Source organism: Pezoporus occidentalis, unplaced genomic scaffold (genome assembly GCF_034315485.1).
Source record: "Pezoporus occidentalis ecotype Australia unplaced genomic scaffold, CSIRO_AGI_Poc_V1 ctg241, whole genome shotgun sequence".
NCBI classification, from domain to species: Eukaryota; Metazoa; Chordata; class Aves; order Psittaciformes; family Psittacidae; genus Pezoporus; species Pezoporus occidentalis.
The window spans coordinates 67,496-175,317 of NW_026914297.1; the positions used below are offsets into that span (position 1 = coordinate 67,496).

At 43.0% G+C, this 107,822-nt stretch overlaps 4 protein-coding genes across 16 annotated transcripts; 2 read left to right on the forward strand and 2 right to left on the reverse strand.

Annotated features, from left to right (window-relative positions):
- The first annotated feature begins 1,181 nt into the window (after positions 1-1,181).
- NCOR1 (nuclear receptor corepressor 1) lies at positions 1,182-67,003 on the forward strand. Of its 10 annotated transcripts, XM_062622367.1 has the most exons (48): positions 1,263-1,387; positions 11,188-11,325; positions 15,547-15,724; positions 17,439-17,578; positions 19,739-19,934; positions 21,614-21,796; positions 23,600-23,713; positions 26,006-26,062; positions 26,516-26,568; positions 27,027-27,093; positions 28,109-28,281; positions 30,217-30,307; positions 30,851-31,029; positions 31,501-31,555; positions 32,357-32,458; positions 37,126-37,256; positions 37,747-37,964; positions 39,215-39,277; positions 39,934-40,073; positions 40,725-40,851; positions 41,579-42,134; positions 43,437-43,566; positions 43,859-44,054; positions 46,522-46,695; positions 47,993-48,153; positions 48,516-48,636; positions 48,741-48,842; positions 49,360-49,457; positions 49,870-50,038; positions 50,611-50,751; positions 52,052-52,135; positions 52,637-52,893; positions 53,248-53,608; positions 54,096-54,320; positions 55,009-55,218; positions 55,955-56,104; positions 56,600-56,767; positions 57,075-57,240; positions 57,511-58,004; positions 58,453-58,581; positions 59,156-59,313; positions 59,558-59,781; positions 60,222-60,359; positions 62,208-62,350; positions 63,517-63,570; positions 64,664-64,885; positions 65,415-65,591; positions 65,762-67,003. In XM_062622367.1, the coding sequence occupies exons 3-48, from the start codon at positions 15,617-15,619 to the stop codon at positions 65,947-65,949; spliced, it is 7,593 nt and encodes a 2,530-aa protein (XP_062478351.1). In that variant the 5' UTR covers positions 1,263-1,387; positions 11,188-11,325; positions 15,547-15,616; the 3' UTR covers positions 65,950-67,003. The 10 variants fall into 10 exon arrangements, with proteins under 10 accessions (XP_062478350.1, XP_062478349.1, XP_062478353.1 ...); XM_062622366.1 differs by lacking the exon at positions 11,188-11,325 and having other exon boundaries at positions 1,182-1,319; XM_062622365.1 differs by lacking the exon at positions 11,188-11,325 and having other exon boundaries at positions 1,228-1,387.
- TTC19 (tetratricopeptide repeat domain 19) lies at positions 63,363-73,649 on the reverse strand. 3 transcript variants are annotated; one of them, XM_062622377.1, is made up of 10 exons: positions 73,458-73,644; positions 73,316-73,389; positions 73,100-73,210; positions 72,867-72,905; positions 72,302-72,358; positions 71,969-72,030; positions 71,341-71,435; positions 70,986-71,140; positions 70,526-70,688; positions 63,363-63,385 (listed from the first exon to the last, which is right to left on the reverse strand). In XM_062622377.1, exons 1-10 carry the CDS (start codon positions 73,633-73,635, stop codon positions 63,378-63,380), a joined length of 942 nt encoding a protein of 313 aa, XP_062478361.1. In that variant the 5' UTR covers positions 73,636-73,644; the 3' UTR covers positions 63,363-63,377. The 3 variants fall into 3 exon arrangements, with proteins under 3 accessions (XP_062478361.1, XP_062478360.1, XP_062478362.1); XM_062622376.1 differs by lacking the exon at positions 63,363-63,385 and adding an exon at positions 69,742-70,045 and having other exon boundaries at positions 73,458-73,649; XM_062622378.1 differs by lacking the exon at positions 63,363-63,385 and adding an exon at positions 70,052-70,421.
- Positions 73,650-74,238: 589 nt separating this feature from the next.
- On the forward strand, positions 74,239-86,016 carry ZSWIM7 (zinc finger SWIM-type containing 7). 2 transcript variants are annotated; one of them, XM_062622382.1, is made up of 5 exons: positions 74,239-74,317; positions 76,095-76,116; positions 79,667-79,769; positions 84,971-85,075; positions 85,716-86,016. In XM_062622382.1, the coding sequence occupies exons 1-5, from the start codon at positions 74,242-74,244 to the stop codon at positions 85,830-85,832; spliced, it is 423 nt and encodes a 140-aa protein (XP_062478366.1). In that variant the 5' UTR covers positions 74,239-74,241; the 3' UTR covers positions 85,833-86,016. The 2 variants fall into 2 exon arrangements, with proteins under 2 accessions (XP_062478366.1, XP_062478367.1); XM_062622383.1 differs by lacking the exons at positions 74,239-74,317; positions 76,095-76,116 and adding an exon at positions 78,445-78,955.
- Positions 86,017-89,065: 3,049 nt separating this feature from the next.
- On the reverse strand, positions 89,066-104,815 carry ADORA2B (adenosine A2b receptor). The gene is made up of 2 exons (XM_062622381.1): positions 104,257-104,815; positions 89,066-90,143 (listed from the first exon to the last, which is right to left on the reverse strand). The coding sequence occupies exons 1-2, from the start codon at positions 104,619-104,621 to the stop codon at positions 89,450-89,452; spliced, it is 1,059 nt and encodes a 352-aa protein (XP_062478365.1). The 5' UTR covers positions 104,622-104,815; the 3' UTR covers positions 89,066-89,449.
- Positions 104,816-107,822: the final 3,007 nt, after the last annotated feature.

Consider the following 107,822-nt stretch of genomic DNA (forward strand, 5'->3'; position numbering starts at 1 on the left):
ATGAAAAAATGGCAATAGGATACACTGTGGCTTGGAAACTTCGCTTTTCCAGACAAACGGCCAATATGGAAGACAATGTGTATGCCAGTTGAGTGGGTTTATAGAATAAAATGGTGAAAATTATGCAGAGAAGTTCAGGATCTGAAGAGCAGCTGAGAGCTCACAAGATAAATGCCTGACTTGTCTTCACAGACTTTTATTCGGACACCTTTAACTTCCAAGTGGAGAAAGGCAGGCATCAGCATGTGCTGGGATTAAAGGCTGCAAATCTTTAACGTGAAGTGTTTGGAGATGTGTCACGTCACCTTAACGTAGCACTACATGAGAGTAGATCTTGGCTGCTGTAGTAACTACATACTTAATACAACATATGTTTCATAAGTAATCCCATTTGCCACAGGACGAGCCCCTGCTTTATTAATCTGAATAAATGTGGGGGCACACATCCTGCAAATGTGGGATAAGACTTCTCATATTTAATGGAAACTGTACCCATGAGGTAATTTAATCTTGCCTAATGCTCTTTTTCACCATAGCAAACCTGGTAAGAGATGCATTTGTGATTTTAGAACACCTGAGATTACATATTAGCACGTAAAACGCTACGCAGATTTGAAATGCACTGAAAAAGCAGGGAACAGTTCACATACCCCTCATTCGTGGGGAAGAATAAAAATGATTTTGCGATTTTAAACCTCTCACATTATTCTGGAGTCACCCGTCGCCAGCGGCACAGGCTCGGCGGCTGGGACGCGCGGGAGCCCTGCTGAGGTGCTTCAGGCCGAGGGGCGGGAAAGGCGCAGCGGGGCCGGACGCCCCCCGAGGCTTCGCTTGGGGTCCCGTCCAGATTCCTGTCCCCGGCTCCTGAGACTCCATTCATTCGCACGGCCGCGGCCTACCGGCTCCGCGGTGTCCCCTGCGCCCCAGCTCTGGGCTGGCGGGACCTGTCCGCCTCAGCGCCGACGCGCCCAGCGCTCGCCTCATGGCGGCGCCTCCAGCCCCCCCTCCCCCTAGCCCCTCTGAGGGGAAGGGGAGGGAACCCTTCGCCGCCGTACCGACCAGCGGGTCCTGGAAGGAGCAAACCAGCCTGCCCTCTTATCGCCGGCCCGCCCGCGGCTTCTCGCGGCCTGGCGCTGCCTGGGCACCAACGTGCACCGGCATGGCGGGAGGAAGGAACGAGCTCCAGCGGTCGGTAACAACCACCGAGCCGCGGCGCCGCCGTTTGTTCAGTAGCTGCCAGGACCTGGCGCGAGGGGGCGGAGCGCACCGAGCCGGGGGAGGGGAGGCAAGATGGCGGTGGCGGTGGCGCTGAGGTTGAGGTGAGACGCCGCGGCCGTCCGGCCCCACCACAGCCTGCCGCCCGGGCCGCCCCAGCGCCGCGCCGTCGGTAAGGGCAGAGGGCCCGGAGGGGCGGCGCGGGGGGGCGGCGAGGCTCGGGGGCGCAGTGGGGCCTAGCGCCTCCGCTGTGAGGAGGAGGAGGAGGAGGAGGAGGGGGAAGAGGCGGGGGCCACGGCCATCCCTTCCTCCTCCCTCCTCACCGGGGAGAGAACCGCTCTCGTCCCCGGGGGGGAGGGTGCCGGGGCCGGGGGGGAAGGGGTTCCGTGAGGGAGCCGCCGGGAATGGGGAAGGGGGGCGGACCAGGTGCGGGCTGGGGCGGGGGTGCCCGGTGCCCCCGGGGTTTGTTCTCCGTTTGCGCTGTTTGTGTGCGAGGAGGTCCGGAGGGGACCTGAGGCAGCCGTGAGGGATGGCCCTTGAAGGAAAGTTTTTTGAGAAATCCCAGGGCATCAGTGTGTTGGCCATTTGGCCATTCATCCCTGTAGTAGGACAAGTGCAAGTTAAAACAAAATAAACTATTAATAATGATAAAAAAGGGCTAGTTCTTAAAAATCGGCCACTTGGATGCTCGGCCAGGAGTGCGCTAGTTCCTGAAGATGTCTTGCTGTCCGAGCAGTGTTGGAGGTGCGTCGCGGCTGCCTGCTCCATCCAGCCCCACGCTGAGGTTGTCAGTAGTGAGGAGTTGTTGCTGATGCAGATGCTGAATTATCCATATAGGACCTGTAAACATCCCCAGCTTCTGTCAGCTCTGTTGGAGGGCACAATGGAAGTGGCTTTTTCTAGAATTATTCTGACTTGATGGTATAGAACTTTGTACTTACTGATTTTTCTGAACTTAAAAATCTGTGGGTATCAAGTGCAATGCAGTTTGTCAAGATTCTAGATGGATGTATCGGCTGTTAGTGTCAGACAGGCTCAAGTAAATAAGTAGTCTGAACAATCTATTATCCAAAACCTGTTTCTTCTTTTTTTACAGATATAGTCTTAACAAGCATGTTACCTTTTTATGACTGTAAATATTGATGTGACCTAAGACAACTTATTACAATGAGAAGGGGATGTCTCATTTTGAGGACTTGCTTTTGTGGCAGCATTCTTGTATTATGCAGTATTTTTAGGTACAGCACTGTAGTTATGAACTGCTAGAGCCCAGGTAGGGATTTTTATCCTAGGCAGTACGATTCGAGGGGAAAAAAACCCAGTGCTATTACAAAAAAAAAAACATTACTACTGTAAGATGACCATAGGCAGAGCATAAATGCCTGAATAAGTGGACACATAGTGTTATCTCACTGCACATGAGGACTGTGCAGATCTGTTGCAGTTTTGCACTGGAATTATATTCTGCAGAATTTTGTTATTCCTGATTAACTAAACAACCTTGACGTTTGGAAAAGAAGTATGTAATATCTGAAGTGGATTTCTAGTTAGCTGAAACCTAGGGCATGAAAGACCTTCGTGCTTATCCCAAGGACTGCTAAGTTGAGAGGAAATAAAGCCAACTACAGCAACCCTTTTTGCAAAAGCATAGTTAATTTTTATTGACATCACTTTTCTTTGTGATATAGTATAGGCTGCTAAGGAAAAAGGTTCAGCTGTGCTTTATATGCAGTATAATTTGCCTATTTGAAATATACTGTTTGATATTGGTTACTAAAATAACTAAACTTGTTACTGAAACATAGGAAAGAGCATGGAACCTTCTTTCTAGGAGTGTTTTTTAAGGGGTGGAGAGGATATTACAAGTGTTTTCTTCCACAAGTGATACTTCTCTCTAGCTTGTTAGTTACTGTAACAATCAATTAAAAGCAACTCTCCAGGTCAGAATTAGCTGCACAAAACCAGAGTATATTGATGTTCCTACACTGCTGCTGAGTTATTTTAAATATACTTTATTTCCTACAACCATTCATTTTACTTGTTTTTCCTGGGCACACAAGTGTTTTGTTGTGCTCTAAAGAGACCTAGAAAACTCTTTCAAAAACTGTGATAAAAGTAGGAACAGGCTCTAAAGCTTCCTTTCAGTTTCCCCCCTCTAGTGCTCTTCCACGGTTCTTGTGGTTCTCTAAGAGCATCTTATAAGTTATTTTATTTCTCAGTTACAGCATGAGTGAGAGATGCTCATGGGGAGGGGAAGCTGACTCTGCTTCGACTACTGTTAAGTGCATAAAAGTAAATGAAAAAAAAATCTTCTGTATTGACAGAACAGTATTTTCTTTTTATTTTTCTCTTTATTATGTTCTTAATGCTGGCATTTCACTCTTGGAGCTCTCAGCCAAAGTTTGGTGAAATGTTTTATTCCTCTTCTTTTATATTTGCCTAAAAAAGGTTTACTTGCATGGTCAAAAGTACTATTTGGAGTTCTAGTGTGCTAAGCTACTCAAATTTGAGATTTTAGCAGTTGTTTAAGCTGAAGGGGATCTGTGCCTCATGCAGGTGCGCTGCAACACAGGACAATCTTGAGAATAGACTTATAACCAGACAGTGGTTTCAGAATGCAAACAAGCGTTTCCTGGATGCCAGTCTTGAACTCTTCAAGTCATTTATGTTCTCAAGTCAAATCTGAATCAGTGTTTCAGATAACAAGCTATTAAGTGAATGTGTTACCTTGTCTCTACTGTAAAAGTTGCAGATAAAAACTCTGACCCGTGCAGGACTGCTGTCTGTAAATATTTACTTTCTGCTACTTCTAAAATATACAAATAGCAAGGAACATGCTGAATGTGTCTTCCATTTTGTTTTTTCTGTCTTTCAATGATTTTCTAACCTAGTTGATTCTATTCTATGATTCTAATGATGTTTTGTGATGTTCCCTTCCTCTTCCGTTCTAGTTCAGTGTTTATCCACCATCTGTTAAATGACAACTGCAGTCTGGGCCTACTGGAGCTTAAGTTTAGTGAGTTGGTGTGCATACAGAAAGCTCAGTCTTACCTTGGAGCTATGTTTCTTCCCAGTATCCTAAGAGAGATTTCTATGTCTTTAAATGGATTCACATTTAAACCACTCATGTAACATTGCCACTCCCAGACCGATTTGATATGCAGTTTTTTAATTCAAGTTTAAGCAGGATGTTGATCTGTGTGGTTTTGAAGTGAGTGACTTTACCTGCTTGTGATTACAAAGGATATTGCAAGATTAAGATACTGTATTGGTACAAAGATGGATCATCCATCTCTGAAAAATCTCATTGTTCATAACTCTCAGTAAAAAAAAAAATATATCAGAAATTAAATTTTAAGGCAACAGATTACCTGGACTAACTGTTGACCAGGACTTTAAAAGTCCATGCATGCTGGGTGATGAGTCTTGGGTAAAACTGAAAATGAAAATACATTCACAAAGATGGCAAGAGAAAGAACACCTATAAATGAGAAAGGATGAGGTAAACTATGAAATATACTTAAAATAATATGATGTTTCTTTTAATGCCTCCTCTTGTGCCGTACATCCGCTTGCACTGTATGCTGTGCTGCAGGGAAAGTGCATTTGGCTAATTCTTTTCATGAAGTCAGAGGCAGGTTTGTCCTGGGGACAGTTGAAAACAGCCACAGTAGCATTCTCTGGCTGCTGGGCACAGGCCACATGCTCCGTGTGAAAGGTCTGGTAGGGTTCCTGGGCAGAACCTGGGTCTGCTTTGAAAAGCAGATTCTTTCCTAAATGGATTAAAATGCATTCATGTTCCAAGAAAGGTGTCTAACAATCAGTTAGGAAACCTACCGATTCCTCTCCTGTTTGTCAATGTTAGAAAGTTAAGCCTATATAAGTTCATTACAAGTTCAAGTGCTGTTCATCAAACTAGATAGGTATATTATTACAGTTCAGCTGTGCTGTTCACCTCATTAATAGTAGATTGTTTTGATTTTTTTTAATTTTTTTTTTCTGGGGTGGGGGGAAGGAAGAGGAGGAATTAATTTAAATTAAAAAAAGATGTATGTGCTTGGTTATCCAGTGTAGAGTTTTGTCTCAGATTCATATTCTTCAACTCTTGTTCCTGCTTGGGTGCTATCTGAAATGCAGTATTGACAGAGAAAGGGTGTCTGGAAGATGGGAATTCTCCCATATAACCAGTGTAATTTCATGGATTAGCTTTCTTGGAATGTTATTCACAAAACCTTTCTTCATAAATGTAGTCACTTACCTGTTACGTTATCGCCATTATTGGTGTAGGTGCTGATTTTTTCACAGAGGTCTCAAAGATCAGACTTAGGCTATTTTGAACCTTGAAATTCTGGGGTTTTCTTTTCATATATGCAAAGGTTTACTTAGGCCATTCATAGTTTAAGATTTCTTCCATTCTTTGCCCTTTTCTGTGACCTAGAAGCTGTTGTTTGAGTTTCAATTGGAGTTATGTTTTGTTGCATTCCTTGTGAAGTAGAACGTCTCAAACTTAATCATAAATGTAATAACAATAAACTTTGTTTCCAGAAGGCTCTGGTGCATTTCCTGTAGGGATCTGAAATCTAGACTTGATTTTATCTGAACCCAGTCAACTCAGAAGAGAGATGAGGCTGATACTTAGTTTGTCCTGAAGCCCTGTATGTGGGTTCTCTTATAATACATTGCAGTTTGTCAGTATGGATTAGTCAAGTTATATTAACTTTTCCATGCCAAAGGTGCTTTAAAAAGCTGCCACTACAGATACGCTTTTGATTATGACTGAACTACAAGAAGAGGCTGGAAACTTAAAACTGTGACCACATAATTTCTTGCATGTTAGATGATGTCAAAAGCAGTTTTATCTGCAGATGGGTTAACAGTGGAGGAATAGTTTCACATGCAGTAGCTGTTTTTAAAGTGCCTGTGCTTTCAATCCATGAGGGAGAAGCAAAAATTGTTGTTTGGAAAGAATATTTTATGTGTAATATATGATAAAATATATATATATAAGAAGTCTGAGATCATCATGGTTATTTCTGATTCATTAAATCATAAATGAAATGGGAGGGAATAGGAGAATTTGAGTAAACCTGTGAGTTGTTGGCGACTGACTCATGAGTGAGGATGACTTGCTGAGGAAGGTTGTTGTAGTTCTTACCACCAGTTTGCATAGCATCTCTTGAACCTCTTGCATGCTACAGACTGGTGCATTGGATGGTGCTTGGGTTGGTTTCTGTTTCACCTTAGAGATTTGTGGGTGGAATTTGAATGCTTCAGTTGATGTTTCATAACCAATTGAATTACCCCTGTGGCAGGGATGGGATCCTTCAAAAGGGGTAAGATAGATGTCTGGGGTTTGGGAACTGCTGCAGTTATCTCAGGGGAAAAAAAGCTGTCTCCCCTTGTGAAAGAGAGACCTTGTCTGTGCAGTGTTTGGGCTTTCTATTGGACATTCAATTCTGTAGGTTTGGTTTCTTGTCTTTGGATCATGAAGAATTTCTGTGGTGTATGTTAACTGCATGCTGTACCGGGACAACCAGAAACAAGAATCTGGTGTTGCAGGGAAAACCAAAATGTGTCTTCATAAATCTATCTAGTTTTCTATGATATGCTTTTAAAACCAGAAAGCCTTGTAATGGTTATACACTCTCTTGTTTAAATCATTGCTCAGTGGTACTTTTAGTCAAGTAAATGTCTACATCCTTGATTTCCATTTCTGAGTGGAGAACTTCCTCCTACCTCTTTTGGATAGTTTTGGTGTTTCTGTGACCCTCCTTGGCAGAAGAGAGCTGAGTAGGCTCCTTCACCATCACTAGGTGCTATTCCTCAGTAAAACTCAGAAGAGGAGGTTTCCTCACTCAGGGATTCTGTGTAATCTGGTGTGTTAATGTGTTAACTGGTGAGAAGATGCTGAAAATAGGTACTCTTACTTGAAATGTAGCCGCTCAGCATCCCTCTTTTTTTGTGAGGCAACTGGGTAGCTAATTAGAAGCTTCCTAAGATGCTAATGTAGTCTTAGTTTTCCCTCTTACAGTCCGCCATATAATATAGCAAAGTTGTGTATGGCCTGGGTCTTAATATCAGGTATTAGCAACTTTTCTTTAAGATCAGAAATTACAGGAGAGATTAAAATAGAATTTCCTGGAGTATCTTGTCAGCTGAATTTGATCAACCCCATTTTGGTGGAGCACAAATTCTATTTGTATTTGTAGTTACCTAGCAGGAGAGAAAGAGAAACCGTTATTTAAAGATGAAGTGCAACAATGTGATCCTGAGATCTGGCAGCAGTTTGGTTGTAAATTGCATATGCAAGTGTGAAATAAAAATTCACCTTTTGGAATGGCAGTAAAAATCGTTTTGAAGTACTCTTCTAAAACTTACTTAATATTTAATGTTCCAAAAGCTGTTACTTAAGTGCTCAAAGGAGCTGGTAGTCTGTAATGGAAAATCTTTTTCTATTAAAATTCGAAGTATAAAATCCTATATTAATTCTTCATCTCTGTTGGTGCAGATGGAAAAGTCTTGCTAGTGTAGAGCAAATGTGACATCTTGAATTGACGGCTTTAATGCTCCTTGACTTCTGTCACGTCTGTAATTGCCTGAATTAAAGTATACCATGCTTCCATGTCATGTAGAATATGTCAGACACTGTATAGCATTAATTATGAGTTAATGCTTTGGATGTTCAGAAATAAGATGATATTGTGTGTTGGTGGAAATTTCAGGGTGTGAGAAGGGTCAAATTGAGATGTTTCGGCTTTTCTTAGCATCTTTTTTTCATATACCCCCATTGCTGTATTTCTGGCTCAAATTGTATGACGTTAATAATTAGTGGAGAGGATGTTATTTAGTGTTGCTAGTAAAACACGGCCTTATAGAGGTTATTTTCTTAACTGTATTTCTAGAAGGGATAGAAATAGCAATTTTTACGTCAATAACCTTGTGAGTAGAGGGGGTGCAACTAAGTGAAATTAAAGTTCTCAGGAATTTATGGTATATTTTGAATGTCTGGCGCAGAAGAAGAAAAGGCATTTGCATATGCGGAGTTGTAATGGAAAATTCAGCAGTTAGTTCTCAATTTGGAGAAAATATGTTAATTGTTTCAATTCATTCTAATAGCATATGCCGGTGTACTTTGACTACGAGCTTCAGAGTATTCTGCAACATAAACCTGAGTGGAAAAAGATAAAAGAAAGTGTGGAAGAGGTTGATGAGCTATGAGGCTGATGCAAAAACTGGAAGCACGGTATTCTGGAAGATGTTTAAATAGCCATTACTTAAATTGTGTTTAATTTCAGTGTTGACCTATTAGCATGTTTTGCTTGTAGCATGTGAAGAATCTTTCATCTTTTGGGGGATATGCCCAGCAGATTTTCATACAGCACACCTGTAAGCTGGGATATTGTAGCTGGAATACACTTCTTCAATTCTTGTTTTAAAGCATAAAATTATCTTAAATTTCTTCAGGCATCAGCCTCTTGGTAGCTTGTTGAATGAAAACCTTTTTATCTTTTAGGATTGTCCTATGTAATGATCCTGTAGCTAATTTTCTCACCATCCCATTCCACAATACTTTGCAGAACTTCGAATAATCAGACTTGAAGGTTTAACATAGATCAGTTTGAACCTAAACTTTTCTTTGTCACTAAATTTTTTCATTGTTTTTCTGAATAACTGTCATATGACTGTGCTGATAGTTAAGGCAGTGACTGAAGGACTAATAACTGCTCCTGAAGGGTCTAGTTTTAGTTAAGGTTTTTTAGTTAAGACTTCCAAACTGTTAGGCCAGTCCTCGCTTGTAATGGTGCTGTTAATGTTCTGAGCACTGGAGTTTTTAGATGGTAATAGATAGTCTTTTACTGTGTCCGATAGTTTGAGTAAATAACTTTTTATAGGGAGGTTGGACCCATTAAGGTAATTTTAGGAATGGGTCAGACATGTACTTGTTTTCTTTCTCATGTATGGCGTATCCCCAAGATGCAGATTTGATGTTTTTGCTGGAGTGTTCAAACAGATTTATGATTATCTGACAAAATAAGAACACTACAAGAAAGATTTGTTTTGCAAATCTAGCAATATACTTGAAAGGTTTCTAGTTATGTGATTCTCAACTTGTAGTTTTGTCTTACTCTATGTGAGTTGGAAAGTTGTATTGTGAAGGTACAGATACAGGTCTATAAATCATGAAATCTACTTATTGTGGTTGAATAGGTTGGTTGGTTGGTTTGTTTGTTTTGGTTTTGTTTTTTTTTTTTAATTTTTTTTTTCCTATGTGATTTTTTTCACTCCACAGAAAGAATTATTCACAAGTGTTGTTATCAGGCTTTTGGATAAAGCCTCTCTACCCACTGCTGAAACAGTCCCTTCACTCCTTGTTTTCTCACCAGAGTAAATTTTGAATAAATATCCCTGAATTAATTTTGTGATACGTTGTGGATCCCCTGCATATGGCACAGTTAGTTACATCACAGCTCAATTTACTGATTTAAAAACAAAATCCCCCAACTCAGTTTAAGCCTTATATGACTGTAATCTAATTCTTTGCACTCTTTATATTGCACTCAGTTTGCTCAAAAACAAGAGGAGGAAAATTCCCAAAAGGATGTGAAATTTAATTAGCAAATGTTGGTTAAGTACTTCAAGATGGCATGAAAATTACACCAAATGCAAAAGTGCTGGCTTGTTTCATAAATGTGAATTAAAAATGAGCCTACACATGAGACTGGCTGTTTATCCATAAAGGTGAATGGAAGAGGAGGAGACTGGGTATTCCAGCAAGTGGGGCCGTGGTTCCACAAGCAGCAAGTAGGTAGCTCTGCAGTCTGTCTGGCCTCTTGACTCCTTCCCTTCTGCTGGCATAAACGTGTGTGGGCATGCATTGAAGGGTTTGGGGGAACTGGCCTCCTAAAAATAATCGCAGGTTTTAACCTGCTGCATTTTCCCAAGAGAAGAACTGCTTTTCTCAGGCAGTGCTTGGCTTGTGCTGCTTAAAGTGCTGCAAGACTTGACACTTATTTCTGATTCAGTCATTGACTATTTCCTGGTTGTCTTTGGCAGATTTCTTAACCGTTCTCTGACTTGTTTTCCCATGTGTCTACTGAAGTTAGTATGAGCTGCTGCTTCTTTCTGAAGCATTTTGAGATGTGGAGATCAAGAGGTATTGTTCCAATTAGTATTGCATTATAGAAATAAGATCTGAAATGACACTATGACTGCTGCCAGTGTAATATCCAGTTCTGAATTATTTGTAACTTACTCAAAATTCTCCACATGTGACAAATTTAAGTGCAAACAGTAGCTTTTAAGGGGAAGTCTGAATTGGATCTCTTCACGTAGTTTGCGCTGGCCAAAGAGAAAAATACAACCATACCTTTAGATATAAACATTGTTAAATCATTTCCTTGCCTGAGAAGCTCAAATTAATACAGGGCTGAGTGGTTCCTGGAACTGGTACTTGTTACTGCTTTTTCTCAGCTAAGTGTTTTCAGCCATAACAGTTTCTGTTTTGACTCTTTGATCATATATATATGTGTGTGTGTGTGTATACTTCTCATATATATCTATTAATATTATCCATTTGATACTATTGGGTTTCCCCATCCCTTATATGTTTTACCACAGAGTCTGGGAATATGGGAGTGTCATTGAAATGGGACACTAAAGCAGAATGGACTGGATTCTGAAGTCCAAACCAAGAAGTATTTCTTTCTGCCCCTTCTAATTGTCAGCAAGACAATTTGCCAGCCTGGTTGGCAGCTGTATGAAGGTATTCATGACCTGACTTTATCTCTGTGAGACAGTTAAGGCAAAATTCCAAAGTCTATAACAGCTCTTGTAAATGTTTATATGAGAAACCCCTCAAATTTGCAGAATAAAATGAAAAGGGCTGAAAATACTTGTCTGAAAAATAGAATCTTGCTGACATTGACTGAGCAGAGTTGGAAGCTGATTTCTTGTATTGTGATTTTTGTCAAGGGTGCTGAATACGAAGATGAGCAGCCTCTGTTGTAGCAGACAAGAGGAAACCAGTGGAAGGATTGGAGAGGCAGAGAGTGTTAATAGAGAGGAGCTTTAAAGGAGGATTCTGATTGGATTTGAGTAGAGCAAGACAAGGTTTGTCATGACTACAGCAGCTAGGAAAGCCCCAATGAGGTTGTTTACAGTCTACACACACACTTACAATTTTATACAAAAAGATTGCTGTATTTAAACATAATCTGAACGTATGGAACTTAGAGCCATTACATCAGGAAGCTGGCATTGCCCTCACTGACCAGGAAATAGGCTGATGAAGAATAATCTCTGTCTGCTGGATGCATGTGAGCAGATGCTGAAGAGACAGGCAGGTGCTTTTAGCTGATAGGTCATAATGTTTTCTGGAGAGAAATAAGTTAAAGTCAAGTACTTAGATCCACAATTACAGAATTAAGGTAGCAAGACAGGGAGAGATGAGCAGAATATTGGTGGTAATACTTTCGGCAAATATTGGCAAAAACTCCCCATTTCCCCTAATATGGCAGAGTGTAAACAGGCTCATACTATAGGAGTCTGGGAGATAAGATGGGGTCTGCAGGTCATTTAAAGAGGTCAAATTAGGAAAAGGTGCAGATACATGTAAATGGAATAACAGAAGGAGGCTTGGAGGGAAAAAATATTTTGTACTTTAATGTCGTCTTACACATTGTTGTACTACAGTACTGATTTTGTCTTGAAAGAAATGAGATCCTACACAGAATCTCCATGCTTTCGGTCCCCCCCCCCACCTTCTAGTTGCCAGCATGTAGCCATGGATTTTCCTTTACTGTTACCCTTATCTCTTCCTGCTGTTGTGTCAGTTCCCTCAGGGAGGAAGAGTAATGCACCCCCAGCACTGATAACCTAATTTTTGCTTTTTTGTTTTCTCTCTTCACTTCCCACCTTTCCTATTGACTGCAATTATAACCTCTAATGCTATTTCTGTTGCCTTCTGTTGGCAGCTTTTCTCTCTTTCACCTGTTTTAATTTTTTTATGGTGCTATGACCATGATCCTGCTTGCAGATCCTACTCAGCAGAAAGGCCATTGGACTGAAGGCTTTCATAGGTGTTGTGTAAAACTTGTAGGTTGAGATGGTGGTTTGAGTTAACATTGGTGGATAGATGAAGGATGCTCATGCTTGTTGCCAGGTTCCCCTCCTCCCCCTCATCTTTCCATGTCTAGCATGGAATCTGGAGGGATGGTCAGGACTTCTCATTCTTTTGCTTGCGAAAGTTTCTTATATTGGTGGAGATGTCAAGACTAACAGTCCTAACACAAACCTAACAATCTGTACACTAATGTTCTTGTGAATGGAGAAATGGTCTTTATAGCATCATACAGAGTGAGTGTGGATTGAACTTTCAGCATGTGGGTTAATGATCAACTTGTGGGTTTGCCTGAATATTGAGAAAATAAGGAGATGATACCTGACAGAGAGAAACTAACAAGGACTTTGAATCATGCAGCAGTTGCCCTGTATTTGTGTGTGATTTTCAAGTGGTTGTTCATCTGATCCTCTCTGCATCCCCAGATTATTCAGATCTACCTGATTGTGGCCAGCAGGTAAGGGAAGAGTATAAGAACAGGAGGAGTATTTATTGATACTTTCCCACAATCTGGTGTACATTTTTGGCTCCCTGTGCCTCACAATGGGTATCAAAGAACTAGAGAATCTTTTGAAGTGGCTGACAAGGAATAACCAAGTAGACTAGCATGGAAAAGATAGGCCTGAAGGGAAATGATGGAAGTCTATGAAATTGTGTGTGCAATGGGGAAAATAAGAATATGAAATAGATGTTTGGTCTGTTGCAATAAAGGAAGGTAGCAGGTCCAGAGCAAACAAAAGCTGATAGATTCTCATGTGAAATGCTGCCAAACTGTAGAATTTCTTGTGACAAGCAGTTGTGAATGTTGAGAGTTCATACTAGTTCAGACAACGGCTGGACAAACCAATGGAAGAGAAAGCCATTGAGAAATCTTAAACAGAAAGGCTCTGACTCAGGGAATCCCTGAGCCATGCACTGCTTCTTGGGTTGACACTGGAAGGCTGGAGAGTTTGTTGGGAAGACACTGGTACATGCTTCTTAAATACCTGCTGCTGGCTACTGTCAGTCACAGTGTATTGGACTAAAGGAGCTTTGTTCAGATCTAGTATTACTGTCTTTATTCCCCACTGAAGATTTTAAGGTGTAGGAGGTGTACATATCCTTATACACATATCCTTATATACACTATATATAGTGGCATATATACACTATATATATAGCAGCTGCAGATATATAAAATCCAGTTTGACATCTTCCGCATATTTATGAAGACTGCATATGAAGCTGGTGAGGCGGCACAAGTTAGGGCATCAGCAGTTCATCAAACTAAGATTTGTACATTTGTAACCTTCAGTTGTTTGAGCATCCTTATGGCATGCAGAATTTTCATTTAATAATAGATGTCTACCAGGCTATGATGGGAGTAGTTACCACATTAGTAAACATTTGATTGTGCTGGCAGTTAGCTCTATGCCATAATTTCTACGAAAATCCATTTAAAGCTAAGAGAGAAAAATCAAAGGTTTTCATTTGCTGTACATTGGACTTTGGAAATACATAGTATTCAGGTACTATAGCTTGCAGCTAACTCTCACAATGTATATTATCTAAAACTGCTTGCTTTCTGATGCTGTTTCTTGCTTAAATGGAAACCATATGACTCAGACCTATTAGACCATCACATAGTTGGTAAAGATGTACTTTAATGAATGCAGTATGAATGAGGAAGCATAATAAATGTTAATGGTGAAGAATTCTATGTTAAAACTTGTCACTTAGATATAAACTACAGATACTATAATAGATATATAGTACTGTAAAGTGCACAACTAGTGATCTGTAGTACTGTCTTGAAAGAGAAACTGCAGGGGTTTTCTTTGATTTTTTTCATATCTGAGAATTAGGTGTAAGATGTAAATCTAGACTTGTCTCATAATTCTGATAGCCCAATGTGTAAAGCTTCCTTTGTTTGATGGAGACGTGGCAGGGGAAAATCCCAACTGGATCAGGAATGATAAATTTTAAGATCTGTTGTATCTGATCCTTTCCTGAGCTGATTTTGTCTATTGATTGCTAATGGAAAGTGCAGTTCAGAAGTATAACTTCGCATGTGGTGGTTGTGAAAGGCTGCAGATGAATGCACTTTGAAATGAAGTGATCTAGGCAAGGATCAACAGTTACTTTATGTGAAGGTCTGATATGTCTGCTGGGCTCTGGAACAGAGGTTGAGAATTTGCTACAGGTCTGATAGAATTCTGTATGTAAGACCAAGGCTTCTAAGGGTTACATCTTTTGAGCTATCAGAGAGAAATATCTTGTATTATTGTCCTAGAAATATGGAGGACATATATATATATATATATATATGTCCTACTCTTTTGGTTAGACCCATAACTTGCCCACTTAAAGCCCTAATGGGCACAGTGTTTAATCAATGTCTTCTGGTCTTCAGCATCTGAAAACATACACAGCTTCATAGATACTTGGAGTTAGTGAACTTGTCTGGATGTTTTCAGTCTTTAAAATTCTTCTCCACATCAGTATGCATCACAGTGTTTACTGTTAATCCGTAGCTGGAGAATACAATAGAGGCAAAGCAGCCATCAGATGTTAACTAAGTAAGATTGTTTTTAGGCTTCATAGTATATTCAGTTTCTGGCATCCTATATGAGACAAATGTGGTGTCAGTTGAAATTGTTGGGTTTGGGTTGGTTTTTTTTTTGTGACTGCCTTTTTTTATAAACTACTTCTGTAAAGGTGCTCTTAGATGGTAAAAGTATTTAAGGGCCTGACTAATACACTGTGGTGTAATAAACTGTAGGTGATATTGAGCAGAGGAGCCCTAAGATTACCTGAATCTGAAAGTAAGAAACAGTTCATAGAATCCAGACACTCTGTAGAAGAAACGAAAGTAAACTTCATGTTGTGTTAAAGAAATTTACTGTAAATAAAGAGTCCATCTATAGACTATTATATCCTCTGTAACATTTATTTTAAGTAACCTGCTTTGCTTTTAAAACCCTCCTAATTCATCTGGTAAGGTAAATGATATATTCCAACAATATAATCTTCAAGTAGACAATGCTGACATGTCTCATTTTGAGCTCATTTAAGACCTGTTAGCATGTTTCAGACTAGAGTAACCTATTAAATAAATACATCAGGGAAAAGCTTTTACTGGTAATGGTTGTTTTGCTTAGGTGACTATGGCTGTAATGTATTGTGAGTACATCTGGTACTTGGGTGCTTATCAGTGATCTTTTTTCCTTTAGGCGGTTTCCTAGAAACATGATTGCTTGCTGGTCTTGATCTCACAGCTTTGTGAAGACTTCTTCTCTGATAATGTCAAGTTCAGGCTACCCTCCTAACCAAGGAGCATTCAGCACAGAACAGAGTCGTTATCCTACTCACTCTGTCCAGTACACCTTTCCTAGCACCCGGCACCAGCAGGTAAGGAGACATGAGCCTTACAATTCTAACAAGAGTATAATTCAGGTGCTTGCTGTGCCAAATGGGATGTATTTTATTTCTTTTTAAACCAACGTAATAAAATTCGTTCACATTTGAAAACAGTGGAGTTGCAGACCACATGCCCTGCTGAGAACTGCCAGTGTTGCTTAGGTAGATAGTTGTGGGGTGGTTTGGTTTTGTTTGCCCTCCTTTTTTTGCTGAAAGCACTCCATTTTGCTTCTTTAAGATTATATATGTATCTGCTTTTTTACTTGTTTAGTTTTATGTTGGGGTTTGGGGTTTGTTTTTTGTCAGAAATCCAAGTTTTATAATTCTAGACCTTTATCACAGGGAATTAATATAAACTTCCTGGTTTTATCACTGGGTTCTTGTAGTTTGAATAAATTCACTAGGGATTGTGTTCTTGAACTTTTGCTGTAGTTTTGCTTGAATTTAGTAATGGTTAGTCGTCATACTAAATTTGTCCAATGTTAGTGTGGCTGAGTCCGTATTCATTGATAGCAATGATTTTCCAAGAATTTGTGAATAATCTGCCTGCAGTTAGTGTACATGTAATATGACTGAAGCATTCTGGCTGTAACAAATCCTTTGAGAGTCTGGGCTCTTGTGGCTTTTGTGGATACTAAATTTTTACGGCAAATTAATCTCCTATTAGGCCCCGGAGCATAAGAAGTACACCCATAGTTATCTTCCATCCTATGTAAGGAGTATTTGGCTAGATCCTCTGTAAGCTAAATGTGGTGCTTGACAAAACCTGGGTGCAATGTGGAGAATGTGAATCTGAAGTTAAAAACTTGTGTTACACTGCTTTTTTTTTCTGAAGCAGCTATACCAGTGCTTCCAGCTAGCTGTGTTCTGCTAGCCAGAACTGGAGTAATGATTTCTAAGAATCTCCTGCTTAGTTATTCCTGCTGAGCATTCATTCTGCCATCCTGTGCTCTCTATGGCATGGTGGGCAGTGGAGAGCTAGCTGTTAGCTTTAGAACAGTTCAGGTTTCTCTCATTTTAATTTAATTCTCCTGCTACAGACACTTTAGATGTTTTGTTCTACTTACATGTTTGCAAAAGGATATTCAAGAATAGGAGCTTTTTGGCATGCTCCATATTTATTTTCAGATAATTAATAAAAACAAAATAATTATGGATAATAACTTATTGTGTGTCTTGTAGGGCTTCTCTTTGGTTAATGGCAGCTGCATATAATTTTTTAAAGTAAGTTTTTGCTTTTGAAGACGCATATATACAAATTGTCTTGTACCTCACTTTGATTATAAATGAAATGCGTCTTGTCTGACTCTTAGTTCTAATTAAGTGTCTGATGTAAAAATGTTTTGAGGTGATAACAGAAGAAATGGCTTCAGGGTTGCTGAAATATATTCTCATTTTACCACTTTGTGGTTGTATGCGTGAAATTGATTTGAGTGGATATTTTTCTACTGCTGACTCATTTGTGTTTTGGTAGAAATTGTTGGGTGAAATTCTTAGCATAAGTGTTTAGTCACTTTAAAGTTCATTTAAAACTTAGAACTGCCATTTACAAGCTTTTATTTTTTGAGCTGGGTTAAAGTTTTAGTGGTATGGTCTTGGTCTGTATTTAGTATCTTTGGAAATGATCATTCCAGGACACCAAACTCTTTTGATCCTGTTTTGTGTACCTTTGTTCTTGTTAACATCAGAAATGTCTTTCATTTAGGAATTTGCAGTTCCCGATTATCGCTCGTCTCACCTGGAAGTCAGTCAGGCAACCCAGCTCCTGCAGCAGCAGCAGCAACAGCAGCAGCAACTTCGGCGCAGGCCTTCCTTGCTTTCCGAATTTCACCCGGGCTCTGACAGGTGAGGATTCTGGTTTTGAAGTATGTGAACATGAATCTCCCATGAGTCTGTGCTTTCTGTAAGGTTAGTTTCAACTTTTGAACAGAAAGGATTCTGTGTTTCATAGTTTTTGTCTAAGTACTGGATTTCGTTATGCTGCTCCCTTGTTGTAGTAGTGTTGGTCTCCTGCGCTTGAGTGTTGTAGCTGTTGTGTAATTCCTCAGTCCCTTTGGCTTAACTAGTGCATTTGTTTCATAGACAGGAAGTGACTGTCTGCTTCACTTTTCCCAGATCTCTCCTAACAGCAAACTTCTGAGAATCCAAGTGCATAGCACAAGCTTTTTCATGCTGTTTAGGCCAGAAGTGTGTAGAGTTTGTACCTTTGGATAATTTCATCTTGATGAGTAGAAGCAGCAAGTGCAGGAGTTGTTAGAGTGAATACTACCTGTCATATTTTCTAGATTAGGCTTGTTTATTCAACAGATGATATCTGTGTGGCTGGGCAAGTAAGAAAAAATAGAGCTAGTTGGGTACTTGAGTTGTAAGAGTTGTAAAGCACTGAAATGTGGCAGAAAATGGACTTCTAGGCACAGAGGACTAAATGGGAATGTATATTACTTTTGGCAAGACACTTGACAGCTCCATATCATGTGTTTTAAATATCCTTTTTGTCAGTCTCGTATACCACTCCTGTCTCTGTAAGTAGCTGCAACTGATCTGGGTCCAGTAGGTGAACTGAGGACAAATGGAGTGCAAGCATACATTGAATCATATGGTGTAACTTAGTTTCATCTTAGTAATATCTTCTCAATAAAATGGGTTACTTCATGGTGGATATTGATGAATGCTCAAATGTACATTAGTATTACTGGAAGGTTGATAGGTTCAAGAAATTTTTCAGGCTATATTAAGCATTCATTGACTGTATACCTGAGGAATATTGGATGTACTCTGAAAATCAAATTTAGAAATTAAAAACGCACTATAGATCAGGGTATGATGAATTGGATTGTAGTAAGTTAGCAAGAATATGCTTCTGTTAAGGGGAGAGGTTACTATATGGTTTATGCTTCTCAATTCTTTAGCATATTAGTATTGCTGATGTGCAGCTGTAAGCAAGTATTATTGCTTATAACAAGCTCTTTTTTTCCCTTGGACTCTTAGTAAGTATATCTGCTAGGGACAGCTATATGCTGGATTACTGCTAGCAGTTTATTTTGGTTATAACTGAGATAACCTGGTTCTGAAAAAATACCAGTGATTAATGTTATTTAAATATTATTATATCTTAAAATCTCATTAGAATATATCTTGGTGATAGTGAAACCAGAAATAACTTGGTGATAGTGAAACCTGGGGCTTGTGTCTTGCCTTCATCTTGTGTCACCAAATGCCAGTAAGGCTCTGTTTTAGTGCTGAGAATCATAGTAGCTTGTAGAGTTCTCAAAATGTCAGTTTACAGCAGAAATAAATCCTCTCCCCCTTTTGTAAATTTGTAAAAGCTTATTCAGTAGTTCTGGCAAAATACAGGAAACTACTGTCATCTCTTCAGTGGCACTTCATAGGAAGATGTTGAAGCATATGAGGTTCTTTTATGGACATCCTGTGCATTGCTCTGTAAAGGAGCTAGTGATAGTGTTCTGCATTTTTTGGAGGAGGAAGAGGTTTTAGATGACTCATGGGTTGAATCAATGACTGTTTCTGTCATAGAGTAGTGTTTTAGTAGAGATCAAGTTCCAAATAGACTCGTGGCCCATTTCAAGCATTCTGTGTATATTTGAAAATTATTTGACTGCAAAAAGGAAATAATGGAGCTGTTGTGGCCATCTGTGTTCAGTGGAATATAATACGATGTTTATCTCATGGATTTTTTTGTTTACAGTCTGAATCGGAACTTTGATTTGAACAGTGTCGTCGCAGTGGTTAAGTTTCTTCGGGTGCTTGTAATGATGGGTATCTGTTTAAACTGTCTCTTAAGACTGAAGAAAACTTTGATTATTTTTTTTTAATGGATTTTAACCTGTATTTTAGGAGATCATACTTAGAAACGTTTGTCTTGCTGTTTAGAAGGGGCTTCACTGTATTGCATCTCCTGTATATTTGAAAAGGGTTGAGAAACACCGAATATTTTTCTTGTATGGACAGCATATATTTTAATAGTTTCTCTCTTCTGTGTATTAGGCCTCAGGAAAGGAGAACTGGATATGAACAGCAATTTCATCCAGGTCCATCTCAGACAGATCATGATTCACTGGAATCTAAGCGACCACGTCTTGAGCAAGTCTCCGATTCCCATTTTCAGCGTGTCAGCGCAGCTACTGTCTTGCCTTTAGTACATCCTCTGCAGGAAGGGTTGAGATCTGCAGATATTAAGAAGGTAAAGCCTTTTCTGGTTGCAGTGCTGAAGGTGTAAATCACTATGTTGTAGTGAGCAAATAAATTCTTTGTTGTTAGGTAATTTTTTTTTAATTTGCTTAAGGCTCATTTTTCAATCCCAGAAATTTAATGTTGCACATTATCACAAACTTGTCATGAGTCAGTGTTACTCTTATAGAAAGAACAAGGAGATAAGTCTGCCTCAAACACAGTAAAGAGTCTAATGTTCTGAGTTGCCATTGCACTCTTAAGTTATTAAAAACTCATTTGCAAAATGATTTAGTGCATGAAATATTTCTGCTTTACAATTGAAATCTACTGGCAGATTAATGTAGATCTGTTTTTTTCTGTAATATTTGTATTGAATGGTCAAAGTACACCCTTCCACCCCCTTTTCCTTAAGCATTTAAAACGAATCTGCTTATTTACAGAACAGTAATTCTCACTGCTTCATTTTGGGTAAGGGTAGGACAATGTAGTTTGGTGTAGATATTTTTTATTGTAGATACTGAATATTGGTGAGAGCTATTTGTATAGAGCAGACCAGTCTCTCTAATATTTAATACCTTCTCTCATGTGCACACACAAGCATGCAGCCTCACTCACCAAAAAGGCGCTGTGTGACTTCTGAAGCTCAAGTCCCTAGACCCAGATCATGTAAAGAAAAATTTCACCATACGGATTCAAAATCTAATAGGCACCAGACTTTAAACAGTTGATTACTTGTCTTTTCTCTGCCATTCCTTTTATCCTGTGAATAAACTGTGAAGTGAAATTATGATAGCGTGTGATTTTTTTAGTAACTCGCTGTGTTGCATGGCAAAGATCAAAGGGGGGCTGGAGAAACTAAGCGATATTAACATGTTCACAGTAACTAAGCTTTTATCCAGGTGCTACATGTGGAAATTTACTGTCTCAATTTACCAATACAGCCTAGTATTTTCTTGAGGAGAAGAGGCATTCAAACATGTCATCAGTCAGACTGGCTTGGATGAGGGCTGTATTGCTGAGCTAGCATTTACCAGCTAGGTAGTCATGGAGCATGATGGTCTGAGAACATAAACAAAAGGTACAACTGTGCTGATGTTAGAACATGAAGCATGTTGAAATGTGTCGTTTGGAAACAGACAAAAAAAAACCCAAAGACAAAAAAATCAAAGCCAAATAAATAGGGACCTGTCCTCTCTTAAGTCATCATTTTTAAGTTGTGTTAGGTTCAAGAGAACATAACATTTATAACCACAACTAACTCCAGATGTACTTTATCAGGCTGGTCATGGTTACAAGAATATCCTCTTCAGTGTATGTGCGGAGTATTGAGGATTGGCTCTCAAGTAACCTTTCCTTTAAAGATAAAAGATACTGTTTACTTTTAAGGAAGATAAGGGAGATGTTTTGATCTTATTTCAGTTTCAAGGTAGACACTGAAGTGTCCTGTTATTTTTGAAGGTGGACTTTGAAATTCCAATATCATAAATGGGCTGTCAAGTTAATTCTAAAATATTTAGAGCATTAATAAACGGAAATATTAAACTTTAACTCATTTCCTCAACAGAGATATAGATAACTGGAAATTCTTTTCAGTTCATGCATGCTGGTTTAATTACTGAACACTCATTCACATGTTATCAATATGACTGATTTCTCTCAATCTCCCCCACCACACTGTCCATATGAAAGGACCCGGCTTTTGGAGGAAAGCATGAGGGACCATCTTCTCCAATTTCTGGTCAGCCTTGTGGGGAGGATCAAAATGCTTCACCTTCAAAGCTGTCAAAGGAAGAATTGATACAGAGCATGGACCGCGTAGATCGTGAAATTGCAAAAGTTGAACAGCAAATCCTTAAACTGAAGAAAAAGCAAGTAAGCATAACAGACACTACTGTTATCTGCCAGTGAAAAAGGTGTGGAAAAGCTTCATTTTTGGTGGTGGTGAATTTTTTTGTTACATGAACCAAATGAACAAGCTAAAAAGGGAAGATTATGCATATGAATTTGCTAGAATGTTTAAACAGGTTGGACATCATGTAGTTTTAAACATTTTTGAAACTAGGAGGAAGCCATAGAGGAACACCAACAGTAGATGGATTTATATTGAACTTTAGATGACTGGTGAAACAAGGGCACTGTGACTGTAATTTCAGCTTTAAAGATGACTGTTGAGTGAGGGGAGACTGTCATCTTTCCTCTTTCACAGCCTATGCAAGGGAAGAATCCCTTGCATGCATCTCCAAAACCAGAGCTTGTACAAAAGTCCCTGGATCATCTGTTTTCACAAGGGCAAGAAATGCTAACATCTGGAGCTAAGGTCAGCCTTGGGGAAAGTGTAGTAGGTGGGATGTGAGTAAACAGAGACAGCAGAGAAATACAGGAGGAAATACCACGTTTTTTAGGTGGTCCTGGCTATGTTTTGCATAAGAGAACTGCACTTCAGCCGCTGGAGGCAAAGGAAACGTTTTCTGGCAGTAGTTGTTGCTTTCCCAGTAGCTGTTGTGGCCAACTAAACCCACCCTTCAATTTAGGCATCTGTTATTCATTGGGAAAAACAAAGTCCTTGTCTCCTTTTCCTTTTAAGGCTTTCAAAGATCCATAGATGTAGTACCAGCTTTACCTTTTTTATTCTTTCAGTGGGACCTCTGTAGGAAATAAGTTGCACAATAGGATTCGTTAACTTGTATGTCCAGGAAAACAAATAGACAACTCTGGAGTGGTGTGTTCTTATCGTATGGAAGCATTTAATTATGTCTGAATTTTAGAAACCCCTAAAGTGTCTTGTAGTTTTAGTGACCTGTAAAATTTCTTTCAGCAGAAAAATCCCAAGGATGTCACAACGTACCTGGCTGTGAGTTTCTGTTGCTTGCTGTAATTGAGCCTGGGTTTTTCCTACAAAACTTTCAGATTTGGAAATCTTGCGTGGCAGTATAGCACATTCTAGCCACTACTGTATGACAGGATGGATCCCTAGTGTCAGAAGTTCTTTGTTGTATCTTTGTGGCAGGCATGGATGAGGGAGATTTACAATTAAAAAGTGAAGATGTCTCTGAACCAGATTTATTTGGTGTGGAAGCAAATCACAGCAGTGTAGCAGCTAGGAAAAGATTACAGGGTTTTTTTTGCTGTTGGTATTTTTTTTTTTGCTTGTTTGGTATTGTAACAATCTTGGAACTTCGGTACATGTGGAGTGATTTATTTCTGAAGTACGTTTGGAATGATGAGGAATAGGTTAGGACTTTCTGCCTATTTAAACAATGAGACAGTAGTAGTAGTGACACTGGAATATCTAGAATGTAGAAAGTGAGCGCTGTGGATGATTTCCTCCGTGAGAAGGCAGGTTTGGTGTTAACTGTTCCCCAAAGTTAATACTTTTGCTTAAACTTAAATAGTGATGATAAATGTGACAATGTCTTTAAATGTCAAGCTAAAACAAGTCTTTTTCAATGCAGGTGAGTCCTGTAAACTCTTAATTTGGTTTACTAATAGTACAAAAAATAGTCTTCTTACCTTCCTTGTTGGCATTAAAATTACTTCATTCACTCCTTGTCAGTTAAGAAGACGAATAACAGGCGGTGCTAACTGTTGATCAGCTGCATATTTTATCTCTGGTGACTAATTACTGGTAAGGGTAACATGGTACGGATGGCTGATTTTCTTTCTTTCGTCTCTTAGCAACAACTTGAAGAAGAAGCTGCTAAGCCTCCAGAGCCAGAGAGGCCTGTCTCCCCTCCTCCAGTGGAACAGAAACATCGCAGTATTGTCCAAATCATTTACGACGAGAATCGGGTAAGAGCGCTTTTTAGTTGAATAGCGTAGCTGTGAATCTGACCCAGCTGCTAAAATTCATTACATCTTCATTTGCTTCTGTGGGGCAGTTTTTGCTTCATCTGTTTTATTGATTTGCCCACCCCTCTTTTAATACCCATTTACTTCTTTAAATGAATGACATTTTCATGACTGTTCGTGATCACAGGATCCTTCTTTTATATTGCAAGCACTCTAGGGAAACACATCTGTGGGTCTCATCCCTAGACCCTGGTGTTCAGATGGGTATATATGAACACACACATGATGGATATGAAAAAATGCTTCAGAAATTAGTCTTAAATGCTCTTTTCCTCGCATAAAAACTGAGAAGCTTGACTGAAGGCCCAACGTTTAAATTGGCTGAAGGGGAAAAGCTGCATATGTTGTAAGATTACATGCCTTCTCTTTAAACTCTGACTTCTGGCACTTTGTTTAAATGAACAGATATGAAGAAGCAGTATGTAGGTGAATTGTGAGCTTGTGTTGCATAAGTGGTGATAAAAGTACAAGAGATCAGTAGATCACAAACAGCAGCAAAGTGCTTGCTGCTTTTTTTTCCTCTGGTATTTTGAGATTAGTGAATTGGGTATCAGCTGGTTTTGAACGTATTTTACTCTTTTGTGAGAGCGGTATATGTTTGTTTAATTTCCCAATTCTGTTTTGTAGTTTAGAGGAACATCTAACTTCTGTTACAATAGACTATTGTTGCAAATTTGAGGTGGTAAAAAACTGCAACACAATACTAGATTTTCTAGAGTAGAACTGTATCCCAAACATTCCATTCAGTCTGTTTTCCCCTTTCCCCAGCTCTCTCTGAAGTTTGATGTATTTACTTAATACAGAACATTGAGGCAATTACTGTGTTATAAGAACTGATGTAAGCAATGTACAGCAATATGTACATCTTAGTGGGCTGCTGTGGTACTCTTTCTCTGCTAACTGGTTACTGATGGATTCTACAAGAGAATTTTGAACTTGCTGTTGCACTCCCTATGTTGTGTATGTGCTAGGAGATGAGGAATCCCATTTCTGTGTTGCCTGAGGTGGAGTAGTGTGTCAGTATATAGTAATCAATTAGCTGCTTCTGTACGAACAGCTACACAAACAGTATTCTATATACAAGGGGAATTACCAAACTTGATTCATTTGTGAATCAGTTTTAGCACTTGTTTTGAGTTCTTATATCAGAAATTATGTGTCATGTAGAATGGCAGCATTGATTGGCTTAATACTAATAGCACATGCCAATACTCACTGACTTACTTAAAGGGTTATTAAAGATAAATTAAACCATTTGTGTCTGTAGCACTTGTTTGGTATCTCTTCTGCAGTTGTACAAGAGGACAGTCCTTTGGCAGCTTTCATCTTCAAACCATACAGTTTAGGATAATTACTTTTGATATTCAGCTACTGTTGGTTAAAATTTGGCTAAGATAATAGGGCTAGAGTTAAATTTTAAGTCTTTTGAGACCAGAAAAAACAATGTACCAGGGTAATACTATAATATTTTCTTGATATACCATTACTTTGTGCAGCCGTGAGTTCCAAATACTTCCTCAAGATTGAATTTACATGGAAAAAGGTTAGAACTTAGCAAAACACTTTCTAATAATAACTGCTTAATGGATTAGTCCATTCTATATTTGCAAATGCCTTAGGGCTAACACATACAGCTACTGGGGGGAAAGAAGCAAATTTGAACTAGATTGGGTTATTTCAGGTAGCCTTCTCTTCTGAGAAAGGGCTTTGGAAGACAGTACAGGCTTGAAATGAATTTGTGAAAGCCAACTGTCTCATGTAGAGCTGCCTCCTTTAGGGTCAGAATTATTTTGAGGTCTTCACCCAGTGGAAGGAGGACCTTTAATGAACCTCCATGTTTGTTTACGTACACATTGATTCACACTCTCAGGCTTGGCAATTGGAGGATTTTAGTTTCTTAATTCTGTTTTCCAAAGTTAACTAATTTTTGTTTTACCGGACACCTCTCTTCCTCTTAACAATTATTTGCTGTATTATTTATTAAATGAACTGCAGTAGTCAGTTTCTGCCTTTATGCCCTGTCAGCTTCCAAACACAGAGATCAGAGTAGTAACTGCACAATTCAAGTACAGGTTTCTTGATTTGCTGAGGCAACATTGTAGAAGTAGATTAAGAAGGATATAGTTTGGGCAGAGAAGGGTTTAGCACCTAGTGTAAGTGAAAGAGTTCAGATACACTTCTGACACTGATTTCAGATTATTTACTTGGACTGTACAAAAATCTTGCTTGCAGAAAAAAGCAGAAGAAGCTCACAAGATATTTGAAGGTCTTGGTCCAAAAGTTGAACTGGTAAGTTGTGCTTGGATTTGGTTTTGGTTTTGATCCCGTCTCTCCCTCCCTACCGCCTCCCTTTATGTCTTGCTAGTTGCTGTAATTCTGTTGTGATGAACAGATGTAGTTCTGTGTGTATGTATATAGGAACTGTGTGCTTAAATGCACTGGTGAATTGGGGCTTGATGAACTGATTGACCACATAAGTGTCATTTTGAAAACAGATTGGAATCTACTTGAGAGAACAGTATGGAAAAAAAATAATACTGTTATATACATAACTAGTTATAATCTAATTTTAAGTAACCTGTGCTTTGTGTTGAATATCTTCTAGTCCTTTCAGATTGCTGCATCTCAGATTGAGTGCACTGTTAGCAGAATACTAAAATATTGTTAAATATGTTGCATGTACTTTTAGAGTTACATACATTGAGACGTCCTAAGTGTACCTTTTCTAATCCAAAATTGCAGCCACTTTACAACCAACCATCAGACACAAAAGTCTACCATGAAAACATCAAAACGTAAGTGCTTTAATCTCTTGTTATTGTGCCTTTTAAGGGATCTACACTTGCTCCACTTCTTCAACTGTAGCTGTGTACTTATTTTTTTTTAGCGGTATACTGTAAACCTCTTAGCTTCAGGGCTGAATTACAATTACACTCTCCCAGAGTGTATCATCTTAAGCCAAATTTACTCGTTTTAGCAAACTATTTTTCTTGTGGTGAAAGAGAGCACCTAGCTTGAAATTGGAAGCTTTTGTGTCTCAATTGTGTGTTCTACCTATCTTCAGGAATCTTCTATCTGATAAAATACAGTATTGCTAAGATCATTGCTTCATCAGGAATTTTCCCTCTGCTTTCTATACCCCAAAATAAATACTTTTTATAATAATGATCTGACATCTAGCATCTAGTGGGCTTTGTTGAGTAGTTTAGAAGTGCTTAATTCTTACGTACTTTGTTCTAATTTTGCTTTCCAGAAACCAAGTGATGAGGAAAAAGCTAATACTGTTCTTTAAAAGAAGAAATCATGCAAGAAAACAACGGGTAATATTCCCATGTTTTTGTATAAAGAGCACATACGAGTTGGTTTTCTGTCTGGATCCTTGACTTGCATCCCCAAACATTTACAAACATGTAAATCCTGTCGATCAGAAAAAGATCTTAAGCTAAAATCTGGATGATTTGTTGGAAAATAAACTGCAGGTTTACAACTGGTTTGTTGATTATTTGACTGAAAACCATCTAAACTGCAATAAGGAGAAAGCTTTTCTTCCTAAAGAGTATGTATGAAAGGGACCCAATGAAAATCTTTAACTGTCATGCCTGGCCTCTCTCTGAATGTTTTTTTAGTATAGTAGTTATAATATCTGAAAGAAAATAGGGCAGATTTCTGATTTTTGAAGTCTGACAGCATTTTTAATCCAACTTGTATATGTTAGATACCAGTATTAATTGATCTAATGCTTTTGTGTGCATGCTGTTGTAGCAAGTGGCATACAAAGTCAGAAGGCTTTTTTGGGTGGTGTCTGAAAGATCATTATTGTTATTATGAATAGCAGAAGATTATGTATTGAATTGGAAGATCCCACCATGAAAATGTAATGAAGTATTTAAATTCTTACAGTCGGGGGGGGGTGTGTGTGTGTGTGTGTTAAATAGCAGCAACTCCCTACATATGGCTGAGTTTGAGGATATACTGTGATCATTCCAACCCCATTCTGTTAATTAAACATTTCAAATAAATAAAAATCAAACAAATTCCACTAATGAAAAGCCTGGTACCAGGAGATGTGAGATTTCTGGAAGGCAGTAATAGCAGTTGCCAAGTACTGTTGTGATGTATAAAGCAAAGAAATAGTGTGTACTATTCAAAATCTGCATTTTTATATCCACTTCCTCACCTTCTCTCCTGAAAATTGGGTGTGTGTCATCATCAAAATGGAAGCCACTAGGGCAGGAAAAAATATGATTGTTCAGTCTGGGAGCCTACCCATGTTATGTGGACTGATGTCTTAGTGCATTTTTGTTTAGTTCAAGGCTTAATTTTGGAATTTAACAGGAGCAGAAAATCTGTCAACGTTATGATCAGCTGATGGAGGCATGGGAGAAGAAAGTTGACAGGATAGAAAATAATCCACGCAGGAAAGCAAAGGAGAGCAAAACAAGAGAATACTATGAAAAACAATTTCCAGAAATTCGGAAGCAAAGAGAACAGCAAGAACGATTCCAAAGGTATTACCATGGATTTGAAATATTCCTACAAAATACATCTTAGAACTTCAGTTTTAGAATTACTTACAAGAAAATTGCTTCAGCTTAATGGTTGTTTTATACTCATTGCTTTATTCCTTTAAAAGGAGCATCAGTGTATCGTACAATGTAAACTAAAATGTTCTTTCTTTTGTTCACTGTGTTTCACGGCATTCAGCTCATTTCACTTCACATCCTCAGGATCTTCATGATTGTCCTTGTATATCCACTGTCCTTGTATATCTCAGCCTTTCCTGTCTGTCCCTGTCAGCTTTGTGCTGACTTCATCAGTTTGGTGCTTTCCTATCCCCCTTTTTTAGATCTGCTCAAACCCCATATTTTCCAAAAGAAATACGGAAAAGAGGGCGATTAGCAGAGGCTCATAGGTTGTGGTGTTCAGTGAGACTATGAGTTAAGCTGCTGAAGTGCACAGAGAGATTTGTGGAGCGTCAGTTTAAAGTGAGCCTGTTCATTTTGGGCCTACGCCCTATTTTATCCTTCTATTTTTCTGTCACTGGGTGTCTCCGTTACTCTTGTGTTTCATGATCCCTATATTCATTAGCCTACACACTCTAAAAATCATTTGACTTCTTTAATTAACATTTGAGTGATCTTTTGTTCTACTTGCCATGTAATTTTATTCAAGACACATTTGCTTTTTGAATTACACGGTTTTGCCTATGAAGTATTAAGTCCCTATTATTTAATTTTAATCTATCAGACACTTTTTAAATGGAAATTGTACAAAAAGTCTTAAAAGGAATGAAGTGCAATTCATTTGAGAGTTCAAAGTTGTAGGAAGTACATTAAAATTAGGTTGGGTTTGATTCAGTTGTGTTAAAATGTGTTTATCCAATGTTTGAAATCATTTTAATACACCTTTGAGAGTTCAAGCCCTATAAAGATTTAATCCTACCCATCTGTCTAAATCACCTTAATTCATAAAACATAGGAAAAGCAGCTGGTTTGCAATTTATCGTGAAGGCTGCAGTGTCTGGCTTTGGGGAATCAAGAAAAGAGGAAAAAGTAAACTGTTAGAATGGAAACAGCACTTCTATCTATGAGAAGCTTTTACTTTAAAAACACATCTCATCTTTGTAACTGCAAACTGCTTGGGAAGGGGCCATCTGTTTACACTGTATTTATGTTCTCTAATGTAATAGCATCTTTGTCTATAGCTGTGCTCCTAATACTGTTGATGTAGAAATACTAAGGATTGGTTTGGTGTTTTTTTGACAGATTTTGTGCAAACTGATTACTTCAGTAAAATCTTTGAGCAAATGATGGTGTTAATGTCTCTCAGTGATATTTATCTCTGAAATGCTTTTTGATCCATGTGCCCTAATGTATTATGATGTTCTTAAGTGTAAAGATCACTAGCTGAAAAATTCTTCAAAATTACAGCTCTCCCTGTTAGTTCAAAAGTTGAAAACTTCCTTTTATTGTGATGAGCCTCAGCACTGTGTTAGTAACTTGATTAAATCGGTGAAATTTTGTGTTTTTTCTTTAAAAAAAAAATTAAGCTGTTATTCAGTGTCTCAGATGTATTGATTAAGATGGTGATTTCTGTGCCACTGATGAGCATTTCTGATACTCAACAGAAGCATATTAATGAGTCCTAAAACACATGCTTACAATGGAATCACTGGTAACACCCCTTGCTGGATGTTGATTCAAGCATGCCCTTCTTGTGAGCTTTGCACATTTGCCTCTAAAACTGAGCAGTTGTTTGAATTTGGAGTACATGAACAGAAGTTGTACCATGAGACTACTTATAAAAGACCAGTCCTAACTGATCTGGGAGACTGGCAACAGGATTTTAAGGAATTCTGAATGTTGTCATTGTTGTGTACCAAATCTGAAAGTACAGCTCTTTTACACTTTATCCTCACTACTTCTGTTTTCCCCTTTTTCTAGAGTTGGTCAAAGAGGAGCTGGACTTTCAGCAACTATTGCTAGAAGTGAACATGAGATTTCTGAAATCATTGATGGGCTCTCTGAGCAGGAGGTGAGGCTATTTTCTGTCCTTTGCTGTAGCAGCACAGCAGATAACTCAATATCCTTTTATTGGCAGTGAAAGGTCTCTTTCAGAGGGTTTATTTTTTTGATAAGAGAAAACTTTGGGGATTTGAGAGATTTGAGAGAATCTATGGGAAGTTTGGCTTGAAACAGGTCTTACCAATACTTTTATGGATCATGCCTCCTAATTGTATCTGTCCTAGATTTTTCTCCTGTGTCTTGTGGTCATTACAGGTTTCCCACAACCTGTTTTTTCACAGCTCTAACAAATGTGAAAACTCTTCCTTTCTAAAACCCAACACCAGTTTAGTTTTTCATCGCTTGAAACGCTGTTTCCTTCAGCTGACTGTGTAAATGTTCATTGGGGTAGGGGCAACTTTTCTGGAAGGGTTAAGTGGACAAAAAGAAATTTCAGACTAACTTGTGAATGTATACTGTGGTGGAGCTTTAAAGAGTTGTGTAATTCAAGAACTGTAAACATGAGAAGCAACTTTCTGTATTCTTTACTTTTTCTTTTATTCTTTGCCTGCAGAATAATGAAAAACAAATGCGTCAGCTTTCTGTCATTCCTCCCATGATGTTTGATGCAGAACAAAGACGAGTGAAGTTTATTAATATGAATGGTCTGATGGAGGATCCCATGAAAGTCTATAAAGACAGACAATTCATGAATGTCTGGACCGACCATGAGAAAGAGATTTTTAAGGAAAAGTAATGGGCTTTCTTATCTTTTATTTTTATTGCATTGCAAATGACAGTTAAATACCTAACCCCACAGTAAACATCAGTTAAATCGGGAATGCTGATGCTTTTGTGCAGTAATATTTGATAATATTCTTTGTTGGATGCATGAAATGTTGTAAAAGTTTTAGACTTTGCCACTTATTTTTCACCTGAGTAGGCTCATCACATGCATTTAGTCCTTAGATAAGAAATTCTCTCAAAAGCAACTGAGTTCTATGATGAGATTAAAGTGAAAAGAGTAGGTATATGATCTCATTATATCAGCTAATTTTAAGTACTTAGTTTGAAATTTGCACAGTTCGAAACCTGGGCTTTTTAGACTAATTTCAGTTGTGTAAATCAAAGGCTTGCTGATGGAACAGATTGTTTGGAAGTCTGCTTTGCTTATTTGATCATGAATTATGTTGTTAAACTTCAATAATTTCTGATTTACAAAAGGTTTGTCCAACATCCCAAGAACTTTGGTCTAATTGCTTCCTACCTGGAACGAAAGGTAAGACCTTTATTAAGTAGAGCCTAGGGTGGGCTCCTTTACTTTGCAAATGTAAGTCATTTATCCCAGCATCATTTTCTCTTCCTGGAAAAAAAAATGAAGACCAAAAAAAGTTACTGCTTTGACAGGATTTTATAATATTTGATCAGTAACACAATCAGTGCATGCAAATGTCTAATAAAAGTTAGTGAAATGTCACTGTTGACACCAATAAAAGAAAATGACACTTCATTGAGTTTTGATCGTGCTTTCTTTTTGAAGCAGGTAAGCTTCTTTAACTATCTCTGTGCTCAGATAAGGATATAATTGGCTCTTCTGAGCTACTGTGCTAACTCTAAGAAGTCTTGCCACCGCCTTTCAGGTTGGTGAGAGCCTACTGCTGGCTGAGTTAGTCTTAGAACTAGTTTTAGTCTTTAGAACTGATTTTGCAGAACTGGTGTAAGAATTAATAGAGAATTAGGATTTGCCAAGACTTACTACAGAACCTTGAATATGTACAGCTGTGATGATAAATAGGAGCTTTCAAACTTGCAAGTTGTCAGATAGATTAAATCATGCAGACTGAAGTAGCCAAGGGATATTATGAATACATGAGACTTGTTTAACACTATAATTTTATGCATAGTTATATTGTTATATTTGTGTGTGAATTCATTTCCCTGCTGAGTAAACAAACCTAATAGAATTTTATGTTAGTCTAGGGGCTGAATAGCTTAAGTGTTGAGAGATATTAAATACCAAGCCTATACTATCTTATAGGAGTAAACCCTAATCTTGTTTTTTAATTCTTTTTCACTTTAGAATGTTCCCGACTGTGTATTATATTATTATTTGACCAAGAAAAATGAAAATTATAAGGCCCTTGTGCGAAGAAATTATGGTAAACGCAGAGGAAGAAACCAGGTATCTAAAATTTATTCATCACTTGGGTATTGTTATTCTATGGTTTCATATTTACAACTGCCTTACTGTCCGATACAGCAAGTATATTACATGCAGGGGGTGGGAGGTGAAGGAAAAGTAATCATTTTTTATTTACTGCTTTTTTTCCCTTTTTTAAATGTAAGTAATCATGAGCTCAAGGGTGTTCTTGGTTGGTTTGTTTGTAATTCTGTGGAATATCTCCTTCCTATGCACATTTGTGTGACTTTTTAATATGGCAGTTCATTTTATGCACCCTGCCATAAACATTGTATTGAATCCATCATTAAATCCTGTGTTGGGACCAACAGAAATTAGGTTTAGCATATGACTTGCAGTGGGCAAAATATAATCGCTCCATAATCTCAATGTTTGTCAAAAGGCAGAAATTAATAGTGGTGTTTACTTGGTGGTCAGGCTCAAAGTCTAACTGGATTTCTCAATCCATAAGTTGTTTGTTTTTCTTGGATAATTCGTATAAACCAGAAAGATTTTGGTTACACCCCTGTACACAAGGGCATAGATTTGTGAATTTAGCTCACTATAAGGGGAAACACAAGGTGCTCTGCCTGACTTTGTAACTGCTCCTGTGAACGCTAATTTATATGTAAATAACTCAGTGTGTGAGTAGGAACACTGAAGTTGCTGTTTGTACAACTCCAACTACTTGCTCTTTGAATTTTACCAGGCTTATAGGTCTTAATTGCTAGTTGTTGATCCACATTAAGTATTACAGTAGATGACTAAAATTTGAGCAACTGCTAGACAGGCTTCATGTGTGCTCTGTTAAGGATGCAGATAAGTGTCATAGGTCTGAAGAATGTTGATGTGTACTTGCAAACTCAAGGAAATACTCTAAGCCTTCTAAATGGCAAATTTACCCATATCTGGAAGTTTAAATTCAGAAGTATTGTCGTTAGTATGTCTAGTAATGCTGTAGTAAGGAATTGCATAGTACCAAAACCCATACTTGCATTTCTTAATTTCATTAATGATTAATTACCTACATCTGTAACAGCTAGTAAAAAAAGAACTTGGGAGTGTTGAACTGCCTTGCTTGCCAGAACTTTTATCTTACGGTTGCAGAATGCAGTTCATCCCCCTTCTCCCTCCTGTGCCCCAGCTTTGAAGCTGATATTTTTCATATCTCTGAGTAGCAACCTGAAACTTCCTTGCTGATCAGCAAAGGCAAGTCATGTAAGATTTATGATCTGCCTCAAGATGAGCTTATGCCAGTAACGGGTGCTTCAGTTTAAACTTTTAATAGTTCATATATTTTTGTAAATTAGGAGGCAAACAAGTGGAATATTGCAGTGGAGAAGATATTAATCACGGTAATGATGGTGAAATCCTTCAGAGAATGTAGCAAGTACAACTTGACTCAAGTTTCAGTGTGGACGCCTTTACTTTAGAGGAGCTAAATGCTAGATTGCAACCCATCAAGAGATGTAAAGCTTATTAAATTCTGATACTATTTTGTGTCCTCAGATACGTCTAGGAAGGGCTTATTTATAAAATGTTACCTAAACTGTTCCAGAATGTTCACTGAGACAACTAACAAGTGTGTCGTAAACCAAATATGACCCTTCAAATGAAGGGCAGGTTTTTAATGGATTATCAGAAGAAAGTGTGGCTATATAATGCTTTGCACTGATAATAGAGAATTCCTTAAATACCTCCTTGAATTGAGGTTCTCTCTGGGTAAAGTTTCTCCTAGAGAAGCAGTGGTGGGTCAGGGCTGTGTTCTTGTGTTCTGGCTGCCTGCTCAGCACAAGTGCATGGCTGCAGATGGAGCCGTGTGCCTTCCGAGCAGCTGGTACATCCAGTGATGTGACGAGACAGAAATTCGCTGGATGTCTGTGCCGGCCAATCAAGCCTGGCTCGGTGGGGATTACCTCTGGTGACTCCGGTGAGATTAGAAGGTTGTATGTGAGATGGGCAACTCTGCTGTAGGCAGCTTAAGTGGCAGAATGACACAATTTCCTGGAATAAACACGTTGCTGGTTCAGGCGGCCTCTGCTAAAGAGCTGTGTGATGTCGGTGCTGGTGTGGGTTTTGTCCTTTTGAATTGAGCCCTGAGTTAAAGCCCGTCCCCTGGCCTGGATAGTAAAAGTTGTAATCAACAGATGAATGTGCAGGTACGTCGCCGACCGAGGCTTCCACTGTTTTAAGGTTTGTGTTTAACCTGCACTTGACCTGTTGATATGCATGTTAAATAAATTCACTGTGATATAGAGAACCCTGTTATTTGCAAAGCGTGATGTTAAATTACTCAGGCAAAAAGAGCAGAGGATTTTCAGCAACTTTTCTAAATAGATTATATGTAAAATACAGATTTTATTTTTAAAATATTTTCTTTTCTTCTTGAAAATGCATTTTTTAACTCTGTGCTTTTGAGGCCAATCTAGCACGATGGAAATAAATTATCTTAGCGTGTCTCTGACATCTTGTTCTTGCATAATCAAGTAATGGCAGCATCTTAAATGCTAATCATTTGCAGGAAGATGATAGTGGTTAGTGTTTGGGCTTTCTGCTCCAGTTCACATGATTAAAATGTCAAAACCAAGACCTTTTGGTGATTATTTCCAGCCTCAGTTTTGTTAGTGAAACACTGACACCTGCTGCTGCACTTACAGGAAGGCTGCTTCTTCTGTTGAAAAAGAAAAGCCTATTTTGAGGAATTTTTCAATGGGTTGTAAAATCTGAGTTGATGAAGTCCTAGATCAGCAATCTCATAGTTCTCTGTCATTGTTTTTCCATGAATTGCCAAGCATACTTTGAGAAATTGTTTGAAACATAGCTTTATATAAATATTACATATATCTTGCTTTTCGAAGGTGATTTGCAGAGTCTAATGCCTGGTAAGGAACAGATTGGTTCTGCACAGACCATATTTGAGTGAGACCATCTGGGTATTGCAGCTCTTCTGAATGGATGACTCATGAAGGGCAGTGTTTTTTTAACCCATTCAAACCCCTTTAGTGTAAACTCCTGTGTGGCCATATCCAACTCCCCACCTTCTCTTATATTCTGTAGTTTCTTATGAAAACATATTTAAAGAATATGTCAGAATTTAAACTGTAATCATTCATTTTAAATAAACTTAGATATTTTTGGAGAGGAGGAAGAGAGCTCTTTCTTCCTCCCCCCACTCCCCTTGCCTTTAAATGGAGGCCTGCCTGCTAAAACCTCAGCTGCAGCCTGTTTCTTTTCTCAATCTTTTTGTATGGTGCCTCGTACAGAAAGGTTGGACTTTTTTGTGGTACTCAAGTCATCACCTTGTTACAAAGACTGTTCAGCATGAATGTGCAGTATGGATTTATCATCAGATGCTTGATGGGTTGCTGGCTTTTGAGGCCCATCACCAGTATTCATTCATGTGTTGTTTGCTTCATATAAGGGTTCTGGTAATTTGGGGAGTAGGCTACTACATGGTTTATTTAGTGGTAGCCAACTACTCCTTGGGATTTTAGTCTGGAGAGGAAGGGGTTTGCAAGTGTGCTATGGACATAGAAATGCAGCAGTGTTGGAAAGCGAGATGCTTTGGCCGTGTACGGATATATCATTATGGATGGCAAAAAGCAATATTTAGGCTACTAAATATGTTTTAGGGAGGATAACAACACTAAAACTTAATGAAATCTTTTCTGTACCCACATTTGATAGATCATTTCCTGATACTTTTTGTTTGGTTTTCCCTGTATGAGCATTGCTTTTTTTCTAATGCTTTCTTAAAACATTACAGAATACTTGGCTTGCCTAATGTTAGGCCACCTCTAATAGTGAAGTCAGGGAATGCAAAAATTTTTTTTATGTGTGATAGGGAATAGCAAAAACAGTGCCACACTTTTTGTACACATTTTTTTATTTTTTTTAATAATTTTTAGATTTATTTACTTATTTTTTTAGCAGCTGTAAGGGACCATGTTGGTAATTCCGTGTGATCACATTCAGTAAGAGAAATTTCTTCTGTTAATTCCTGTTTGCACTTTCTGGAAAGTTTAAATCAAATTTGTGTGCTGTCTAAAATAAGATACCCTTGCACATGGTAGTCATCTGAATTGCTTTGAAAGACAAGGAGTGAGAGTCTCTTAACAAGGAATGTGTAAATAGTGTTTTGTGTTGTTTTCCTTAGGATAAGAACGGGCAATTACTTTGTCATTTCCCAGTGCTTAATAATGCTCGTAAAACTATAATCTCAATAGAGACTACAGTTTCTTTAAAAAATAAAATTCTAGGCTATAATTTTCCTTCTGCAGATTCACTGGAAGCCTAAATCTAAAAAGCCTGACCCAATTTTTTGAACATTTGTATTTCTTAATCACTAATGACAGTGTTGAGAAGGTGACTTAAGAGTTGGTCGTAATTTTCGTGCTGTGAGATCTGCTTCCAAGTTGTGAGCTATCACGTTTCACTGTTTCAAAATGGACAACGTTAAAAATAAAATTTGAGAGGAGCAACAGCATTACTATGCAAGATGTTGGTCAGACCTCTCATTTTTAGTGTGGCATACAAGAGCACATGTAATAGTTGACACATGTACGTGTACGTTGTAACCTCTTTGCTCACTTTCAAAAGAAGCATGTATGAGCTGGTGCATCTTTGTGTGATCAAGTTGTTATAATAACGTAAATGGCATTTCATTTCAGCAGCAAATTGCTCGTCCTTCTCAAGAAGAAAAGGTAGAAGAGAAGGTAGAAGAGGAAAAAGCAGACAAAGCAGAGAAAAAAGAGGAGGAAAAGAAAGATGAGGAGGAAAAGGACGAGAAGGAGGAATCTAAGTAAGTATATGGACTGAAAATGCATTCATTCAGCCTAGATTGCATTTTTCTATTTTGCAGGGCTCAGAAGGATTTGCATTAGCTTGCAGTGAAATCTGGACTGAAAACTGTTCCTATTTAGGTTAGGGTTTGTGCATTAAACAGTTTTTTTAGGTGTCTGAATTTCTCTGTCTTGCTGAACTAATCAGACTGGTGGAAAAAGCCATGGGATTATTTTTTTGCACATGTAATAATATTCATAACTTATTGGTTTAGGCTCTTTTTCATATCACAGTTCATGTTTTCTTTGAAGTTGATTATATGTATCTATGTTATTCTCTAGCAACTCTAAACTGGGGGCAGTAAGTGAATTCTGTTTCACTAAAGGCGTCTTTTGGAGTTTTGTTTGTGGTTTGGTTTGGCTTTATGGGAGTTTTTACATTGATATTCAGGAGTATCTGTCCACGATGGCTATCTGAATGTGACTGAATTCTATTTTAACTAATCCCAGAGAGAATACCAAAGAAAAGGACAAAACTGAAGCTGCACCAGAGGAAACGGAGGAAAGGGAGCAGGCTGCTCCTAGGGGCCGAAAAACTGCCAATAGCCAAGGTCGTCGTAAGGGCAGAATCACCAGATCAATGACAAATGAAGCTGCACAAGCAAATGCTGCTGCAGCTGCAGCCACTGAAGAACCACCTCCACCTCTTCCACCCCCACCAGAACCTTGTGAGTAGCATTTATAGGACACTTGGGGACCCATCTGGTCATCAGGCAATTCACTGACATAAGGCCCTTTTCTGTACATCTTTTTTCTTAGGGTTGCTTGTATTTTGTGGCTGTGTGGTGCTGTTAAACTTCACGAGTGTGACTTCATGAATAGTATATATGTAATCAGATGACTGTTAGAATCGTGTGGGGGGTGGAAGAGGCAGTTTGACCTTTCTGTGATAGCTGCATTTTCTCTCTTTGCAGAGTTAATGATGGATCTGTAGAGGTTCAAAAGCCTTTGACACAGATTGACTTAGACACTGTAGCTCACAAAGGATATTGTTAAATAAGTAGGCCTGATACTTGAGTACTTGCAGAGTTTCATAAGCTGAAATAGATCCTAGCAAGTTGGTGGTTGTTGTTTCTGCATTGAATGGCAAGAGGCTTCTTTAAAATAAAATGTTACTTTCTTGGCTCGTGGGTAAAAAAAAAAAAGACTATGCTGCGTCTGAATGCGTTTCTGAAAAGACTAACGTAATTTGTGGTCGTGCAGAAATACCAGCAAATAGAGTACCTTGTGGCTAGTAAATAATTATCCAGGATGGCAGGGCAGGTTTGGTTGTGTTGCTTTTTCTTGCAGTGCTCTGCTGTGGCAGTTTGCTCCTGGTTCCTCAGCTCTTTTGTTGCTCAGATATTCTGAGTATCCTAAAGAACAAAGTGGGCAAATCAGTTCTTATTTAACTGTAAACATCAGAGATTTGCTTTTTCTTTTTTTAACCATTTTTGAGATGTTCTCTGGAAAATCCAAACCAGGTTTTCAATGGATCAGATGCTTTAGAGTGGCCCACCTTTTATTATTTTTTGATGAAAGTTGTGGAAGGATCCATGTTGCCTGCTGTGCATAATGGCACAATTTATGAAAAGGAAATGGAGGCTGTGACAGCTTAATGCCGTTCAGAAATTTAAACAGAATGATACAAATCCGGGTATGTGAAGGAGAACTATTTTGTGTTGAATTCTACTTAGTTTCATGCTTGTTTTTACTTACTGTTTTTCGGTTTTCTTTTATTTTTCATTGAGGTGGTTCCTGCTATATCTGCAGCTTGGTTTAATGGAGACAGACTGTTTCCCACTGACCAAAGCAGCTTTCTTAAATTACTTGAACAAGTCTTAATGTAATTAGTTTAGTTGGCTGGGGGATGCACAATTGGTGCCATAATAGTGAATCCTGGTCCTTTCTCTGATCAGTGTTTTTGTTTCTTTTTCAGCTTCTTCAGAGCCTGTGGAGACATCCCGCTGGACAGAAGAAGAGATGGAAGTTGCTAAGAAAGGTAAACCTTGTAAAGCTTTTGACTCTACTTCTGAACACTTGTTTTTACACAATTACAATAAGTTACTGAACTACAGAATATGAGTGCTGTGGTATTTTGCAGCACTACCCTGAATGAATAATTCAAGATTTGCTGAAAAAAAGGAAACATCTTTAACAGGCAGAATCATTTTTTTTAGACATACATTGACTACTTTCATATGGCTTACTTAGAACTGTTTGATGTTGTACTTGGTCCATGGAATATAGCATGGACTCACACATGTCCATGTTGTGAAGGTGTGTCATATAACTTCTTAAAGTAATGTGCTTTTGTATAAGACATTCTGTTCATAGAAAAGCTAATGTAGTTTGTAACTTGTCTATTCATTTGGCAGATACTGTTACCTGTAAATTTTATCCATAAAATCAATATTTTAGCAGAAAATTTTTACATATTAGCAGCAGCAAAGAGTTAAGTTTGAAGGCTTCATAAGCAGATATTCAGGTTGACACGGTTCACTCCATTAAGTAGTTATCAAGTACATTGTCATAGTGAGAATTCTCTTAAGGACACTGCAGTGCTTCTGTATCTTACCTTCCCGTAGACATTTATTTAGGTTTTGGAGAGCTGAATTATATATCATAGTAAATATTGGTTCTTGTATGTTTAAACAGGTCTAGTGGAACATGGACGAAACTGGGCAGCAATTGCCAAAATGGTTGGGACAAAAAGTGAAGCTCAGTGTAAGAACTTTTACTTCAACTATAAAAGGAGACACAATCTGGACAGTCTACTCCAACAGCACAAACAGAAGGTAAGGATGATGAGTGCTGAATATTTTGCAAGGGAAAACTTGGCATCTTTCTGAAGTCATTCATCATGCTTCACTAAGACTGTTTTGCAGTCACCACTTGGATCTGTGTTGTGACATGCATCTCCTAGAAAAGGTGGCTGATGCTCACTGACCTGTGACACTAATCAATTCTTGCTTTAAAGTTTAATAGAAAATTTTCTATCAGAACACTCAAGCTTGAAGAATTCTTTAGTGCTCTGAAAACCACATTTCTCATAAGTACGTCAGCAACTATAGAAGTTCAGGTCATCACTGGAAAGCAGTTACCTTGAAACACAGTAATCACTAACCTTGCAAAACGGAGCAGGAGAATTGGCAGAAGCCCAGGAACTGAAAGGTTTGGGGCATTTAGAGTGGAATTCTGAGTGTGGAGATCCTTTAAAATCAGCGTTATCCTAGTCTTCTCTCACTTAAGTGAAAGCATCGTTATCTGTGTTTGCTGCAGTACTTCTGTCGTCCGCCAGCAAAAGCTGGCCTGAGATTCAAAGTGTGGTCTTGTGAATGAATCTGTGCTAAACAGAGTTTGTCTTTCATTTCAACCTCAGATTGATAAATCAGAATGCATGTAAAATGAAATAATATTTGCAAACCTAAATGCTGTGTTTTTACCAGTCTTCACGAAGGCCCCGTGAGGAGCGAGATGTATCACAATGTGAGAGTGTAGCTTCAACTGTGTCAGCTCAGGAGGATGAAGATATTGAAGCATCTAATGAAGAAGAGAATCCAGAAGACAGTGAAGGTAACTTTTTTCCTGGAAGGCAACTTGTGCATGCACAGAATGGGACCTATGTTTTATGCCAGTTATATGCTCAGAAAGCTATGTTCCACTTCATAATGTAATGCTCAAATACATATGGCTAAATGTGGGTATTTTGGTTTTTAGTTGTTGGTATTGTTTTAAGCTGCAGTGTGTATGTGTGCAATTCAGCAAGTTGTCCATTTCTACAAGTGAAAATTAATTACTGGTTTTACAGTTGATAGGTTAAAATTGATGGATCCTTATTGCATCCATTTTCTTTAACAAATGTTAAAATATTGATGTTGGAACTAGATGATCTTAAGGTCCTTTCCAACCCAAACCATTCTCTGATTCGATGATGTGGTTCTAGGAATGAAGAATCATATCAGAAGATAAGAGTTGAATATATCATGTTTGTTCTAGGTGTTGCCATAGTTTTTCATAAATGTTTCAATTTTTCTAAAAGCTATCTATAATATAATGGAGTTCATGAGCTAAGCTGAAGAGAGGAGGAAGGTTCTTTACTACAAAATTCAATACCCGTATATAACTGGTATCCAGGTGTCGATGTTGTTTATACCTTTCACAGTGCAAAGAAGGAATTTTCAATAAAACAGTCGTGATTCACAAAGGAAGTAAACTAGAACTGTTAACTTAGAGCAAGATTTGCAAGTCAGCATGTCTATAGGTATGACTGATTTTCTTGTAAAACTTTCGTTTTCACCAGGTGCTGAAAATAGTTCTGATACAGAAAGTGCTCCATCCCCAACTCCAGCAGAACCTGCTAAACCAAGTGAAGAAACTCCCTCTGAGAGCACTGCTTCAAAAGTAACCCCTGAGGTGACAACAGAACAAGAATCTGCCATTAAACCTGCAGCCAGCACATCTCCCTCTTTAACAACCCAAAGTGTATCAGCTGCTGAAAGTCAGAACCCTGAACCACAGGTTAAGGAAGAAATAAATAATGAGGCAGAAGAGCCTATGGAAGTTGACAGTAGAAGCCATCCGGTTGAAGCTAAGCCTGTGATTACTCTTCCAGTGCATACCAAAGTAGAACCTGTAGAGACTGAAATGAGGCTACCAGAGAATATTCAAGTGAAAATAGAGAGTGATACCAAAGAGAGAGAAATGGAGAAACCCAAGGAAAAGTCAGAACCAGAGGAAATGGACTATAGTCTGTCACAACAGGTTAATACAGCAAGACAGGAATCCCATTCAGATAATGATTCAAGTGCCACCTGTAGTGCTGATGAGGAGGTTGATGGAGAACCTGATAGACAAGGGTGAGTTTAATTGTTTAGCATTCAAATGTTGCCATCTATTATTTTTATAGTGTGACTAGTGAGTGTGGGACAGTACGTGGGCTCTCCATTCCCTTTGGTAAAAAAAACTGTTTGAATGTAGAACCAGAAATCTGCAGACGAAGTTATAATTGATTCTTGCTCTCACAAACTCAGTTTAGTAGAATGCATCCAAAACTCCTTGAATTTGGCAGGGAGAAGAGCCTGAATGAACCTTCTAGTAGGTGATGAAAATTGCTTTAAAAAAGATAATAATCTAGGGGCATAAAATATTGACATTTTAGTTACCTTTTAACATTCCATGTTTATTTGCTTGTATAACCTCTGGAGTCCTGTACCCAGTTACTGTCATAGAACCATGCTATATCAATCAGTAGAACTGAATCTCTTGAAGGCTCTTAATGACAGAGTAGTGGAAGTATTTCTCACTCTTACCAGACAGTGTCCCTAAATTCATGGGCAAGTGTCCTGAGAAATGGATGGCCACTTTCTTCAGTGTCTTCATGCAAATTTCCTAGCTCCTGGAAACTTGGCCCTAAACATTCTGGATAATCCACATGAGTAGATAGGGCTGTAAATGGACAATACTGCATGTCTTTGGAACCATTTATCTTCTGGGGATGGCTGACCACTGATAATCTTTGGAGTCTTTTTAGTATTCTCTTGGTGCAATTCCTGTGCAACCATGGCATAGCACCAGACCCAGTACCCCCTCCCTCTCAGTGGCCTTAATATACACGCAGTACCAAGTTAAATGTCAGAAGTATCCAGTATCATTGTTCTGCATGTGGTCTGTGGAAAAGTGCAGTTGATGGTGTTTTTACACTCTCTTTCCTTTTCAGACATCAGCTTCCTCTTCACAAATATATTAGACCTCCAAGTGAAAGTAGTCTGTTGTATACTACTCTTTTTTTATTTCCTGTGCTATATTTAGTGTTTCCTATCTATTTTTTTCCCCGAAAACCTTCTTTATAAAGAAGGTTGCATTGTTGCAGTACTTTGCATATAGAAACTGCATACATGAATTTCGGGTATGGAGGTTCTGAACACTTCTTTTGGTGTTTCTGTATATTATAGAAATACAGCAGCATCTGTTGCCTCTTCTACCAAATGTGCTGTGGGACAAAACAGACATGGTTCTGATCATTCAGCTATTTGTCCAGTGTACTAAATGTGTTGGTTTTTAATAAGTTGAGAGGCATACTTTTGCCTCTAAATTTATTAAGATGTTTAATCTTTGTCTTTATGGTGATTTTTTTCCCTTCCTTCTGTCTCCATTTCCAGTATCTTCAGCAGGGAGTCAAAGCCCTCACTATTAAATCCCACTGGGTCAATACTGGTATCATCCACGATAAAGCAAGGGCAGATGGACCTGCAACAGCTTCACCACCGAGCTGCCGTCATACCACCTATGGTATGGGCTTTTTAGGTGATATTTGAAGGAGTATCTGTTGTCCCTAAAACTATTTGCAATACTACAGCAGCAAACAGTTGTGAACAAATGAAGAAATACATCATTTGCTTTGTTATTATACTTTTGAGGGGGAAAATAAATACACAAGTAGTAGCTTACAAAACAAGTGTGGATCACTTGAAACACTTATACATAAACTGCAGCTGCTGCAGTGGAGGCATTGAGCAAGATAGTTACTTTAGTAAGTACCTGTATTAATGTACTTGATGCTAATACCTTCCTGCCCTTGCAGGTTTCTTGCAGTCCCTGTACTGTTCCCGTTGGAACACCAGTGAGTGGTTATGCACTGTATCAGCGGCACATTAAAGCAATGCATGAGTCAGCGCTGCTGGAGGAGCAACGCCAGAGGCAGGAGCAGCTGGATATGGAGTATCGAAGTGCTGTAAGCCCTTGCGGTACTTCCAAGAGCCCTAATGTTGAGTGGGAAGGTAGGCGTTTTCACATCTGTCATGGAAACAGCCCTGCATTTTATGTCTCTGTGTTACAATGCTGCCTCATTTAAGAATGGAAGTGTACCAATAATTAAGTACTTTTTGATGGCATTTGAGTAAAAGTACCTGTCTGCTACAGAGAACCTGCTGCAGTTACAGTGTTGTTACAAATACCGTGTAGCCCCTTTAGATAAGGCAGAAAAAAATGGCTCTATTCGGGTGAAATTCAAACATAGAATCATAGAATGGTTAGGGTTGGAAAGGACCTTTAGATCATCGAGTTCCACCCCCCCTGCCGTGGGCAGCGAGAGAGATTGAGAAAGATTAGGTGTGCAGGTGAGAGGAATCAGATAAGTGCATGTTCTGGGGGAGCACCTTTCAGAAACTTAAGATGAAGATGGAAGAGAATTGCTAAAGGAGTATGAGCACAATTAAAAGGGATGTTTTACTGCACTGGAGTACATACATGGACATTGAGCCCTGGAGTAGGGCATAAAAGAACCGTCATACTCCAGCCTGTCTGTCCTCAGAAGGGCTGCATGAAAGGTTCTTTCTCCTGGGGGTATGATGGTTGGTTGCTTTTGTATGTAGAGAGGCTATGTGAAGTAAAGGTTTGAACTGAACTCTGCAATCTAGACCTGTGTTTCCTGAATGTGGCTCTTAGTGTGACCTCAAGTAGAGAACAATGCTAAAACTGCTCACAGAGCCTGTCAGGGTGACTAAATAAGGATGTATTTGTTACAGTTGCTGGTTACAGAAACGTGATTCACATGGACACTGTAGATGTTACATTGTCCAAATTGCTGCTTAAGAGCCACAGGATGCATTTATTAGCTTTCCTTATAAACATTCATATTATGGGTTTTCTCTGTGTATGTTGGTTATATTTTCATTCTTTGAACTGAAGCTATTTCATCAACAGTTTGCAAATTACAAATAGCTTAGCAGAATGTTGTTTTTTCTGTGTACAAGAAAAGCATATCCTATGGGATGCCCAGTTCTGTACCTCAGAAGTGGATAACTTTTACCTCACCTTTGCTTACTAGAAAAGAATAGGTCCACAAACATGTACATTGTAACATGGAAATAAACTAAGATTAATGTGCCGAATGTTACAATGTTAGAGATATTATCACCGTTGCATAATTCTGCATTCTTAGATTCTTATATGCTCATGTGCTCTGTTGTCTCCACAGTATTAGCAACAGAAACTATCGAGTAGATTTAATATGCATAACTTTTAAATTATGTTATGAAAATGCTTCACCTTTATTTTTTTACTAAAGTAAAATGAAAATAACATAACCATTTTTTTTTGCCTGTTAAAATAGTGAGAAGGGAGCTGGAAGATCAGGGAGGGAGGGTAAGATTGTGGGTTTTGGAAGTTGCTCCTTTAGGTGGAAGGTCTGGGATTGCTTAGAAGTACCATTTAACTGAAAAACTACCTGAATAACTCTTGGCATTGGCAGTATGCAATTATGAAGTGTGGGAAAGTTCTGGGGTGAAATCTCTGCCAACAAAAATCAGGGTGGTTACTGAGGCAAACAGAGAGGGAGGGATAACATGGTTAATGTAAATGGGTTCTACAAGCCTGGACATCTTAGTCTGAAAACCAAAAGGGACTGAGATTGTCATCAGATGATTACAGCAGCTACTTCCTAAGATACACTGTGCATATGAACCTTGTCCACCAACTGCTGCATGCAGCAAAGAGCCCACAGACTTGTTTAGAAACCTTGTATTGCATACATCAGAACACTGGTGATGTTGTGGAGCATCTTGTCAAACTAAAGAGCCTGACAACCTACACAGTACCATGAGATAAAATATTAAAGATCCTTTCTTTATGGAGATTAAAGATACAACTTTACAGCTGCACTAGACTTGTTCTGACTCATAATTTTGAATACTTAAATTGTCCATTGCCAGAGAAAAGGAATTTCTGAAGTTCTGGTACTGGATTTTTAATTGCCTAAATTAAAGAAAAATGTATTTTTCCCTTTAAGCACCACTGATGGGCAATATTAGTATTTGAAATTTGATTTGTAACTTATTTGGGCAAACAAGGAACGGAGGCTTTTGTCTGGTGGGATTGGTGTGTAAGTCTGGCTGTATTTGTATGTAAACCTGGCTGGTGCACAGGATTTGGAAAGGAATCTTCTTGAAATGAAATCTTTTTCAGTGGTAGAGCTTTCACTTGAAGGACCTAAAGGATTCAAATACTGTTTTTCACATACAGAAAGTATGAGAAAGTTTTTCAAAGCTTTGGATATAGAAGTATAGAAGCAAGAGCATATTAAATGAAGCTGTACCTTAATACCACATTTAATTGTAACATTTCTACCTGATGAGTACATCTGACATTTGAGCAGGCCCTGTGTTAAAATTGTGCTGTAAACTGAACCTTGTACCTCCAATTTCTAATCCGGAGTTTTTTTCTTTCTGATAACTTTAACCTTCCTAGGAAAACCAGTGGCCTATATGCCTTATGCTGAGGTCAAGCGAGCAATAGAACAGGAAGCACAAGTGCAAAACACAGCAACAAGGTCAGCATCACCATACAGGCTGTCTCCAAGAGAAGTTAATAAAGCCTCTCCCCAGCCTGATATGAATGCAGCTCGCTATAGTGTTCCACCAGGTAAGTACTTTGTTAGGTATCATAGGGATATGTAGTCTTCCTTGGAAGCTGGACTGATGAAATTTGATATAGTATCAAATTAGTATCTAAATGCTTTGTAAACTAACAAAAGAAGAAAATAGATTGTTTTCCTTGTGCATGTAAATTTCAGGCTTCTCTGAGATTGTATTTTTGTTATTTGTTGCTGCATTAGCTGCATGACATATTAAAGCAGATGGGTGATCTGGAAAGTGTTAGAACAGCATTGAGACACAGTCATCAAGAGATTTTCAGCTTAATACAAGTACTGTCATATTCATGGGTGGCCTTTCTTATGAAGGGAGGAGTTAACGAAATTAGAAAGCTGCCACTATCCTTGGCATTAGTTTCTTACTATAATTGCTTATTATTATAATCTGAGTGGTTTATGAAACAGTGAAATAACTGACAAATCTTAATTGTGAAGCTTGGGTTATTGCTTTTCCCTTCAGAGTGTAATGTCATGCTAAGAAAAGACAAAAGCAGGGAAGCTTAGGTTATGTTTGACTCAGTTGCATTCAGTTCAAAGAATAAGAACTTTCTTTAAAAACAGCAAAACAGAAAAAACCCTGAATTTGCCCTGGGCCGCTGGTTTTAAAAGTTTAGTTTTCAGGGTCTGCACTTCTACAGTGCAGCTTTTGCCATTTCTTTTTGAGCCTTGATGCCAGGTTACATATTTTCAATTCAGTTTCTATGCATAACATACATTTGGATATAATGAATTTCAGAACTGTAAATACAGCCCAGATAGAATCATAGAATAGTTAGGGTTGGAAAGGACCTTAAGATCATCTAGTTCCAACCCCCCTGCCATAGGCAGGGACACCTCACACTAAACCATGTCACCCAAGGCCTCATCCAACCTGGTCTTGAACACTGCCAAGGATGGAGCATTCACAACCTCCCTGGGCAGCCCATTCCAGTGCCTCACCACCCTAACAGGAAAGAATTTCCTCCTTATATCCAACCTAAACTTCCCCTGTTTAAGTTTTAACCCGTTACCCCTTGTCCTGTCACTGCAGTCCCTAATGAAGAGTCCCTCCCCACCATCCCTATAGGCCCCCTTCAGATACTGGAAGGCTGCTATGAGGTCTCCACGCAGCCTTCTCTTCTCCAGGCTGAACAGCCCCAGCTTTCATACGGGAGGTATGCTTTTGGGTGTTTTATTCCTGTCAGAAATTGTCAGATGAACTTGCTATTTTTGTTCCTCTTGTCTCTCTAACAAGTAGTAGAGCTGAAACAGACTGTTATTTTTAACGTACGATGTTTTCTCCCCAAGTTCTCCAGCCAGCACCTCACCAAGTAATAACCAATATACCTGAAGGAGTCCGCCTTCCAACAACCAGACCTACCAGACCACCACCACCACTCATTCCATCCTCCAAAACAAGTGTGCCATCAGAAAAGCCTTCCTTCATCATGGGAGGCTCAATCTCACAAGTAAGAACTATTATTTGAAAACCTCTTCTTACATCAGTATTTGCTCTTTTGTCAGCCTTCAGCATCTTGTTCTGGTTTATGTGTTCACCACATTAACACTTAAGATCTATACATGCTACTTCTAAAAGTCCAGGAATTACAGGTGCTTTAGAAAATAGAAAATCTTGCAGCTATTTACATTTAGGAACATGGCTGAGGATCTTCAGCTTGGGTGAACTGCATCTCCAGACCAACTTTGGTACTTTGCAGTGGTATACTGTAGCATTTTGAGACAGTATCGTAGTAGTATTAGCATTCTCCTGTAAACATTGATGTGAATCTTCATTCCACAGACAAGAATTAACATATATTCGTTGTTTCAGGGAACACCTGGCACTTACTTAACATCCCACAGTCAAGCTTCCTACACCCAAGAAACTGCAAAGCCATCAGTGGGTTCTATATCTCTTGGACTGCCAAGGCAGCAGGAGTCAGCCAAATCTGGTAAAACAAAAACTGACGTGTTTTATGTAGACTATTTAATGACTTGTAATTAAAGGAAAAAAAAAGCCAACAAAACTTTTCTTCTTTATTCTTCTTCTGAATAGCTTCCCTGCCCTATATAAAACAAGAGGAATTCTCTCCCAGAAGCCAGAATTCCCAGCCTGAGGGACTCCTGGTCAGGGCACAACATGAAAGTGTGGTTCGAGGTAAAGAAAATCACACAGATTTAGAAACTTTGTCAGAGCCTGAGAAAACTGAGAGGATTAACTTCTAGAGCTCAAACTGCTGAAGTGTTACTTTTAAGTATTATATGATTGTATAAGTACCATAAGATTATATGATTAATCTGCTCCCTATTTCCAATGCATGTGTATTTGTAGCTAGCACCTCCTGTCTGCATGTTTCACTTCAAAACAGTTGTTTCAAGGCGTGCCAGTTTCAAAATGAAGCTGCTCACTAGAGCATATGCAGAACAATACATGTCAAATATCCAAATACATCAAAAGAAAAGAAACTAAATTCTGTGGGTTAATGCTGCAAAAGGCTTTTGGTCTGTAAAAGAGGAAATGATGTGACTGCTCAAATGCATGCTGTTAAACTGATTTTTTTTCTCTGTATTTTAATGTAAGCTAACAATTCTCACTAGAGTTTTTAATTGTTTCAACTAGAGTAGCTATTTTTTTGTTATTCTGTGATGTATCAGGATGTCTTATTTCAAATCAGGTACATCAACGATACAGGAGGGAAGTATAACACGAGGAACTCCAACCAGTAAAGTATCTGTTGAGACCATTCCTTCTTTGAGAGGCTCCATAACTCAGGTATTTTTCTGCTTATTGGGAAGGCTGAGGCAAACCTGCATATTTAAGCTGTCACTGTGGATATATTTTCATGACTGAAAAAGTGAATTATTATCACAAGTAGGAACTGCCTTGAATAAAGAAATTTTAATACAATCAGATGGTCAAATCCTGCTATTGCTGAAGTTGTCATTACCGTGCTTTCATCTTCATGTAAATGAGTCTTTAAATAGAGCCACCAGAGCTTTTGGTAAACCTAGCTGGAGGGTTATTAACAACTTCCATACTGCTTGATAAAGTAGGTGGCTTTCTACATCTAAAAAATGTTGTGGGTTTAGGTTGTTTTTTTTTTTTCCCTTTACTGCTATTATCTTAAGTAAGTGCCCATGTTCTGAGTTACATTTGATTGATTGATTGATTGATTGAATTGCAGGGTACACCAGCTCTGTCCCAGGCTGGCATAGCAGCTGATGCATTATTGAAGGGAACCATCACCCGGCTAGCTACAGAAGACAGCAGCCCAGAAAAGTGCCGAGAGGAAACTTCAGCCAAAGGCCATGTTATTTACGAAGGCAAAAGTGGGCATATTTTGTCTTATGATGGTGGGTATTTGTATATTATACCTGATTAAAGGCAAGACTGCAACATGTTCTGCTTTTATAATCCATAGCTGAATTGTATCTGTTTCCAAGTGGTAGATATAAACCTTAATCAGTGGGGTGCCATCTGGGAGAGGTATTGACCTGCATGTGTTTTTTGAGAGTCTAAGAATTAAAGTGATTCAGAAATTGTGATGGTGTTCTGAAGAGTCTATTGTACTATATATTTAAAGTAATAGTTAAACTGTTTAATTTCTTTGCCGTTTATTTCAAATTTGTCATGGAAGATTTTTATTTTGAAAGGTTAAACAAGTTTGAAATTATCTGCATTAAAATCAGAATAAATGTATCCTTTAACTTTGAACTTAAGATACTGATAAAAGAGTGACTGAACAAATAATTTTTTTTAACAAACTATAAAAGATCTTTTGAAGGTTGAGATTTAATGTTACAATATTCAACTGAAGTTGTCTTGTTAAAGTATTAATGACCTGTGGTCTCATTAAATGTTATGCTCGTGTATCTCTTTCTTATCAGCCACATTTTCCTAACCACACTCTTATAAATTTTGCCAGCTATTAAAAATGTTCGTGAAGGAACAAGGAGTCCAAGAACAGCTCATGAAATTGGTTTAAAGAGAAGCTATGATACAATGGAAGGGAATATAAAGCAAGGAATGTCAATGCGTGAGTCTCCGGTGTCTGCACCACTGGAAGGTAAAAACAGCTGCTTCCAAGGTGTTTTGTGTTTTATCCAAATATTTTGCATTGTTGTAAGAGTACTTAGAGTTATTTTATGGAGCAGATGAAAAGAGAAATGAGATTTAAATCTTACACTACTAACCAAATCTATGTAATAACCACTACAAGCATGCTGGAAATATGACTGGAGTTCAGCTAGCACTTACTCCTCTTAGTAGATCTGACACGTGTGACTGACTCTGAATCACAGTCCCAGCAGGTCATGTAGAGCTCAAACAACACCAGTGTGGCCTCCATGGGCACACCCGTTAGTTAAATATTGGTCTCAGCCATGGCACAGTAACTCTGGAACACTCTGGTGTGACCTTCTGCATTCCTGCAGTAAACCTCTTGGATTATGCCAAGAAGAAGATTGCACAGCTGCTGTATTCTGCTTCAGGGCATCCCTACTATGATTTTGATTTAATAAACTATAATGAAACTAAGGCTGCAAAGGTCAAGTCAGGCCATTGCATAACTTTTCTGATTGCTTTTTAAAAATACAAGTGCAAAAAAATGTTGCATACCTGAACTATGGAGTCTTACTCCTTAAGTGTGTTTTCTTTTTCCCCATATTTGGGTAGCCCTTAAACGCTATTTTCTGTACGCTTTCAGCAGAAGGAGCAATATGAATAAGTTCCTAGGATCTAGAAATTCAGTCTTGCCTTTAAGTTTCTGATGCATTTGCCTCATCTCTGGGCTTTTTTGGGATATGAGAAGCTGCTCTGATACATCTATGCTGTATCTCATTGCTTTGACACATTTTCTGTCCTCAAACTGTGGAAAACCATGAGTTCTTTTGGAATTTGATTCAGATTCCTACTCTAAGAACAGTAAATTCAGCTCTTCCCAGATGATTCAGAATGAACTTTGATTAATTTGAAAGAAGCCGAGATATTTTTTTGAGGTGTTTTTTTTTTACTTTTTGCTCGGGTTCCTATCATGAACACCTTTCTTTAAGTAAAGTGAAGTGTAAGAGAAGCAGTGACTGCATTTGGGGGAAGAGTTAAGCTTAATTATAAAAAATACCTTGTGTTTTCTAAGTATGTTAAAACTTGCAGGAATGTAATGGCATGAATGCCTGAACTGAAAGACTTATTTTTTTTAGGGCAGGATGGTGTTTATAACATGTTGCTACAATGCCTAGCATGCTGAGGCTAGGACCTCTGGGCACTACCCTGATATAGATACTATCTGTGATGTATATAAGAAGGAGGAGGATTTTGTTGGGCTTCTTTGAACACTTGTTTAGTTCTCTAAATTATGTTCATTTTAGGTTTAATATGCCGTGCACTGCCTCGGGGTAGCCCACATGCTGAACTAAAAGAGAGAACAGTGTTGTCTGGCTCTATAATGCAAGGTAAAGTATTCTGAGTTTAGAAGGCAAGCGTTAATTACAGCCTCAAAAATCTGGATTTCTGAACCTTAAAACTGATGTTAACAATGGTAGCTGTGTTAAAGGTGGAGCTAATTTCATTAAACATGTTTTTCAGAGCATAAATCAGCAGTTTCCTGATATACTGTATACAAAGCTAGTGTGTAAATGTAGCATTTTCTTTCTTCTTGGAAATCAGACTTTTTTTCATACAAATACTTGGCAATTAGCTCTTTTTTTGTAAATGTGAAGATGTGTGCTATTTCATTTATTTCAGCATCTGAAATAACTTGGGATGCTTTCAGTAATATATTGACTATTTGTTCAGTATTACTTCTGTGGTGATTTTCTTAGTCTTGAGAGCATATCATAGATTATAGCAAACCAAAGTGCCACCATTATGACATGTAGTTATTTTACTGTCTTTATGAAAAAAGAGACTTGGTAATTACTAATGCCAGTAATGTGTCTTTCCTTCTATAAAAGGTACACCAAGAGCAACAACTGAAAGCTTTGAAGAAGGCTTGAAATACCCTAAACAGATTAAGAGAGAGTCTCCTCCCATAAGGACATTTGAAGGAGCCATTACTAAGGGGAAACCATATGATGGAGTCACTACTATAAAAGAAATGGGTCGTTCCATCCATGAAATCCCAAGACAGGACTTACTGAGCCAGGAGAGTCGCAAGACTCCCGAAATGGTACAAACGACCAGGCCAATCATAGAAGGCTCCATATCTCAGGTGAATACAAAAAGCCCTGCTACACTCACACAGTTGGTTACAGACCCAGGAGTGAATCAATCCAGGGTATTTGAATAATCACAAATGAGAGATGTGTTTTGTTTTTTAAGAAAGCCACCAACTTGCAAAGCTTAAAAGTATTTTCTGCGTATTAGATAAATACTGATGATTCAACTGTAGGGAGCACATTTGCAAGCAAATGTGAGAGAACTGACAAGTAACAGTCACTAAGATCCAGTTATATTGTGTGTTAATGTGATGCAGGCAATGAACTACAATGTCAGCAATGTGAGGATTTTGGCATGCATGAAACATTGGCAGAATAAGCTTACCTGGTCTTTTTCTCCTTTTCAGGGCACACCCATAAAATACGAAAGCAACTCTGGCCAGTCTGCCATCAAACATAATGTAAAATCTTTAATCACTGGACCAAGCAAGCTTCCCCGTGGAATGCCTCAGCTGGAAATGGTGCCAGAAAACGTGAAGGTGGTGGAGCGAGGAAAATACGAAGACGTGAAGACCGGGGATGCAGTACGTTCCCGTCACACGTCAGTAGTGAGCTCTGGTCCCTCTGTTCTCAGGTCAACTCTTCATGAAACTCCCAAATCACAGCTGAGCCCTGGGATTTATGATGATACCAATGCTCGGAGGACACCTGTGAACTATCAGAGTCCAATGTCCAGGAGTTCACCTATGCTGAATAGAGTTAGTGAGGGTATGTTATTCCTATCCAGACAAGAAGTTTTAATGATTTCATTTTAAACTGCTTTCTGTAATCCGTTCTACTTTCTTGTGTTCTAATGGTTTCTCTCTATTTGGAGGGTGGCTAGAGGGAATTTTAAAAGGCTCTAAGCCTAAAATCTGCCATATTATAACATGGATGTGGGAAGACAGTTCTTTCTCAATTTGCATTTAATTACGGGTTGTATCGAAACAGTTACCTATAAGTGCAACATTTTAAGGGCAGAAGCTATTCCTATGGAGGTGTCTAGATGAGGAAGGTATTCTGGAGAAGTGTAAGCAATCAGCTTTAGGATTTAGATTTTTCACCAGAAACAGTTTGTGATGTAAAATACTTTCTGTGATGTATCACATTGCAAGATACTCTAGACTGTTACTTGAGAGCCAGTGTATACTTACAGCTGTATTTTCTAAGGAAAAAAATATGCATTTTATTGATTTGGAGTTTTCATTGTTTTTAGGTGGAATATCTTCTGGGAAGCCAGCAAATCATGAAAGGAAAAACACACTCACTCCAACACAGAGGGAGAGTGTGCCAGCAAAATCTCCAGTCCCTGGGGTTGATCCTGTAGTGACTCACAGTCCTTTTGACCCTCATCATAGAGGAGCAACTCCTGAAGTCTATAGGAGTCACCTCCCTCCTCATTTAGATCCCGCTATGCCATTTCACAGGGCTCTGGATCCTGGTAAATCTGTTTGTATTGGGTTTCTTTTAATTTCATAAAAGGTTATATATTATACACTGTTGTGGCCTAATTTCAACTGGGGGGGGTGGGGGGGGTATTATCTGGCCAGGAAACTTAAGGAAAATATGATTGTATAAGGTTGTAACTTTTTTCTAGAAGCTGCCAGCTGCGTCTGTTTGGTTACAGACAGTATTTTTAGATAAGTATTCGTGAAATATATGAAAGCTTTCAGGAAAGCTATGCAGAGAAGGATGTGGAAGATGCTATAGAATTAATCAGGACCTCTTTATTCAGGACTGTGATTCCTTCTCACTGAGGGATTATCAGGTTGTCCCTGGTGATATTAAATACATTAGACTTCCTTTTAACCTATCCCTCAGTCCACTTCTGTGAGATATTTTAACCTTCTTTAGGTATTTCAGCTCTTTACATCTTCAGAACTTCAGGATTTATATTTTTAATCAAGTCTCTTATGCATATCTCCAGTATGGATTATTTCACTTTTTCTGTCTGAAGACTGCATAAATTCAGTAAACCACCAGTATTTAAATGCTGTTTTAATTCATCTGGCACTCGCTAGAGAGAGTTGACAGTGCTTCTCATTAAAGTTACATAAACATCTGAAACTTCCATTTGATATCACCCAGACCCTAAATCTTCTGGGTTTTGTTTCCTCCTTCACCCTCAGCTGCTGCTGCTTACCTGTTCCAAAGGCAGCTCTCGCCCACCCCAGGCTACCCAAGTCAGTATCAGCTTTACGCGATGGAAAACACACGACAGACAATCCTAAATGACTACATTACCTCACAGCAGATGCAAGTCAATTTACGTCCAGATGTAACGAGAGGATTATCTCCCAGAGAGCAAACTTTAGCTCTCCCATATGCGGGAGCAAGAGGTATGCCCGTGGTTTTTCTTATGTTCTTTAAAGTATGTTTTGGACTTGTGGTTGGTTGGTTTGTTTTGTTGCTGCTTATAAAGATGTGTTCGTGTGTATGCATACAATTGCATAGGCAGAGATGTGTTTGCAAATGTGTTGTCCTACTTCTGTACTGGCTTCTGTGGGCATAAAGGAGAACTATATATGTAAACAATATTGTTAAAGGGAAGGCTGTAAGACTTACTAGTGTTCAAGAAATTAGACTGGTTTTGATAGTTTAAATTGGTACTCAGAAACATATTTAACTCATCCTCAACTTCAGAAAAGAGAATTATATCAAAATGAGAAGTTCTCCAAAATGAAAACAAAAGCAACAGCTAAAGGGATGAGAAAAACAGGGTGATTGTTTAAAGGTTAGAGAGTTAGCAAGTGTGTGTGAAGTGTTGCAGGATTGGGAAAAGCCTAAATCAGTCTGGATATGTAACAGCAGCAAGAAGGAGTGTTTGAAAATAAAAAGACATCTTATGAAAATGTAACTCCTCAGACAGAGAAAACAGGAATCTGGACAAGTTAAATGGCTGATTGCCGTATCTAAGAGAGTATAACCAGCGGGAATATAGCTCTGCATTTGCCTTATTCTATGTTTTTACACTAAGCATTCACGGCTGACCTTTATTAATGAACATAATATATAATGTGTGGGCTGTTGGTCTGTCCTTGAGTTACTATTCTTACATGTGTCATCTCCTAACAGGAATTATTGACCTGAACAATATGGCTCCCACTATCTTAGTGCCTCATCCTGGAGGAACAAGCACACCACCCATGGAGAGAATCACATATATCCCTGGTACCCAACTTACGTTCCCTCCTAGGCCTTACAATCCTGCTTCTCTATCACCAGGTAAGTGCTCTTGTGATTTGCTGATGTCTCTAGTTGTCTGACGTGCCTTCTTTAGCTTTCATTAGTGTCACGTCTTGGTGTTTTTTGCATGTGCTTCTTAACTTGGATAGCAAAGGTTTTCTTAAGGATATCCTTTGTAGTTACATTAGGAGCACTGACAAATGCAGAATTTGCCTCATTCTGTCAGGTCTTTATTTATAGTCATTTGATTATGATTTCACTGACTTCATGGTGTGTGTGTTGAAGAGTAGAATTTGGGTCTATAAGCTGTGTGTAGTTTCTAACTGCATAAAAACCACTTTAGTAAAAAGCTGTTGAGCCTTCCACTGTTACTGTATGTTAAGCTTTTGTCTTAGAGAAGTGGATAGTTTTGAGTGTATTCGGGAAATTTTGCTGTAAGTGGATAGCAGAATATATTGGGAAGTGTTTACATCCAGTTATGCTTAACTTGAGTATCTCTTTTTGCTACTTCATTTTATTTTGTAAACCTTCCAGGACACCCTACACACCTGGCAGCTTCTGCAGCTGCAAATGCTGAAAGGGAGCGGGAAAGGGAGAGGGAGAAGGAACGGGAAAGGGAGAGGGAACGGGAGCGGGAAAGAGAACGAGAACGGGAGAGGGAGAGAATCTCTTCAGTCCCTGCTGAACTTTATCTTCGACCAGGTGAGTGCAAATCATTACATTTAAATCAGTTGTCTTGTAGACTGTAACTGCTTCTGATCTTTCTCATAGCAATGTAGCACCTGGGAAATGGTGTGAATCCCAGTTACCGCTAGCACAACTTCCATGTCATTCAGAGCATTGTAAACAATACTGCTGCTGTTTAAACCTTTGATACATACTGTCACAGCTAGAGGGGTGGAGACTACTGGGAAAGGATGTGGAGGAGACAACACTGATATGTAGTACTGCATTGTTATAATAGTTATCAATATATATTGTTTGTTTCCCTCTGCTCTGTGTTCTGCAGGTGCAGAGCAGCCCGGCAGACCTGGCAGTCATGGATATGTTCGGTCCCCATCCCCTTCAGTTAGAAGCCAGGAAAACATCCTGCAGCAAAGGCCTAGTATTTTTCAAGGAACCAATGGGACAAGTGTAATCACACCTTTGGATCCTGCTGCTCAGCTACGTATCATGTATGATTTATAACTTACTATTCCAGAGATATGTGTTCTAACATTTGAGCTTACTAAAAGGTGCATTGAGCCTGAGGAAAATACAACAAGATGAGGATATATCACTATCTGATTGCTCTTGGATTTATTGGAAATGATCCAATGCATTTTCAGTAGTCCAGTTTGGATAGAAATTAGTGTCAGAAAAGCTTCACTTTGTTGTATGTGTGATATGGCTCTGGTTCTCTTTTTCATGCGATATAATTGAGAATATTTAATGTTTGCCAACAGGCAGCTCACCCCTGGAGCTCCCTCTATTACTCAAGGGTTGCCAGCTTCCCGTTACAATACTGCTGCTGATGCCCTTGCAGCACTCGTAGATGCTGCAGCCTCTGCTCCTCAGATGGAAGTTGCCAAAGCAAAAGAGAACAAGCATGAAGGCACCAGGATAGAAGAGAATATGGGACGCCGGTCAGCTGTGGTTACTGAACAGCAGCAGATGGAACAGAAGACACTGGAGGTAGAAAAAAGGCCTGTCCAGTGCCCCTATACATCTGCAAACTTTTCTGGTGGCAAGTCCCAGGGACAGTCTTCAGTAGTCTATTCAGAGGCTGGTAAAGAGAAAGGACCTCCTCCTAAATCCAGGTACGAGGAAGAGCTGAGAACTCGAGGAAAGACCACAATTACTGCTGCTAACTTCATAGATGTGATCATCACTCGACAGATTGCTTCAGACAAGGATGCACGAGATAGGGGCTCTCAAAGTTCAGATTCTTCCAGTAGTTGTACGTATCTTAGTAACTATCTACTTCTTTGCTGTCTGTCTTAGCCTTTTAGGGAAATAATAAGATGTGAAATGATTCTGATGTTCAATGATAAAATATTCACCTCTGCCCAGTAGAAACACTTCATAGACAAATACAGTTTTTGCATATAGTTACTCAAGATTCTTGCAAAATCAAAATTGTTTGCTTTATTCAGATTCCCTGCTACAACAGGAAATGCAAGATAATAAGACTAACCTTATCAGAACTCAAGAAACCTAAAATTTGGTTTACATTGAAACACTGTGCAAGCATTTGTATCACCGTGGTTATCATGAGGAAAATATAGTGTTTTGACTTTCATTTCACTGGTGTCATTATAATGGAAACACTGGTGTTGCTGTGTAGAGGCAAGAGAAATTTTCTGTGATATTTACACCTTATTCCACAACCTTTGCTTGATACTCAGTATCCTCCCACCGGTATGAAGCTCCTGGAGATGCCATTGAGGTGATTAGCCCTGCAAATTCACCTGTACCTACTCAAGAAAAGCTACAGCCCTATCAACCAGAGACACCTAAACAAAGCCAGGCAGAAAGTAAGTTTATCTGCATATGTAAATATTCTCACACTTATCTTGCTTATATTTACCAGCTCCATGGCATCATAAATATCTTGGGAGTCTTTAAGTGGCTGCTTAGCATATTCTTAACTTTTCAGAAACTTTTGTTGGAAGTATGTTGTTGCAGTGATCTGGATAAACTAGAGCAAATGTATTGGAACTGACATTTGGCATTAAACAGACAGAGCTCCTTTACATTATAGGGTAGCTGGTTTAGTAAGAAATTTATTTCCAATACATTCTTTCAAAGTCCTGCATACAGGTGTTGATGCCTAGAAGTTTTTACCTATTAGTAAAGGTCAAAATATTACAGAACAGTTTGCAGGTGAGAAATGAGCTGCAATTAATCTAGATTGTGAAATGAAGCTTTATTTTATCTACTCTAAATTGTAGTGCTTATATATGAAGGGGGAAAAGGTGATTATCACACAGGATATCAAAAACCTAATGCAGAAACACTTCCTCTATTAAATTTGTAAGCACAGAAGTTTCAAACCTTGAAGCTTCAGTAATACCATCTGTTAAGACTGACCCTTTCTTCTTCAACTAGATGACCCAAACAGGCAATACGAGGGGACGATTCACCGCTATAGGACACAACAGGAACCCCCTTCACCCCAACAACCTCCACCTCCCTCTTCCCAAGCAGAAGGGATGGCACATGTGCCCAGGACCCATCGACTTATCACCCTTGCTGATCACATCTGTGTAGGTTTATTTGCATGCATCTTTTCAGATGTGAAAAGTTATATTTTAATGATGAAAACACGTTTTGAAACTTAATACCAATTCTGTAATTACTAGTTTTACTTGAGGCTGTTATACAGTGTGTCTGAACTTAAAATCATCTCATTTGTTGCAATTGGTCTCGTATTCATCTAGTTCATGAATACATAGTCTCTTGGCCAGTGTCTGACCGAGATCTCTCTTCTATTTTCTTGGCCACTATCAGCAAATTATTACACAAGACTTTGCTAGAAACCAAGCAGCTTCTCAGGCCTCTTTGCAGCCTCCCACCACTACATTCCAGAATTCCACCCCTGTTCCAACACCTGTTGCTACCCGGGCAAAGACATCGAATCGCTACAGCCCTGAGTCCCAGTCGCAGTCCGTCCACCATCAGCGGCCAGGAGCTAGAGTGTCACCTGAAAATCTGTCTGACAAGTCCAGGGGAAGGTAACACATGTATTCAGTTTTACTGCAAATTTAATGCCCAGATCTGATATGTATAAAATCTGATATTTATAAAATACAGTAACCTTGATGTAGATCAGACATAGAGGTATATTCCTGTCCTTCTCTTTGCAACATCTTTTTTGCCCTGTTCTTGACAATTGCTTGGCTCTATAACATAGATTATAACTGTTCTACCTTTACTTCCTATGCTTAATTTCCAATCTTTAGGGGGATGAAAATGTTTAATTACTTTGAATTGTCCATAATGACTCTGATAAAGTTCTAAGTCATCTTTTCGAGATCACCAGACATACTAAAAAGCATGTAACATACATAACTAGACATAAGTAGTTACGTAACAACTGGAATGCAATTACATGTGTTGACTACTGCTTTACATGCATTAAGAGTACTTACCTGTTTCTGAATTATGGATGTAGACCTGGAAAATCCCCCGAGAGGAGTCATGTCTCTTCAGAGCCCTATGAGCCAATCTCGCCACCTCAGGTCCCAGTTGTACATGAGAAACAGGAAAATGTTCTTTTGCTTTCCCAAAGAACTGAGCCTACTGAACAGAGGTATGTGTAGAGCTGAATTTTAAGAACATAATTGTGGATCTTTGAGCTGCATACAGTATCTTTATTAAAGAGCAGTTTAAGTGATTTTCCTCTTGTGCCACAGGCGAGTAGTTTATCACTGTTGACCCCTTTTGTACTCCTAGCATTCACAACCTGCTACTTGGGAGATGCTTTGGGAAGCCTGAGGGAAATACAGTCTATACCAGTTCTGTCTCCAGTTTCTTGGTGCAAGCAGTGGGTTCTACATCATATCTGGTAGAAAGCACTATAACAAAACTCCTTGTTGGGTGTCAGTTCTGTAAAACTGAAGTGGTTTGGGGATAGGTCCAATTACTACAGCTTTTATTAAATAATTCAGGCTTCTTCTGCATGCTTGGCTTCCTGGATACTGTCCTGGTGAAGTGTGGCAGAACCCAAGGCTTCCAACGCTCATGACTCTAGAGCAGCTTAGCTCATGAAATAGCGTTAAGCTAAGGAGTTTCATTTCAGGGAGGTGTCAGGAGGCCCGTGCCCAGGGGTGTCAGGCAGCCCTGTTTTCCAGGGCTATTTGCCAGTCTCCAGATCTGCAGCATAAAACTACATGGGATCCCTGTCAGACTGCATCAGGGCTGGTGTCTTCAAATAGCTGGCAGATGCACATTGGAATGGATGCTTCTGTCATTTGCTCTGCTGCCTGCTGAAGAAGGAGTAGCAACCAGCAGGCTCACCATATACTTACGTAAAGCTCATGCTGGTGAAATTGATTCTTTTCTTCTTGTTTCACCCCTACTCTCTTCACTCTGCAGTTGCTGGCAGGGTTGTTAACAGTCCAGGATGCAAGTTTAGCTGGATGCAAAAGGATTTTCAGAAACGTGGGCAGATTGCATTTTTATGGGGTGGGGCTTTTAAATTAAAGCTGATTTGCTGGATTACTGCTGCTTAAGCAAACTCAAGTGTTACAAGTGAACATACAGTTGATAATTTTTATCCACTTTTCAAAACAGTGTAAGTCATTTGGGACCTTGGTATTAGCTTAGGTTTTTCACCTGAATTTCTTCATGCTTTAGCTTGGATTTTTAGGGGTGTTTTTTTCTCCTTCTGTAGTTGAAATGCTACTGCTTTTACAATCTCTATAAACAGCCTAAACTTTGCACATTCTAAGATCTGAAGATAAACTCGGTTTGACATTTACTTCAGCCATTTTTGTACACTGTGACAGAAATTATGTGCAGAAAGTGTGCCAGCCACTGTGAATGTAAAATTGGTAAGAGGTATGAAATACAGAATGTGGATCCCAGTCTGCATTTGTGCCATAGAGCAAGAGTGGCTAACTGACAGCTCTTGAGCCAAATTCCAGTCCATAAGGTTGTTTTACCTGGTTACTAAGAATGCCTGAAATAGCTTATTTGCTTGGACCATCTGTGACAGGGTTGACAAGCAGACTTTAAAAGCAGTATGTCTTTTTAGTGGCATACTGGGGACAAGAGTGAGAAGATTGTAAATAGGAGCAGCTAGGACGAGTATTTGGGCTTCTAGCTTAAACATTTCTTCACCTATTGATTCACACTGCAAACTGCAGCCAGTGTGCACATTGCAAGGCAGTAGGCACCCCAGAGATAACTTCTAAGAACATCATCTGTATACCCCACTCCAGGTACAGAGAATGACATGGTCACTTTTTCTGTTACCTGCATAAAGCAGATGTTCTTGGAGAGTCATTAGACTTGCCTAGTCCCCAGAAAACAGGCTGAGGAAAGAATCTTAAAGTTCATGCGAATGTCGGTGGTTTCTGCCTGACTGCTTTTGGAAAGATTGAAATGTGCATCTTGGAAAACGTTCTCTCTCATTGACACATGTTGGTCTTGGCAGGACTGACTCTCGCTCTCCAGGTAGTATAAGCTACCTGCCTTCGTTTTTCACCAAACTTGAGAACACTTCACCAATGGTAAAATCCAAGAAACAGGAGATATTTCGAAAGCTGAACTCATCTGGTGGAGGTGACTCTGACATGGGTATGCAGGACTTGCCTTTTCCCTGAACTTTTCCAGCTTAAGCTTTATGTGACTGCTATCCACAGATGTCTGTCCCCACAACAATGTCCCAACCTAAATGTTACAAATAACACATGGATGAGTATAAATCTATTAATAAAGAACAAGTATATAATAACTTATGACCAAAGAACTGGAACATTCTTAGATTTCCCTCACACACACTCTTTTTTTTTATTCTGATGGATGTAGGACTTGTCACATTAAAGCTTTTTAACACTTAATTTGAGAGATGGAAATAGTTTCTCAAAAAAAAATGGAAAAAAAACCCCACATAATTAAAAAAAGAATTGTTAAAACCTGACATTATTCTAGTTAACTTTGTGTCTAGTTTGCTTTATATCTTCCTTAGCTATTACATATTTTCATTTTTGGAAAGGTGTCTTGAAACAGGATGTTTTGTGTTTCCTTGGTCTTTATGATTATGGCTGTTAAAAAGACCTATTTTACTATAGTTTCAGTAATGGATTCTGACATGGTGGAATATGATACTAGAACTGTAGCTTTGTTTTTTTCTCTTAGAAACCTAAACAGCACTTTGTATCAAAATTATCATTAGTGAGAATTAAAGCTGTTTGTGAACCCAGTACCTAATAGAGACTGTTTATTTCAAAGTAAATGCTCTTTCTGAGAAGCAAGCTGTGTCAGTAAGGGTTGCAGTACTGATCCCCATTGTGTGCACAATAGATTTTGCTCTGTTGAAAGCCTGATGTGCATGTTTGGCACACAAGCACACTTTCCATTGGTGCCAGCAGTCTTTTCATTTATGTATTGAATTCCGTGTTACGGTTTAAAAACTTTATTCTCAAATTGGTCATCATACAGGTAATGTTTAAAATTCAAGTTTAGCAAATCAAATGCAGCTTTGCATTTTAAAGCATTTAGATTGTGAAATTTCAGTCACGTTACTTTCTGAAGTAACAGCCATGATCATACTTTTACGCTGGTATAGATCATTTTCCTGAGAAGACATAGGTGTACATTCATCCTAGAAGACTGAGAAAGGAAAAGTGAACATTGAAAATAGTTCAAAAGTAGTTACACCTTGTGCATTAGGACTAGAAACAATTACTTACCATGACTGCCACTACTGAGAAACTCAATGAAATATTGTGTTTGAATTGCAGCAACTGCTCAGCCAGGGACTGAAATATTTAATTTGCCAGCAGTCACTACCTCAGGTAAGTCAGTAAAGAAAAAACAACATATGGTTCAGAAAAGGTAAATCCATGTCACATCTTTCATCTGTATGCTTTGGGGACTCCCGTAAATGAGGAAGATGATGAAAATGTAAAAGGTAATACCCTACATGAAAACTTGTTTCCTGTATTGTAGGGAAAAGCAAAATGACCAAAGGAAGCTTCAGAGAATATTTAAATGGGAACTTAAGCAGGAGTGATTTATTTATGTATGCTCTGCAAATCTGACACAGAGAAATTGGTTAGCATCTCACTTAAATAGAATTTAAATATAGTATAGTTGAGCTTCTTTTATCAAATGCAATTTACTTTATAAACTGGGGTATTTAAAATACTTCCTGATTTTTGTTTTTTCCTGTGATGAATACATTAGAAACCCCCTCAACTTTTTATGAGATGAGGAAATTAAATATAACCTGTACTTTTACTGTGTTAAAGAGGAAAGTGAGGCAGAGAATTGAATGGAAAGGTGGGAGAGAAGAGCTGCTCTATCTGAATCTTGAGTTGTAACACAGATTGACTTCATGTGATTTTGGCCAGTCACTGCCCCTTCTGGTACAGTGCCTCTGTCTTCTAAATGGAAAAGTACTGATCTGCATTAATTTAGATGGAAGAGAAGCTTCTGCAATAAAAAATTGCCACGTATCACAATTCATAAGCCAAATTAGTATGGATTATTAATGAGAGAAGCATTCTTCTGGTCTTTTGTCTTACAACTGAATCATAGCTGCGGATTTTACTTAATATGCTATCACAATCAGCATGCTCAGCTTCCTTTGCTATGTAAAAAAAACTCAACTCACAAAACACAGTAAGATTTACCATCTTGCAAGGATTCTGACATTCAGTGGTACTACTGACGTAGCTCTTCAGTGTTCGCTGGCATGCCTAACTTGTAGCCACTGTGAGCTGCTTTGGTGTATGTAGCTTTGTGCTTAAAAAATTCTCCCCCCCCCCCCCCCCCCCACCTTTCTGCCTCTCTCAAACCTTTTCCCAAATCCCATTGTAATTTCTCCGAGATACGTTTTTTGCCTCCCCTCCCACCTTTCCCTGTATGTTTTCTTTTATCTCCCAGGTGCAGTCAGTTCTAGGGGTCATTCCTTTGCAGATCCTGCCAGTAATCTGGGTCTGGAAGACATTATTAGGAAAGCATTGATGGGAAACTTTGATGACAAGAGCGAGGAGCATGGAGTTGTAATGACACAGTCTATTGCGGTAGTACCTGGCAGTTCCAGTGCTGCAGCATCAGCAAGTAATGAGACGCGTAGGGAGGAAGCTAACCCATCACCAAATTCAGGTGGGTCATTGCAACTCCTAAATATTTCATGGACTTAAATAAAAATTAAGAGTTTGAATAAACATGGTGTCACTGAAAATCAGTGGGTTTCGTCTGGAAAGCGGAGATGGTGTTTCCATTCCCTTTGGTGGTCCTGGCTTTCACAGTGGTGCTGGAGAGTTCAGGAGCATTATCCAGTATTTCTTGGAGAATGACTACAGTGATGAAATACAGAAGAGATAACAGGATGTATTAGATACCTGAAGCATGTCAGTGGTTTGATGTTCACCTGTAAGGAACATGTGCCAGCAGGAGCTTGAACTGAAAACTTCTCCCTTCCTAAACATGGAACTATAACTTTGTTGTGATAAGAATAGGGATTTTCTAGCAACACTGTGTTAGAAGACTAGATCACTAATGGAGGCAAATCAGCATTCCAGAAGGCACCAGTGTGAAACACCTGGTTTTTGGTACATGGTAGTTTATAGAAACAAACAGAGGCTAAATTCCAGTGTAACATCTTTTTAAAATCTGTCCTTTCTGTTTCCAGGAGGGGGCAAGCAGAAGCTCATCAACAAGTCAAATAATAGGAAGTCAAAATCTCCAATTCCTGGACAGGGGTATTTGGGAACCGAAAGACCTTCTTCTGTCTCATCTGTACATTCAGAAGGGGACTACCACAGGCAGACTCCAGTATGGGCCTGGGAAGATAGGCCTTCATCAACAGGTGAGAAATGGGTTTCTTTCCTGCATTGGTCAGGAGCTTACAGCATATGAGGAATTTCAGAAATAACAGATTTGCTGCGACTTGTCACAACCAAACCCAGACTGTCTTTCAGATATGGGTCTCTTGGAACAGCTTATGGTTTTGACTCAGAGAAACTCTGTTTTATTCAGGTTCAACACAGTTTCCTTACAACCCGTTGACGATGAGGATGCTCAGCAGTACACCGCCAACATCCATTGCGTGTGCCCCACCGTCCATGAGCCAAGCAACCACTCACCAACAGAACAGGATATGGGAGCGAGAGCCTGCACCACTGCTTTCAGCACAATATGAGACTCTGTCTGACAGTGATGACTGAACTATGCAGATTCTTTTTGTTTTTTATTTGCGGGTCAAAACAAGAAATCTATTTTTGACTTGTGCCCATAGAGACTTTCCAAGAGAGCAAGGGCCACACAATGAAGAATTGGAGAGTCCGTTAAATGCCTTCTGCACAGGCCATGTGTTGGAGGATTGTTAACAAGAAGGTTGACTTACTAAAGATAAATATGTAAAGAGTTTTTAAAAAATGTGGACTATTCCTGTTCTACATCTATTTGTAAAGAAAACCTTAATGTCTTTAAATCATTCTTCTGTAAATAGAGAGTACTTTTTGCAGTGTTTTTTCCCTTGCTATAGTATCTGGTGTACTTATGTTCAAATCATTGCCTAAACTTTGGGGGTCATTTTGTAATTTTTTTTGTTTTTTAAGCATTTTCTCCAGTGTAGAGTACTCTTCATAACCCTAGCCTCCCTTCCAGCCTAGCCTAACCCTAACCTAGCCTCCCAACCAGCCTAGCGTCATTGCCCAGTTAATGCCAGGCCACTTCTTGCAGGCATTGTGCTTTTATATCATTTTTTTTCCCTAGACACACTTTCTCAGTGGTGATCAAGCTCTTGTGAAAATGTTGATTTTTTAAGACTGACCCCTTACTGAATTCTGTACATTACCATAGGCCGGTTCGCTGGAATAAGATGATATATTTCTTTGAATTTTAAATTCTGCCACATTGTAAATTTTTTGGTGCAGTTGGTTTTATTTAGCAACACTGCAGAACTGTTATTGCATGGGTATGTTATGGTTCATTTTTTAAAGGATATAAAAGAAAAACAAAGAACAGCTTCTGGAGGCATACCTCACTTCTGCACACTGGGAATTTTAACTGTGCCCCAAAAGCCTATCTTAAGTGTTTTCTGTTTCTGCATTGTATGCAGTCAAGACAGGCTACTAAATTTTACTGTCATATTTCACCACAGCAAATGGCTTATCTGAACAGAGGCTCTGGGTGGGTTGATAAATCCTTTAAGAAGAAAAACCTCTACATCCCAAGTTTAAATAAAACAAAATGCTTTTATAGAATAAGTGAGCAACACATGAGTCAACTACTTGGCTTCTGTTACAACCGGTTTGAAATAGGTACTGTGATTTTTACCTTCCTCCAGGCTGATTTTAAAATCTTTATGTAATAATTATTTTAAAGTCTGCATCCCCATCCCTGGCCCTGTAAGCAAGCTTTTGGTTGAAGTCCTTACGGATGCTTGACTTAACTCCTAAAGTGTGCAATACTTGTTAGGGTGATTTTTAAATTGTACATGGTACTAGGAGAGTCTCCTTAATCACTCATCTATCAATGCCTGCTATGATATGCTTGTAGCTCATGTACACATGCATCTGGTTAGTGATACCACAGGGTGTCCTGACATCCATCTTCAAAAGCATCTTATTTTTTGCTGCACTGACCTCAGGAAGTGAATTTGAATCTTCTGGGGTAGAAGGACTGATTTACAGATAGCACTGAGCTGGGGGGTGGCACCATCTGTCAGATTCCAGACTGCTTTTGCATCTCATCCATGAACAGAGTCTTTGCCTTGAAGTTATTTTCCAGTTGGATTATTTTTAATTTAACCCTGTATTTGTGACATGTTGTATGGAAGGTGAATGCAGCTGTGGAAGTTCTACATCTTGCAGAAGGACTGTAAGGTCCAGTTACAAACAGCAAGTACAGAACTACTTATCAATACAAATTCACTTTGAGTACATGGGAGGAAAGTGGGGGAAAGATCCAGAGGAACTCATTTGGAAACTTGACGCTGTGTTGCAAATACAGATTTTGCTGCTCTATTTAAACACTCATCAGAGTAGATCAGTTGGCAGTCTTAAGTCTCCTTCCAGTCTTTCTCTAAGAAAGACTTTTCTCACCCTCCCATCCTTTATCCTTCTAGCTTAACAGTGAACTCTTCATCTTGTTTGTAGACCTGTGCTCTTATTTTAACTTTTCTGTTCCCACAGCAGCAGATACTGGAACACAAGTTGCTCTGCCCTTTTTGTAGGTCTAAATTTGGAATGGAGAGTTCAGTTCCATTCTAAAACTCACTCGTTGTCGCTTTCCTAGTGTAACAAATACAATGTGAAAGAGGCATGTACAGACAAATGTCTTTGCTAACTGTAAGTATAGCATGTTCATTGCAAAGCTTCATGTTATTGCTGCTGCAGCAGCAAGATTCCCAAAGTAGGATAGTCACTTTCTCCTAAGATACAGCTTGAGTGGCATTTGCACATAAAATGTTGCTGCTTTTTTGTTTGTTATCCAAGTTCTAACTTCTCCAGTGTAAAAACCTCTCCAGAGCCTAAGTTAGGGTTTACCACAATTCCAGTAATCTTCAAGTATGGAATGACATCTGCCCTGTTTCAAACAGGAAGGTGTTTGTAAGTCATGTTTACAAAGTGTAGTTTACTACAAATTTTTAACTGATTTCTGATCAGCGCTTTCACAATGCTTCATCTTGGTATGTTTCGTGATTCTGATATGAAATCATTTAAGACTTGAAAAACCCATGCATCATAAAACAACTTTATTTTTTTCCACACAATGTCTTCAGTAGACAGTGACTTCTGGATTCAGACCAATCAATAAAGGGGATCAGTTCTCCATTTGCCTTTCCTGTGTCTCCCTCTTGTTTTACAGCATCAAGTTATGAGAACAGGCAAAAACCACTTCCCTTAGGGGGTGCTGCAGGGTTCCCAATTGATACTGCTGGAGTGGCTAAGGTCTGCCACTTCAAAAATAGAACCCAGAACTTTGGTACTACTGTGTCAGAGCCTTTCTGTTAGTACAAGCATGCCTGTAACAGCTGTATTTTTACTTCCTAGCTTGCTGAGAACAAAGCTGTACATGTGACTTAAGTTCTTCCAGCTTCAATGAACATCTGCTCTGGAAAACCTGCGTGCTGCCTCTTAGCTCAAAGTTAAACAGAGCTGAAGCCACTAATGCTACTGTAAGTAAACTAATGATAATGCAATTAACATTAAGGGTTGTATCAACCAGCTGAAGTTTTTACAAATGAGCCATTAAATTAATGCTTGTTTAGTAATAGTTCTGTTATTCCATCCTAGCTAAACACAGATTTGCTATCTTCTGGTTTAATTCTCCTTTAACATTAGGCGTCCCTGCAGGACAGAACTGAAACATTCTGTTGTATGAGCGGGCTGTTCATTCTAGAGTCACGGTGCAGTTCACAGACCTGATGGTTTGTACATACCACCTTTTCCACCAGGAGCCTCACCATTCTAGCACTGACCTATCCAGGAGAGGAGGCCAGCTTTGGCACTCACTGTGCTCTTGACTGGTGTAAGGTGGCAGAGTGATTCATTTCTGACAACAGCTCTGCCAGATAACATAGTCTGACCCCTCCTAACAGAGCACATGTTCTATCTTTGGATGCTAAATGCTTTGAAGAAAAACATTTGATCTTTAGGCAACCTGGTTGAAAAGGACCTGGAGGTACAGCTCTGTCATAGTACAGGTATAGCCTAGGAAATGCTCTACTGAAGTTAATAAACACTGAATTGCAGCACTGACACAAGCACACCTTGCTGTGGTAGCCAGCATGTAGAGTGAGACAATTCCTGCCTGTTCTTCTTCATGACTTAACTTTAGTAGAGCCATGGTTTGAAACTAAATACCTCTGTGAATAGTCTGGAGTAGCAAATGCTCTTTAAGTAATATAAGTTAATAACAGGCTACACTTGTGCTTTGCTCCCAGTCCAGACCAAGTTAAATCACTTGCATAGTAGCTCACTAACCATAGACTACACCACAGATCTACACAGTTAGGATTTCACAACTTTATTTTAGGCTAACTTGTTGGGTAATAGCAGCCCTTCTTGTTATGTAGTCCTTAAACTCCTTGCTGTTCCCCTGGAGCATTGCACCAGGGCTGTTTGTACTGACCAGCCCTTGCTGCTGTTGGCCACCTCATGGTTGGACCCTGTGGCCAAGCTTACTTGGAGCCCTTTCTCCTCTTAGCCAGCTCAGCTAGTTCTTCCTGGATATGCTGAACAGAAGCAACATCTCCCTTCTGCTGTGCCTGCTTGAGAGCTTCTTTGTACACTTGTTTTGCTTGCAGAAAGTCCTCTGTATCAAGAGGAAAAAGAGGCATTTTCGAAGTCCCAAAGAACAAGCAAAGACTACTGGAACACATCAAGAACTAGGGAGATTCACAAAACATCCAGCACTGGGTGCCAATTATGAGAGCAAGACAACAGCAATGATGATGGAACAAAGTGCTGCTTCAGCATTAAAATTTCTTAGAAACAAGTCTCCAGCATGTCTTCTCTTCCTCTGGAACCAGTTACTGCATGTACAGGACAAGGGAAACAAGATCTCTTGGCAACCTTTTGAGTCAGATGCACCAGTACTGCATTTATCTTGGACAGGATCCTTCAGCAGCTGAATTCTATTTGAACACCACACAGGTTGCTACACAAAGTCAGCAGACCTGCTGCTTAAACTACAAATAGCAACACAAAAATAACACTATATTTTGATCCTACAATGCAGGTGTCTGCAGTCAGCACAAGCACAGTGACAGAAGCCAGACATTTATCTACCTACCTTTGTGCATCAGAATTGCTGCCAGGTTGTTCAACACCATGTGCTCCTCAGGGTGTTGAGTTTCCTTTGCCAGCTCTGCTGCTCTTTTCACATAGGAGTATGCCTCATCGTGGTGACCCTGGGCATCCAGTACAGTCGCCAAGTCGCTCATCAGGACTACAGTCTGCATCAGGACAGAAAAGGAAACCTCAGAGCAAGACCTGTGTAGAGGGCTGGGGCATCACAAGCACCACCATCGTACTCCCATCACACTAGTAAAAGCAGTATTTCCCAGAGAAGCTTTCAGTAAGAAAGTGTCTTGTATTTCTCTATTAAAATGCTGTATGCTCATTCTTCCTGGCAAGAAAGCAGATCCCAATTTAGTGCTATGTATGGCTGATACCAGCAAAACTGCTTTTAAGGCTGCCTCATTCCCTGGTAGCTTAGGTTTCTTTCCCTGGTAGTCCATTATACAAGTCACCTGTGCATGAGTCTCTCCCTGAACATCTTTTGATATCTGCAGAGCCTTCTCATACATTTTTTGGGCCGCTGGGAGCTGGTTAATGTTTAGGAGATAGCGAGCATAGGAGTCTAGGCTCATCCCAAGCAAGAGACGGGTATTGGCCTTTTCTTCAGCTGCAAATAGAGAGGAGTGGAAGTGATCACTTCTACAAGATCAAGCATGAGTCTCCATCCTACAAGAGCAGGAAACTCATGCAGTGTGAAGACAATGGATTGACATGAAGATGGTACTTAGACAATATGGAAAGAAACATCAATGTGAGGGAAATGGAGAAAAGATAATGAGAAGCCTTTGGCAGACAAGGCAGTCCTACCTGGTAAGACATCCTCAGGCAAGTCCTTCTGCTTGGCAATCTTCTCCTCTAAGGTCAGGATGCAGAACTCATAGCCAGCCAGGGCTAATTTGTGCCTGCAAAGTGCAGCAACTGAGCAAAGCAAAGCAAAGCTCCTTCAATCCCTGAAGGGACGCATGTGAACACCTTCAATCCCTCATTCTACAGGGCCTGCAAGACAACTTTTCCCCTTCACAGGACCCTTTTTGCCCTCTGTGCAGAGGTGGAAAGGGCCCCTCTTCCCCCCAAACAAGGTCAGCTAAGGCAACCCATGGCCAATGCACCGCTGAAAAACAAAACTACAAGTTTCCAGCCACCAACTGCTTCAAATCCACACCTCACAGGAAAGAAGGCTTTTAAGTGATGTTTCTCTGGCTACTTCTGCCCTAAGCTGGGCAGGTCCTAACAGCAATCTGCAGCAAACCCTGCTACATGACTGCATGTAACTACATAGCTACAGACTGTGAGTAGGCAAATACCATGCCTGCGGGAACCTTTATGCTGATGCCATCTTGTCACATCAAAGCTTCCTCAGGCTCTCTATTCTCTGGTACCACTGTCACTCTGAAGCTGAGATGAAAGCAAAAGATGCCTTTAGCAAGGAACTCACTGTTTCTGAGCAGCATAGATACTGGCCAGCTTGAGGGACATCTCAAGGATTGCATTGTCATCCTGCCAGAAGGACACACAATGCAACTGTTATTCTTCTTGCATCTCCCCAGTAGAAACATTACTTTGTCAGAGTACAAGTTTAGACCTTAAAAATCCTCATCCTTTTCTCTCCAGAGCTACCATCCATTAAAGGAAATTCCTGAGAAGCCAGCAAGCTCATAGCTAGTATTGCAGATTTCCAGCAGGAGGTATTACAGCACAAGAAATAGACCAAAGAGACATGCACTACTGTTAAAACTTCCAGCTGAAAGCCTTTATCAGAAGAACATACCTCTTTCGTGTCCCCTGAGAGCATATAGCTCATACTTGCTTTGTAGAGCTTTTCTGCCTGAAATGAGAATTTTGAAGAGAACACTGGGGAATGATGGCACTTGAAAGATCTCTACCCTTTACAAAGGCAGACTACTGGGAAAAACCTGTCTTACAGTTTGTGGCATTTACATTGTACATCAATATTAGGTAGAAGTGAAAAGCTAACCAGAGTCCAACATACTAACAACTAGCAGGTCTCTTCAGTTTCTACTTTAGGACTGCTACATCAGCAATGAGTATACCACGTTTTTGTGCCTTCAGGGCTTTCCAAGGTTCATCTTGGGACAGTCATCTAATATGCTTCACTGCGGCATTTGACAGTGAGAAGTATTCCTTTCCTTCAGCACCATGCTGGAGCTCAGAAACTATCTGCAAAAGCATTTTTCTTGGCAGAACATGCTCTACAGCACTGCAGTTCCAAGGCAGATCACTCTGCTTTTTACTGGGAGGCCTCTGCCTCACAACTCAGCGCCTGCACAAGATGTCAGCCTCAAAATTCAGAGGTAAAAACCAGAGTTACTCACATTATCCAGCTGTCCCTGCATGAAGGCCACGTTTGCCATCTGGAAGAGACAGAGAGTGCTGAAGCTCCACAAAGACTGCAGAGACTTGCCTAAGTACAACTGCTTTTCCTTCTATCTACAGCTCCATCACGGCCTCAGAACTACACCCCGAAGGGAACTCAGCACCCCACAGCACCTTCCAACGTGAACCAGACACTACACACGGTGGTCCCTGCCAGCCCCCCGAGCCTCACCATGCTGTAGGTGTAGATAATGGCTTTCCTGTTATCCGACTGGTGCGACAGCCGCAGGGCTTCGTGCAGAAGCTTCTCGGCCTCTCCCAGCTCACCCTTCATGACGCTGAGCTGCGGAGACACAGCGCAAAGCCGGGGGGGGACAGCTCACGGGCCAGGGTCCCCGCTGAGCTAACACCCGCCATGGCCGCGGCCCTGCAGGGGACGGCGCCTCACCTTGGCTCTCTTCAGCAGGAGGATAACGGCGTCCTCGCCGTCCTCCTCAGCGTCCCTGGGGAAAAGGGAGAAGGCTGCGGGCCGAAGGTGACCGCCACCCGGCCACACACCGCCGCGGCCCGCAGCCCGAGGCCTGCCTCACCTCCCAGGAAGCCCAGAGCACCTCCGACCGGCCGGGCCCATCGCCGCCGCTCAAACCCCGTCCTGCCGCTGCCCTGCTCCCCGGCGCGCCAGGCGGCCCGGGGTGGCCGGAGCCCCGCGGGGTAGCGCCGGGCGGACAAGCGACTGAGGGCTCGCGGCAGCGCTGCCGCCAGCATCATCCCGGCCCGGGCCCTTTAAGAACTCCCACTCGCCACGTGATGCACGCCTCAGCGTCACGTGGGGCAAAGGGCGCCTGTTGCTATGGAGACGCGGCTTCATGGCGGCGGAGGTACAGGTAGGCCCGGCCCCAGGGCCGCTGTCGCAGGACCGGCCGCTCCAAATAGCTCCGACGCGGCTCCGCCGTAACGAGAGAGCCCCCGGGAAGCGCGGCGGGGAGTGGCGGTGCTGGCTGGACTCCCGCTGCTGGGGCCTGCAGGCTCCCGGCCCTTCTGTGAAAGATCAGCGGGCAGCAGCCGGGGCGGCCCGGGCCAGGGCCTCTCCCTGTTGCCAGCTGTGTCCCCCCGTCCGCTTCCACGGGGTGTGTTCACACGTGGGGGGGTCTGAGAAACACCCTTCTGTTGTGGAGAAACCCTTTGTTCTGAGAACGTGTGAAAAACATGTTTCAAATGGTGGTGGAGATGCTTTTGGCCTCATTGCAGGGTTGGGATGTAGTGGTGCCCAGTTAACCTGTCCAGGTCTATGGTATTTGCAGTGTAATGATTCCCACTGCTTCCTTCCAGTCAGAAGGCCAGAGCCAACAAGATGGACAGCACCCTGCTGACAAGATGGACAGTACCCTGCCCGCAGTAGCAGAAGAGCTTTTGAGAGAGATCAAAAAGGCTTTTAAGGAGACCTCACACGGTACGTAAATAAAACCCAGAACCATCCCAGCAGGCGGTGGGCCAGTCATAACCATCAGTGAGCAGTGAGGACTGTTGGCATCCCCTGGTTCCCATCTCCAGCCTACTGGGTGGCCTTCACCTTCAGGAGCAGCAGGTTATATTGGGTGTTTCCAGTTGTCCCGGTGTGAAGACAACACAAAGGGGTTTGAAGCACAGATAATGAGGAGTAGCCCCCTTCTCGAAGTCAGGCCCTTTTGTAAATCAGACCAGTTTGGACATGTTTTTGAATGTGGTACTTACATTCAAGATATTGTTTGCTTCGAGTTTATAGTGCAAGTGGTTGCATTCAAGGGGTGATGCTTTACATATTTCTAGGCAGGCATTTTGTTGTGCCTATGTCCTGCTGTTTTTATAGACTCGCTAATTTCAAAACGAGAGTTGAAAGGGAAACCTTCATATAAACGATGTTTCATGACTGACCGGCAGAGGGTGTGGTGTTAGTGAGCAAGGGCAGAGAACAACTTTACCGTTGCTTGAATGAAGCAAGCGGAAACCAGCAGTTAGATCTTGGCCAATTCGGACAGGTAGATAAGAACAATTACCTTCATTGCACTTCGGATTACTAAAGTAGTTCTGTCATCTGTGCTGAAAGAATATTACTCTTTATGTTTGCATGATAAGTAGTGCAGAATGGCTCTTCCTAAGGAAGGGAGTGTTTTTAAATGCACTAAACCCAAGCAAATAAATGTTCAGAGAGGTCTGAGCACTACATGTGAGTGGGGAATGAGCAGAGATTTAATGTCTAAACTGGCAGAGTGACCACATTGACACCTTTTTGACATGCTTGCAGTATGGCTCCTGTCAGGTTAGAGTAGATCCAAAATCTGCATGTAAATTTTTAGAAGAGCTTTATAAATCCTGTTGTAAACTAGGAGGGGGAAAAAAAAAGGCCAACATTATTTTAAGGTATACTTCTCCTTAAAGCAAAATAGTGCACTGAGGCATAACTGCAGAAACAAACCGATCAGTCATTTTGGGGTATTAAATTAGAATAAAGCTGGTAAAGTCAAACCAAAAGCTTAAATCATAGAGAATACCTTGAATTGTTGGAACAGAGGATTTTAAAGTCAGAAGTCCCAATCTTCCACTGGAATACAGAGACGCAGTACACTGTGTCCTGTTAGTGAAAACAGAAGGGTCAGATTGATCAGGGTGATCAGAGCCTAAACGGCAACAAACAAATTTTCCTAAGTGTAACTTTCCATCTTAACAAGAAGTTCCAATAAGTGAAGACATTGTGTTTCTGTGGCTGTATTAAAAGCTATAAACTAGTGGCGCCCTGCAAGACTGTGCTGAGAAAAGAACAACATTTTTAAAGACTTGATGCCAGAGTTCTCAACTCATGCCAAGAGAGTTTCAGGGAAACTAATATATATATATATTTAACCAACTTCTTAAAGCAGCAGAGTAAGATGTTGAGGCCCTATGCCTTTCTTGCATGCTTTTAAAAGTCGGGTATTACAAAAGTGGGTAGATTTGGGATTCTGCATTTCTTTTGAAAATTAATCCCTGTGGTTCTGATTGCTGTACTTGATACATGCTTTAGTACTACCATAACTGATCATTTTGCTGCTCCTTGTTGTTTTTTGATGGCTGGAGAGGATGGCTAGAGTAGTGCAGTCCTGTGTGGCCTCATGGTGGGGCACATTAGGGAGATCCCAGCCTGCCTGTGATATTGATGTCTGTCACAGTGGGGAAGTTCAGCAAAATCATATTTCTTTTTCTTTTTGTTGCAGTCCCTGATGACCTGCTGCTGGGGTGAGTATCCTTTGCTTCAGCTCTTATCCCAGGTGTCCTGCTAAAGGGCAGTTGATAATCTGCTCTCATAATACCACTGTTTTTTTCCTGTGTTGACCAGTACGTGTTTCTCATGCAGAGTTGCTATGTAGTAGTGGAAATGAAGGTCCAAAGAGACAATCTCAAGGATTTTTCCAGAGATTCATGAAATTCTCTATATTGCTGAATCTCCTGTAATGACTTGCTTTAATTCGGGTGGATTAAACATGCAGAAACATGGAATGTTTAACCTGAGCTCTGAGTCCACCCTCACATCTGGGATGAGTTTTCTGTGAGAGTGGACTGTGTTTCAGAGTGATTCATGCTGTTGGAGTGCTGCATCTCCACTGTGTTCATATCACTGTGAGCACAGCAACATCCTGAGATCCCTTCTTCCATCTGAGTCATGGGCATGTGTGATAGAAAGGGAGAAGTGTACATATCATCTCTCTGCACAAGAGAATTGTTAACTGAAGATTACCCTGAGAGTTTTCTTCTGTTTAGAAGAGGTTTCAGGTCAGCTTCGTCACCCTGGTGTTGATTAAAGCTTGGGAATATTTCAGTCATTTCCAAGCAGTCTCCTAAGAGAACCAAGGTTCACAACTTCTGTAGACCCTCACTAATTGGTACTGAAGGTAGAGAAAAGGCACTATCACAGTAAGAAAGGCTTTTCAGATTCATCTTTAACTTTGTGTTCCTGCCTGCCTATAATTGAGCCAGGAGAGATCACCAAGAATCCTTCAGGCCTTACTATCTTTGAGTCTAAAGTTACCTAACATAACACTTGTGAAAGGTATGCATGTTGGCTTCCTCTTCTAGGACCACAATGGCCTTTGAAGGGTAGGATTATATTTGACAACTCTCTTAACTTTTTGTTTCCTTCTTGTCATAAAAGAAAAAAGGAGGAAAGAAATTCCCATGTTAAGTTTAATAGCAGTTGGGTGGTAACTCTTGGCAGTCAGATTTCCATCCCCCATGACCAGCAGCTCAGAAGTAATTCTGATTTAATTTCTGAATGTTTTCCAAATCTCTGAAGTCTTTGAATTTCCTTTGGGCATTCCCTTATTTATTTCCTGTTAGACTGATAAAATTATGTATATGAAAAAAGAATTCCCTAAATTTGGAAGAGTTACTGAAACTCATTAAACTCAGCCGCCTTGTAGTCCAAACCTAATCATTAAGGAATGTCTTACATTGAGTGTTCCCCCACCCACCTCCTCTCAGTCCTCAGATGAAGCCAATCCTTATTGCCTTGAGTTTGTGCAACTGAAGTTTGGTCTTCCTGGAATAAGTCTGTCTCCTTGGCTTGTTATCAATGAGATTGACTCAGACACATAGGTCAGCCATGCTGCTGAGACGCCAGGGCTCTGCCTTAGCTCTTTGTGTCTTCACTGGAGTTGGAAACATTCCTCTGATTTCTTTTGTTCTCTTGCTTATGTTTTGTGCTATCTTTTCATCACTGCTGATTTTCTTGTTGTTTATCCTTGTAACTAATCTCAACTACACAGATTTTTCTCAGTGGATAAAAGGTCTGTAAAGTTAACTGAGTTGCCCCTGAGCTCTTTGGGACACATTCAGACCAGCTGGGTATACAAGTCTAGAATAACTTTTAAGTCTATGGGCTGTCTGGACAATAGGCTACAGGTACCAATGTCCATATTTGACATAGAGCTTATCATAGAAACTTGCAACAGCACCAGCAGGATATAAAGAACTCCTTGCCAGGATGTGCAGCACCAAGGCTGAGGAGATAGTTGTGTAAAGGCAATGTTTTGCAGGAAGCAAACATACACCTGAGCAAACCTGGCCAGCCTTGTCTCTACTCCACCCCAGGCACCCTCTGATCCATGAAGCCTGTGCAGTAGTGCATCCCTGCATGGTGATGTGCCCTGCTTGGAAGGAAAGGAAAAGGAAAGCGGATTTAGGGAGGATGTAGTGATGTAAGGGATGTGCTGTCCCTGGGTTTTATCTGAGATAAATTTGCTGTCTCTGAGCCCTGCTGGAAGCTGGATTACAGATGTAAAACTACCACTATCCAGTGGCGTCATGTGCAGTGGAGTGTCTTAAGTATTTCCCTGATGGTCTTTAGCTTTCTATTGATGCAGTTTGGTGGGTAGAGAAAGAATAATTTAGAACTTAGTTGTGATAGAGGAGATGCAATCACTACAAAATGATTCATTTGTTCCCTGGGGTTTAAACCAGTTTCCCTGGGATGAGGAAGGAGCCCTGCTGCTACATTTCCTGTTGCTCAAGGAGCTACGTATCATCCTTGCTCTGTCTTTGCTGTAAAGTACAATGTGTGGGCCATGGCTGGAGGTGGGATTCAAGACCAACTGATCAATAATCTCACCCAGGGCAACTCATCCAGGACAGCCTGTATGTACAATTAAGGTGTCCCAGAGAACAAGCCCCTTTTCCCCTTAAAATTAGTGAGTCTGGCTCCATGTGCTCATTTACCTGATGCTGCCCCCACTAAAACCCCTGTTTATGCTCATTGTCCTCATGTGACAGTTTACTGCAACAGGGTTAACTGGGCTGGGTGTGTGACACTGCCTGTTGCCTCTAACCCCAGCACTGTGCATCCCCTAGGATTTCCTTCCTACATCTTCTCTTTTCCAGCATGTCTTGCTTTTGCTGCCAGAGGTACAGTTTCCCTTAAAGAAGACCTGGTGTATTTAGAGTGCTGGGCAGAAGCAGAGTTTCCAGTTTTAGAGTCTAGATTCACTGTTTGATAAATTTGTAAATCTCCAGTGCTCTGTCTGCACCGAATTTGCATCGGAAGAACTATGGGAATACTAACAAAAAGGCTGCTCAGATCACTGTAAGGACAACCTGTGGCTCTTATTTCACCTACCCTCCCTTTTCAGTAATGAGTGATCTCTAAAGTGACTGTCAAGCCAGAAATGCTGCTCAAAGATATCTCCTTGCCTACATGGCTAACGCTGTGTCACAGTCATAGAGACTGACTAAAGACTCACTTCTGTGTCTCTGATGCACTTTGTTTCATTTTAGCTCAGGACAGGAATCACTTCATGCCCTGTTTGTGCAGCAGACAGCCAGAATAGTGTTTGGGTCATAGGACTGAAGAAGAAACACACAAGATGTAATGTCCTGTGTAAGAAAAATCTTTTAAATGTCATGTAATTAAATCTGAGTGGGATTTTGCAAAGAAATGTGGGACTGTTTAGGAGCAGCTTGGAAATTTGAAAGTTATCTTAAGAATATCAAAGCCCAGGTCTGCATAGCCCGCAGGATAGAGGCTGTCCTTAAGAACTGAGTCCTGGGGTGTCCTCGGAGGGACAGGGCAGGGATTAATGGTCACTTAGTGAAACGAAGCAGAGCTGAGAATGACAAATGCTCTTAATTGCTTAGTAGCACAATCAATGGAGCTGTAACTGGTGGGGTTTTGGGAAGTCATGGGAACCTTTGGCTACAGGCTTTCTGGACACCATAGGGCTATCTCCTATGATAAGGCTAAGCCAAGTGATCTCCTTTTGTGGTGTGACCCTACTAGAAACACTTTCTCTTTCAGGCTGAAGTTCATATTTGGCCCATGTGCTGTCCCAGCTTTGGATCTGGTGGATCAGCGTTCTGTCACCCGAGTCACATCCCCCAGTGGAAGGACTGCATACCAGGTACCTACTCCTCTTCAGTCTCACTTTCTGGGGGTTTCCAGTTGACATATGAGCCAATATTTTACTAACTTGCAGTATGTGGAAGAGCACTTGGATAAACACAGAGAGAATATCAGTGTTTTACAAACTCCTAAAGTGATACTGGAAAGCATTAGCCATGAATTAGAACAGCCTTGTACATTACCATTTTCTTTGTGGCTCCCAGCCAGTCAAAGACAATTTTTTACATGTTTGTGGGTTTCATGGTCAGAGGAAGTTTTCCAGGAATTGCTAATTTTGCTTTATTACTTCCATCCCACCCAGCAAAGGCAGTCCTTCCTCTTGACAAACTACGCAATGGAGTGTTATCTGCCATCACTGCATTTCTTTCCCTGTTGCACTCCAGATCCACAGTGTCCTGAACACTCTTGACCTCTGCTTGGCAACAGGATCCTTGCTGCCTTGGAGGAAGCAGTGCAGGCCAAATCCGTGGGTTTCATACTAATTCACTGTTGCCAAGTCTGTGAATCACAGAAACATCTTCATAAAATGGCATTTTAGGGAGAAGACCTCACCTTAGCCCTAAAGATCAAACTTCTTACAGCACAGGATTGGAGATGGAGCTGAGGCTCATTAGGTGAGGAGCCATTGGCACTTCTTTCTGACTTTTCTGTTGTATGCACAATTTCTTGATCTACTGTGCCTCAGCACCAGTGAGACCACAGCAGGTCAGAATCAGAGAGACGCTGTGTGCTGCACCCTAGCTAAAGCAGTGGGATCCTATGCTTATAAGATTTTGGTAAAGAAGCACCCAAATCCTACTATTTAGCACTACTAACCCCCTCAGACAGCACAACCCCCTCCACTACTGAACCTGGTGCTGTGCTTTTTCCACACACCAGTGATCTCTTTGTTCAGTGTTGTAGCAATGAAGAGGAATATTTCCAAATATCCTCCCTGCAAAGGGCCTTCCCTCCTTCCCTGGATGTACTGAGATGCTTTGGGGTCATCTAGAGTAAGAGAAGAGCTATAAAGCCAGGCCTGGGTAATGACACAAACGTTTTTCACATGTTCAGAGCTTGCATTGCTTGTTTTGTACATAGAGCCTTTATCACTTCTGGGGCTTTGGAGAGGACATTACCCCCTCCAGAGAGGCATGATTCATAAATACACAGGGCCCAAGAACACAGCCTTTGATTTTAGTTGAGGGCTTGCCTGTGGGTGTTTGGTAAAGCCTAAGAAGCTCTGCTACCAGGACCCTGAGATAGCAGCTGCCTCATTATTCAATGCTTAAAGGCCTTTCCTTTTTTACTGTTGCTCAGCTCAATATGCCAATAGGCAGAGAATAGTCACATTCTCCTTGCAGAGCTTTGCAGGCTGGGATACACAGCCTTCACTTAGCACCCTTTTGTTTGAAGGATGAGAGGGACTGCTTAGAGCTTCTGGTCTTTCCAGGGAGCCTAAATGTGTGCTCACATGCTTACGGCATTTTGCAGCATGGCAAAGTTACCTGCATCTGAAGAGGCTTAATATACATCTCTTAGATGTAGAAGCCTCATGAAACATGGAAGAGTTCAGAGAAGCATGCAAGAGAGCTTTGATGTGCTGGCTGCAGCCATGACACCCTCTTCTGGGCAGGGCAGGGTTGCTGCTGAACACTTCATGTGCTACAGCAGAGAAGGAGCCCCTGGACAGGTAGGTCAGGGCTGATCACCAGGAGTTAATGTAGGAAAAGGTCAGCCTTGAGCACACTTGGTAGCTGGTGGATATGATGTGAGCAGCCCCACTGCATCACCCAAGGTCTGTGCCTGTGTCCTCCCAGATGACAGGCAGCCTACAGGAAGCAGTCCCTGCCTGCAGGTGCACGAGTGCTTCTGAGCATCATTCCTCTCTAGTGGAGCTTGATTTCTGATTAAGGCTCTGCTGATGAGTTCATTAACAGAGGAATACGAAGAGATATTTTCTCTGGGGGTGTCAGGCTGGTCCCATTGCGAAATTCTTCCTCAGCACATGTGTCTGAGATGCAGAAACAAAGAGCAGAGCCTCCCCTGAGGCCACAGGCTGGAGCAGTGACACGAACGCAATCTGGGGCTCTAGAAACTGAAACAGTGAGTGGGATTCTGCACTGAAGAGTAGCTGGGTAGTGTCCCTGGTTCTTCATTATGTGTGTGTGTGGTGCAGATGTGTATCCCAGCTGTGTGCACTTCTCCCTCTGCAGGGAAGCATGCCCAGTGCAGTAGGGAGAGAGGGGCATCCGTAGCTGCCTGGACACACGCACAGTCATCCCTTTCACTCATTCCCCAGAAAGTGTTTGCAAATCTGCTGTTTGCACCCAGGTGTGGTTGAGCTGGAATGTGAGGTGGTGCTCTCACTTGCAGCTGGATCTGGAGAACTCTTCTTGTTGGTGGCATGAGGCTGGTCCTACTGTGAAACTCCTTTGGGTTGTCACAGTCAAACCTGAGATGTTGACACTTCACAGGTTAAAATGCTGTTTGTGCTCCATATCATCCAGTACGTCTTAGGTACTGTTGCTTCATGGGAAGGTGGCTCTGCTCAGACAGGCCCTAGGCCTGCAGCCTGTAGTGTAAGCAGCTCTTGCCCTCAGGAACTGAGATGGGAGAAGAAAGAGCCATCAGTCAAATGAAACCTATGATTTGTCATTTAATGCTTGGGCATTAATGCCTTTGCTACGTAAGAGTAGCACCGATGAATACTGATGGGGTATTCAAGTGCTGATGTTAGCTCAGAGTTGTTAATTATCCCAGAAGGGTTTGTATGACACCTGCCCATGCTGCAGACTAAAGCTAACCCTTGTAACTCCAGGTCAGGGATAAATAATTCTTACCTGCTGCAGAGATGGTGGATGTGGCTGATGGTGGAGCTGTCAAGTGGTGAGCAGGCAGCAGCTGGGCACCTATTAGCTCTGCCTGAGCTGCAGAAATGCTGTGAGAGCGAAGCCAGTTAGGAGGAGGAGAGGCAGTGCTTTAGCCCTCCTGCTAAGTGTCACTTGCACTGCTCACATCCTGCACTTTTATCGGGTTCTGCTGTTTTATGTCTTTTTAAATTAATTTCCTAGAGCTGTATGGCAGCCTGCCCTGCTGTGAAAGATTTCAGCACCAGGTCCTGGCACAGGCTGTAGTGCTGCCTAGCTCTGTGTACCACCTAGCAACTGCTGTCACAGCTGGTCTCTTGTGTCCTCACACATTGGCAGGGACACCACCACCAAGGTGATCTTTCCTCACTGTGCAGCCAGCAGCTGCCAGGTTTGGAAGGAGGGAAGGGGAAAGAAATCTCACAGCATCTCAGGTCCAAGAGAGCACCCCTGCGCCTGCCTTGGCTGCAGCTGGCCAGAAGCAGAGGCACCTTTTTCTCGTGGTCTTTGGATTTTAGTCTGCCTTATTACACAGAAATATGCATTCTTGCCATCTAGGTCAGTACGGGGAAACACTAAACTCAGGCCAAATCTGGCAATGTCTGTGTCTCGCCCCCACTCCTCAAGCAAAACACTTCTGAAGGAAAGGCACCATCGGAATCCTTCATCTTGGAAAAAACAATCAAAGGGCCTAGAGAAAAACAAACTTATCACAAGTGAAACAAACTCAGCCTGGAGTATAAGGAGGGTGCAGGGTTAAAGGCCAAACTGAAAACAAAATGGTTTACTCTGAAATGGGAATGTGAGTCTTGTGTCCTGATTCTGCTGGGAGTAAGGGGGATTAGGAGGCATAGGTGCTGCTGTGGGAGAGCTTAAACTTGTGAATGTTACCTGTCAGGCAAGGAGTGCAGAGAGAGCTCCTGGGGACAGGGGAAGGCACCCCTTGCATGTGCAGCTCTGGACCAGGGTGGGTGATGTTCCTCAGTAGGGACTTAGGAGTGCCAGGGGTGTCCTGGAGGGGAGCAGCATTCTGCAGAGCTCCACTGTCTTTTCAATTCTTTGTGTTTCTCTTTGGATTTAGGTGTATTTGTGCCACAAACCCAATCAGAATCTAGAGCCTGGTGTGGGAGAGGACTGTCTTGTGCCACCAGAGCCCAGGGTTTGTCTGCAGAGGACCAGGGTTTGTCTGCAGAGGAGGGCACTGCTGGTGATTCCACCCATGTAAATCTCCATTGTTTTCTGTAATATCCAGGAAGAGTTAGTGCCAGCTGTCGGGGCCACGGAGCAGACTCAAAGCACTTTCTGTGGCAGATAAGAGACACATCATGGCAAATACTCTGTGGTAATTGTGTCTTAGCCATGAAGTGCACTCAGTTTAGGCCTCAAAGCATTAGTGAAGTCTATGCTATTGAGTCAAGTTTCTGCTTGAAAGTCTGTGTGTCCTGCTCCTGCAGACCCTTCCCTTGCAATAGGAGTGGGGAAAGCAGCTGGATCTCAAAGTAGCTTTCTAAAATCTATTTCCCAGTCTTGAGGAAACCAAAAGAGAAATAATCCATACGTTGGCTTTCCTATATCACGCAGTCAGCTCCAGCAGCTCACAGCTTGCCCGTCAGCCTCTCCATGCTGGAAATGAATGGTTCCCACACCTGATATCCCACATCCTGTGCCCATGGTGCAGAGGGAATATGCCTCAGTACCAGCCTCGCAGAGGAACAGCATGTGGGAAAAGGAGGCAGTGCTGTTCCCAAACCAGAGATGGAGCAGAGAGGCTTCTTCTCTGGAGACTTAACTTTGTTTATTCAGACAAAACTAGATTCCAATAGCTGCAGCTGCTTTGGGGGCAGAACAGCAAGAGCTTTTGCAGCCATCAGCCACTGGAGCTGGTTAGAAAAGGCTTCACTGCAAGTGCTCACTGCTGCTCTCTTTCCACTCCCAGGCCTGTGGTGGATTCTCAAATGGGTTTTCTGTGACAAGAGTTTTCATCATGTTCATCTATCCTGGAGGGGCTGGCAGCTCGCTGTGCTATGGGAGATCAGGGGAGGGGGCTCTGTGCTTGGTGTCATTGCACTTTTCCTGATCTCTTAGCAGCAGGGAAGTCACTGGAGTCTGAGGTCTGCTGCAAGTATGGGAGCACTCCTCGCCTGTAGGGAGAGGGGTGGAGAGAAAGCGGAGGAGCTTCAAGATTAGATGGATTGTGTTGTGACAGCTTTCGTGTTGTGACACCCACTTGCCAGCTGCATGCAGTGAATCATTGTAAAAGGGACATCAGTCCAGACACAGGCTGAGACTTAGGGAAATTAAAAGTGAATGCTGCCTCTGACTTCACCCCCTCCATCTGCCTTTGTTTCAGGTTCTTGGGAGCTCAGGCAAACTCTACACCTGCTATAGTTCCTGCCACTTCTGCACATGTCCTGCTTTTGGGTTCAGTGTATTGCAGAAGAGTGAGAGCCTTCTGGTAAGTTGTCTGCCTTAACTTGGGGCTGAGACAGGGAGCAGGAGAGAAGCTGTGCTCTGCATATTGAACCTGAGCAGCCTGAAGTTTCCAAGGAGTAAATGCATGAGTGTTGAGTTGGCCATGCAGGCTCTGCCTGACCCACTGCATCATCTGCCCACTGGGAGTCATGGTATTTGGGTGGAGCTCAGCTTTACAAGGGCTAGAGAGGGTTTTTGTTCTTACTTAGGCCTTACTGCTCTGACTTTCCAGAGATGAATAATCTCTGCTCGCTTGGAATGAGGGCTACTGCTGCTAATGGGACTGCCACATGGGGTGTGGCTGGTGTTCACCTGGTGCCAGTGAGGAAGGGCTCAGGGTAACCAATTGATCTGCAATTGTGGGGAGGACATCAGAGGCCAGTAACACTTTGTTGTGTGTCAGATCCCTGTATTATGTTATCCTGATGGCAGAACTGACCAGAGCCAACTGGAGCACCAGCCTGTGCCGGGGCTTGGTGTGCCAAGAGAGAACCACGTTCCTGGGAGGGGAGAGCACTTCATTAGACCAGGATGGATTTTTGTAGCTACCAGATAGAGCACTGACATTCCTGTGTAGCTCCTGCTGTTAACTTGGCTGTGCTATTATTTGCTATTATTTGCAGTGCAAACATATACTTGCTGTCTACCTCAGTCGGGCCATGGGAGCCTGTCAGGAACTAACAGTGTCTGAGGAGCAGCTCATAAACATCTTACTGGCTGATGAAGAGGATGAAGGATGAAGGATCTGTATCACATGTGGATGTGCTTTCTGTGTACCCTCCCAGCTGTGTTGCTGGCTTTTTTTGTACCTACAAGGCTGCCAAATATTCATCATGGCTGGTAGGTTTCTTCCTGTGCTGCAGCCAAGTGTGACATTAATTAGCATTAGAATTGGTAGATTAATTAATAAATGTTAAGAAGCCTGTGTTGACTTCAGCTTCATTTCTTTAGGCTGTTCTTGGGGTATCTGAAGATGGCTGAACTAATCTGTAATATTATATGCTTGTGATGTGGGGATACAAACAGCCTGGTTTTTACAGCTACAATTTCTGATTCATCACTGTCAAACCTGTACCAGGGATTAGGGCAGGGATTCCTCAGCATCTTGAGACTGGTGTTTCTGTTGTGCTTACTGTACTACATGATCTTTGGAAGCATCACCATGGTAGCTGTGCTTTTCAGTCGACCCGTTTCAGACAAGTCTAGCACCTCGTGCTGGCAGGCAAGGCAAGGCTGTCCACACCAGACACGGGGGAAAGGAAACTACTGCTCCCCTGTTCTGAACAGCAGCCAGTCCTCTGGGAAGCAGCTCCTTCCACCTCTGTGCATCCCTGCCAGTGCTCCAAGATTGGGCCTGTCTTGGAGTACAGGGCGGCCTCATATGACACATGTGTGAACACAACACAGCAAGAAATGATGGGGCAGAGGCTGAGCCAGGTTGTGTAGGTGGTAAATTAAGCATTCTGTATGTAAATAACACTTACTGCAAATACAAAATCTGAGCAACACGAGGAAAACACATCATCCTATGTACATAAGAGCAGTAAGGAATGAAAGCTGAATAGCTACAGCTGTGCTCGCTACAGAAATTCCTCTGCCATTTTAACTTCACATTTTTATAGATACCTTCAGAGCTTTTTTTTTTTGGAGAGGGGAAAGGGAGGTGTTCTGTTTTTATTTTGCCTTGAAATGTCTTTGGCTCAGATCCACAAAGGCACTTAATGTGCCTAAAGCCCTTGGTGACCCAGGCCATAGTTGCTAAAGGCTAACAACCCAAGGGCAAGTTCATACTAAGGCTGCATCACAAGTGTCTGCAGGAATTCTGGCTCATAGGAGGTGTAGGAAAGGTAGCAGTGATGGCTGCTGAGCTGCAGTGCAAGCTGTCACATACAAAAAGTGTTCTGGGACATCTCTCTCCGTGTTGCAGCGCTGTGTGTTTCAGTCTGTCCATGCTGTCCAGAGCTTGCTTCATTTTCAGCCAGCAGGAAGGGAGAGATCACATTCTTTGTTGTAAGGATAAATGTGGCTTGCAACTGCTTTGCAGCACTGCCAGACCTGCAGGTGAAACCCTGCTTGTTTCCAGCCATGATTAACAGAAGGAACCCAGCCAAAGATCATACAGAAGGGAAGGATTGAAAGGAGGAGAGAGTCAAACCCTGCCCAAATGGCAAGAGGTGGCTACATGTGTTAGCTGGACTATGACCAAGACACATGCAGCAAAGATGAATGGGGCTGTTAAAGGAGAAACACTTGGGACAGTAACTTTAACTATTCAGCTTCTTCTTGTAAATGCCAGTATCCGAGATACTGAGCTGTAGCTAAATTTGGACATTGCATAAACATGTACAAACCCATTCAGAGCCTACTGGTGATTCACCCAGGTTTGAGGCTGGCTCTTACAGCTCAGCTGTGACACACAGAGCAGCAAAATCCATCACTACCAGTGAGCTGTTCCCTGGCTGCATGGGGGGCCCAAGCCATGCCTGCAGTGCTGCCTGGTCACTCCAGCTGGCACAGCACATGCTGCAGGAACAGGAGTTCTTCACATCAGCTTTTCAGCTGATTTTACACCGCATTTGTCATTATATACACCAGAGAAATAAAACTCTTGGGGTCTTCTATTACTCCCCTTTTAGTGCAATGCAGTTAAAAAAAAAAAATAGAAAGCCGATTTCTGTATGATTCAAGTACAATTTATCAGGGACAAACTGCTCCAGGCATCACAGTCTGCCCACTGGACTTGTTCTTCAGGAGCTGGCTGTGTTTAAACTTCCTTCCCTGCTCTGAAAGTCCTGCTCGCTCTCTCTGTCTCCCTGCATGAGTTACCACTGAAAACCCCATTTCATACACACCCTTGCACTTCTCACTGGTTGCATGGTGAAGCTACTGGAGACAGACAGGTCCACTTTACCACGCAGGGACCTTCAGGCAAGAGTCCTGTTTGTAAAACAAAGGCCATGCCAGAAACATTTACAGCAGTGCACGTGCCATCATGCATCTGGAGAAGCAGAGCATTCAGAAATGAAGGTGCTGTTCTACCTTTGTCTAGTTTTACATGTCACAGTTACATATTAAATCAGGTGCAGTAATCACTGAGCTGTGGTTGCAGACAGTTAGGAACCTGCAGTACCAATTTACACCGTTCAGTGGGCTTTGTACTTAGGTCAGGCCAGGACTCCTGGCTGACTGCAAAGGCTGCAAGGTGAGCTTCAGCCCCAAGAGCTTGGTGAAAATCGAGTAACAAGGCAAGGCATTCTAGCTTCTCAAATGAATTAGCTCCCCTATAGTCTCTTTTGCTAACAGTGCAGGTCAGGATTAAAAAATAGAATGCAAAAATAAGAGTCACCATTAGACAACAAAGCACTCACAGCTTCTGGGGGTTACTGGGCTACAGAGGAGCCTCAACGGGACTAAGCTTCAGGAATCAGGCGAGCTAAACCCAGCACTTCTGGAAGCACTGCCAGGCTGTCAAGGTTTGACTTGGGAGCAAAAACCTCATTGTAAAGATAGTGTCACTAAAGCAGGCTTTGCAGTAACCTCAGTGAATGGAGCAGACTAGCCGAGCCTCAGGGCACATCTGCCTTTTGCATTTTCCTAGCTGGAAACAGATTTGAAAGCAGACCTGAAGCACTGGGCTGCAGAGTCCTGTAAGCCAAAGGGATTTAAAGGCAATAAAAGCACTGAGCTAAAACTTCAGTCTACTCTTCCCTAAAATTCTTCTCTTTCAGTAAGTAGGGCTTCCACGCTGGGGCCAGAAAGAGCTGGCCAGTTCTGAGCTTCTTTTCCCATCCACATGATCACGTCCCTCAGAGCCTGGAACGCAGATTCAGTTTCACACCAGCAACTGGGCTAAGTAAGACTTTTTCCCATTGGAGAATACTAGCTGCATCAAACAATTGATGGAATAATTCGGGTATTACCAAAGTGCTGTCAAGTACGGACTTAAAGAACAACTCAAAAACCAGACACAAAATTATTACTCCTAAAGGAATCAAAAGCTTAAAAAAAATAATAATAACAATTAAAATAGGACTTGACACGAGCAGCACAACTGGGGAAACGCCCCCAGCAAGTGGGTCTTCCACAGTCAGTGTCTGACCTGGAATGGAGACACAACACGGTCACCAGCACTCACGCAACCTGGGTTCACAGTCAGTCTCCCCGCTCAGGTTATCCCTCCAGGAGGCACTGTGTTAATTACAAAAATAATAATAATAATAACAAAAAATACAGCTGCATAACTGCATAGTGGTCATCTCTGAGCGCTCCTCCGGGAGCGAGCTGCAACTGGTCACAGAGGCACAGGGGAGGATAGTGTCAGGGACACTGCAGGATCCCGGGAGCAGGACATGCAGGGTCATATGGTGACAGAGGCTACAGGGCAGTTAATGTTGGTGACAGTCAGGTGCTGGTTGTTGTCAGTGGTGCACTTGGGGAAGTCGTCAGTCTTACAGAGGATCTTGGAAATGATCTTGCGGAAGGTGTAGTGGAAGTCCCTGATCCGGTAGGCGTAGATGATGGGGTTAATGACAGAGTTGGCATGGGAGAGGATGATGGCCATGTACATCACCCACTCAGGCTTGGATTTGGAGAACTCCTCGTGGAAGAGTGTGATGCAGTTCAAGATATGCAGGGGCAGCCAACAGAAGGCAAAAAATCCCACAATGATGGCCAGAGACTTGGCTGCATGGACCTCCTTCTGCAGCGTGGTCCTGGAGTTGCCCATCAGTTCAATCTGATGCAACTGTTTGCAGGCGACCATGAATATCTTAATGTAGATTCCCAGCATGATAACCAGGGGAAGCAGCACGCAGCCGAAGAAGTTGAAGTACACCATGTAGCTCATCGTTACCACATTCTCAAAGAGGCATGAGATGAAGCAGCCATGGTGCTGTGTCCTGGTGTCAACCCCTGTCTCGTTGGTGGTGTTGGGACAGCCGCTCATGGCTTTATTCCAGCCCATAAGTGGAGTCAGTCCAATTCCAAAGGACAGGAGCCACAGCACAGCGATGAGGCCTCTTGCCCGCTTGCCAGTCACCAGACTATTATACCTACAGCATCCAGAACAAAACCAGGATAGAGCCATTATATAAATGAGTGCTCGTGACCTCCCTGCAGTGAAAGTCATCACCATTTTGGCTGAAGCCACAAAATCCCCACCCACACCCCTGTGGGAACCTCACCTCTGCCATCACCGGAGGGGTGAAAATCTCACCTGTGCTCTACACCAACACAGCAATCTGGGGAGGTGATTTACCTACTGTTCCTGAGAGGCACCAAGCACCGCCCCTGCCCACAGACATCCTTCAATGGGAGGTATGAACTGGAGTCTTAAAGAGGGCTTTATCATTGCATGAGCCGAACCCACCAACTGCAAGGAAGGCAAGAACAGGGGGAAAGCTCACTCTGTAACCACCAGCTTACCCTCTTGCTCTAAGCAGCCACTAATGGGCATGCTGGGGCATGCTGCTGGGCTACATGAACTTCTGGGCTGATCTGTTACAGCTGAGACAATGCTGGCTCTCAATTCTCCCCTGTAATAGGCAGCTAAAGACTTAACCAGCCTCACCACACACTTACAGCCTTTATACCAAAGCCAACTTGCTTCAGCTGCTCATGTGCCTGCAGCAATGCTGGCTTTCACTGGAGATTGCAGCGGTCCTGAAATATGATGTCCCTTCCCATGCTAGCTCATACACTCAAGTGGGAAGTACACATGTGTGTGGAAAGCAGGGATTCTGCTAGTTTCCCAAACAGTGCAATTCCTGGCTTACAGATGCCAGACTGCAGCCCACACAAACTTGTTCCGGGTGGATAGCAATACCCTGAAAAACTTTTCTGAGCCAACATCTGAAAGCAACTGCTAATGATGGATTGCTTAGGAGAATTACAAGTGAGGGTTTGTGTCTCCGTTCAGTCTCGCATCCAGGCAATGGGGCTGGGAGCCAGGGACATGGGCTTCTTCCCCTGTTTGACATCCCTGCTTTGTGCATCCTCCAACAGCACTGAGGTGGGCAGCTTCACCCAGCTCTGGTGTCAGCCTTCACTGCTCAGGTATGCGATGTGCCCATTCTATAGGACATGCACCACGGAGGGGCCCTGAAGCCACACACAGATCTGCAGCTCCTGAAGCCCTCAGTGGGGTTAAACCACACAGCTGCCTGTGGTTAACTAATGCCTGAGCACTGCTCACCCACCATAACTGCTTGTGAAGAGCCAGATTTAAACCAATGCCTTCCCTGGGCACCTGCTGCTGTTACATGTGCTACATAGAAGCTCCGCTGTGGCCCAGGGACAGGCTGATGCAGTGCCGAAGGGCACAAAGCCCTGTGCTGCCCCACTCCTTTCCCAACCCCAGGCACCGGGTGCCTTCACGGCCAGGAAAGCCAAGGTGCCCCTCCACGTCCCAGCTTCTCAGAGACACGAACAGCAAAAGCCAAGCCGGTTTGGGTGCACCCAGCACAGATGCCAACGTCTCTCCTTAGAGACATGGAGAACCAGCGACTGCCAGCAAGACATGAGAAACCCATTACCGTCCTCCCCCAGCCCGTTAGCTGCCGGCTGACATGCATGTCCCCTCCTTCCCACCCCCTGCTCCCAGCGCCTGTTTACTCTGGCTCGGCTTCCCTGCTCCTCCTTTCCTAGGGACGTTTGTTCTGATTTTCTTCCGGCCCGCGGTGCCGGGGAGGGCTCGGTTCCCACAGAACCGCAGCTGTGCCTCTGAATCACGCTGCGGCCGCCTCCGTGCGAGCCCTGTCCCGCTCCTCCTGCCAGCCGCGGAGACGGGAGGGTGAATGGGGGGGAGCTGTCAGCGCCGAGGGGCTGGGGGGAGCCCTCAGCTCCTCTGCGTGGCCACTGGGAGCAGGGCTTGCTCTGGGCATGGCCAGGAGGATGCGGGGACAGGAGCCAACGTGTGAGCACACTCCATGGCACAGGTGTCTGAAGGGCAGGTGCAGCCACTGAGAGGGTTCTCCTGGACTTTTCTCTCATTCCCACTAAGTCTCGCTGCTCCAGAAGGTGAGAAGTTATCAGACAGGGCACCAGTGAGGCCAAGCCCATTGCTTTCAAAACCCCGTGGTAAGTTTTAAACAGCCAGAGCTGGTCTGGGGTTGCGGGGCCTGAAAACAGAAAGATTTGATTAGGAGCAAGTTCCCAGAAATCCAGTCTCTTGGCAAAGTCTGGATCCTGAGCTCCAGCATTGGCCAGGCTTAGTCAGTGCTGCAGGAGCACCGAGAGCTGCTGCTGCCCTACGGCTCCACACGTGGGAAGAGGAAAACGTGGCTCCTTGGCTTGTGCTGTTCGTGTTTAGTTGCTCCTCCCCTGCCACATCCCCAGAGCTGCTGTATTGACACTGGAGAACGCAAAAGGGACCATTGTTCAGAAACAGAAACTGAAGGGGTCGAGCAGTTTGTGTCCCTGAATCGGGCTGTGCGCAGGAACACAAGGGAAAGCCAGCACCGCTCCGCGCGTCCACCACTGCCTCTTGCTGAGAACACACGACCCCAGATAAGGCTCCTTCCACCTGCTCTTCTGAACTCTTCTGCAAAGACAAGGCCCGTCCTGAAGGTTTGCAGAAGCAGTTCAGAAGTCCCTTGGTTTTCCAGGGGCTGTGATGGTGACGTGTTCACTTTAGTGCTGCTCGCTCCTCCCCAGCGCACAGCAGAGCTGCCCCAGCATCATGTTTAAACGCTGTGAGAAGGAGATGGCAAATGTGCTGTCCAAGAGCCAGAGCAACGGGGAGGGCTGACAGCCTGTCAGTGAAGAGATGGTCTTCGTTGGAGATGGTTATTCACAGTGAACGCCTGCGCTCCTTGGATTAGCTTTGCTTTCACGGGGGTACATCACGCATGATCATGAGGAAGGATGATGGTCGCTGCTGTGACTACAGAAAGGGCCTGTGCAAACACCCGGGTGCTGAGTCACCAGCCAGAAGAGGCCAAGGTGAAAGTGGGAATAGCTTGATGTTCTAACGTAATCATTACCTTAGTACATTGATTTGGTGGGACGCTGCCGGTACTGCCCTTAAGTTAAGGGAAGGTAAGCACGTGCTTAGAGATAAAGTGCGTGTTGTCACCAAATCACAGTATGAAGAGTCATGCTGGGAGCAGCAAGGGTTGCAGAATCTACATGACGGAGCAGCTCCTGTCATGAACCACCACCAGTGAAAGCAGGCAGGGGCTCTGGGAGAGCTGGGCTGGGCCCCAGCCTTTTTCTCAGCATTATAAAACATGACCAGACAGTGAGGAACCAGGTTTTCACAGCTCTGACTGCTCCAGCAAACCCCTCCTTCATTCTCTTCTCAGCTTAATATTGTTAGGCAAAGAACCATTAAAGTAAATTTACTCACCTACTGTATAACAGCTACTGAACCTCCTCTGTGTTTCTGCCCAGAGGCATGAAACGTAGCTTCAATGTAAATAACAGCTGAATATTTAAAACTGATTTATTGAGGTGAAGTAACTCTGGCAATGCATCAGTTCCTCTTGCACCGCCAGGCAGCTTCTTTACTGGCATCATCATCATCAAGCAGGTAATTATCTCTGCCGTGGACATGCTGCAGAAGCCCCGATGCTACCCCTCAGTGTGCTGCCACCATGGAGTGATTCAGGATCTATTCCTCTGATATATAAACACATATGTTGGCCACCATTGTCACGGTCACACAGCCCCGGTTCCAAGTCAAACGCTTTAAATAAAGCCCAGCTGCTGTCACCCCATGGCTCTGACCCTCTGGTCAAGCACTGCTGGGATGTGCCTGCAGAGGCTTCACCCAGAGCACGACACAGCTCTGCTGTCACCAGGCCATAGAGTGAGCAACGACCTGGCCACTGATGCCCCCTGAGCTGGCCCATGGCCTGGACATGGTGCCCTTCACCCAGCAGACATCCTTGTCACTCTGTTTCAGTGATGGCACAGCAAGGTCCAAAGCTTCTCTTGAAGAGCATCATGGCAACCACCAAAATGACCAAGCTGCCCATTGGCGCAGGGTGTGTGAAGTTTCTCTGCGCTCTCCAGGCACTGTGCTTCTGTAGGTAGGGGTCATGGTTGGGGATCTTTCCCAACGGCTCTCATGGCACTTCTCCTGCCGTTTCCTAGAGCTGGGCACCAGCCCAGACACCCAGGCAGGCAGCACTGAGCACAGCTGGAGCAGAGCAGGATGCGCTGCCAGCCCACAGCCAGCCCAGCCTCTCCCAAGCAGGGATTTGGCTCCTGAATGGCAGGAACTGAGTCATGTCCTGCACGTAGCTGGCATCTCCCCATCAGCCCCGTGGAGATCACCGAGGCAGAGGCACTGCTGCTGCTGAGCTCCTGTCAAACAAGGAGCATACAGTAGCACCAAGGTGTCATTCAGCATTTGGGGCGATTAGACTTGGGGTGGAAAAGAGCAACAGCCTGGAGGAACCAGTCTGGAAGGGGACCATGGTTCCCATGTGATCTATCTCAGAGAATCCTTTATTTATCTCAGAGAATCCCTTATTTATCTCAGAGAATCCCAGACTGCTTTGGGTTGAAGGGACCTTAAAGCTCATCCAGTTCCAACCCCTGCCATGCACAGGGACACCTTCCACTGGAGCAGCTTGCTCCAAGCCCCTGTGTCCAACCTGGCCTTGAGAGCAGGAAAGGGGGAGAAGAATCCCACACAGTCCCCAAGCAGCCCTGAAAGCTGAGCAGATCAAAACATTGCGGTGCCGCAAACCCGCTCTCCTGGTGCTGGGCAGAGTCTGAGGGTGGCCCTGACCATGGTGATGGTCTGGGCCCTGACTGATAAGTTACTGAGTAAATAAACCTGAGGTTAGCAAAGAGCGAAGCCAATAGCAAGCAGTTTGTTTTACTGAGCATCTGAGATGTTGCTGAACCAAAGGGGCATCTGCAAGCTGAGGAACTGCGTCAGCACTTGCCCCCATGTGCTCATCAGCGCTGCAGTGCAGGGTCTACATTGGGCACCATCCAACCACACAGCCCTTGTCCTGCCTGGGGACAGGCAGGCAGGATGTGACCCCTTACATTTGTCCACCCTGTTCCCAAAGTCTTTCCCAACTTCCCCTGCTGCTGGGCTGCTGTTGGAGACACAAAAATGAGCTCCATCATCTCTGTCTGAAGGCCTGAAGACCTGCAGCTGGAATCTGGCAAGTACACAGTGGGTCCTGACTCTTCAGAGCTCAGCAATAGGATGTCCACCCACCCAGGCACTAGTGCTGTCCCACATCCTCACTGGGTGCTGAGTGAAATCCCTGGGAATGGCTGAGATGCAGCTTCTAGCAACAAAGATATTTGGAGAAATCCAACCCCTCGGGCAGGCTCCATCCCACCAGCAGCCCCCAAAATGCTGCTTGTGAAAGCCTTACACTGGGTGTTTAAATGCTTCTCCTGTGCAGGTAACACAGTGCTGAAGCTGCAGTGTTAACTTTTCCAGCAGGAAAAACTCTCCTGACAGAGCCTCCAGGCTCACAACAAGCATTTCAATGGGGGTATCTCTGCAGCCTGAACTGGGAAGACCCAGGAAAGTCCCAGTCCTTGTCCTGGGGACTGGTGCTTCCTGCTGTTCCCCTGCTTCCCTGCCGGTGCCCAGGCTGCCGGATGCAGGGAGGTGAGCAGATGGAGAGTCTGCAGAAGTTGGACCATGCAGGTGTTCTGATACAAACAAGCAGTGATAATTTATATGTTTCTATTTTAAGTGTGAAGGAAAATACACAGACACCTCTATTCACAAGGGGTGAGAGCAGTTTGGCTGCCAAGCATTGTATCCTTGTCAGCTCCTTGCAGCTGGACTTTGCATCTTGCTCTTTTTGGGGGTGTTTTTTTCAGCTATAACAGCATGAAGCAAGCACCGCTGCTGCCGTTGTGTTTGCTCCAAGCGGAGCCATGGAATGGAGATCACACAGCAGCTGAAACATCCTGCAGGACATTGGAAATGAATCACAAATGGCACCTTAGAGAGGGAATCAAAAAACAAGAAGGAAAGAAAAAGCTTTTTAACCAGGAAGGAGCTGGCGGTGAGAGTGAGAAATCTGATTAGCAGTTACAGGCTGAGCAGAGGAAGCAGGACATCTGCGCCCGTCCACGTCCAGTTGCAGACAAATCACTTCCTCCCACATCTGCCCCTATTGTGACAGGGGACAGCAGCAGCATTCCCCGCTCGCACTCCCAGCCTTCCGCTGGCCGGGTTACTGCACCCATGCCAGCACCCAGGTGAGCACATGGGGTTCTTTGGCTCAGCACCATCCACTTCTGGCTGCCCACCTGGGGCATTCATGGGAAACCAGGGATGGAGACAGCACTGAACATGCCGTAAAATGCTGGATTCCATCCTTAACCTGTTGGGAGAAGCTGACTGGGAGGAAGCAAGCACTTACAGGGTGACAGCCAGTTCCTGGTACCCTGAGCATGTACCCACTGGGCAAGCGGCCCCTTGCTCCTGCAGCCCTGGGTAGTAACAGGTAAATGAGAAGACCCAGCCCTAGCAGTGCAGAGCCCAGCTGCAGGCTGCTGCTCAAGTCTTGTCTGTAAAGGGGAGCACGGTGTTTGGGTGCTGCTCTGAGATCTGAGCACAGGGAACCCAGCCTTGCCTTGGCTCCCACCCTCGCAGAGTGAGGAGCATCCACCCCCTCGCCTCTTTGTGGGGAGGCACTAAACCAGCAAGGTCACAGGCTGCAGTGTTTCACTTTCAGATTGGAGGTTCACAAAAAGCACTTTGTGACGGGACAAGGGGGAATGGGTTTAAACTGAAAAAGGGTAGATTAAGATCAGACATTAGGAAGCTCTTCCCTGTGAGGGTGCTGAGGTGCTGGCACAGGGTGCCCAGAGAAGCTGTGGCTGCCCCATCCCTGGCAGTGTTCAAGGCCAGGTTGGACACAGGGGCTTGGAGCAAGCTGCTCCAGTGGAAGGTGTCCCTGCCCGTGGCAGGGGTTGGAACTGGATGAGCTGTAAGGTCCCTTCCAACCCAAACCATTCCATGATCCTACGATTTAAAAACTGGAAGCTTTCCCTCTCTCCAGGGCTTGCTTTGTTTACATTGGCATTTTCAGCCTTAGTCCGAAATAAAAGCTTGATGAGCTTGAACTAATACAAGCAGAAGACAAGCCCAGTGTGTGGTCAGAGGCTATCAGGGGCTGGGGCTGCCCCAGGCCTGCCACACTGCCTGCGTGTGCTCTGGGAAGTGATTCCACCTGGGAGCAGAGTCACAGAGATGCGAGGCAGAGGAAGGCACAGGGAGCAGCAGCACGGAGCACAGGGTGAAGCCGTCCTGGCTCGGATGAGCCCTGAGGTGACCGTGGCCATTTGCAGCCCCCGGAGGAAGGATGGGGGGTGTCTGCCAGTGGGAAGCAAACCCATTCTCAGCCCCACATTTACTGCTCCCCAGTTACGAAGACTTCAAATTACCCTTCCAAGGACAAATAGACAAAACCCATCCGTGTTTCACGCTCAGCTGTGGTGATGCCTCTCAGGATGGGCTGGGTGTATGGAGGGGAGCATTCCCTACCCCTGAGCGCCCTGAGCCCTGCAACCTGCAAGCTCAGATTATCGAGGGCCCGCAGGTTTCAGTACAAGATATCCATACCCATGTGCTTATCCCTCCAGAGAACTCCTTCCCTGGGTTGGAGGCAGAGCAGCTGGGAGATGAAAGGGTCCCATCGGGGGCAGCTGCCTCACCCCAGTTTATCCCTGCACACTGCTCCATACAGGCTACGACCTCAGCCCTGCCACAGCCAGCACAGGGCAAGGGAACAGCTGAAGAGCATCAGGCTTGCAGGACCAGGAATGTGGAAAGGAGCAACATAAGAGAGCGCAGTTTTGGCCCAACGTGCCCTGCAAATGGCGTGCGTTCGGGTAACGTGGAGGATTAAGAAGCGAAACCACAGCTCAGGCTGGGAGGTTGGGACCTCTGCGCCCGCTGAACGCCAGCAGCTCCTGTGATGTGGCTCCGTGAACGCTCCTCTCATGCTCGCTCCCCCAGCAGCCCGCAGCCGGGCAGGCGTTTGCCTTCGGTGCCTGGTTTCTGTGCGCCCCAGCCAGCTCCGGGGGGCAGGAAAGGTGACTGAGAACTGAACCAGGGCACGGGGCGCACGGCGGGCTCGGTGCCCACGCTGGGCAAGCCCCTGTGCCCGTGCCTGATGCCGGGGGACAGGCGGGGGTGCGCAGAGCCCGGGGCACAGGAAGGGGATGAGCTCAGCCGCCACCCTCCAGCCACCCGAGAGCAGCGCGGAAGCGGCCGCCTCAAGCCGCCCGTCGCAGGCAGGGCTGCGGGACAGGAGCGCTTCGGGTGCCGCAGGGAAGCTCTGAGCCCTGGAGCGCAGCAGCCTGGTGCGCCCTGCCTGAGACCGCAGCGCTGAGAGGGGCCCGGAGCCCTCCCGAGCTCTCTCTCGCAGCTCCCTGCCTCCCTCCAAGGCTCTAAACCCCAGAGTTACCGGACTCACAGCGCCTGGGGCTGAGCATTTTTGTCATTCCAAACCTCCCAGCGCGGGCAGACCTCAGATGCGCAGCACCCGCGTGGCTGCGTTAAAGGCAGCTGGTAGAGGTGAGATAGGGACTGCGATTCCCAGGGAGCTGCTTGGGGGTGAGCCTGTACATAGAGCAGGGCTGCAGCCACCCCGCTGCCAGGCCCGCAGTGCCCTGCTCACTAAGATAACAGATACAGGTGAGGAGATGGCAGGTCTCCGCTGGGTCGCTCTTTCTGTAATGAAACGGATGCTAAAGCCCTTCCCAAAAGCCCCAAACCACTCTCCACCAGCAAGCTGCTATTCACCTGCCTTCCCTGCAGAGCCCAGACCCACCATCCCAAGGACTGGTGGATCTTGTGGTCAGCACCGAGCCCACACCATGCACCCCATGTGCCTCATCCCAGCATGCTCCAGCAGCTCCAGAAGCCCATCCTGTCCTCACATCCAGGTTCAGTTAGTGATACAGCATCCAGCCCCTTGTACCTCCTACTGGGAAGGGAGGATGTGGCCAATGGCCACCCCACAGCACTGTGATCCTGGGAACCTGGCACTGTGGTTTGGGTGGGACAGAGGATGTGAACACTGGGGTGATGGGTACTGATGCACAGTGCACCATGAAGGGGGTGCAGGCAGAGCCCCAGCCACAGTGGCACCAATCTCCCTGCACAGGGACTGCTCTGGCTCTTGTTCCCATCAGGTTCAGCAATCCCATTGGTGGTGCTCACACTGACACCTCCATGGCATCAAAGGCTGAGCATAAGGGCACGGACACACCCCCCTGATGTCCTCACAGGCTCTTTGTGGCTCATGCCCAGGCCTGCTGTCATCCATAGGATTAGGAGATAATCCGCTCTTTGGCACATACAAATTCCATGAGTTTGCTGGACTTCACAAAGCCGTGAGAGCAGATGGGGAGGGGAGAGCACTGACACATCTGTAGGGCACAGCTGGCGCCAATTCCTGGAATCTTGTGGATCAAATAAGTAATAGGAGGCCAACACCCCCATGCAGTGACTGCCTGGTGTAGCCAAAGGCTGGGGCAGAGCACTCCTAAAAGGCTCTGTTTTGTGGTCTGGGACAAACAGCAAATCCACCTAGGCTCCTGTGCTGCTCAGGGTGTCAGGGTCAGGCACCGCACGCGTGAGCCACACGTGAACAGCAGAGCATGGCCGGCTTCAGATGAAGAGCAATGCAAGGATTTCCCTTCAGAGAGGAAATGAAGCAAGGGCAGAAGGAGGAAGAGCAGCCGCAGTGCTGTGTGCTGTTCGTGCCACACAGAAAATGGCAAGTGAAGACTGAGGCTCTGAGGGGGATTTTCTCCTCAGTGGCTCCAGGCCTCCCGCATGCCATTAGTATCCTCCAGTTTGCTTTGCTGAGGAGCAAGATGGGATTTGAAAGGAGCCAGGAACCATTCTTAGCTGGGGAACACGGAGGGAACCACTTCCCCTGCAGCAGCAGGGCACAGCGAGGGCAGGCAGCAGTGAGCATCAGCCGTGGAGTATCTAGAAAGGCCACTGCTCAGCTAAAAGGTCAGAGGGGAGAAACAACGACCCAAGTGAAACATGTCCCCATGAGGACAGCAGAAAGGAGCTGGACTGGTACCTTCATCGTGTCAAAGACAAGAGGGGCAGCAGCTCACATGGGAGGCTGGCAGCACCAGAAGCAGAGCAACGCCATTAGTAGATCGGGACCCGGGCAGGGATGTTCTGACTGCAGGAGGACAGCAAGGGCTCAGTGCAGAAAGGGAGAGGCCATGGTCATGGACGCCCTGTTCCAGCTCATGGCAAAGCTGCCTGGGAACTGCAGTCCTGCAGTTCTGCTAGGGATAAAACTGAAGATGAAAGAAAACGAAATCCTAAATCCAGGGAGGAAGAACAAGCATCAAATCAGCTCAAATCACAGGGACCTGGGGCTAATTTTCCCTCTGGAGGTCTCTGCTGGGGTGTTTGCAGGTGGGCAGCAGCAGTAACACATTCCCTGTCCTGCAGGACATCACCAGCCAGACAAGGGCACGCACAGCATGATGTTGCACAGCATTTCATTCTTCTTTTGTGCTCTAAGTACAGCCACTTTTCTCCCTCCCTAATTCCAGACGCATTTGTTCCAGGCATCTCTCCGTACCTACAGCTATTAGCCATGCCAAAGGATTTTGGTTAATGCAAATAAAAGGGAAAGACTTTATTCCACCTACAAATCTTCTTTGGCTCACAGCTGTGGGACTGTGGGTGAGATCCAGCCCTGAAGAAAGCCAGAGAGCGAAAGCCTCACACCGCTCTTGTGCCAAACACTCTGCAGGATGGATTTACTGCTCCCGAAAGGTGCCCAACAGCCGGGGTTTGCCGCTGTGCTTGGAGAGAGCGCAATGGAGGAGCAAGGTTTTGGGGGGTCTGTTTGGCAGAGGGGAGCAGGGACGGTGCCATGTCCCTGGGGCAGGGCGAGGATGAGCACACGCAGGCAGCAGCACTGCCTGGTCAAGAGCACGGGGTCCAGGGGTATGTGGAAAGCAAGGCAGGGTTAGAGCAGGTCTGAGGAAGGGACCCAGGGGAGGGCTCAGAGCTGCAGCTGCACCAAGTGGGCAGCGCGGGCTCCTCGGCACACAGTGAATTGTCAAAAGCAAACAAACAAAATCAGAGTTTCAAGGGACAGAAAGAATTCATGGCTCCAGGTCAAATCCAGGGAATATTTTTAGCCAGAAGAGGGAGGGTTCAAAGCCACCAGTTTTAAATGTTCTGAGATTCGTTTTTTTCTGTTGTCCCGCAATTGTCTGGGTCAGAATTTGTGATTCCTTCCCAGCGAGGATGCCACCGCTTCAAAAAGCGGCCCGGTGACATCGGGAAGGTTAAGCGGCTCAAACAACAGCCTGCTGGGTTGCTCAGGATCCCTTTGTTTCACCGAAACCTCCAAGTATCTCCTGCAGTTTGACTGGAATCATTTCCCTCTTTCCCATGAGATGTCTTGGGTCAGCCACAGAACTGAAAAATCCATTATTAGCCTGGCTGTAACGCAAACTTCTCCTGTGCACCCCCTCCCATCCTCTCAGTGTGCTTAAATAGCCCTGAAATTGTATTAAGTAACGCGGCACAGTCAGTTGCCAGTGTCCCTGCAGAGGTTTCCACAGGGAGCTGGTGGAGCGCTGGATGCAGCGCGGACACTTGGCCACTCTGCCACTGCTGTTCTGGAATTACTCACTAGCACTGGGGCAAAATCAGTTCCTGAGGCGTTTGATACTTCACAGCCTCTTACCAGCCCCTGCGCTGGTCTCCAGAACGAGCGTTTCAGTGAGAAACACTATCCCTAAGGTTCCCATTCCTACAAAGTGATGGACACCGTTCCCTTCCCACAGCACAAAGCTCCTTCCAGAAACACCACGTGCATCTACCCAGGGCGGGTGGACGGACAAGTTCCTTCCTGCTTGCTGCTGGCAACACCGTGGAGCATCCCAGGAGTAGCGATGCTGATGAGACAGCTCTAGCCCTAGTGCCGTAGAGAAGCGTTTTGCCAGTGGAGTTCTATAACCTCCCCTATCCTCTCTTGATCTTGGCTGTGCAAATAAAAGCGGCCTTTCAGTACCAGCCCCTAAACCTCTTGTTGCCAAAGCAATGCCCTGTCCATTGCCCTGCACTCCTAGCAGGGAGAAACCTCCCTCCTTACAAAGGAGTTTTACTTCTCTGACACCTCTGAAAGCAATAAAATGAGCCTCAATGCCAAGACCAAGTTTAATGCAAACTTCATTATTTAGACCAACCTAGGGTGGGACTCCTTGATCTCCATTTACAGCTGAAGGGAGTAAAAAGCACTCACAGGAATAAAGATGTTTGTGCAAATGGAGTTTTGGCCTAAGAGGGGGTGAAAAAGCAGCCCTGAAGCAAGGCAAAACTGCCCTGGGATGTCATCCCACACAGGTGTATGAGCTGAGCTCCTGGAGAGCTGAGCAAAGCTACCAGGGACCAGCACTGAGGGGGGGAAAAGTAAGAAGAAAAGAGAGTGGAAGAAATACTCAGCAAAACCACTTCCCTTCCACAGCCGTGTGAATGATCCCATCAGAGCATTTCGGAGCTGCTGCTCTCCCCTCGAATCCCTCACAAGATCCAATTTCCTCAGTTAAGCTCTGCAAAAAAGCCCTTGTGGTTCAAAGGATGAGAATTACAGCCGTGCTTGAGCAGCCTGCTTGTGGTTAAACTGAAACCCCAAAACTCCAACCTGCTCCCATGGCTGCTGCCCCCATCCCGAGAAAGGCCAAGGAGAGGATGGAAGAGGCACCCCAGCGTTATCCGGAGCAGTGTATTCCAGTACAGGTGGGGGGCTGTGAAGGCAAGCAGCCGTGTCAGAGGAGCTGCAGGGTGTGAGCAGCTCTGACCCCGCTGCCTCTGCATCAAGGGGTGCTGCCGATCTGCTCTTGCTTACCCTACATCCTGTGGAATTTCCGTGTGCGCTGCTGCAGTGACAGAGCCACGCAGCACACGCACGTTTCCACTACCAGACTTTATCATCTGCCCGATGCCTGATTCATGTTTGCCCAACAGATGGGGGTTCTCCAGCACGAGGTGCCAGAACAGGGTGAAAGGGTTTTTTTTAAGTCATTTTAGGTCATCACTCATGCAAGGGAGATACCAGAGATGAGCAGAGTGGAGGAAAGCTGCAGCTCACACAGTTCAGCTGAGGTCCCTACACCAACCCTGGAGCAGTCCTGGACTCCTGCTCCATCAATGATGTGTCTTACTCTCAGGGAGGGACAACAGAGACATGAAGGAGACTGAGACCAATGGACTCGGGTCATTTGTAATGCAAAGCCGGGGGGTTGTTGCATTTAAGCTTAAGGCAGCTGCTGCAGCAACTCACTGGGGAAGTGCCTGTAAATTACATTTGATAGTTTGCCCCATGATGTTGCAACATCCCATAAATTACAAGGAAACCAGCTTATGTCTTTGATGCTGCACTGGGATGGAAGTCTAAGCAGTAAAACAGTTCGATGTGCGAAACCTTTCTCTTTCCCTCTTTTCCTTTCAGGGTATGCACAGAGCTGACACCTTCTGACATTTACTGCTCTATAGACTCGTGATAAGCACTCAGAAGGAAAAGGTATGTATGCAAGCATGGAAATACGGTTTCAGCATCTATAGATGCAACAGATTGTGCTTTCAGTCCAATTCTAGCCCCCTAAAAAGTGGAAGACAGCCTGGTTAGACTCCAGTCCTGGCTGAAAATGTGAAGTGTGTACAAAGTCACATTAAAATCTATTTAAGATAACTTTCAGCTTTTCTGAATGTACTGTGACCTGAGCTGAGGAAGAGACAAGAACTTTTACAGAACAGCCTACATCACCACTTCTCTAATAGGCTGGAAAATAGGAGGAATGGTGGGTGCTCCTATATTTAGTTACCTGGGAGATGCCCCGACACCACAGTAATGGGGGCTGTATAAATACCTGCATAGATTAGCTACATCTATTCCAAGCACACTCCTGAATTACCCCACCGACTCATGACCTTCCCAGAGCAGACATCCTGCAGAAACTGAGCTATCAGGTGCATTTTGAAGTGAGAGGCAGGATACTGGAACCCCGATCTCAGTCCTGCAGCAAGTAAGTGCAAAATCCCGGTTCTTTTCATCAGCACCATGACCCTCAAACCTCTAGAGACCAGCAGTCCCTGCACGCTAGAACAAGGAAGATCACAGTCTGGGCTCTCAGGGAATGTGGCTACCTGCATCCACTCCAGCCTCTTACCTCAGTGGGATCTTAATAGCCAGGTACCTGTCGATGGCCACCGCTAGCAAGCTGAAAATGGAGCTTTGGGTCAGCACCAGCACGAAGCAGGCGAAGAAGAGGCAGCTGTGAAAATCCACCTCGAATCCAATGCTGATGGTGATGGCGAAAGGGATGGCTAACAAACCCACGGCAATGTCAGCCACCGCCAGAGACACCAGGAAATAGTTGGTGGCATTCTTCAAGGTGCTGTTGATGGCCACTGCCCAGCAGACCAGGACATTGCCAGCGATGGAGAGCACAGCGATGATCAGTTCCAGCACGATGTAAGTGGTTTTCATAGTGTCCATGGCGAGAGCCCAGGGCGAGGAACTAGAACCGTTCATGAGAAAAAGGTACTTTCCACCGGGCGCCCGCCCGCAGGTACCAACAGGCCACGGGGCAGCGCTGCCCGGAGACAAACACCCATGTCCGGGCTCACCGCCGCCTCCCGCCCGGCCCTGGGGGGCCCGAGGGGCGCAGCGAGCCCCGGCCCGCGGCCCCCCGCTGCCCGCAGCGCCCGGCCCCCGGCCGGCATCCGCGCTCCCGGGGGCTCCGTTCACTGCCCGCCCGCCGCCGGGCCCGGCCGCTGCGCCCGCCGCGGGGCCATCCTCGGGGCACCTCGGGGCGGGGCGGGACGGGACGGGACGGACGCCGCTGCTCCGCCCGGGGATGCTCCGCTGCCGCCCTCCCGCCCGCTCCCCGCAGAAAGCCGCTGCCGGCCGCGGCGGGGCTATTTCTGCACATGGGGCGAGCGGGGCGGGGAGAGCGCGGAGCTGAGCCGATTGGCCGGGAACCGGCGGGCCCCGGGACGGCACCTCCGCACCGCCCGGCCCCGGGACTTGCCTCGGCCCCTGCACGGCCCCCGGTGATCCAGCCCCGGGGCGCTGGGCTCAGCCAAACGAGGACCAAAAGTTCCCCCGAGCCCCCCCCCCCGCTCCCGGCGCTGGGCTCAGCCGCCGTGGGTCCCCCACGGGGAAAAAAGTCCCCAGGAGCAAGGGGAGAGCAAAGAGATTTCACAAAAAGCCTCGTGCCCGCGGCCGGGCTGTCACCAACGTGACAGTCCCTGGGGTAAGGAGATGGCAAAATACCGCGGGTCAGCAAACGGCAAGCGCTGTTACTCGCAGGGCTACAGGAGAGGAGCTTGGGTTTAAGGAGCCTGGAAAAAAATGAAGACCTAACGCAATCACCAACGACAGGGGCTGTCTGCACTTAGAAGCAGCAAAGGATGTGAAGATAAATATAGTTTCGTAACTGCTTACCTTTCCAGCGCAGCTTTCATGTGTTGCATTGTGTTCACCATCAAAACGCAACCAGATCGGAGACCGATCCTAATTCTGGTTTTATGGCATCCAGCAGTACTGAAACCCCAGGACTGAAACTAGGAAAAACTCGGAACATTTAAAGCAAAATGAACCTTCCTGTAGCAAATAAAGTCGAAGAAATGGCTTCTTAAAATACAAAAGTAAGTTGGAAATTAAATCCTGCAGCAGGGAAAGCTTGCTGGGGATCCAAAGTTAAAGCAGAGCAAAACCACATGGAAAAATGGATCAAAATGATTCCTATGACATGGTATAAATGAGACACCCTCGCTAACAATGCTTTGGATCAGAGTGATTTGAAGGGGAACTCCTAATTTGTATGGAATGAAGCTATTTTTTATTTTGGGAGTTGAACATCTTTGGAGCAGGAAGCTGAAGGATGACCTGGATGCTGAAGGAAAGCCCTGGCTGTGGTGTTATTTAATTCCATGGGGATTTAGAGCAAGGTTCCCTTTGTTCCTTTTAGACAAAAGGATCTGCACTCAGGGAACATTCCCCCCCCTTGCCCTCCCACCTAACACCTTCACACTTCCATCCTCCAAGCACTTTGCCTGCACAAAGAGAGGTCGGAGTCTCACAACAGCACTAACAGATGGGCACATAACCCCTGAGCTTCAAACAGAGTTCTGAGGAGGACTCAGGGCTGCTGGTACACAGCCCCCATGTGAGGCTGCTCCATCATCCTCAGCACTGCCTCAGTCCTCAACTTGTCTACACTGGTTTGGTTTATTTATTCTTTCGGGATGACTGTAGCTTCCCTTGTGCAGAGCCTGTTATAATCATGTAAACGACGGTAAACTAGCATGGAAAAGCACTTTTCCCCCCAAAGCAATGGATTTACATCAGGGTTTTTACACACATTGTTTTCCTAGCTCTGAAACATGTGCCAACAGAAGCCTTCGGCGGCTTTATAGCACTCGGGTGAAGCGGGAATTAACTTCAGTGGATACATACAAACAGTAGATGCGTTTTATAAGAAACAGGTCTGCTTTTGTGATCATGAAAGTAGGGTTTACAGCCTGAGCAAAGGGAAAGAGCGGTTTATCAAGTCAGACATAGAGGAACCAGTGTTTCACATTCTGATGAATGGGTTGCTCTGGGTAAGGTCTCTCTGTGAGACAGGTAGTGAGGCACTGTGGGTGTTATGGATTTTGCATTACGCAGAGATTCAGGGCTCTCCAAAGCAGCAAAGGCTTTGCCAAGGTCCAGTGGTTTATTCTGGCGCTAACCGATGCAACTGAACTTCTTCTGAATACAACTTGGCTGCAAGCGGAGCCAAGGACAAGCGTGCTCAGCTCTGTTGTACCAAACGTGGTTAAATCCTGCTGGCAGCAGGAGGAGGATGAGCCCATTCCCATCTGGAGATACTGACACTGCCCTCCAGCTGCATTCTTCCAGCCTTGTTTTAAAATACATGGCATTGTGCACCCTAGCATTAAATACCAACCGAATGTGCTGGCCTTGTAAAGTGATCATCTGAGCAGGCGTTGTGAAACACTGCAGTTCCTGAGGCTCTGAGGATGGGGAGTCCGTAGGTGATAATGTCCGTATTTATATACGGGAGTCTGTAAAGGAGCAAGGAAGTCACACGAGTGGGAAGGTAAATATAGCCCAAAGCTTGTGGAATCCATTCAAGAGCAGGGAGCAGTAGTAACATGGCAACGGGTCACTGGCGCACTGCTGGTTGCGAAGATGCGAGACACGAATGAATCACCATTACTATTATTTTCCTGGATTCTATTTTACTCTGGGGATTTGCCTCTCAGCACTCATGTAGGAAACGGCACCAGCCCCAACCTGCTTCTTTCAAGTGTAAGAACTAATCTGGCTCTTTTGTTCCGAGGGAAGCTGATTTAAACAGGTCCCACGTTATGAATGGCGATGCAGTGGGAGGCAGGATCAGCACCCTGGTGTGGCGGCTCCGGGGCTTGGCAGGAGCCCACCGACCTCGTACGTGCTGTTCCTTCTGTCGCTGCTGTCCCCAGGGAGCAGAGCTGCTGCTGCTTTGGAGGCCGTGCGCTTCCTGCAGCCCTCTGTGATCTCTTTTGTGTGAGGCCTCTGCGCAGCCTCGGGCTTCACTGAGGACTTCCCTAGCAACCTCTGGCTTGACACCTCCAGTTCCCTTGGCCCAGCCACAAAGGGCGGGTGAGAGCCCCACCAGCACACAGCTCTCCATGCACACCCAATGCACACCCAGGGGCAAGTCCCTAAGCACAAGGGAAAGCT

Excerpts from the sequence above, each read along its gene's own strand:
- NCOR1 (XM_062622366.1), top strand. The coding sequence starts at position 15,617 with ATGTCAAGTTCAGGCTACCCTCCTAACCAAGGAGCATTCAGCACAGAA. Across the intron at positions 48,637-48,740 it reads GCAGGAGTCAGCCAAATCTG|CTTCCCTGCCCTATATAAAA; the intron begins GTAAAACAAAAA and ends TCTTCTGAATAG. Across the intron at positions 54,321-55,008 it reads TCACAGGGCTCTGGATCCTG|CTGCTGCTGCTTACCTGTTC; the intron begins GTAAATCTGTTT and ends CTTCACCCTCAG.
- TTC19 (XM_062622376.1), bottom strand. The coding sequence starts at position 73,635 with ATGATGCTGGCGGCAGCGCTGCCGCGAGCCCTCAGTCGCTTGTCCGCC. Across the intron at positions 72,359-72,866 it reads TGCAGGGACAGCTGGATAAT|GCAGAAAAGCTCTACAAAGC; the intron begins GTGAGTAACTCT and ends TTCTCATTTCAG. Across the intron at positions 72,031-72,301 it reads TCTCAGGGGACACGAAAGAG|GATGACAATGCAATCCTTGA; the intron begins GTATGTTCTTCT and ends TCCTTCTGGCAG.
- ZSWIM7 (XM_062622382.1), top strand. The coding sequence starts at position 74,242 with ATGGACAGTACCCTGCCCGCAGTAGCAGAAGAGCTTTTGAGAGAGATC. Across the intron at positions 74,318-76,094 it reads TTTTAAGGAGACCTCACACG|TCCCTGATGACCTGCTGCTG; the intron begins GTACGTAAATAA and ends TTTTTGTTGCAG. Across the intron at positions 85,076-85,715 it reads AGAAGAGTGAGAGCCTTCTG|TGCAAACATATACTTGCTGT; the intron begins GTAAGTTGTCTG and ends TATTATTTGCAG.
- ADORA2B (XM_062622381.1), bottom strand. The coding sequence starts at position 104,621 with ATGAACGGTTCTAGTTCCTCGCCCTGGGCTCTCGCCATGGACACTATG. Across the intron at positions 90,144-104,256 it reads GCTATTAAGATCCCACTGAG|GTATAATAGTCTGGTGACTG; the intron begins GTAAGAGGCTGG and ends TGGATGCTGTAG.